Source organism: Neovison vison, chromosome 4, assembly GCF_020171115.1.
Source record: "Neovison vison isolate M4711 chromosome 4, ASM_NN_V1, whole genome shotgun sequence".
Classification (NCBI taxonomy): domain Eukaryota; kingdom Metazoa; phylum Chordata; class Mammalia; order Carnivora; family Mustelidae; genus Neogale; species Neogale vison.
Window position 1 is genome coordinate 182,938,276 of NC_058094.1, and position 121,896 is coordinate 183,060,171.

A 121,896-nucleotide genomic window follows, 5' to 3' on the forward strand; every position below is an offset into this window, starting at 1 on the left:
GAGGTCCTTGGCCTTGGTGAGGCAGGACACAAAGGCTGAAGGTTGTTCTTTAAACCCAAGTTCCCAACTGAGCAACTTAGTGTCATCCATGTTTACAACGTCCAAAAACATCTCTTACAAGCAGAATAATGTGGCCGTTCGCCAGACAAAGAGGCAGGCCATTGCCCGCCATCGGCTCATGGCACTTGCGGGAGAACCTGGTTGAGAACTTCCTGTTTCGGCTCGATTTATTTTGAAAGTGCTTCTTTTCCAAGTTACCCTTCATCTCTACAGAGCTGCTCCTCTTGTTATCTATCAAGTCAGCAGAGTAAACAAAGGTTTTGATATTTTCTTCACTCCAAAATTTACAAAGAGGAGATACTCCTGACCACTGACATCAAAGCGATGACTGAGTCTTCTGAAAATCAAAAATAAAACTGGAATTCTATTGATCAGAGAGGATTTTTTTTCTCTGGGAATACTGATCTTGCCATGTCTCAAGCAAATGGTTTCTAACTAGTAAAAATTTCAGAACGTGGGATTATGCTGGCCTGTTTTCTCTCCTCTACTTCTCCCATTTCTTTACAGTGGCTCTGGAAGGTAGGCTCTGTGAGGGCAGGGCCTTCCTCTGCCTTGGGCACGGAGGGAGGCCGGGCCTAGAGAATCCAGCCTGGCTCCAGGGAGGTCCTCCATAAACATCTGTAGAGAAATAAATATTTGTGGTCCGAGCCTGCAGCTGCATGTTACCTCTTCTACTATAATTTGGATTAATCCTCCCTTATCTCTCAAATAACATAGAGAAGAAAACCTTTGTGTAACCTAATTTTAAACTCATAGCCTATTTCCTTCATTATATCCTTCACCATTTAGAGCAAGCAAAACAGGTCTCAGGTCATCATTTTCCCATTAGCTGAGGACAGCAAGGATTCACTATTCTTTCCCTTTCCCACAGAGTAATTATAAGATTTCTAGTTAGGAAGAAAAAAACAACAACAATGGTGTCATTTCCAACCTGGAAATGGCATTGCTCATTAAGGTTGAAAAAGTGACTGGGGTTTGCTGAGTCCTATGCAAATCAGTCCTGATGAGCCCTTAACTAATCTGTTTACAAACCAGACCTGCTAGACAGGCCTCCGTGATTTTCTATCAAAGCAAAGCGGTGCTCTTTATGGGCATCTGGCTGGCCCTGAATGGGTAGTTTAAACATAGACTCTTTCCTTCAAAGTAAGATCAAAGGCTTTATTACTCCTAAATGAGTGCATTATTTCCACTTACTACCTTCTTGTTTGCAATTTGTGTTTATGAACAGCACTGTCTCAGGTTTACTTTGTGAATTACTAGTTTCTGAAAACAGTATGGCAGTTTTATGGGGCACGGTATCCATTTGTGGAGATTATGTAGCATATAATACATAGAATGGCCCATCAGATAGGACATCAGGCGAAGAAAATTCTCTACAAAGATGACAATACCTGACCAAGCAGAATTCATTTATGATTTTCTATTTTTTTTTTAGAAGAGGAAACCATCTGGCATAACAGGTTAACACAAGAAAAGATTCCCCAACTCTGAAGTGCTGGAGATTAGATAACTCCTTGACTGCCTTGAGGAGAATTTTCTTTGAAGTTTGGTTCCTTCCGAAGACAGCGCGTATATACAGCTGGACCGTGGACGAGGGATGCCATCAGTACCATTCCGGGAGAAGCACGGCGAGGTATTTTCAGAAAAGAATAAGGAGATTATTTTTTAAAACAAAAAAAACCCAAAACAGATATTCCAGCATGAGCCAGACCCTTGTCTCGGAGCCATCAGCCAGCGGCCTCCCCGGAGCCTAGATGAGGACGGACAGAGGTGTCCGCCCTTCCTGGTCCCAACACGGAGATGAGAGCCCTGGCCTTCACTCCCGCCCTCTGTTCATCTGAGGAGGATGCAGCTGCCCAGAAAATTGCATCTTTTAAGATTTGTGGTGACATGGGTGTATAAGCTTGAGGGTGTCACCGACCCGCAGAAGGAGCCAGGCTGAACTGCTTTGAGTACAATGCAGCGGAGGAACATCCAGCCTCGGGAAGGGGCAGCTTTTAATGTCCCTAGTTGGGCCAGCCAGAAGTTAAATGGGATGGCCAGGAAGGGCCATAATCAAGGATCGAGCCACCGCTCAAAGTCCTACCACTCCTTAATCGTTTTCTCTTTTTCTTTTTGACATTGAAGCAAGCATAAATTCACAAGGATAAAAACACATTTATCAGAACCCCATGGTCAGATCCCTACCGATCCAAAATGAGTTGGGCTGAAAGTGGTAAGCTGGACAACAGGGAAACTAAACCCATCGTAAATCTCTTTAAAAAAGTCTCTTCTTGCTTATCACCTTGTACGTGTCCTTGATGGTCCAGTTCTGCCACTGCCACATTGGGGGTAAAAAAAAAAAAAAATCAGAGAAATGCGTGACTGGCAGACATTAGGAGGGCTGGAGCTCCAATCCGAGCAGGAGGGCAGGAGGCCATAAGTGCATAATAAAATACGTTCTCAGTGAATATGTATAATGGATCTGTACCGTGGTGGTTGAGGCTCAGAATATCAGGTCTCTCTCATTCTCCGACAGTTTGCTTTCTCTTTCTTTCCAGTGCAGTGGCTGTCTCCTGACTCGCATGTTAACGTTCACTGTTCGAACCTCCTTTGTCTAAAACATGGGCCTTGCCTCTGAGACAAAGGGTCAATTCTAGGCAGAAGTAAAAGCCAAATAAATGAGTTAGGAGTTAACTAGTAGAGCATACTTATATTAGCGCAAATAAGCTATCAGGTCTCCCTGGTCATCTTGGCTCATTAAAGGGACAAAACTAAATCAAGCAAGGAGAATGAATCATGTTTGGCACTTATAGAGAACAGACCTGGGGTCAGGGTTAAGGTCACTAAGAGGAGGAGAGAGACAGAGATTAAAGTGACGTTTGCTCTTAGAGTCTCTGAGATTGGAGCTCCAAGGGGAAATTTCTGGGAAAGGCTGCAAATAGTCTAAAATTATCATATTTCAAATTCTACCCATAAATGGAATGAAAATTAAGTTCAACAGGCCCAAAACAAATGTAAAAGAATAGGGAACTTGATATTGTCTGAACTCTCTGCCTAGAGGGCTGAAAAGCTCCATCTGGAGGTGGATTAACTCTTTCAGGGCACAAGGCTATCTCTTACTGGTGTCGGGAGGAGTAATTCACTTCCAAAAGTAAGTCACTTCCAGACCATTCATTTTTATAAGGAGTACTGGCAACAATTATGCCCAATTCCATATGATTTAAAGGGAAAATAAGGAAGGATTTTTTTTTTTTTTTTTAACTTTCTGGTTTGACAACGTCAGTGAGAAGTTTTCAACTCTAAGATCATGTTGGGTACTGAAGCAATATTTGTTCTAACCTACAATAATCCCAACTCTAAAGCATTTTAGGCATTTATCATTTTTAATGACTACAGCAAATGCCAAATTTTGTCCTTTTGAAGATAAAATGCTGCACGCAAAAAGTCATGGGATTTGCATATACAGCCGGGGCTGGGAAGCACACCCCAAACCTGCCCTTTGATTTTATGAGTCTGGCTGTGAGGAAGGTTTCCATCGTCTTTCCCTCTGCCAATGTCATTATTTTACAGAGAGGCCTGCCAAAATGCAGCTCGTAGCTAAGCTTGTGTGTCAGGTTTATTCAAGTGGCTCATTCTAGATGAGCTCTCCTGCCATCTCTTTACCAGGCATGACGGACCATCATTAATAAAAATGTATTGATCTCTGAATCTATTCCCGGCTATAAAAAAAACCCTAATAAATGAGATGCCTCTATGAGCAATAAATAATACCTGACCAGAGAGAGTCCCAAAACTGTCAGAAGCACATGCCTCCCATTTTCTCAAACCCCTAACCAAAAGGAAGCAGAATTTTAGAGCTAAAACAAATGTTGCAGATCAGGGCGCTGCTCGCGTTCTAAAAGAAGGAAACTCTCCACGTGATGTCGCACAGGTTGGTATTGATCTGGGGACCCAGGTCTCCTGTCTCCTCACCGGGCAGCTCTGGTAACCAAAGGCACTAGACAGCACAAGGGCTTCTGCTTCACTATATTTTCCTGTTCACGTTCTGAAAGAGGCGAATTCTAGTTTGAATGAAGAAGTCTTCATCCCTTTTAGGTATTCTTGAATTATGAAATGATGAATACAATTAAATAGTAAAAGGTCATCTTCCATCTCTCTGCCACCAATGAGAGGCAATTCCATGTGTGCATTGGTGCGATGGACACACTGGTTTATGGGTCTGACACCTTGCACGGAACATTACAAATCCCTCTGATGGCCTTAAGATTCCTCTTCAACTGAACTGAAAGTTAAAAACCCCGCCTGGGCAGATGCCTCGCCATTGGCCGGCCCTTTGAAAAAGCTCGAGGGTGCAGTTACACAGCGGAGGCTGGAAGCAAGTTGTGCTGTTTTCCCCCAGCAGCAGCAGGCTCCTGACCGTAGCCTGGGTGGGATTTATGCACACGGATAACGCTGGCCCACCTCCCACTCAGATCTGCTTTATCCCCCGTTGCTTCCCATTCCCCAGCAGAATTGGACAGATCATACACATTTCTGATTGTCTGGAAGATAAGTCAAGATCAAAATTCATTGCATGAGGGACCCCTGGGTGGCTCAGTTGGTTGAACATCTGCCTTCAGCTCAGCTCGTGATCCCAGGGTCCTAGGATCGAGTCCCACATTGGGCTCCTTGCTCAGTGGGGAGTCTGCTTTTCCTTCTGCCTCTGCCTGCCACTCTCCCTGCTTGTGCTCTCTTTAAAAAAAAATTCATTGCATGAGAAAAATGACCGAGTAGGCCCAAGCTATTTGGAGTTCACTTACCACTGGACTTCACTGGGGCCAAGCATATGCTTCCTTATCGTGATGTCAGATCAACAGAATAGCAAAAGAGTCTCCTAAACAGGAACGAGTCACAGAATCCCTTAAATAAGTCAAACCTGTGTTATTATGAAATTCACCTTCTGTCTCAAGGTCCGTGTAGGAGATTACATTTGGAACAACCGTGCTTCATAAAGGAATATGTGCATGCAAGTTGACGTTCAAAGTACATAAACAGGGATGCCTGGGTGGCTTGGTCGGTTGGGCGTCTGGCTCTTGATTTCAGCTCAGGTCATGAGCTCAGGGTCTAGGATTGGCTCCACGTTGGGCTCTGTGCGCAGTGGGGAATCTGCTTGGGATTCTCTCTCTCTCCCTCTCCTCCTGCCCTACCCCCACCCCACACTCACTGTCTCTCTCTCTCAAATAAATAAATCTTTAAAAAAAAAAGTACATAAAGAGACAAAATCTTGCTAACAAAAATGTCTATTTTTCCCCAGAATATCTTTCAACTAAGAAAAATTTATCAAAATTTCACATTCTGGAACTTCTTGGGCAACCGTGTGTAACAAACTGCATCATGGATAACACAGAGTAAAATAAACCTGATCTGCTAAGGAAGAATCTTTAAGAAAGAAATTCACGCGCTTAGTTCACCTGACACAAATGCAATGTCATAGCTTCCACTGAAGTCATTCACACATTTACGCATTCACTGAGCTCTTCTCAAACGCAAGGTGCTGACCTCGACATAGGACTCAGAGCTGAACGTGCCACCTTCCGTGCCCTCAAAGAGCTCATAGACTCCAGGTGTGGAAGGAAGTCGGGCAAGCCAGCACATATGACATAATAGGATAAGTCCTATGATATAAGAGATGTCATCAAAGAACTATCTATGGATACAGAGGGGAAGCGACTTGTCCTGACATGGCTGAGGAAGACCTTTTAGGAGATATGGCACCTGAGCTGGCCGACTAGGAGTGGAGAAGGGCATTTCAGGTGAAGGAAGTGGCACACGCAAAGGGACTGAATTGTGACACACGTGGCATCCTCGAAAAATGACAGTGCTGTGGCTCACAACCTTTGGCACTCAGGGTACCACAGACAAAGTTGGTGAAGAACAACAGGCGCTAGAGCGTGAAGGGCCATGGACGCCATGCTGCAGAGCTCGGACTGCATCCCAGGCTAAAGGATTTCATGCAGGGGAATGATGGGACTGGATGTCAGTCTTAGAAAGATACCTCTTGCAGGGATGTGAAGGACGAACTAAAGAAGCAAACTGGTGGCTAAGCAGCAGCTGTGAATCTGAGACAGAAAGATGAGTGGTTACCTCTGGCTAGAGGGTGGGCGGTAAGAATAGTCAATGACCGGGGCTCCTGGGTGGCTCAGTGGGTTAAAGCCGCTGCCTTCGGCTCAGGTCGTGATCCCAGGGTCCTGGGATCGAGCCCCGCATCGGGCTCGCTGCTCAGTGGGGAGTCTGCTTCCTCCTCTCTCTTTGCCTGCTTCTCTGCCTACTTGTGATCTCTGTCTGTCAAATAAATAAATAAAATCTTTAAAAAAAAAAAAAAAAGAATAGTCAATGACCCTGAACAGGCACAAGAGATGTGGGGGTGGGGGTCGCGGTAACGGAAACATTCTCAAGTCAGATTGTGGTAATGATTGTACAACTCTGAGAACTTACTAAAAATCACTGAATTGTACATTTAAAATGAGCAAGTTTTATTGTATGTGTATTGTACCTCAGAAAACTGTTAGGAAGAGCAATTGCAAAGATGGAGGGGCATCTCAGACAAGCAGCCAAGAAGGCCTGAAGCAGGATCCAGGGGTTTAGACCTCACGATGCGGAGTGGGTAGAGGGAGAGGGGAGTTAGGGATGGTTCCTGGGAGCCTGGATGGGACAGGGGTCAGTCAGAGAAGCAGGTCTGCTGGGCAGGAGGACAGGGGGCTCAGGCTTTGACATACCAAGTCTGAGGTACCTGTGGAACGTACACATGAGCAGGCTCTCTCACACTCTGCATGGTGGACACTTGGGGCAGGATAACTTTTATTGTGGGGGGTCCAGTGCACTGTAGGATCTTTCGGCAGCATCCCTAACATATACCCACTGAATGCCAGGAGCACTCCCATCCCCCCCCATGACAGCCACACATATGCCCACACACTGCCGTATGTCTCCTCAGGGCAAAACGGCCCCAGTTGAGAACTACTGATGAAGAGAGAAAGATTGCAACTCATGATAGTTTTCCTTAGTTTTTCTTTTTCATAGGGATATAATTCACACGCCATAAAATTCACCATTTAAAAGTATACGATTCAGTGGTTTTTAATACATTCACAAAGTCATGCAACCATCACTATCTAATTCCAGAACATTTTCATCACCCTAAAAAGTAACTCCACTGAATAGCAGTCACTCCCTATCTCCCCCACCATTAGTCCCTGGAAACCACTCATCTACTGTGTGTCTGTGGATATGCTGATTCCTGACATTCCATATAGAATCCTAGATACGTGGCCTTTTGTGTCTGGCTTCTTCCACTTGGCATCACGTTTTCAAGATCCGTCCATGTTGTACTACGTGGTAGTATTTCATTCCTCTTAATGGCCATTCTTCCGTTGCATGGATTTGCCAGTTTGCTTATGCAGTCATCAGTGGGGGGACATTTGGATTGTCTCCTCTTTCTGGCTCTTATGACTAATGTTGCTATGAACATTTCATGCACAACTTTCCGTGCAGAAGTATATTTTCGTTTTTCTTGAGTACATATCTAGGAGTAGAATTGCTGGGTCCTGTGGTAACTCTATATTTAATTTTTCAAGAACTGCCAAAGTATTTTCCGAAGTGGCCGCACCACTTTATACTCCTGGCAGCAACATATGAGGGTTTTATGTCTGTCCACATGCTTGTCAACACTTGGGATTGTCCTTCACTCATATTTTCTTGTTTCAAGTTTCCAAGCAAGCATTGACTACGCAGCTCCATTGTTAATAACAACTTCATAGATGAGAAAAGTAATGGTCAGAGAAGGGCGGACTTCCATATGCTGAGAGGCTGGCAAAGTCCTTTCTAGCACTAATAGCCTTCATGTAAGATGATTACGAGTCCGACACAGAGATCCATCCCTGCCTGTCCCCTTCCCTCTCCGCTGGAAGAAATCGCTTGACAGGTGTTCTCTCTTTCGTGCATCACTTCTTTCTTTTACTGGACCATCCCACTTCCATCAGGATAACCCCATAGTATCTCCAATCTTAAAATGTCAATAAATGTCAATAAAATTTCCCTTGACCCCCTATCCCTGCCAGTTTCTACCCCACTTGTGTTTCCTCTTACAGCAAAACTTCTTGAGAGTTGCCCCTACTCTTTGCATCCAACTTCTCTTCCCATTCCCTCATGCTCAATGCCATTTCCAATACACCAGTACACTTGTCAGAGCCACCAATGACTAGGCCAAATCTGAATCATTAATTTTCGGCTCTTAACATTCAATACTCAACTTATCAGTAGCTTTTGATACAAATAACCATTCCTCCTTAAAACACGGTCCTCATTTGGCTGCCAGGTCACGGCTCCCATTGTTTTCCCAGCCACTGTCACTCCTCCTCAGTCTCACTCGCTGGTTCTGCCTCCTGTTCCCAACCACCGAAAGTGAGAGTAACACAGACAGGGGTCTTGGACCTTCACTTTTCCCCATTTATGTGGTTACTAGGCACTTCAAATACAGAGTTTTTTTTCTCCTAAAACCCTCACATCTTCCCCACAGTAAATGGTGACTCCTTTCCTTCACTTTTCCCACTAACCTTGGATTCTTCCTTGGACTTCTCCCTTCCTTTCTCATCCTATCCCTTAGTTAGTGGATCTTTTATATTCAACTCTAATCACTTCTTGCCTCCCCCATCATTTACATTCTGGCCCCAGCCCCTACTGCTTCTCATCTGGATTACTACAATTCCCTCCTACCTTGTCTCCTTGCTTCCACCCTTGCCCCTACACTCCACTTTCCACACAGCAGCCAGAATGATCCCTTTAAAGAGTAGGTGAGATCACATCAATCCTCTAAATGAAATGCTCAATGGACTGGCATGATAGGATGTTTGCAAACTCGCCACCTTAGTGCCTTTCTTTGTGCCCATACTCTAATGTTGTCCACTCCTCCTTGGACTTTGGGCTTGACTATGTGATTTGCCTCGACCAATGGGACAGTAGAGCCATGAAACAAGCAGAACCCCGCAAAGTGTCTGTTCACTGGGGCTTGTCCTATGTTGCTGTTGAGAGCCTTTCCACCACCAGGTGAAGAAATCCAGATTAGCCTCCTGGACCGTGTGGAGAAAAGCCCCATCCTTTCTAGCTGTCCCAGCTGAATGTGGCCAAACTAGACCCTCCAGCTCCAGAGGAGTTGGCCCAGTATAAAAGAATAATAGAGCCAACCCAGAGAATCTTGAAATACAATAGACATTTGTTATTTTAAGCCACTAAATTTTTGGTGGCAATGTAGCAGTTAGCTTTTGCTTTGGCTAACTGATACAATGCTAATTTTGCTCGGAATAAAAGCCAAGGAGCGCCTGGGAGGCTCAATTGGTTAAGCGTCTGACTCTTGGTTTCAGCTCAGGTAGTGATCTCAGGGTCTTGAGATTGAGTCCTGCACTGGGCGCTGTGCAGAGCGCAAAGCCTGCTAAAGTTTCTCTATCCCTCTTTCTCTCCCTCTGCCCCTTCCCCACCTAACTCTGCCCTCTCTCTCTCAAAAAAAGAAAAAAAAAAAAAAAAAAAAAAAAAAACCGCCAGTATCCTAACCTAGCCTAAAAGGCCCTACAAGAGCCGGGTCCCCTCATCTTGGGACTTCACTTAGAGTCTCCTTGTAATTCATCACATCTAACATTATCCTACCTTTGTGCCTCTGTACATTGTTACTTGTTCCTAGAATATTCTTTCCTCGGATACCTGCATGGCTTGTCTCCTCACTTCCTTGTCACATCTCCGTTCAAATGCCACCTTAAGCACCCTAACAGAATGGATGGGCACTTCCCATCCTCCCCCCTTATCCTGCCTTCTTGCCTTATTATTATCTGACATATGCATGAAACATTTATTTCTTGTCTGTCACCTCCCCTCACACACACACGAGACACCAGAATTTATGGTCTACAAGGGCAAGACTTTGTTCTGTTCATCGCCATAGCCCCAGCACTTGTAACAGTGCCTGGAATTTTTTATGACCAGCAAAATGATGACAAGAGTAGTACTTCTGCCAAATTTGGTGTCTAGGTCTATCAACAAGAATACTCCTAGGGGCTGTGGTAGGGAAAGTGGCAACTGTACTCAACACTGGGGGATATTCCATTTAATGCAGGCTGAGTTCCCATGCACCCACAATCTAGAAAATATTCAAATGAATGCCCATTAAGGATTCAAACAGAGCCCAGCAGGATGCTGACCTCCACCGCCCAAATGAAACTCTGTTCCTTTTGACTTCCCTCCCTTCCTTTTCTTCCCACCCTTTCCCCATCAGTCTGTAACACCAGTTTGAGTTTGTCAGATCATTTAGTTGTTCACCAAATGGCTGGAAAGACACAAAAACTCCAAGAAAGTATTATCTGCATAGAAATTTATTTGAGTTCAAAATAATACAGTTATATTTAGAATAATGTAATAATTATCTAAAGCATATATCATTGGCTCTGAAACAATTCTAAAGATGTCATTCTTTTGAAGTCAAAAAATAGGTAGTAAGAATGTATAAGGAAGCAAAAATATAAAAAACAAGTTTGCTGAGTATTGGGAGTTGTAACAAGGACACACTAAGGTAATGTAACAGAGTCCAAATTCTAAAACATGCAGCAAGGAGTTCTCTAGCTTTATCAACTCCCTGGAAAATTGGTGACCCCAATACTGCACGAATACCACCACTTGGGTAACAGGACAAACTTCCCAAGGGACACAGGTAGTCACTCACTATACGTCCCCCTTTTCTCCCTCCTTTCCCCATATCAATTTCTTTTCTTTTCTTTCAGATCAGTTTCATCCTGGCGAAAACATGTTTGGTTTTATTTGTGAAGTGGAGTAAATAACACCCTGATTGAAGTATGCAATGATGTAGTTGAAGATGCTCAGGGATCAAATTTTTGAAAAAGGTTAATCAGCTGGTTAGCAGAGACCATCAGTGGCTTGCAGGAAAATAAATTCCAATAACACATTTGCTAAACAGATAAAAAGAATTAGCAGTTAAAAATGGGTGAAAAAATCCTACAGTTTACTGGGACCTAGACAATCAAAAGCAGACAGGTGACCTTTGATTAGACCCATTTACTTATGGAGTGAGCTAAAAGGAGGCTCCAAGATAGTTTGGTGTTCAACAGTGTCCACGGCCAAGGGCAAACTCAGAAGCTCTCCTCCTCTCGTAGAAACTGGAAGACGGCCGAGAAGTCTTTCTTTGAGTAACCCTTCGCACACATCATCCTGTAGATCTGATGGGCTTGGCTGCCCAGAAGGATTGGGCTCTTTGTGCTGGTGGCAGAGTCTTGTGCCAACCCCAGATCCTAAATCAAACAAGGGCAGGAGGGAACACATTGAGACTGGCAGTCAGAGCTCATTTTGGAACTGTGGCTCCTAATGCTTTGGTTTCCACGAAGGAGAAATGAGGTCTGAAAAAATGAGATACTTACGAATACTGTGGTAAGTTATATGTATTTTTGTAAGTACTTTCATAGAGCTGTAAAACTGCTCCGGACAGAAACCTTAATTTCTGAGCATCCTCTCCACTCCTCCGCCCAGACCTGTTTTGTTTTGACTTTGGACAGGGGTTACTATACAGATGAGAGTACATGGGAAATGTTTTTTCAAATCTGCAGAAGCCTGGAAGCCTAAGACAAACCGCATTATGACTGAATACCTGTTCAATCTCTTATTCAACACATTTTAGCAGTTGCTTTGGGTTGGGCACTGTTCCAAGGGCTGGTGATACAAGCATGATAAGACCCAGTCACTGTTCTCATGAAGCTTGGGGAAGATGGACAACAGAACAAATTCTAGAACTCCAGACAAGGACAAGCACCATAAAGAAAAATAAAGCAAGGCAAGGGCTTGGGAAGTGGCGAACAGCAAGGGCCGGGTGGAAGGAAGGGAGTCCTGGTAAAGGATATATTTAGGGACGCCGTCTCTGAGGTGAAGACCCCTGACCTACAATCTGAATGTCAGGGAGTAGTGAGTTCTTTGGAGAGTAAGGGGAAGAGAGTTCAGGTAGATGGAACATCAAGTTGTTGGGGGACATGGCTTGGATATTCAAGAAATAGCAAGCAGGCCAATGAGGCTGCATGTGAGCCAGGGGGCTGGAGAGGGAACTGAGTCCAGGATGGACACAAGTAAAACATGGCAGCTTTCATATGTGTGATAAGGAGTTGGGACATTAAGTGCAATGGGAAATCTGCCTTCATGACAAACAACCTTCAACATCTAAGAGAGCGAATGCTTCATTCTGAGGATTTCAGAAAACTTACGGCTGCTTAAAAATAGGCAAAAGTTAACATTATACATCTTTGATAGTTAAACTGTAGCTAATGAATATCCACTACCATAAAAATTGGAATTTTGTCCAAACCTGAAATACATGGGGTTGCTGGGAGACAATGAAGGCTAGGATAATTGAAATAATATCCCCCAAATTTCATTTTATTTATGATTTTATAACAGCTACAAACTGGTGGCAAAACCAATTAGATGATCTTCTTATCATTACCATCCTAACTTCTCCCCCCAGTGGAAAAGTCAGCAAAAAATGAAAGGGGAAAACAAGAAGCAAGATGAGAAACGCTTCTACTCTGAGGAACGTCCTTGATAACAGAGCAGTTATCAATACTACCCACTCAAAGGAAAACAATTATTCAAAGGAAAAAATAAGTCTCTTGAATTTGTATGATGGTATACGTGCAAACATGACTTTGTGCTTATCTGTGTAATTTTCACAGGTAGACAAGAGATTTGAAAAAACTGCTTACCCTTAAATTCTTCTATAGCTTCCTAAAACTAAAAAGGGAGTTTAGTCATTACCCACACAGTGAACAAACATACAGGCACCATACTGCTTACGCCCAGCCAAACCTCTCTTGTTGCTGTCGTTTGGCAGCGTATCTGCAAGATGTGTTATTTTCAAAAGAGGGAGAGAAAATCTACATAGACTGCATTCAAGTTTTACCCTAGTTAACTGGAACAGAAGAACTTGGAGTTAAACATGACATACCGAAGGGGACACAACACTACTGAGAAGACAAGTCGAGAGTTTTTCAAATGGCAAGTGCATACCCCAGATAAAACCTAACAAAACCACAGACATGGACAGTGTGATAGCTTTGGCGCCTGCTGCCTTAAAGGGTGCACATTCTGAAAAGAGAAAAATGGTTAGTGTCTCAAAGTGTGAGAGGCCTGTCCATCTTAAAATGCAAACAGCATAAAGAAGGTGTCCTTTGAAGCTTATAATATGTAATTTAAAATAAACAGATTTTCCACTTCACTAATCAAATAAAATATTTATGAATCCAAAGCTAAGTGGCTAGTTCAGGAAAAAATACAAAATAACTGTAATAAGGTTTCAACAAGTTAATGGAGGACCAAGTTGTTATGTTACCAGGAAACGGTCCTCCCTTGGGGGAGGACCAAGAGTCATCATGCTTTTCCACACGTTGTTCTGCAGTGGCCATCACAGACATCTAGGCTGGAGAGTGCAAAAGATTAATCTACTTTCATATTGACTATGTTCTGATTATATACACATAGCATGTTAGAATTTTATGATGTTAAGACCTAGAAATAAATGTATAAGCCTCTACTTCAACAACACACTAACATCATATCCCCTAGAACAATGCGTTTAATAGCAGTTGAGCAAAACATCTCTTAGGAAGTCAAGACTTGATCTGCTCAAGCAGGAAGGACTGCTTTAATCAATGGGGCATCAACGGGGATTTCTTTAATCTCCATCAGTTTCTCTATATGAGTTTAATTAGCTATGGTGCGTTTTTGTTAATAGCAACCCAAAGTGATGACAGATTTTTTTTTAAAGTTCCTTTTAAGTTCCTTTCTAAGTCCTCGCATTCCAAGCAAAATTATTAAGTCTTCCTCTTTATAAGGGAAATTGACTGCATTTCATAGAGGAAATGAGAGCAAAGGAGAACAGTAATTTCCGTATGTTTCACTCCCGCGCTGTCTCACGCTGTTAGTGGAAAGTGCTACCGTTTATGATCAAGAACATCGTTTTAAAGAAAAGACCTTAACCGTGGCAGCTTCTTCCTGGGGAGGGTCCCCACAGCAAATGGCAAAAGCACAGATGTACCACACAGGGGGGGACAGCAAGGGCGGAGTTCCCAGACAAAGTCAGCACTGCAGGGGACCTGAGGCCAGACAAATCCACCTGACCCTTTTGACGAGAAGCCTCCTACTTCTTACTACTCTCCTGGTTAGCTGCTTCCTCTGCTCTGACCATTAGCGGTATTGCAGGAACCGAATAAGCTAAGCGAGTGCCTCACAATCCATTTCATATGGAGATAGAATGGAAACTGAGCATAAATGCGATTCTTCCATCCTTCCACGTGCCCTAATAAATCACCCGCAGCTTCAGTGAAAACAATACACTTAAGGAGCTACTTCCTGTTTCTAACAACAGCCACACTGCACAAGTACAAAAGCCTGTGTGGAGGCTATGGACGCAGACTGGCATAAAAATCAGTGTTTTCTTAAATGAAACATGAGGGGAAATCAAACTGCAAAATAAGAAATAGTTCAAACACTGCTTTATCCCATTAATATTTAAAGCATACTGACCATACTCCAGGAACTGTGCCAGAGGCTGGGATGGAGGGCGCAAGACAAACGAGGTGTAGGCAGAGGGGAGCAGCCAGGCTGGGGGTTTGCAAGTGAGAGCCAAAGAGAAATGAGTTCAGTATGGCCAAAGCGAAGAGAGGGGCTGCAATGGCAGAAACGAGCAGGTAGGACAAGCAAAGACTAAATCATCAGCTTGCTGTGGATTTTCATCTACAAGTGATTGGAAACCATGAGAGAAACATGGTGGGAGAAAAGGCACACTCGGAGTTTTAGATCTCAGGGGCCCTCTCTTTCCCGTGATGTAGAAAATGAACCAGAGAGGACTCTGAAAGGCAAGGAGACCAGTAAAGGGCTGATGTGGTATAATCTAAAGGAAGCTCAGCCAAGGCACTCGTAGTGGCAGAGGAGGGGACTGCATGAATTCAAGGCATACTAAGGAACAGAATGGACAGAAGGCCATGGAAATAAAGGAATGTAAGCTGAATATGGTGTCCAGGTATGGGCTTTAATAGTTTTGTAAAGGGTCGGGGCAGAGAGTCAATTATGGGGGCAGGGTGGGGTAAGGAATAGCTCTATGTAGAAACCTGGAAGGCTATTCCCCAACAAACTATTTTCTAAAGTTGAGATCACAGATATGAGGTCAACAATTTGTTTTTTCAAATGACTTTTCACATAAATACACACATGTTCTTAAAGCAGGAAGATGGATTTAGAAATCTAGTATCACAAGAAAGATCTCTCTTTTGTGATGGGTATACCCAATGTCAATGTATTAGAAAATTCTTAGCCCTCCCATTCTAAGGACTTGGTAAATTAATGGAAATTTCTGATGAAGAATGAAATTTTACCAACTCATATTACAAACAAACCCCAAAACACACAAAATCAAACTCCCAGCCTATTCTTCTCATCTGAAATGAACATGATAAGGGTTTTTAATCAAAGCTTTTAATCAAAGTTTTTAATCATTTCCAGTGAGTGAGTGAATCACTATTTTAGTAATTTTGCCTTCTAGAATACACATATGCTTTGTTAAAAGAGGGTGAGGGATTAGACCACTGAGCACTTCTTCCCTCTCCCTTGAGTCATCTCTGCATTTACCATACCTTAGCCATGAGTGTTGCTCCGAATCCACCCTGATAGTTATTAGCCGACGGAACTCCATCCATCACTCCCGGCACAGGATTGTAAGTGTCACTTGACCAACACCGTCCTGAGCTCATATTTAGGATTTTAGCCAATAGTTTTGGGTCAAGCCCTAACCTGTCAAAGGTCAAAGAAAAGAAGTGTTAGATGTCAAAATGTACAAGTCAAGCGTGACTTACTTATGTATGAGGATGTTCCATCTTCTTTCTCCATTTATTGTATGTTTTCAAAAATCAAAGCAGATTGATGAGAGCAAAGAACCGAATCTTAAATTATAGGGCATTAAAAGCCAGTGATTTAATATTTCAGAGCCAGGAAGTTCTGCCCTGAGAGAAAACCCTCCACACTATCCTACTTTGGAGAAACATCCCACAATTGCCGAAGTGATGTTGGTTTATCACACACATGGGTTTTCTAGTCTTTTGGATACTATTGCATTTATGTATCACACAAGAACCTTAAACCAATGTGATCATCTAAATTCTACATTCTTCACTCACAAATGATATATTTCAGAAAGAAATAATGACAGATAAACTGTGCATCATGGGAGTCCTTGTGGATGCATTTATATGCATGTTTATTCTTTTAGCTTTTATGAGAATGGATGCAAGAGATGAGCCATGTGCCGTAAGATGAGCTTAAGTTATCCTTATAAAAGAAGACATTTCTTGCCGCAAACTTTTCCTTATTTATTAAATCTTCATTAGATGATCCTGCTTATGAAGCAAGTCTGCACAGAGCTGTGACATATGCTATCTATTCAGAGACATGCATTATAGTTCTGGGTCAACTGCTGATAAGGTTACTGATCCTGATAAAACAAAGCTTGCCCAAGCGGAAACATCATTTGTTCTATCACTGAGCTGATGGCATCAACGGCTGTTCAATGTGGACCCAGAAAAAAAGAGCATCAAAATGCTGTAATACTTTGATTCTGAGTATCTTAATGCAGCTTGGGAAGCAGAGTTTGACTAAGTATCACTGAATCAAATTTCAAATAAAACTTTCTACCTAGCAATGTATTAGTTTCTTTCATACAAAGAGCCATTATAAGATAATTGTCATAAAAGCTTTCTGCTTTTTCTTAGGCCCAATCTCTTCCAGAATTTAAAACAAAACGAAACAAAACAAAAAGGCTGGAAAGAGACACACAAAAATGTAAAACAGATTGAGCATTTTGGCATGCCCAAGTTCTTGTTTACTTCCTGTGTTTGAAACCTATGTCTTTATTTCCCAGTGTGAGTATCATAACCAGTACAACATTCTTCCAATGCTAGAGCGGAGGGCTAGGGCTCATAGTCAGGATATGTATGGATTTACCACATAATACAACTGTTACATGATCAGGCTTTCGAGAAGTAGCCATGGTCCAAGGAATATACATGGCACGCCACATATGTGAATCCATATGCTGGGCCATATTATTACAGTGGGTTTTCTTAAGGATTATAACAGAGAAGATTCACTCTAAATTGGCTGCCATACATTCCATTCAATGGTGGACTGCCAGAAAGAAACCCAATAGTTCATTCATTCTTTTATAAAAATCCAAGTTTGTTACTGGTGTAGTTTGCTATTGCTGCTTTCTTTCCCCTTTTAAATAAAATGAGGCCATCAGTATGCTGTTCTAGCAGATAACTTGGGAAAAGATAAAGCTGATGTGCATACGGAATAATGTGAAAATTATTAATTAAAAAAAATCCCATGTATATTAACAACGAGTTCATCTGCTCTAACTGCAAAGATATTCTTTAAGTACCACTGTTCAGAATGTTGATGTCTACTGTGTTTCATGAGTGGGGAACATTTTTAAGACCCCAAAACATGGTTCTTCCCTTTCACTTGAAATATCATTTAGGCGCTTTGGAATTTAGGTTTTCTTTCAAAATGGCTCATCATATTTAAAGCAGCAGAGATGCTCCTCTCTTTGTAATCTCCCTGGTTTTACTCAACAGTAGCTCACAACAGTATTTCCCGCTACAGCAGTTCATGCTCTGTCTCTAGTACTCACCAAAATGGTGAGCAAAGCTTATTATCCTTTGTAAAATCCTACATTTCATTTTTCTTGAGTGTTCAAGGAAAAATACCGGCACTGATTTATGGAACCCTGTTTGGTGAACATAGTACTATTTAGAAGCATCCCGAGGGGCACACAAAAAAAGCCAGGTGGCAGTTGTTATGTGCTCACTTTCAAATCTGATGCATCCCCACTGTGCTGACTCCCCTTTAGGAGCCGGCTGCTCCCTCTCTTTTCCTCCCCCGACTCACCACCCTACAGCAAAATGTATCATTAAAAAGAGCAAGTTAGAAGTGTTTTGCATTTCATCTTTCTGAGGATTCTTTCACTGGCACATATATAACTGACAGTTAAAATTAGACATAATATTAAAATCAGTTACTGAAGTCCTCTGTCTTCCACTGTGCCTAAGGCTTGTAATGGTCTGAAACCAGCTAGAATACACAGTAATTGTCATTCAGAGAGTCTATCCTAGAACGTCATGCTTCACTGGAGAAGACTGAGTTTCCATTTGAAATCAACAAATTAATCCAAGACAGGTATCTGAAAGGGCAAGTTTAATAGGAAGCAGCTACTGGGCTCTCAACCATGATAAAATGTTATTGCTGTTTCCCTGTAAATTGGCTGGGAACATATGATACTTTCTGCATAAGAGCCCCATTGCTGTTCAGGAGATATACAGCTCAAGCCATCAAAAGGATGACAGTCTGTCAGTCCCCATAATAACTTGCCACTGGATGTGGTTCGAGAGTGTGCGCGTGCATGCATGTGGCTTTACAATTGCTGGAATGTTCTCTGATATAAACAGAGAATGAATTCATTGCTCTGACCGCATATATAATGCAACTCAAACAAACGTCACTGTGTCAAATCTACTCACCTTTAAATCACAAGAATTCTAAATGAACTTTTGAGAGAAGTAAAAATGATGCATACACTGTAAAAAAAAATATTTTTAAAGAGAATCCAAATGTTTGCCTTCACATAACCGAGGCTTTTAAAAAGGACCAAAAAAGTTTGTTGACCTTTTATTCTCTAGAAGTATCTATGGTGTCTGGTTTTATGGAAGAACAAAACAAATTATGTCACTAAACTGAGATGTTTGTATCACAGAAACAGATCTGGAAATGAAATACTTAAGACTATGTCAGTTTTAATCAATCATTCACTTACTCATCATTGTTTACAGGATCTATGTGCAGGCACTGTGCTTGGAGCCAAGGAGACAGAGTAAAGAAGCTAAGAAGAGGCTGTGTCTGCCTTCCAGGAATGAGCCCATTGAGACACATACACACAGGTCACGTTCACCTGAGGCAAGGGAAGTGCCTCCCTTCTCTGTCTCTTCCCTTTTCATCCATGTGACAAACCTTCACTAAGGACGTACTATGTGCTAGGTATGTCCTTAAGATGCAGCAATGAGCAGATAAAACCAACCCCTTTCAGGGAGCACGCATTCTAGTTGGGGAGACAGGCAATAAATAAACACATAAATAGACACACCAGCTGGTGAAAAGTGCTATGAAGAAACTACTTTAAAAGTAAAACTCAATTCAAACAATAACTACCAGCACCGCCAACAATCACATCGATATCTATCACATAGAGCATGATAATGCGCCAGGAACTGCTTTCAAAGATTTACATGGATCAACTCATTTAATCTTAGCAACAACCCTGTAGCTAGGTACTATTATTTTTGTCATTTTATAGATGAGAAAGCTTAAGTCTGTAGCAGAGCTGGGATGCAGGTATGGACAGACACCCAAAATCCTACCATCCCGAGTCTCACGGCATTATACAGGTAGTGAACTTAAAAGCCAATAAGCCAATACGATGGTGTTTTGTCAGTTTATTAAGAAACTCGGTCAAACTTTTATTATAAACCTTTTGCCACTTGGTATCTACTGCGTATGTATTAGGTATACTACTAAGAGGCTTCAGGTCATCATCACCTAAATGAAAACCTAACAGCATCCAAAGGGCAGTAGTCAAGAAACTAAAATTATGCTTGCGGGAAAGTTCTCATCTTGAACAGCCTTCCAGAAGTTCAACTGTTTTAAGTTTCCTTTAACGTGGGAAGAAGACAATGTGGTTGTTGCTAGAGGGGCCTGGGCCCTGGTTAGTAATGCAAATGGCCTGCTATACCACTAATATCGAATAAAGAGAAAAACAGAAAGTCAGTTCCAGTGGAGCAAACATAAAAACACAGTTAACAAACCCTCCATTATCACAATTCTTCCTTCCTGATGCACAGGAACAAAACTTCTCTAATGCAAGCAGGTCACCTTTGGTGTCAGAAAACTAACGTTCTAAGTTCCAACTAGAACCCAACCGGAAGGTAGAAAGGTCCAATAAAAAAGATTCTCAAAATATGTTGTATACCCATATTTTTTATACTTCACTTTTTTTTTTTAAGATTTTATTTATTTACCTGACAGAGAGAAATCACAAGTAGATGGAAAGGCAGGCAGAGAGAGAGAGAGGGAAGCAGGCTCCCCGCCGAGCAGAGAGCCCGATGCGGGACTCGATCCCAGGACCCCAAGACCACGACCCGAGCCGAAGGCAGCGGCCTAACCCACTGAGCCACCCAGGTGCCCCTATACTTCACTTTTTTTTTTATAGCATTTTAAAAATTTCACTAACATCCATAAAGAATCACTGTAAAAGATCATAGGGTCAATAAGAGTTTTAAACTATAAGATTTTATTCTTCCAGTTTTTTTAAAAAAAATGGGAAACAGCATTCTAGGAAAAATGCTGACTTATGAGGATGAAGTTAATCAGAAATGATCACTTCATAGGATTAGGTGACTCAATTTGTAAATGTTGACATTAATGTTCTAAAAAAATTTCACTTCAGAGTGAACAGAATATAAATGTGGCTGAGCCACTTTGATGCTATACTACTTTGTGGGAATTTACTACTTGGGAATTTATGTTTGCTGATGCCAATTTTCTCTTTCACCTTGCAAAGCTCAATAAATCGTGGCCACTCTCTATACTCTATTAGAGAACAATCCTGTCATTTTAAACCACGTCTGTAAACCACCGAGCAAAGACAATAGCAGAAGCCATCATTTTTAGGACTTTCAACCCACTGAAAGTCTTTGTAAGACAAACTGATAAAATCCTAATGTTATGAAAATAAGCAACCCATTAGTATAACCGGAAGCACCAGAAACTTACAAATTATTATAACAGTTAAGTAAAACTAGGGAGTTCCTAATTTGTGTCCGTTCTTTATATGTAGTATATGTAAATATATAAATATATACTGGTACAAATTTATATAAATATATATGTTGTATATAGAAAGATATTTAAATATAGATATATACATAATTAATATATGTACAGTTTCCAAAAAAATTAAACATTAAAAGGTTCATCTTTCTAAACACTGTTTTTATCACAGTGTATTAAGGTCAATTATAAAGGAAAATCTATTGTCGCTTTTGCTCTTAACATTTCTATTTGGAATTTTATCACTTTTCATTTTCTCTTTGTAATCACAATTCACTGTAGTAGCCAATGTATATATTTCATTGTACACATTTATTCAATTCATTTGATTCAAGTGACTTTCATACTATTCTTTATTACCTGGTGTTTGGAGTTAGACTTCTATAAGCACTAACCATACAAAAATTTCATTTTAGAATAGCAAGTGACCATCTAATAAGAATTTTGCTAGGAACATTATCTGAGGAAGACCAGAGGATGTATCACTGTGCCTCAGGAATACATGATCCAGTGATGCTCAGAGTAAGAAGCAGGATATAAAACAAACTGGCAAAGATAAAGAGGGAAATTTCAGTAGAGCATAGCCTAGGTGATCTATGCTTTTGCTTTTTTATTATTCATTTATACCCAGAAGAATGAAGATAAAATTCTGAAAATGCATATGCATCTTAACGCTCTAATCCTATTGTCAACACCAATTAATTTTGTATGCAGTTTTGGTTCCAGAAGTTTACATATTCCTCTTTCATGAAATTAGTCTAGAGGATAGACATGAAAACAAGTTACTGGTAACAAGTTTTTCATTTATGAGGAAGTGACCCATAGCCTAAAACTGGCTATAATACACACCACTCTGAACAGTTCACTCTGAACAGTTCCCTGTATACTACCAGTTTTATTATGGCTTTGTACAGATATGCCTTACCATCTTACAGACATTCAATTTTAAAATGTAAATGGTACAGGATATTGATAAACCAATTAGCACTGATGCAAAGCAAATTCCTCTTTTATCTCAATTACAACATGACAACTTAATAGGTCAAGATAGTTTAACATCTGAGACAAGGGCAATTCAATAAACAACGGCATCTTGATATGGTAATTAAGAGGAAATGTGAATCCATTACTGTGTTTTAAAAAATATCTCAAGCACTTTGGCTCTTTTTATTGCTTTTATCAAAAGCTGTGATATGAAACACTATTCTGATTTGTGATATATCTGGTAAGCAGCCGGGGGAAGTGTGAAGAAAACACCTGAATAAAGCATCTGCCTAATTAAGCATTTTCTAAAGTAAGAAACGTAAATTTATTTTCATGAAATACAAAACATTCCAAAAATTAATTAGGTGATTAATCATATGTAACATTCCTAACCCAAAAGATTAAAGGCTAAAATTAAGACATTAACCTTAAGCATTCTAAAGGATGATGATCATCACAGGAGAACAAAATTCCTGAATCACTTTAAGCAAAGTATAAATGCCCATTTATTTTAACGGAAAGAAAGGTCCTTAAGGTAAAGTAACAAAACCACAAGCAAGTTAAAATGAAAGAATTATGCACATGAGCTGTAGCTCTATGACTGCCATCCAGTCTGTCCCAAGACTAAAAAGCCGAGGGCCCTTTTAATGTAGATTTTGAAGATTATATTTAAAGCAGATACATAAAGCCAGTCATGTGGTAGGATAACACTTGAATTGACTATACATTAAAATGCTGTTTTATACAAATTTGTCCTACGCTGCCAAAGTACGCTTAAATTTTATAGTAAAAGTGTTTCTTGTATTTCAATACAACAGCAGAAAAGGAGCTCCCATATAAAAGGGATAATGTAACTTCGAACATACAGCACAATACATTTTATGGCTATGGCAGAGTATTCATGCTCTCCAGGGTCCTATTGGTCGTCAAATAAGCAAAGTCTATTAAAGTTCAATAATGAAGTACTTTCATAATGTTCCTGGATCAACTCATTTATCTCTCATGAACTTTTTTTTCAACATCAGAAAATCAAATAGGGAAGCTCATAAAAATTGTTAGTACATGAAAATATAAAGTCAACAAACCTGATTCCAAGATTCATAGCTTCAGCAGTTCCAATCATACTAATAGCTAACAGCATGTTGTTGCAGATCTTTGCAGCCTGAAAATAAATGGAGTACATATTAAGTACCTTTTACTTTCAAGTCATAGCTCACAGGAAGTTGTTCTTTACCCAACTCTCCAGGTTTCTTTCTAAAAGTCGGAGCATTTAACTGTTGATCCTCTCAAATGGGCAAAGGAACGTGGTGCCACATGCTTCCTTCTGAGCTTACCAGGTCATCTGGGAGCAGACCCTTCCACTGGGTCAGAACCCCACTGTGGTGACCAAGCACCTCCTGTGGGCTCTGACTATAAGGCATACTGATCGACGGATCTATGTGGCATGACTGCTTTTTTTTTTTACCAGTTTCATTGAGATAGAGTTGACATATAGTACTGTATAACTTTAGGTTGTCCAGCATAATGATCTGACTGACACACATCATGCAATGGTTACCATAAATTTAGTTAACATCCATCATCTCATACAGATACAAAAAAATACATGTACATATATATTGTTTTCCTTGTGGTGAGAACTCTTAGGATTTACTCTTAACAACTTTTATATACATCATACAGCAGTGTTAGCTCTAGCCATCATGTTATACACAAAATCCCAAGCACAAGTGCTCTTTATGGAATGGGGCTTACATTCTAATTGGGGCAACGGAGTTAACACAATAAAGATAAAGGCAACAAACACACGAACAAAAACAACTTAGTGGAAAATTATATGGCTATAAGACAGAGACAGTAGAAACTCCAAGATCACTGAGGGCAGAAGCAGAGAGAAAATGGAGCTGAAACCCATCTCTTAGAAGGCCAGGCAGGAATTTAAATAGGCAAGAGAGAGAAAGGAGGAGAGCAAAGAAAAAGACAAATGTGTAAGAGGGATTAAATGTATCAGAGCATGGGATGTTCCTGAGAGCAGTAAGAAAAGTGACTCATGTACATATGTTTTAAGGAATGGTGAGAAATTTAATAGTTAAGACTGGGGTAAGAGCCATGAAAGCTAGGGTGCAGAGTTAAAATTTGACCTGACAGAAAATAGGCATCTATTCCAAGTTTCAGAATGGGGATGTCTGTGTATACAAACATCTTAATGGAGTTGGTCTCGGTTACAGTGTTGGGCAGAGAGTAAACCCGGCATCCACGGTTTCTGAGCAGTACACAGAGCTCATGAGAAACTGGACCAGTTAATGTGAGGAATAGAGAAGACTGTCAACAACGAGAGACACTGAAGCAAAAATCAGCAGAACTTGGCAACTGGACAAGAGAATGGCGACAACAGGTCTATCTGAAATAATACCAAAGTCTTGAGTAAGATAAGGAGGGTGCCAGTGACCAGAACCAAGGATTAAGATGAGGGGAGATCTAGTGAGAGCATGTGTTTTGGTGAGAGGGGGACAGCTAGTTTGATTTCAGAGTTCAGTGTTGTCATTCGTCTCTATCTGATTAGAGAATTGATATATTTCTAAAGGAAAATTATTTGCTTTTCAAGAAAAACATTAAAGTGTGTAGGTTATTTCTTCCTGACTGTATTACAGACAGAGCTTAGAAAGTAATTAGTTGCAGGATAACAGCGACTCAGATTCCACGAGCACTTCCAATGGAAGCAGTTTTAAGAATGATTTCAGTGGTCACTAGGATGATACATTAGAATCTGAATGATGGAACTTTCAACATCTTTTTAAATAGTTAATTGGCTGATGTCTGCTTAAGTCCAACAGGAATGATGGAAAACTAATTTATTCCAAATTAATTTAAGAAAATCTGAGCAAAAAGAGGGGCACCAGGGTGGCTCAGTCAGTTAAGTATCTGACTCCTGACTTTGGCTCAGGCCAGGGTCTTGGGATTGTGGGATCTGGCCTGGAGTTGGACTCCACACTGGGCATGGGCTTGGGATTCTCTCTCTCCTCTTCTCCCTCTGCCCGTACCCAACCCCAAGCCCATGCGCACTCTCTCTCTCTCTCTTTCAAAAACAAAACAAAACAAAACAAAAACTCTCAGCAAGGAATCCACAGATTGAAAAGAGTTGAGAGGATTAAGAAATAAGAATGTGGTCAGGAAAGAGAAATAAACATTAGCCAATTCTATATCATCAAGTCAGTGTCACTAATGTAAAGATGTTACCTGCCCGGTCCCAACAGCTCCACAATACACCACATTGGAGCCCATGCACCCCAGCAACTCCTGGGCAGCAGCAAATTCATCTTCGACTCCTCCCACCATAAATGTGAGGTTCCCAGACCGAGCAGCTCCCACACCTGAATGGTTTGGGGGTAAAGGGATAGAACAAAAGGATACATTTCTTCAAGTGTTTAAGTAGATAATAAAATTACAGAAAATCTCAAAACAAAGAAAAATATCTTGCCTCCAAACTGTATTTATGTCAGGCATGTAAAAGATAATCTAAATCGCTCCTGGAATGTGTGTGTGTGTGTGTGTGTGTGTGTGTGTGTATTTTTAAGGAAGTGCTACACCCAACGTGGGGCTTGAACTTATGACCCCAAGACCAAGAGTCACGCTTATAGACTGAGCCAGCCAGGTGCCCCTCTTCTAGAATATTTTGAAAATTAAGTAGCATGGAGTTTAATCCTAAACCAAAAGGAACATACAGATTCAAACTCTTATTCTCAGTTCATGGCATGAGTAATATGGGAAACTAAAATATGCATTAATTCACATGCACCTATTATTCTAAGAAATCTATTCAGTAACAGAAAGTATATGGAAAAGGTAACTTGTGCCCTGACCAGTGCAAGAACAGCCAGAGGGGTCTGCTGCCTAAGTCTGGATTTGGGGGTCTCTGGCCCATTTGCTTGCTCTCCATGTACCATTTGCAGATGATATCTACAAAGTGGAAGACCTGGCTCTTTCCCCCAAGACAAGGAGGTATTTCAGATGGCAAGAGTCCTTTTCAAGGTAAAGAAAACAGTTGCTTATTTAGACTGATTATTCTGATGTGCATTTTCCAATCAATATTATATGATTTTTCTTTTCCTTCCTCCTATATGCCTTTTGGGCAATTCTTCCTAGTGCTATGAGCAGGAAGAAGAAATGAGCTTTGGTCTGGCTACTCCTTCACAGCTCTTAACAAAGGTCTGATGCATATTCATTGATTGAAATGATTGGTTAGCACACAAAACCTGTCCTAGGCGTATCCTAAAAAAAGGAGGGGAAGCTTCATTCATCTAAATTGTTATTAACTCTAAATAAAACCAAGAGTATTATTATTGTTTTTAATATTAGAGAAATTTTAATTTATAATTTTCAAGTTAGATTTTGTTGATCAAAACCAGGAAAGCATGTGAGAGAGCTGTATTAGTATGATTTTTGCCTTTACACTTTATTTTATAGTACAGCTAGGAATAAAGAAATCGTAATTGTCTGTGCCATGTATCAAACCTGGCCATTAGAACAGACAACTGCAAGTAATGGCCTACTTTTTAATTTAATTTATTCAATGAAATACATAGTTTATATATAAAAAGCCCAAGTGGAGAGATCCATATTTCACTGAAATTGTGAATATTTTGCTATTGCCAAGCAGCCTTTTCCACTTTACAGTTCATGCTATTTTAACTAATTATTAAAAGCAAAAGAGGTCAGCATTATGTTAGCCAAATAATTGTGGAAAAGGGAGTGTCCATGTGTTATGAAAGCCTGAGATGCTCACACATAAGGTTAAATTACGTTTCACAATATTTTCAGACACACTTTGGAAATGATTATGTACAAAACCCAATTATAACAAATGCTTTTAATTAGCCAGTTTGTGTTCTTTGAACATTCTATAATGTTGAAGTTTAAGTGACTGTCACTTTGTTAGTTTCTAATTTACTTCACTAAGATGGTAGATCATCATTACTATTTTCCAATTCTTTTGCTCAATTTCTATACCCATTTTTATTCAAACCACATAACCATCCTTAGTCCTAATCCTATTGCTCTGACCTAGGAATTAAGTAGACAATTTAAGTCAAAGCTTACAAACAAATCCAGCACTATCCATCATAGGTCATAGCTTTGTATCTAGATTACAGATTACTAAATAGCTTTAGAGAGTCATTTATTAAAGGAAAATTAATGCTGACGATGGTTCTCAGCTGGTTAATCTTTTGACAGGTATACTTTCTCACTTGTTCAAACACATACTTCAAAAAGAAGAAATAAGTTACTTAAGCAAGAGACCACAAAAGAAACAACTCATTTTTTAAGTCAGAGGTCTGTGGTACTTCCACACTCCTTCTCTCAAGGTGGTGGCATCATTATTAGGACTTTTTCATATCCCACGATCCAATGTCAGGGCCTACTAAACTGGGTAATTCTAAAGGTTTGGCATTCTTCAGGACCAAATCCTGTCTTCCATACACATTCCTCTAAATGTGTGACTCTATGAAGCCTAGTCCCACTGCAAAGACAAAATTAAGATCTAAGTAATCCTAAAATAAATGTAACCATTTAAAAAAAAAATGTAACCATTTTGAGCTTAGGAAATACTATCTAGGAAGGTGGAACTCTAAAGCTATGTAAGACATCCTATAGAGGGGCGCCTGTGTGGCTCAGTGGGTGAAGCCTCTGCCTTTGGCTCGAGTCGTGATCTTGGGGTCCTGGGATTGAGCCCCACATCGGACTCTCTGCTCAGCGGGCAGCCTGTTTCCCCTCTCTCTCTGCTTGCCTCTCTGCCCACTTGTGATCTTTCTCTATTAAATAAATAAAAAAATCTTTAAAAAAAAAAAAGACATCCTATAGATTACAGAAGATCCTGTACAGATTTTGAAGTCTATCAGTAATAAATAATACATTTATTATACTGTCATACCACTTTAATTCAAGTCTATTTCCCAAAACAGGAAAACAGACTACACATTTGTAGTGTGCTAGAATATTGGGAGAAGTATTTTAACTTTACATTTTAGTAACTGTATATACAAAATCAAAATATATCCTGTACTTAATTGTATTACAGCATTTACAACTCCAGTGCTTCTCTCCCATGACCACAGAATCAGAAAAACTGAACGCATTGTACAAATGAAAAGGCAAATGTCCAAACCATACAAAGTAGGTGGCTAGACCATCCTGTTTTTAAAAGGACAGTCACCTACCACTTCTCCTGGAATCTACTTCAATTTCAATCAACCTCGGCGGGGAGAAACACTTTAAATCTAATTCAAGTCTCAAAGTCAGCCTCTTTCTTTCTGTCAAAGATATCACAAGAAGCCTCCATTACCGAAACTGCCTTCCTTCCTTCTTTCCTTCCACTCCTATTTATGGTGGGCATAAAAAATTTGACCACTGGAGAGCCATCTGTCAGTGGTTCTTAACCTTGGGAAGAAGAAATATCCTTGTCCTCAAGGAGTTTGAAACCTAGTCTTTGTGGTGGTGGAAGTGCGTGTGCACATGTATATGGAGATGGGAGAAGAGAGAAGGCAAACAACTGTAAAGAGTAAAAGACAGATGCATACTACAGGAGAGGTCTGCATATGGTCATCTGGAGGTTCAAAGAGGAAAAATATTATCAGCAATTATCTGTTCAGTGCCTTTAGCAATTTGCTCCATCCTTGTGCATGGGAGAATATTTAAAATACAACTATTCCAGAAGGTCCAAAATAAAAGGTCATAGTAGGTATAAAACACAGTCTTTGCCCTCAAAAGGTATAAAACACAGTTAGGGAAAAGAGACACATACCACCTACTCAGAAGTAAAGGCCAAAAGGTAGCATCATGTACCGTGTCATGGATGAGGACAGCAGCCACCAAAATCTGATTCCCTCTTTTCTCCCATTTGTTTACCTCCATCACTGAAAGGCTAATGAGTTCTCAGAAAGAGAAAGGGTGAAAAAAGAAATACTGTTCTCAAAGAGTAATGGTCTTGCCATCAACTGTGGGTAAGCTTTGAAAACTTTGACAAGAATACAGGTATTCTGGGGGCGCCTGGGTAGCTCAGTTGGTTGAGCATCTGCCTTCAGCTCAGGTCATGATCCCAGGGTCCTGGGATTAAGCCCTGCATCAGGATCCCTGCTCAGTGGAGAGCCTGCTTCTCCCTCTCCCTCTGATCCTCCTCCCCAGTTGTGCTCTCTGTCTCACATAAATAAATAAAATCTAAAAGAAAAGAAAAAGGTTACCTCCCCCTTTCTTTAAAAAAATAAAATAAATAAAATAAAAAGAATACAGGTATTCTCAATCTATTTGCAGACCATGTTCAGAGCAGTTTAAAACAACATGAACTGAGCAAATGATTTTGTATGTTTTACATATGGACACTGAGTTCTGCCTATTATCTAAATACACACAAAACCCTATTTCTCTTCACAACAGACTCAAGTTTGCTTATTAGACAAAAAACAGAAAACTAAGGATCAGGATTAAGAACAAATACAATGAAACCATAAGATTTCACAATGAATTTTAAATATGGGTCTGAGTATCTTAGAGGTCCTGGCAAACACTGTTTGGGAGTGGAATAAAGCAGCCTCAAGGGAAATGGAGTTCTTCCTTAAATTGAGTTACACGGTTTAAAAATTCTCATGGTTACTTTATGAGGGAGATGGTAAATCAAATAGAAAATGTTCATCATATTTTTGTATCAAAAGCAGAGGTAATTTTTTCAAGGTAATTCAATTCTTGTTTGTTTTTTTTTTTTTAAAGATTTTATTTATTCATTTTGACAGAGAGAAATCACAAGTAGACAGAGAGGCAGGCAGAGAGAGAGGGAAACAGGCTCCCTGCTGAGCAGAGAGCCCGATGCGGGACTCGATCCCAGGATGCTGAGATCATGACCTGAGCCGAAGGCAGCGGCTTAACCCACTGAGCCACCCAGGCGCCCCAATTCTTGTTTTATATATGTTTCTAATTCAGCCCACCCACAATACAGAGCAACATTAACAATAATCATCTCAGTCTAATAGTTTATGTTTATCTGTGTCTCAATCTTTGGCAGTTTTATTTGTTTTAAAAACCAAAACAGGCTTAAGTTTCAAAATATGTGTCAACATGAACATAACTAGCAGCTAAAGACACTATTCACTATACTCAGTATTTCTACATAGCGTCTCATTATTGTTTTCTTTCTTCTTCTTCTTCTTCTTCTTCTTCTTCTTCTTCTTCTTCTTCTTTTTTTTAAGAGAGAGAGAGCACATGCTCAAGCAGGGGGCAGCAGCAGAAGGAGTGAGAGAATTCCAAGCAGGTTCCAGGTCCAGTGGGGAGCCTGATGGAGCGCTTGATCTCACAACCCAGAGATCGTGACCTGAGCTAAGATCAAGAGTCGGACGCTTAACTGCCTGGGCCACCCAGGCATCCCACACTACTGTCTTCTATTAAGTAAAAGTTATTCTTTCTGAAGTACTTGTGCATTTATGTTCACCAAAAAGAATTACACAACTCACTCTTCCCTTTGGTCTTGAGTCATAGGAAAAAATGAACTTTCTTTTTTTTTTCTCCTGAAATGGCTTCTGATTTTTTAAGTTTTACTTTTGTCAATGGGCTCTAGCCACTTCTCTGGTTTTCTCAGCTATTCCCTGGAACAAAAACCACCATGCTAGACATACCCAACTATTTACAGTAGCTGGTATGTGTAGTGATTTTTTTTTTTTTAATGTATCCACGCCTTTCCTGGGCAACTCCCTTGTATGAAATTCCCTGGCCCTCTTTGCCTGGCAAACTCCCAATTATCTTCCAATGCTCAACTCAAGTCAACTCTAAGAAGCAATTCACGACCATAATCCCCTTTCTCTATCTTTATAACGTTCCCAGTGGTATCTGTAATAAAGCCCTTACACTACTCTAATCAATGATTTTTCTGGTGTGTCTTATAAGGATCTTTATGGGCAAGAGCTGTTTGAATCTCAGCACCTAGCATATAACATGTGTGTGATAAATGTTCATTGTCTTTTTAGGAGGTGAGCAGAGAAGAAATCAATGGTTACTAAAATAACCAAGAATACTAAGTAAGACAGTGTTTTCTAGCTTATCAGAAAAGCTCAACTTTGGAGTAGGATTATTTTAAAGGTAATAGCATGTTCACTTATTGTTGCATATACACACGAAAGCAAAAGTGCGTATATACAGAGACGTTATCATGAAGACACCAAAAAATGAAGAACATGTAATCTGAGTTAAGACACCTGAAGTAAGGTCACAATTCAAGGTCACCCCACTTGGATAAGTTTGGTTCCTCCCTCTGAAGACAGTGATAAAATCACTTGCCATACACACTCTGAAGCTCAAATATAAGAATACTTTGGAAAGGTATTTTACATGGTTATCACACAAATGTTATAAAAAAAATTAAATATAACAACAAGTAAACCTACGCGGCCTGGGTATCTCAAAGTCTATGGCCTAAGAGCAGCACAGAATTGAAATTTGGAATTTAGCCTTACTAAGAAGCTGAGCCAAGGGTTACGACAGAAAATCCATTATGCAAGTGCTGATAACTTAGAATAACCATTTACAAGTCACAAATAAGGAGATCATTTTTAATCCTAGGACTATCAAAAAGAGGCCTTCAAATCCAGAAAGAGAAGAGACTGAAATCTAGAAAGTACAATCAAATTGTATTTATTTTTGGTACTATAAAAAATCTTGCCACCAAAGCACTCTCACTGATATACAGCAAAACGCAGTAAATCACTTAATTTACTCAAAAGAACTTAAATGTTTTAACCAGTCTGCCATCAAAAGAGATCAAGAAGAGGACCAATGGGACTTGGGCTGCAATGTGAGCCGTCTTTAAAATGCAATTGTTCTAATCATTTTCTACAGATGCAGCCTCACAAGGGGCTGCTGTCACAGGGACCATTTACGACTTGTTATGGTGTCTCTATTGTTTACCGGGGACATTCACTGAAACAGGCGACAGCTGGGACAGAAAGCTGCTACTCATCGAACAATATAATCCCGTGAAAGTAATCAACAAATTTAAGGGTGTTAATTAACTTTACACTTTATCATGTTCAATTAGTTGTCCTTTCTAGAAAAGATTGCCGTGCACAATCAGTTTAGAGCGTGCCATGTTTGATTTGTAAGTGATCACTGTTTCTGTTTCAGAGTCCATGTCAGATGTTCTCTTGGGTTTTGGTGACACAGATGAATGGCTCTGCACATGTTAGGGGGTGATCTGGTTTAACATAAGCCAGCATAACATAACCCCTTGTTAACACTACTTCTGGCATTATCTGTGCTGGAAAGAGAAAAGCAAAAACACTCTCGACACTACTATAGAGTCAGATAAACAAAGTTTAGTTAGTTTTTCTTGAAATAAACACAGACACAGACACATGGGAGAAATAAGCAATTTTTCATCATTATTTTTCAAAATAAGACCTGTCTTTCAGGGGCATGTTTGGGATCATTTCCTCCCAGCAAGATCTCAAAGCTCTGCTGCATTATGCACAAAGCAGCACTGCAGCCTCGTGCTTTACATAATGCAGATCGCCTTTTCCACGGCAGGTGAACAAATGCTAGCAATGTGCTGTTAAGTATTCGCTGCTGTTAAAGTCTAGAATGTGACTTTTAAATCCAGAGGCTATATTTTGTAAGTGTGGGAAATCTGCAGGGAAGGACATTCATCTATGAATGCAATGTGCCTTTTCTCTTACCTTTCATACACCTGTCCCTCCCCACTTGCTAATAGGACAAGGAAAAGCTCACGATGGAGTGACAATATATTCAATACTGCATTTTAATATAAATCACTGAAGTTCCTCTGCACTGATAGAGCTTTTGTATCAAAATATTTCGGAAGTCCCTGATGAGGTGAACAAAACCGGAACCTGAGGTTTAACAGCAGGTGTCTTCTTACCTTTAGGAAAACAACACCAAGGGACAGGTATCAATCTCTTAAAAACAAAACCAAAACCAAAACATCTACACAGCCTTCTGAAACATCTTCATAAAGCTATACCTTGTTCTTCCATGACTAGCCGTTTCCTGCATAATTCAAATGAAACGCATATAAATAAACTACAGCTGGTTAGCTAGTTATAGCATGCATAAGGACAAAGCCGAACTTCTTCAAAATAGAAAAGTTGTTAACTCTGAAAGCTAATAATGTCCTAAGTTAAATATTAAAGAAGGAAATTATAGGCTATATCTGAAACAGCTGAAACCACAATACACAGCAGCAGAAAACATTAGTTTTCTGCAGAAGATCTGCAGGGAGAAAGGAAGCGGTCGATAGATCCTTAAATTGGAAGCAATAGCCGTTCTTCTATCCCAAGTTGGCAGCTGCTACATTTGCAGACCTGGTTCATTATTTACCCATAATGACCATCAAGCTGCAGTCAAAGTCAGATCACAACAACTGTCAGCAGCTCTTTTAATTAGCCTTGTTTGAATTCAGATAAATATCACAATAGACCTGCTTATGCTGAAAGAGCAACAGAACGTTCCACATGGAGCTGGGCGGGCTTGAGAAGGACCAGTGAGTGCAGTATGGAAGCCATCAGACAGAAACACAGTGGGGTTTTTAAAGGATGGGGAAATCAGAGAATAAAATGGTTTGCTTTCATTTTAAAAATCACTTTAAAAACCAATTCCCTGACGTTCACCCCAGATGAAGAAGGTGCCCAGTGTTGATGTGCAATGTTAAGTCTAGGCTTCTGAAAGCTTGATGTCTGGAGTCTAAGGAGAAAGTTAACTTAATGCCACTGGAGACTGTGATTTTAAAAACTCCACGTTGTAGACAATGTGTCTTTCAACTTCAAAATTAATTTCTAAAAGCCAAGTTAAAAAAAAAAGCTTTCAGGCGCCTGGGTGGCTCAGTGGGTTGGGCCTCTGCCTTCGGCTCAGGTCATGATCTCAGGGTCCTGGGACTGAGTCCCGCATCGGACTCTCTGCCTGCCTCTCTGTCTACTTGTGATCTCTGTCCAATAAATAAATAAAATCTTAAAAAAAGAGATTAAAAAAAAACTTTCATTAAATGCTTTCAACTTTATTAGACTTTTCTTATTTCTATTTTACTTTCTTTAGGAGCTGCATAATTTGCAACATTTTTCTGTGATAGGAATCTGTTATCTTCTATACATTCTTTGTGTTCAGCATTAACAATCACAAAGCAAAAAACAGGGCCAACAACCAGATTTTGAGTAATCCAATTCCTGCCATATTCCACACCGCTCTGGGGCTTTCCCCCCTCCAGTCTGCTTGAGAAAAAAACAAGTGTGATGATCACCTGCCCTCTATTTTACAGAGAACTGATTGTTCACATATATTCTTTACAACTTTGGGGATAGGTAAAAAGAAGAGACGGTAGAGAGTAAGAAAGAATAAGAAAAGGCAAGATGATAACCTCATAGCAAACCAAAGTAAACTGAGGACAGCAAGAAACTAAAGAGAAGGCTGTGCAAAAAAGCTACGCTCAGCTAACGAGGAATTATAGTCTCTGGAAACCACTCAGGAATCCCTTTGAGAATCTGGACTCTTGAATTTTGGAGTGGGCACAGCTGAAGAAGAGGTGTTTCTAAATGGAAGCTGGACTCGGTCCACTCTCATTCCTTCTAGGCCTTCAGCTGTTACTTATTGTTCTGTAACCATTTCTGATGCTGCAAAACGTAACATTAAGGAAGAACAGCCACATTTGCATGCGGGTCAAGGACATGCTGTTTACACAGGGTTTGGATCTCAGTTGCTATTTCCTTATTAAGTAGAAAAACACTCCTATAGGAAGCAATAAAAAAAATCATTATATTTGTGGTCGACTTCAAGTACTGAAAACCTGTGTAATAAAACTTTTACAAAGTGTTGTGAGACCAAGTATGTGATAAAGGCAACTACTGAATGTCGACAATATAAGTGGGGAGAACTCTTCATCAGGTTTCATGAGAACAAATCATAGCAAAAAGGAGTACTTCTTCCCCCTTTTTTGAAAATAAACAATAAACTACACACATCACCATCTCATAGACAGCCTTCCCTCCTTACCCTTTAATACACCCTACCTCCTGACTATGTGCATAGCCAACCGTTGTGACTTCACCAGTATGTCAAGTACCAAGACAACAATCAACTTGTCATTCAAGTCTAGACTCCGGCTCAATATATATGAATCAGAATTCATTACCAAACAAATTACCACATATCCATGAGGATGGCTACTATAAAGCAAAATAGATACAACAAGCAGTGGCAAGAATGTGAGAAATCAAAATGCTTGTGCACTCTAACTGCACAATTAGAATATAAAATGAAGCAGCCACAATGGAAAACAGTATGGCAGCTCCTCAAAAAATAAAAATAGCATCACTGTAAGATCCAGCAATTCCATTTTTGGATATATACCCGCAAAGAACTGAAAGTAGGATCTTGAGGAGCTATTTATACACCAGTTTTCATAGTGGCATTATTCACAATAGCCAAAAGGTAGGAATAACTCAAATGTCCATCAATGTATGAATGGATAAACAAAATGTGATATATACAAATGATGGAATATTATTCAGCCTTAAAAAGGAAAGAAGCTCTAACACATGCTGAACATGGATGAACCTTGAGGACATCATGCTAAGTCACATAAGCCAGTCACAAAATGACAAATACATTGTCATGGTTACACTTATATGAGGTGCCCAGATAGTCAAATTCACATAAAGACAGAAAGTAAAACAGCGACTCCCCTCCAGGGGCTGGGCAGAGAGGGGAAGAAGGGCTTGCTGTGTCATGAGCATATAATTTCAGTTTTGCAAGATAAAAAGAGTTCTGGAGATAGACGGTGGTGATGGTTGCACAAAAATGTGAATGCAGTAAATTCTAGTGAACTGAACTGTCCACTCAGAAATGGTTAAGATGATAACTTTTATGTTATGTATATTTTACCACAATTAAAAATAAAATAAATTTTAAAAGAAAATTTTAAAAATGTCTTTTTATTGGTGGTATTCTGATTCTCACACACTAAAACCCCAGAGGATTTCAGTGAAATGCTATTAACTTTTAACATGCTAGTAATGTTTAATATAATGACTTTTATGAACCCTATATGTAGTTGTCTAAAGAAAACTGAAGAAAGCCTAGTCTTATAATAATTAATAGAAAATAACAATTAATAGAAAATAAATAAATGTACACAGTTGAGGCAAATGGGTAAAACTAAGATCCTCCAATTCCCAGCACTATCTTAACTTCACTAGGCCAGGCCCCTCAAAGACAATATGTACAAGTGCTGCTAAGAGGTCATCAAGGAGTTAAGTTGAAAAAAGCAAGAGACTGACCAAAGCACATGACCTACAATCAAGAACTGGTTAAGCCAAAAACTTAGGCTACAGAAAGAAGCAAACGATTATAAATCCATAGGAACTGGTATTTAAACTTCAGCCACAAACATGGTAGTTGGGAAAAAAAGAAGTCCCACCATGTTGTATGTGCCACAGATAGATAAAAGATAGATAGATATGCCAACATTCATAAAAATTAGATGCCACCTAGAGTCTTGGCATGGTTGGGCTGAAGGGTGGGGATATAAAATATGAGAGGATGTAAAGTGAAGTGAAATGACTCTAAGATTTTAGAGAAGGCAATAATCCCAAAATAATAATTGGGAGCAAGGTGAGGGCTGCTGCTCTGCCTAATTATGAAGCCAGATTAGGCCAAGAGGCTACGTTTATTTAATTTCCTTTTTCCCTATAGGCATGAGAAATGGTGGTGCCTTTGTATGAATTGTAGAATGTTTCAATTCAAGGCAGACCAACTACAAAAAGGCAGCCCCTGTGCAGAAGCAAACGGGAAAAAGGCTTTACCCTAAGCAGGCAATTAGGTAAGAAGACCCAAGTTCTGCATGTGGAGAGTGAGTAGCAATGTAGGGAAGGCACAGCAGAGCTCCATTCAAGCTCCAGTTCTGACACTAACAGTATTATTTTGTGCAAATCAACAGCTTGGAGCTTGGAGTAGAATGCCATCTCCAATTCTACTAACTTGTGAAATTGATCAATTTATCGCAGCTAATTCATATATCCCTTCAACTTTAGTGAACTCCTACTATAGTACACAGCACTGTGCCAGGCAACTTCAAGGCAGGATAGTATTTTAATAGTCTCTAGGCTCAAAAATCTTCCAATCTAAAACGAAACAAACAAAGTATTTCCAATCTAATGAGCTCCACATGTTCAAACAACTTTTGTCTTGCCATTCTCTCACGCAGACACCAAACTGGTTCTTCCTCCTATGTGTCCTCTCTCAGTTAAGACACTACTATAGCACTAGAAATCCCAGGGCAGCAGTTCTCAAGGTCAGTTCCCAAGAATATGACTGCCACAAGATATTAATGGATATTTACAGTTATGTGGCAGCCATGTTTTGTTTCCAGCCAATAAACTTTCCCATCCTCCTTCTGTCAACAAATCCTGCTACTCTGGCCAAAGGGCTGTACTCACGGACAATGAGGGCATCCCATCCTTAGGGCAACTAGCCCATGGGGCCAAGCAAATACAACAAAACCGAGAGGTCTTCCCTGGGTTGCTAAGCTATGGCTGCTGAGGGCTCATAGGAAGAGTGTGCAGTAAGATAATGAGGTTGACATGCAAAGCATAGCAGAAACAAGCAAATAATAAAGACAGAAAAAAGGAGAGTGTTTTCAGCAGCACCATGTGGTCAATTCTTGGTTCCTGAAGCTCTTTTTTCTATTTGAGAGCTTTCTTAGTCATTTCCAAATTCCCACCCAAAAGTTCCTCAAATTGATTAAAGATTTTCGGATAAAATAGATATACCTTGCTAAACAAAGTTAAATGTCTAAGAATTTAACGACTTAATATGCAAATATGCACCCTGAATATTTCCAAGAGGGGGATAGGAAAATACACCATTTCTCAAATTTATTTGATCACAAAATTCCTTTTTTTAAGGAACATCCTCAGAATTAGTTTTCCCTAGGGCTATGCTCCAAGAAATGCTACCTTAGAGTCATCTGACATCTTCCTACCTTTCTATATCCACTAATCTACTAATTTCTGTTGATTCTGGTCTGAAATTTCTCTTCTGTTAGTACTTTCTCAGTTGGTTATTTTCTTTCCCTTTCAACATAGCTTTTCCTTTTTAAAGACAACTGGGCATGGCTCAAGAAGAGTAGATAGCTAGATTTTTAAATCATAATTTCATGAAAAGTAAATTTAATTTGCTTACATTTATTGTGATTAGACATATTTCTAGCACATTTTGTATTTACTTTCATTTTTCCTTGAAAAAATTTTTCCCTCCTCTCTTGCCTTTTATTGTATTGATAAAAGTCTTCTAAGTTCTTTTACTTTCCTGTGGTTTTTTTTTCTGGCTATTGATTACTTTTCTATTCTTCTAAATGATAATCCTTTAAAACTTTAAACATATATAACTAACTATAAATTTTTCTAATAACATCAGAAGTTTTTCAGGATTTCTATTTTCTCTTAAATATGATGTGAGCCGGGGCGCCTGGGTGGCTCAGTGGGTTAAAGCCTCTGCCTTCTGCTCAGGTCATGATCCCAGGGTCCTGGGATCCAGCCCCACATCGGGCTCTCTGCTCAGCAGGAAGCCTGCTTCCCCCTCTCTTTCTACCTGCCTCTCTGCCTAATAAATAAATAAAATCTTAAAAAAAAAAAATATGATGTGAGCCTTAGTATGCATTAAGCCAGGAGACATAACTCTACTCCCCCAAACACAATACATCTTACTGTCCAGAGTTTTAGTTTTACCTTTTTTTAAAGATTTTATTTATTTATTTGACAGAGAGAGAGAGAGAGAGATCACAAATAGGCAGAGGGAGGGGGAGAAGCAGGTTGCCCGCTGAGCAGGGAGCCCAATTTGGGGCTCGATCCCAGGACCCTGGAATCATGACCTGAGCCAAAGGCAGTTGCTCAACCAACTTGAGCCACCCAGGGGCCCCTAGTTTAACCTTTTTAAACACACACAATAACATGTTTTTTAAATTGTCAATAAAGTTAATAACAACTTTAAAAAATCATTCTGTGCTCATCATTGTTCCTTATATTCTCTTTCTCCTTAGACTGATTTCTCCTTCTTAGATGTACTAAAGTACAACATTTAATAATTCCTTCGGTACAGTTATTTTGTTGTCTATTTTCTTTCTTATGTATGTAGAATTTCAGTTTGCAGACTCATTGTGACTGGAAAACTTTTTGTTTACTCCCCATACCCTTGCCCTGGCCATCTGTGCTCACTTCTCCCTATGATTTTACAGTTTTCTCTTTTTGGTTTCCTAGGTCCCAGTTTAGGACCAGTTCTTAACACTGGCTGGGGGTTGGGGGTGTCTGCTCTTTAGGGATACTAGGGAATCACAGATCTTGTCATGGAGCCAGCAGATGGCTTAGTTCAGTGCCTCATCTTACCACTGTAATATCTTTTCCATGTCCTAGGTCCAAAGCTTGCTAAAAACTATAGCCCTAGGCAATGGTCAGTGGAGGATTTGAGCTTCCTGGTCTGCCAGCTGTGTACCTGGGACCAGTCCCCATCACTCACATGGAGTACTTTTTTCCTAGGAACAGAACTCCCACCCACTATTGCCCAGTTCTGGACCCAGAACTTAGCTAGCAGATGGTTTAGCGTCACTCAAAACACTGTATTTCCAGTCTGGTTTTGGTCCATGGAGACATGTATCTCATCTTGGAGCACAATTATGTTCCTACTTATCTTCTTGTATATTCTATTACTATATTCTATGATTTCCATGCACTCTGAACAGAACAGGTGCATCGAAACATGAATTTACTCTACCAACTTAACAAAACATATTTTATTTTTCCTCCACTTTTCTTTCCATTCCCAGCTACTGGCTCTGGTCATGGCTCTGCTCATCTTTCACCTAAAATACTAACACCTTAATTGGTCTTCCCCTGCCTGCACACTCTCCCCTGAACCCAACTGTCACCAATGCCACGAGAACCATTCATCTTACTGTCTCCTTGAAATCTTTCAACATCTCTAACTTACCTCAAGATTACAAGTTTCTCAGCATGGCATACAAGGTTCTTCCAAGTTTGATCTCAGCTCACCTTTCTAGATTAACTTCTCAGCCCCTGACATCCACCACCTGACATTCTAGCCAAATCAGATGATTCCTTTTTTCCCCTATGTACAAAAGATGAACTTCCTCTTTCTTGCCTTCCTACGCTCATGCTGTCTCTTCCTGGTACGCTATACCCACACTTACTCCCAACTCCAGCACCCATCTCAGGCTCTGCTTAGCTAGCATTACTAACTCTTCAAAAGTTCAGCCAAGTGTCATTTCCAACCCCCACCCCATAAGTACCCAGTAAGCCTGTCTGTGCATCCCCCACACACATTTTATTTGATCACATCAATCTCTATTATAGTTTTTTTTTTAAGATTTTATTTATTTATTTGACAGAGAAATCACAAGTAGGCAGAGAGGCAGGCAGAGAGAGAGAGAGGGAAGCAGGCTCCCTGCTGAGCAGAGAGCCCGATGCGGGGCTCGATCCCAGGACTCTGAGATCATGACCTGAGCCGAAGGCAGCGGCTTAACCCACTGAGCCACCCAGGCGCCCCAATCTCTATTATAGTTGTTCACCTGTTTGCTTCCCCTAGACCCAGAGCTCTTTGCATAATAACCATCTACTAAACTGAGAGTAAGAAATTTCCAGCAACAACTACAACAACAACAACAAAAAAAGAAGTTTCCAGCAACAAGAGAAGTGAAAGAGGTCTTATAATGTAGAAAATAATGAATAGCATTTTATTAAAAATTTTAAAGTTTTAAAAATTTTTATTAAAAAATCTTCCTGATTTGTTAATGAAAACAGAAGATGAGGAAAATCACAGAAACCTGTAAAGTATGATTTTAAAAATACTATATCCAGAATATGTAAAGAACTTATACAACTCAAGACACCTGAATTTAGCTCAGTCAGTTAAGCATCTGCCTTCGGCTCAGGTCATGATCCCAGGATTCTGGGATTGAGTCCCCACATCGGGCTCCCTGCTCATCGGGGAGTCGTCTTCCTCTCTGCCTGCCACTCCCCGCTTTCTGCTCTCTCTCTTCTCTCTGACAAATAAATACATAAAATCTTAAAAAAAAAAAAAAAACTCTATAACTCAACACCAAAAAAACCCAAATACTCCAATTTGAAAATGGGCAGAGGACCTGAATAGACATTTTCCCAAAGACAACATTCAGACAGCCAATAGACACATAAAGAGATACTCAACATCACTAATCGCCAGGGAAAAGCAAATCAGAACCACAATGAGATATCACCTTACACTTGTCAGAATGGCTAAAATAAAAAAGATAAGAAATAAGTCTTGGTAAGGATGTGGAGAAAAAGGCACCCTCATGCACTGTTGGTGGGAATATAAATTGGTGCAGCCACTGTGGAAAACATACAGAGGTTCCTTAAAAAATTTAAATAAGAAATACCATATGATGCAATAATTCCACTACTGGATATTTACCTGAAGAAAACAAAAACACTCATTCAAAAAGATACAGACACCCCTACATTTATTGCACAATAGCCAAGACAGAGAAGCAACATGACACCAAAAAAGGTTCAGATCTTGACATTTGCGACAACATTGATTGACCTAAAGAGTATTATGCTAGGGGAGCCTGGGTGGCTCAATCCCTTAAGCAACTGCCTTCGGCTGAGGTCCTGATCCCAAGGTCCTGGTTATTAGGGAGACTGCTGCTTCCTCTCCCTCTGCCCCTCCATCCCCCCACTGGTTCTCTCTCTCTCTCTCTCTCTCGTACTCTCTCTCAAATAAATGGATAAAATCTCTTAAGAAAAAAAGAGTATTATGCTAAGTGGAATACGTCAGAGAGAAAGACAAATATATGATTTTCTCTCACACAGGGCAACTTAAAAACAAAACAAATGGATAAACAAAAAGCAGAATGAGACCTATACAGAGAACAGACTGATGACTGACAGAGGGAAGGGGTAGGGGAAAGAAATCATACAATATTTGTCCATTTATGTCTAACTTATTTCACTTAGCATTACATCTTCAAGGTTCATCCATTTTGGAGCCCGTGTCAGAAATATCATTCTATCTTAAGTCTGTTAACATTTTATTATATGTACATACCACATTTTGTTTATCCATTCACCCATCAATGGACACCTGAGTTGTTTCTACTTTCTGGCCACTGTGAAAATTGTTATTAGCACTGGTGTACAAATAACGTTTCAAGTTCCTGTTTTCAATTCTTTTGGGTATATGCTAGATTATATGGTAATACTCTGTTTAATTTTTTGATGAACTACCATAACATTTTCCACAGAGGGTGTACCATTTTACTTCCCATGAGTAGTTCACAAAGGTTTCCAATTTTTCCACATCTTCACCAATACTTGTTTTTGTGGTGGGTTTTTTTTTTCTTTTTTTCCAAAATAGCCTAGATTCTAATGAGTGTGAAGTTGAAGTAGTATCTCATTGTGGTTTTGATTTGCATTTCTGTAATGACTAGTGATGTTGAGCATCTTTTCTTTTTTTTTTTTTTTTTAAGATTTTATGTGAGAGAGAGCATGCATGAGCAGGGGTGGGGCAGAGGGAGAGGGAGAAACAGATTCCCCACTGAGCATGGAGCCCAACATGGGGCTTGATCCCAGGACCCTGAGATTATGACCTAAGCCAAAGTCAGACGCTTAACCAACTAAGCCACTCAGGTACCCCATTTCTTCATTGTTTTATTGACTATTTGTACACTTTCCTTGGAGAAGTGTCTACTCAAGTCCTTTGCTCATTTTTAAAATTGTGTTATTTGATTTTTGTTGCTGTTAAGTTCACTTTATCCTTTAATATACATTTCATTTTTATTCAGGAAAATTTTTTAAATTTTAGAAGCTTTTTTAAGATTTCGTTTATTTATCTAACAGAGAGAGAGAGCACAAGCTCTCTCAGCAGCCAAGGGAGAGGGAGAAGCAGGCTCCCCGCAGAGCAGGGAGCCCGATGTGGGGCTTGATCCACTAGTATAGTGACCTGAGCCAAATGCAGACACTTAACCAACTGAGCCACCCAGGTGCCCCTAGAAGCTTTTTGTAACACTCAGCTTGTTTCTTTATCATATACTTTCAAATTCCATTCAAAATTTGCATTTACTTTTTCCTAAAAGTTCTGTGTTAGCTGCATCCCCACTTGACACATATATATATATTGAGTTCTAAATATATTTTCTTTTTTTTTTTTTTAAAGATTTTATTTATTTATTTGAGAGAGAGACAGTGAGAGAGAGCATGAGCGAGGAGAAGGTCAGAGAGCGAAGCAGACTCCCCATGGAGCTGGGAGCCTGATGTGGGACTCGATCCCGGGACTCCAGGATCACGCCCTGAGCCGAAGGCAGTCGTCCAACCAACTGCGCCACCCAGGCGTCCCCTAAATATATTTTCTTATATGACTTCTTTGATTAAAGAATATGAATTCTTTAGAAATGTGATTTTAAATTTCAAATGTACAGAAGATTTATTTATCTATTTATTTATTTGCTTTTGATACTAATTAAATTGCACGTGGTAGATGCTTCAGTACTGAAGACTTGCTTTGTGGTCTATTGTGTGATTAACTTTTAATAATTTTTCAAGTCTTTTTCTTTTCTTTTTTTTTTTTTTTTAAGTTATCTCTATACCCAATGTGGGGCTCAAACTCACAACCCCAAAATCAAAAGTCACACGCTTCTCCAACTGAGCCAGCCAGGTGTCCCTAATTTTTCCAAATCTTGGGAAATACATTTCTCTTTCAATTTCTGGGTAAGAGGTTCTATATACACCTCTTATAGTGTGTGTATAGTGGTAAACACCACTATGATGGTATGCCATTATCTGTCAATTTCTCCTTGTGGTTCTATACTTGTTTGCATCTTGCATTTTAAGGTTATTCTATTAGGTGCAGTACCTAATGTTTTTAGAGCAGCTCTTCAGGAGGTAAATTTTCTTAGTTTTCCTTTAGCTAAGAATATCCCTTCATTCTTTAAGAATATTTTGCCATATATGACTTGGGTTTCAGCACTATAAGGTGTTGTTCCACTGCCTTCTGGGATTCATAGTTTCTCCGAAGTCATTCCAATCATTGTTGCCCCGTAATGCATCATTTTTCTCTGACTGCTTTCAAGATTTTTCTTCTTTTTCTCTGGTTTTCAGCAGTTTGATTATACTATATCTGGGCATGGATTTCTTTGTTTTTATCCTTTTTCAGGTGCACTGAGTTTGTTGGATTTATAAGTTTGTCTTTTGTTAAATTTGGTGAGCTTTCAGCCATTTTTTTCTTCAAATACCTTTTTTTTCTGAACCACACTCTCATCTCTTTTAGAACTCCAATGTCACAAATGTTAGGCCTTTTGATATTATCTCATAGGATCTTGAGGCTCTATTTTTTTAAGTCTTTTTTTCTCTCGGTTGTTCAGAATGGATAAATTCTATTCAAGTCATTTCTGTCTTCAAATTCACTGACTCTTTTCATTTGTCATAGCCACTCTGCTTTTAAACACACCCATTATTTTTTTTTCAAATTTCTAGTTACTGTATTTTTCAGTTATAAAATTTCAATTTGGCTTTAACTGCTTCTATTTCTTTTCTTCTCAGAACATGGTTATGATAGCTGTTTTAGAGTCACTGCCTTGTAATCTCAGGTTTGGCATCTTGACTGTCTTCTCACTCGAGAATTTATCAGACTTTTCTGGTTCTTCCTGTGTCAAGTAATTTTTATTTTAATCATATCACAGGTATCTGGAATATTACATGAGACTCTGGGTCTTGTTCAAATTCTATGAAGAATATTTGGGGTTTGGGGTTTTGTCTGTTTGTTTTACCAAGCAACCAACCAGGTTAGGGTCAAACCAAATTGTAACATGCCTTTTGTGAGCTGTGGTCCCAATGTCTGTTCAGTTTTCAAAGTCTCTGCAGTACTATTTGAATCTGTTCTACACATTCATCAGCCAGGGGCCAATCTGATACTTGGAGGGCTGTCTAACCCATAAAGTTCTTATATCCTTTGGTATGCTGTTCAGGAGAGATCCATACTGTATGACTCAGGGGGATCCCAACAATTTATACAACACACAGGACCCCTTTCTTGAGTTTCATCCTATGAACTGCTCCCCCATGGACACTCTAGTTCTCCCACTTCCAATCCTCCCTTTGTGGTCCTCTGTATATAATGTCCTATGATTCCTGAAAAAAGGTATGTATCTGGGGCCAAGGATAAGAAGAATAAAGAAAGTAAAAAGCAACAGGGATTCCTCCCCACTCTTTTGACCATACTTCCTCTGGTCAGAGAGAAGGAATCCCCTGCTCATTTTTTTTTTTTTTTAAGATTTTATTTATTTGAGAGAGGAAGAGAGAGAGAGAGAGCGCGCATGCGAGAGCATAAGAGGGGAGAAAGTCAGAGGAAGAAGCGGACTCCCTGCAGAGCTGGGAGCCCCATACGGGACTCAATCCCAGACTCTGGCATCATGACCTGAGCCAAAGGCAGTTGCTTAACCAACTGAGCCACCCAGGCACCCCCCCAACCCTCACTCATATTTTTAAGAGTCTGCATGGCTGCCATTGCTTCTACAAAATTGCAATTTCAGGAGTAAGGCTCGTCAGTTTGGCAGTGCTAAGAGTAAAAAAAGAAGTGAATTTCCCCCTCTCTGTTTCATATGGCCCCTGTTCCTGCTTCTTAGACCAGAAAGTTCCTTTCTCTTGCAACTTTTTGTTTTGTTTATACCCATGCACAGTTCCAGATTCACGCTCCCTTAGAATCCAGGCTGGAAAATACAAAGTGCAGGGGGAAGGGTTTTAGGGAGTTTGTTGGCAGAGCTTTTGTACTTCAGGTTCTCTTCTTCTTCAATCTACCTCCTACCACTTACTTTTCTGAGTTCTCAAATAGCTGCTCCATGCATTCTGTCCAAGGTTTTTAGTTACATTCAATAAAAGGTCAGTGTTTTTTCATTCTATCTTAACCATAACTGGTATCTCCCCAACATTCTTGAAGAATAGCTTTGCTGGATGCAAATTCTAAGTTGACACGTTATCTGTCAGTACTTTGACAAGATTGTTCCATGTCTTCTGGCTGCCATTGTTGCTCTTAAGAAAGTCTGCTATTCACACAAAGACTATATATTGTATGAACCCCACAGGCATATTTATATGCTGTTGTTACATATTCTAAAATAGACAAAACTACAGTAATAGAAAGCCATCAGTGATTACGAGAGCTGGTGGCAAGGAGTGACTACAAAGGGGCATGCAGGAGGGGGTACCTGGCTGGTTCAATTGGTAAAGCATGTGACTCTTGATCTTGAGGTTGTAAATTCAAGTCCCACATTAGGTATAGAGATTACCTTTAAAAATCTTTCAAAATGGGGGGCATGAAGGAACTTTCTGGGGTGATGGAAATAATCTATGCTTAATTGTGATGATGATTATCAGTTGTCTAAACTCATCAATTTTTAAAACTTAAAATGGGTAAATATTATTGTACCAAATTATACCTCAATTATGCTCAGAGGAAGTCTGGTATCAAACTCTTGTTCTTCTGTAGATGATCTGTCTTTTCTTTCTAGCTATTTTCATCTTCTATCGGTATTTTGCAGTTTTACAACCATGCACTTAGTAAGATTTCTTCTTCTTCTTCTTCTTTTTTTACTACTATTTGGTATATCTTGTGCTTCCCGTTTCTGTGGATTTATATCAATTCTGGAACATTCTCAGTTATTATCATGTTGACCATTTTCCTCCATTCCATATGGAACTCCACTCAGATGCATGTTTGACTTTTTGTTCCTAGCTATATATTCATTTTTCTTAACCTTTCTTTCTTTTTTCATATTTTCTTTTTTTCTTTCTTTTCATATTTTCATTTTATCTTTTCCATCTCTAAGTCTTTCAGTACTGCATTTGAGTTATTTTTTTTGGATCTCTCTTCCAATTCACTAATTTTCTTTTCAGCTCTCATGAGTCATTTAACTTACCTACTGATTTTTAAATTTCAATATTTTTTCCTCAAAATTTGATTACTCTTTTCTGATATTCTCTTCTTCCTTTTCCACCTATTTTTATTTTTTTTTTATTATTTTTTTTAAAGATTTTATTTTATTTATTTGAGAGAGAGAGAGACAGTGAGAGAGAGAATGAGCGAGGAGAAGGTCAGAGAGCGAAGCAGACTCCCCATGGAGCTGGGAGCCTGATGTGGGACTCGATCCCGGGACTCCAGGATCACGCCCTGAGCCGGAGGCAGTCGTTCAACCAACTGTGCCACCCAGGCGTCCCTCCACCTATTTTTAATTCCATCTTTTATTTATTTGTTTTATATATACTCATTTTGTACTCTATTTGAGGAGCTTCAGTATCTGTAGTTATTAGATATTGAATTGTTTGTTCCTATTGACTCTTGCTCTGATAACTTATCTGGGTCTGGGGGGTTTTTTTGGTTTGTTTGTTTGTTTTCCTTTTTTTTTTTTTTTTTTGCTAGCTCACATTTACTGTGTGAATTTACTTTGTGAATTCTGAGAGTCCTGGATTAAAGATGATTTTCTCCAGAAGGATTTTTATTTTTTTTGTAAGTGACAGGCCCTACCAGCCTTACCAACTCAAAACTGCTTAAATTTGGGGCACTGGGGTGGTTCAGTAGGTTGAGTATCTGACTCTTAATCTAAGCTTAGGTCTTGATCTCAGGGTTGTGGGTTCAAGCCTTCCATTGGGCTCCATGCTGGGCATGGAAGCTACTTTTAAAAAATAAGGGGCACCTGGGTGGCTCAGTGGGTTAAAGCCTCTGCCTTCGGCTCAGGTCATGACCCCAGGGTTCTGGGTTCGAGCCCCGCATCGGGCTCTCTGCTCAGCGGGGTGCCTGCTTCCTCCTTTCTCTCTCTGCCTGCTTCTCTGCCTGCTTGTGATTTCTGTCAAATAAATAAATAAAATCTTAAAAAATACTAATAATAATGATAAAGCCTTTAAATGTATTGGTTGAGTGTTCTCCCAATTGGGTGCACTGTTTAAATCTGAACTCTTCATCCATGAGAGCCAAATTATAAAATTACAAAAATTCAAGGGACACTGATGTATTTTATTTCTTATAACTTATAATCAACAAAGACAGATAGATTTACCAGTTAGTCCCCTTTACCTGCAGGCACACCAGGCCACCCTTTTCCCTGAGGGAATGGTCTCTGGGTATTTTGGCTTTGTACAGGGGGTGAATGGAATGCAGGGATCAGCTTTTTTACTTTGTGTGAGCACAGGGCTGAGTTTTCCATTAAACCCATGATCTTGGGGCGCCTGGGTGGCTCACTGGGTTAAAGCCTCTGCCTTCGGCTCAGGTCATGATCCCAGAGTCCTGGGATCAAGCCCCGCATCAGGGGTCTCTGCTCAGCAGGGAGCCTGCTTCCCCCACTCTCTCTCTCTGCCTGCCTCTCTGCCTACTTCTGATCTGTCAAATAAATAAGTAAATAAAATCTTTAAAAAAAAAAAAACATGATCTTTCACCCATGAGTATTAATACCCCAAGCTCCTGGTTCCTAGAATCAACATTGCCCCAAGAGCAGACAGAGCTTCTGGGTTCCCTCACTCTGATTTCAGGTTACTATTCAATTATTTAGTCATTGAGGATTTCCCTTACTTTTTGAGGACTCTGAAATGCATTTAAAAGTATGCTTGCTGTAACTGATCCAGCACCTGGGTGTTTTATGACAGGAGGGTATTTTAACACACCTAATCCACCATACTGCCAGAAGCAGTGGATGGTTATACAAAGAAACAAAATGGGTCCTTAAATGTCAAAGGAAAGATTGATTCCCATCTTATTTTTATGCCAGGATATCTTTAACTCTTTTCTGATAATAAAACAGGTTTCATCTTTGCCATTAGTACCTGTATTACACTAAAAATTTACAACAGAATGTTGCTTTTATGGCATCTACTTTTAAAAGTGAAATCAAGAAATTTCATTCAACTAGATACAGCAGTCAATCAAGTTTATGAATACTCTCCATGAAAGTAATCTAAAAGGAAACATTAAGTACTGGGAATCTCCAGATCACTTTAATTTTGTGCTTTACTTATTTAGTTTTGTTTGTTTGAAACATCTCATAAGATATTTACTATAGGGACGCCTGGGTGGCGCAGTTGGTTAAACGACTGCCTCCGGCTCAGGGCGTGATCCTGGAGTCCCGGGATCGAGTCCCACATCAGGCTCCCAGCTCCATGGGGAGTCTGCTTCTCCCTCTGTCCTTCTCCTCGCTCATGCTCTCTCTCACTGTCTCTCTCTCTCAAATAAATAAAATAAAATCCTAAAAAAAAAAAAAAAAAAGATATTTACTATACACAAATCAAGTATTTACTGAATATCTTCGATATACAAGTTACCCATTCTTGGCTCTTTGGGGTATACAAAAATAATTAAGACAGGATTCCTGTTCAAATTAAGTTCTGTGATCCAAACAAGAGTTATTGCACCATAAAATTAACTTTAATTATAAGAAAATTAGTTGTCTTAAAAATGTTCAAAATTCAAAGGAGGAAAACTTTACAGCCATTTGTGGACTGAAATTAGGAAAAATGAATAGGCAAAACTTTACTGAAAAGATCAGATCAACATGGGCCAGGAAAGATGATTAAGATCCTGATATGCTGCGCCTGGGGATGGGTGGGGGGGTGGGCATGGGTTGGGCGGGCAGGTCGGAGGTAGTGGCGATCAGCGTCCCAGGGAGTGTAGCAAGTGTTGGAGGGCAGGGAGTCCCCAACCTCTGAGTCCCCAATGTAGCCCCCATATGAGCTTGCAGTCTTTTCCTTGTATGATCGGCCCCATTGCTGGTGGCACTGTTGGCCTGGAGTCTGAGAGGATTATAAAAACAGGTCAGACGAAGTGTGGCTCAGGACTGGGGTGGGGAGATGAGTGGCAGCACGCTGGGCTGGAGATGAGGGAGAGTTAGGGAGGCCTCTGCCGCTGTGACTATGAGCCCTGGTCAATGATGACACGACCACTGAGCAATCGGAGTTCTAGAACCAGATGATGGAGTGTGTGCTAAGAATGGACTGAGACCAGAAGAGAAAAAAGAAAAAAAAAAAAAGAAAAAGATGCTGATATGCTGGCAGGGAATGACTTGGGGCAGAGAGAAATTCTAGGTGAAGTGAACTGTGAAAGTAAATACATAAAAACAAAAAAGTATGGGATGTGTTTAGAAAATAGTAAGCAGGGCACCTAGGTGGCTCAGTCAGTTAACTGACTCAATTTTGGCTCAGGTCATAATCTCAGGGTGGTGGGACTGAGCCCTAGGTCAGGTTCAGCACTGGAGGTGGAGCCGGCTTAAGAGTCTCTCTCTCTGTCTGTACATCCCCCTCTTCTCTGTCTCCCTCTCTCCCGGAAGGAAGGAAGGAAAGAAGGAAGGAAGATGGGCACCGTAAGTAGCTGAATATGGAAGAATTAAAACTCCAGATACATTGACTCTAGTTTAATCTTCTTCAAATATGTCATGCCCTTTTCCAATTCTAAACCTCAAAAATTATCTCTTTTTCTTGGAACATCCTCACCCAACTCCACAATGCATGATAAATACCTATCAGTTTTTTCGGAAAGCAACTGGCCTACAAATCAGATTCAATAAATACAAATAACCCAAAATATAGCATCAATTTATCATGGAACTCACTTATACCTCTTATGGCAATTATCAAGCTGTACTATAATGTAGTATCTTTTCCCATGCCCACCTCACTTTACTAGAGTATGAGCTCCTGAAAACAAGGACTATAACTTACTCCAACCCACCAATTTATATCATATACATATATGTGTGTGTATACATATATTTATAATCCTCAAATAGGAACAGAAGAAGGATAGGAGGAGGAAAGGAGGACAAACCTGTAGGTTTCCATGCAAGCACTGCAAGAACTTTGGCAGACAGTGCAGAACCACAACACGCCACAGGCTGATGAGAAAAGATGTAATGAAAAGACTCAAAGGCTGTGCAGCACCCAGAACAGTAGCTATAAGCCGTGTAGGGCTACTGAGAACTTGAAACAGAGTTAGTTCAAAATGAGACGTGCTTTAGGTATAAAATACACACTAGGTTTCAAAGACATGAGGGGGGAAAAGGTGTAAAATATCTCAATAATTTTATAATGATTACATGAGAAAGATAATATTTTAGGAATACTGGGTTAAATGAAATATATATTGAAATATATATATTAAATGAAATATATTATTAAAATGATGTTAGGGCACGTGGCTGGCAAAGTTGGCAGAGTGTGCAACTCTTGATCTTGTGGTTGTGAGTTCGGGCCCCACACTGGGTGTAGAGAATACTTAAAAATAAAATCTTTAATTACATAATTAGAGAAATAAATAATTACATGCTGTTCAGCTGTGTTTCTTATTACATTTTTTTTTTAAAGATTTTATTTATTTGTCTGAGAGAGCAACCAGAAGCACACAGAGTGGCAGGCAGAGGCAGAGAGAGAAGCAGGCTCCCTGCTGGACATGGAGCCAGATGCAGGACTTGATCCCAGGATCCTGAGATCATGACCTGAGCCGAAGGGTAGTGGCTTAACCAACTGAGCCACCCAGGCGTCCCTCTTATTACATTTTAGTGCTGCTACTAGAAAACCTAAAATTACCCATGTGGCTTACACTGTATTTCTCTTGAACAGTGCTATTCTCAGAGTATGAACCTGAAAGATCAGAAAACTTGGAAAACGATGGTATGCTATAATAAAGGAATCAAGAGGAAGAACAGTTTTATAGAAAAGATGAGCTTGACTTAGAATAAGTTTGACTAAAGGGATCCAAGAGATAAAAATGCAGGGCTAGAAAGCAGAAAAGTCTATCATGGGAATACAGAATTAGGAAAACTCTACAGGGATAAGACAGTTGAAATTCTGGAAGAATATGTGAGTCCCCACAGAAAATTTTTAGATCCCTCAGCTTAGAAGGAAGAAGAGGAGGATGTACGTAGTTTTCTCAAAGGGCAGGAAGAGCTAGTAACCTAGCTGGCATCCCAAGTTGGATCTCTGAAATCCTTACCTGCAGCAACATCATAATTTCAAAGTATTCTGGGCTGAATATATTGGAAGTCGAAAACAGGGATTTAAATATATTAGATGCTGTTGCCAATGAAAAGTGCATTCTGAATTCGAACAGATAACTCTCTACATGTTTGATTTATAAACAAACAAAATCCCTGCAAATTAGTTTCTGTTATAATAAAACGGATACATAGGTTTAGGCATGTGAACCTTTTTACTTATTACTCCTCCAGGACAAATACTTCTCTGTCTAATAGTATGGAATTTATATACTACATTAAACCACTGAAAATAGTAACTGAAAAAGAGCTGAAAAAAAAAATTTGAGGTTCAAAATCCACATATCCTCCACATTTCTTTTTATTTTTATAGAACACAAGAAATTTGCAGCATTTACAAGCAAAAGGTTATTTTTAACTAAACTCTCAATTTCTTCAATATAGAACTATGCAAATGTAAGGAGCATCATTTCAAAGTATAAAATACACTTTTCTCCTAGGAGATTTAGTAACTCCTGTAGCCCCAGAGATATAACAAAGTGCATAATCAAGAAAAGCAAGTTAACTCTTAGTTCATATGTGTTCAGATATAACTCATTTTAATGGACAAAAGTCTGTGTTTTGTGAAAAGAATTTCCAGCAAAGGATATCCCACAACTCACAAAATATAAAATTATTTTAATTTTCCCAGCATAAAATTATAAATCAAGACACGCTGCCAAATGGGTTTTTTGTTGGGAATTTTAGCATTTTTAATTTATTTGCCAAGAATCCCTGGACTTAATGGATATACAATGTAGATGAGGGAAAAACACACGTACACGTGTCTTTACAATGCAAGGTATGGTAAGTCCCTTACATGTGGTTCACAGGCACGATCACCTCTGCCTGAAGAGAGAATCACAGGAGGAGGCATTTGTTTCGGCCAACTCTGACAGATAAAAAAGATTAAAATCCTAGCAGGGGGAACCTAAGTGGCTCAGTCGGTTAAGCATCCGACTCTTGATTTCAGCTTAAGTCATGATCTCAGGGTCGTGGGATCCAGCCCTGCACTGGGCTCCGCGCTCAGCATGGAGACTGAGATTCTCTCTCCCCCTCCCGTCGTGCCTCCCTCCCACCCTGGCTCTTGCTCATCATGCTTTTGCTCTCTCAAATAAAAAAGATTTTTTAAAAATAAATAAATAAATAAAAATAAATAAATAAAATCCCAGTGGAAGAAAAACATAAACAAGAGCCAGAGACTTGAGTAAATGAGGTACACATATGAGAAAGAGTGAGTGGTCTAGGTTGGCTAGAAGTTACAGCATGTGGAGAAAAGTAGTGAAAAACAACAACAGAAAATTAAGTTGGATCCAGACTGTGGAGGGCACTGAAGGGCAGGCTGAGAAGATGGCGCAGGCTTGGGGGAGCAAATGTATCAGCTGTGAGCCTAATGCAGAGGGAAGCAAATCCCAGAACAGTGGCTGTAAGCACACAGCACTGGCCACGGGGTAGTGAAGGCAACAGGAAGCCGAGGGAGCCTGAGCAGCACCATGCCAAGGTACCTGCTCTCTGAGCACAATGTCGTACTGCCCGCAGGCAAAGGAAACACATGTGCATGTGTTCAGTTTTTCGCTATGTTTCAGAGGCCTCTTTTGGGGCAACCAGCCGAGCCTTTAAGAAAGAAAACAAATTTTTATCACATGCGTAGGGAAATCTGCCTTTTCCTGAATGGATTCCAGGCTGGACAGGCTGAGAAGAGCCATCTGCTCCTAGCGGCGGCAGCGGCAGGAACCGGGGCGGCACACTTGCTCGCACGCATGGGCTCTTCCCTTTGCTGGCTGCCTCGGCCAAGCTGCCTGCCCTGGGATTCCTTTCAGATGTGCAGTGAGAGTCACATTCTACTGCTCACTGAATGAAGGCTGGAAGCTTGAGGGGAAACATTCAGTCCCTAAGAAAACAAAGCAGCTGATTCGCACCAAAATGGAAAAAGAACCCAAAGGAGGGAGTTAAGACACCAGGTGAAACACAGCAAGAAGCCGGGATGGGAGCAAGAGAAACCAACAGACATGAAGTCTTTAGACAAGGGAGAGAGGGAAGAATGGACCAGAACCATTACACCTACGATGATGTAAATATAACTTTCCCTTACAGTGAAACTTTATTTTTAAAAGAACTTTTGGCCCATGAAAGGGGTGGAGGTGGTAACAAAGTTAATTACGTCTCATAATTAGTCATTAGGATTAGATAACAAAGCCTTCAGCAGTGTACTACTCTAATGATGGAGGACCAGCATCTGAGAAATAGAATAGTATATTAGCATAACCACGTATGCAAAATACATAGAACCACTGCCATAGTTAACTTGTCATTGAATGATTAAATATGAATTCATAATTAGAAAAATCCACACTGTAATTTATTGGCTTTCCTGACTGTTTTGGTTCATTAAAAGTTGATTACTAAACAGTGACCTCTAGTGGCCCATAATCTTCTAATGCTATATTGTTTCTTTTAAAGAGGCAGCCAGCATACATTCCAAAAACCTTTTTACCTAAATAGGGCTGTTATTTTGAAGATGTTAATATTCCTTTTCCCTATAAAGGGAAGTATTGCCTTCACTCGTTCTTCTCTCTTTAAAATTCATTCTGTGTGACAAATACAAAGGGGTAAAAAAAAAAAAAAAGCTCTCTTGCTTCCACATATTCATTAACAATTTGTGACTGAACCCCTATGTGGGTGTTTGGGGCATTTTATTAATACTTGGAAACTGTATTAGATAATAACAGAATGAACTTCATTCATTCTATATTATCTAATTAGAACTTACATCAAATTAACATAACAGTCATGCTACTATCTAATCACTGCCTATACACACGGGACATGCTGAAAAACACGTTTTATTTTAAAATTCAAAGGTACCCGTAATTTCAGATCACTGCATACCATACTACTGAGGTTTATCTTAAAAGGTAATTGATTAATAACTGTAAAAAAAAATCCAGCTCACTTCTTAAATTTTTCTTAAAGAGGTTTTTTTTTTAATAATAATGATGAAACTTATCAAGAAGTCTACTTCTATAGAACACAAAGCAAACTTTCCAAGCATCATCTCTCCCTTAGCATGATTATCTTTTTAAAGTATTCAAAGGCCTATAGTAGTACTTTAAGTTAAACCCAACTTACAATTCTATAAGCATGTATGATTTTATTACTTCCTACCCAGTTATACTCATTATTCAAACAAGGTTTCAGAAAGGCTCACAATATGAAAAGACGACTTTGGGTATATTATTAAAAGAATTATATGCATATATCTTCACTCTCCCCCAAATCAGTCATGGTACTGATCCTGATTCTCTAAAGTAGTGGCAATGCTGTAGCTTCCTTAGATAATATGACTACGCCTCCAATAAATTTAAGATGCAAACAAAAGACATATACTGCCTCATGTACTACTTCTACAGAACATGTGGGTGTGGGGTGCCAGTTGTTTCCTGTGATGATTTAAGATAGTAGCCGGATAATGAGTTATACCTTCTGTAAGAACCGAATCACCATTTAATGCTATTATCAACAGTTCATGACCCACCAGCAAGAAATGTCAACCTGATTAATATAAACACTGCTGACCTCAAAAAAAAAAAGAAAGAAAGAAACTTACTCCTCACTGTTATTAACATCTACTGTTCTTTAGTAAGAAAATATAAAAAATCAAATCTTTAGGTAAAAATATTTTTAGAGAATTTGCTATGCAAATTTTGCTAAGTGAGAGTTGGTAAGTTTCTGAAAAGGTAGAACTGAAGGCAGCATGTAAATATACACATTGGTTACAACTAAGGGAAAAATCTTTTAGGAGATACATGATTTTATAGTTCATTGTGTCATTTAAAATGTTTGCTTTATCTTTTTAAACACACAGCATTAACTAGGGTTAAAGCAAGATATCATTTTGGTTACAAAGCTCACTGTTAAACTTACTTCTGATACACAAGTTTCAAAAACAACCAGAGATAAGATTAGAAAGATCTAAATGTCATATTTCCTTCCACGAGCACAGGTGTAAGAAGGCTGGTGTGAAAGATTCCTTTTTCTCAGTGAATCGTAGTATATTCACTTGCAATTCAGCCTGTTCCTGCTTTACACAATGAGCCATTTCTGGCTGTAGGTAAACCTGAAAAGCTGAAATTTCATTAGAGATTATTTAAAGCTGTCATTTCCAGATTCCAAAAAGTAAGAGAAGAGAATATATGCTACAATCAGGTTTCAGGAAAACTCATTAGTCCACCCAATAGACAGCTGATCTTTACTAAAAACAGGACGAAATTTTCCTCATTACAATAAGCTAGGTTTTTAGAATCTACAAAAAGTAAACCAACTCCTGCTTCTTTGTACCACTGAGAGGCTGGGCCTCTAAGATCATCTGACAACAGGCAGAACAAGTCAAGATTCTCTACCAATGAATGCCAAGCTTGCAAAGATTGTATTTAAATTGGGATCCCATTGGTAACCAAGAGTTTCACCTGAGACCAATATTTAGGAAACAATCCAACAAATCCAGAATGAGGAAAATTCCATTAGATAATTGATCTGGACTCCAAAACTGTCAACATCACGGAAGACTGTTTTTTTTAAATGGAGAGTATGGGAACTGTTCTAGATTAAGGAAGGCTGAAGACACGTAACAATGACATGTAATGCATGAACCTTTATTAGACACTGGATCAAAGAAAACCCACTTATCTGGAGGATAATTGAAAACAATATGAATATGGGCTCTTTATTAGATGACACTGAATCAATGTCAAATTTCTTGGATGTGATAGTTTTGGAGTTACATATGACGATGTCCCTGTTCTCAGGAGATTTATTAAAAATATTTGGGTGTGGGTGAGTAGTTCAGCCAAAGAGCAGAAGTTTGGGAAGCTGGGGGAAGAGCCTATTAATTGAGATCAGAAAAAGAATAATAAATTAGATAGCAGAGCACTGATCCACATATAAATGGAATCCCTATATACTGATGATTTAGAAATGTTTCATGAATTCTATTTTTACTATCTTTTAAAAAGGCAGGAGGTGAAGAAGGAAAAATTCTGACCCAAAAACCAATGTAGATAAATACTTGCACTTTGATTAATCAAAGATACTTTCTTAAAACATGAGTTAAATTTCTATAACCTGAATAATTCTTCATTAATTTAAATTATTATATTGCTGAGTCCTCTGTATCTCCATTTAACAATCGAGTTTATATATATGCTTTCTCTCTCCAGTAGCTCTGAGTATTCCCTGGCAATAGCTTCCCAAGCAAATGAGTAACCACACTAATGGTATTTGTTCTAGGGTATCTACCAGAGCATTATGTATGGAAATTACCTCGCTGAGTTCCATCTGAGGGTTGTTTTACAAATAAAAACTCAACCACCAAAAAAAGAAGCTAAGTATTTTTATCCTACTACTCTCTGACTCACATTAGTAAAGAAACCTGGAAGTAAGGCTCACATACAGGCTCATTTTTGTTGTGTGGGGTTTTTTTGTTTTGTTTTTTGGTTTTTTTTTTTTTTTTAAGATTTTATTTATTTGAGAGAGAGAGAGCACAAACTGGGGGTGGGCAGGGAGGGGCAGAGGGAAAAGCGGGCTCAATCCCAGTATCCTGAGATCATGACCTGAGCGGATGGCAGATGCTTAACTGACTAAGCCACCAGGGCACCCCTCACAAACTATTTCTATGACACACTGCAAGCTACTGAGTTACAGCTTATGTAATTCCGTAACACTTACTTCCAAACTGAAACTACACTGTATGTATATTGCACTTATATACTTTCAAAATACACAGAAGTCTATTTGAAGAACCAGATTTCTATAAATTAGGGTTTGGTGAAAAGTGATACAAAACCAAATTAGAGGGGCGCCTGGGTGGCTCAGTGGGTTAAGACGCTGCCTTCGGCTCAGGTCATGATCTCAGGGTCCTGGGATCGAGTCCCGCATCGGGCTCTCTGCTCAGCAGGGAGCCTGCTTCCCTCTCTCTCTCTCTGCCTGCCTCTCCATCTACTTGTGATTTCTCTCTGTCAAATAAATAAATAAAATCTTTAAAAAAAAAAAAAAACAAATTAGAATGTATGTAGTTGTTTTTCCTGTGAGTTCTCATGAAATAATGGTGTCGAGCAAATAAATTCTTCCCGTGATTTTAATGAATGAAATGCAATCAATTATACTAAGACCACAATAGATATTACTCAATATAAAAATCACCATCCCTGGCCTCCTTAATAGATTGAGAAAAAGTCACAGAGCAAGCATCTGCACCCAGGTCTTCTGAGCAGCAGTGCTGGGTAAAAAGAACCTTGGGATTTGTACAGATGCACTCATTTGTGAAACTGCCACTGAAAAGAAAGCCTGAGCACTTAGAAATCAGGAAAAAAAAAAAAAAAATCTCAGCTCCCAGAAACCAAAAAACTATCTAGGTAACTAGAATTATTTGCCTAAAAATTCTAGGAAAATTTTTCAGGTAAGCATATTTGTAGGAATTCAGTAAAAAAAAACTCTTAAGAACCAAATTTCTGGTGAGATTTTTAGCTTCCAATTTGGTAAAATGTATCTACCAAAATACTTGGTAAAAATGATTTATTAGGTAAGTTTTGAGCTCTTCAGAGCTTATATTCTAATTTATATCTTTCCTTTTTAGGAAGATTCATACCTCCACTCACTCATCGATTCATTCAACCCAAGTCTGGGTACCTACCATCTGTTATGTTCTGATCTAGGCAGTAAACAAAACAGAAGAAATCTCTACTTTTGTGGGCTTATAATCTAGTAGAGTGGTAATCAACTCGGACTACATATTAGAAACAACTCTTAGAGATTCTGTTTAAGTGGGGAGAAAGTGAGAGAGGTAGAAATCGGAGTGGAAATAAAGAGGTTAGCTTCAGATAAACCCCTGATGGTTCATCCAGGGACAGGAAGGCAGAGTATATGTCAGCTTGTAGATGTGATCATAGGGTCATGCAGATGTTCTTTCATAACTGTCTATTTTCTCTGTGAAAGTAAGAAGAAAGGTTGCCACTGGGGAAGGTCACTGGCGATTGGAAGAGAGAAGAGAAGGTATGAAATATCATTTAGGTGATGGAAAGAGTGAATGAACTGTCAGGCTGTCTTAAGGGTCCACTTGAGATCAGTGATCATTAATTTACAAGTGAAACCAGGCCAACATGGTCATCCATTTACTCCACCATGTTCAGCTACTCAAGGGCAGGTATAGGACAAATGAATAGCTGGATTTGCTCCGGGATGGGATCTAATTCAATAGGGAGAAAGAGGTATAAGAGAGACATTTATCCTATACCACAGAACATAAACCGGATAGGAAAGGAAGAGGAGACTGAGGAAGACAGGGATGAAGAAAAGGCTGTTTTATTATTCTCCTTCAGTTCTAGCCCCCTCAGGCACCGCCGTCAACTGTATTTCTTATCCTTTTAACACCTAAAGTTCCCTTCCTTTAAAATACTCAATTCTTCTTCTTTTACAAAAGGTAGCTTGATTACTTTTGTTCAGGAATGACCAAACACAGTCTATAAACACAGTTTCTTTCATATTTCAGGACAATTTAGCATTTGCAGGTCTTTCAGCATTTAAAGACCAAGACACTGAATATCATTTTTCCATCTTCACTAAAAAGAAAAAAGATTCTATCATAAGTAGAAATCTGGAGAGACAGATAAGTAGAAATCTGGAGAGACAGACCAATTCAAACAGATTTGGTCTTTTATGGTTTCTTTGATAAAGGGAGATCCTCTAGGGGCGCCTGGGTGGCTCAGTGGGTTAAGCCGCTGCCTTCGGCTCAGGTCATGATCGCAGGGTCCTGGGATCGAGCCTCGCGTCGGGCTCTCTGCTCAGCCAGGGGCCTGCTTCCTTCTCTCTCTCTCTCTGCCTGCTTGTGATCTCTCTCTATCAAATAAATAAATAAATAAAATCTTTTAAAAAAGGGAGATCCTCTAGAAGAAATACGGTACTTGATTTTGTCCCCAGCTTTACTAAAAGGGAAGCCCATTTATTTGAGAGACATGAAAGAAGAGGTACTTGTTTCCTCTCTTTGGATACAATTAGGATTTGAGATTGGGGTCAAGAAGACTTACTGCAATGATTTAGGATTTAGAGTCTCTTTTGAACAGAACTATCACCTGACAATGTCGTCTTCAATTGGCAGGTAACCCATGCTTCCTTATTCTCCTTCAAACATCACTGTATGCTTTCTTACAACTGTTATATAAAAACTGCTAAAAGCAAAAGATCTTTTCTTCACTCATTTTACAGCAAAACCTCACCTGAACTGAGGTGAGGTTATTTATAGTCTCCATTTATTCTGCTTAGTTTGAATATTCAATTACTTCACTGCAGAAATAATTAATGTGTCTGATTACAGAGGGCTGCCTTGGACCCTACTAGGGATGTCACATAATATATGGTAAATAGAAGGTTACTATCTTCCTAAAAAATCAAAAACAAACTCACAATGCTCTGAGAGTTTCAAGGAAGAGATTATGGACCTACAGTGACTTTTTTTTTTCTTTTCCTTTTCTTATTTTAGGAACAGGAACCCAAACTTCTGGCTTGGTCAGAGTTAATAATTACTTCCATTTACTGAATTAATCACTTCCATTTACTGAATGATTATGATGTTTTACATACTATTTTAATTTAATTGATAACTGAGGAATGAGTCAATCTGAGATCTTAGAATTTATGAACTTTTTTTTTTAAAGATTTTATTTATTTATTCAACAGAGAGAGATCACAAGTAAGCAGAGAGGCAGGCAGAGAGAGAGAGAGGAGGAAGCAGGCCTCCTGCCAAGGAGAGAGCCCGATGCAGGGCTCGATCCCAGGACCCTGGAATCATGACCTAAGCCAAGCTGAACGCAGAGGCTTTAACCCTCTGAGCCACCCAGGTGCCCCAGAATTTATGAACTTTAATCAAATCTTTTCCCTACCTCGGAAACCATCGCTGGTAAGGAGCAGAACTAGCCACTTCTTGTGCTCATCTGGTGGTTATCATTTCTCCTTAATCAGAAGTAGTATATTACATGGGTAAAATGCAGAAATCTCAGAGTCAGATAGGCTTGGTTTTAAATTTGTTACACCTCCACAAATGTCTAGGACATGATCCTTAACCTCTTTGTTCAATCTTTTCTTCATCAGCAAAATGGGAGGGGGGGCAGTACTTACCTCATAGGATTATAAGAATTAAATGAGATAATGTCTGAAAAGCATTCGGCTACATTACAACAGTACCTGGCTGGGGACTTACTATGTAATTGCAGCTCATGAAATAATACTCTCCCTTACCTATTTCTACCAAAGGCAAGTGTATGATGCTATTTGCTTTCTGAATTATAAATGTTATTCATAAAATTTTTTTCACCAAAATAAAATGATAGTCACATGATATATGCTCTTCTTGTTTTCAAAGGACACTTATTTTGATTTCAAGAGGAGCTTTACTAGCCTCTGACTGTCATAGACACACTGCTAGTATACAGAATTTTAGAGCTAAGACGAATGTTAGAATAAAGTATATTTAGTGATCAACTATTATATCCCAGGCATATGACACTTCAGTTCTTTCAACAAGCCTAACAGGTAGCTACTGTTGACCCAATTTTTAAAATAAGGGGGAAAAAACTTCAGCTTAAGTAACTTAGACAATGTCACAAAACTAGTAAAGAAAAGATGTCTTCAGGGTGTCTGGCTGGCTCAGTTGGTACAGCATGCGACTCTTGATCTCAGGGTTCCAAGTTCAAGCCCCATGATAGGTGCAGAGATTACTTAAAAATAAAATCCTTAAAAAAAAAGATGTCTTCTGGGGCAACTGGGTGGCTCAGTCGTTAAGTGTCTGCCTTCGGCTCAGGTCATGATCCCAGAGTCCTGGGATGTAGCCCCATGGCAGGTTCCCTGCTCGGCGAGAAGCCTGCTTCTCCCTCCCCCACTCCCCCTACTTGTGTTCCCTCTCTTGGTGTGTCTCTCTCTGTCAAATAAATAAAATCTTTAAAAAAAAAAAAAGATGTCTTCATCAAAAGTCTGGAGGAAACAGTATCTTGTGATATAGCCCTAACACTCTCTCTTTTTTTTTTTTATAGATTTTATTTATTTGACAAAGATCACAAGTAGGCAGAGAGGCAAGCAGAGAGAGAGAGGAAGGGAAGCAGGCTTCCTGCTGAGCAGAGACCGATATGGGGCCCAATCCCAGGAACCTGGGACCATGACCTGAGCAGAAGGCAGAGGCCATAATCCACTGAGCCATCCAGGCACCCCAGCCCTAACACTGTTAGGGCTAACAATGTTTTTAAAACTTTTTCACCTTGCTGGGATGCCTTGGTGGCTCAGTCAGTTAAGCGTCTGCTTTTACCTCAGGTCACAACCCAGGGTCCTCAAATTGAGTAACCACATCAGGCTCCCTGCTGAACGGGGAGTGTGCTTCTCCTTCTGCTCCTGTCCCCACTCATGCTCGTGCTCTCTCTCTCTCTCTCTCTCACTTTCTCTCTCAAATAAATAAAATCTTAGAAAAAAGAAAACGAAAAAAACCTTTCCCTATCTTATTTCCCGAGAAGACTGCTTAACACCCTAGCATCAGAGAATACATTTGTAATAAACATAGAATTTATAATAATTTTTTATAAAAATTAAGCCATATTGTATCTTGTTTTACAATCTCCTTTTCCTAACAAAATACTGCAAAGTTTTTTTGTGTCCAATATTAATCATTTTGATTCATATTATGTCATTTAATCCCTAATTACTAATTCCCTCCCTCCTCCTGGCCTCAGGTTTTTCCAAGTCATCATTATTTTAAATCAGTGGTTCTTAAACTAAAGGCCCCAGAGCTTTTGCTTATGTGGATTCTGTCAGTATTTGTCAGTTAGCAATTAAAACTAAGAAAGTTATAAAATATTTCTTAATTCACTTAAAAATAATAAACCCACCATTATGTTAACACCTTTCATGAAAAATAAGACTTTCCAAAGCAAGAGAATATTTACTAAGAAGAGCATCTCTGTCGTAAATTTTGCAAATCTTTTTAATTATGGCTTAATAGGAAACAACTGAATTTTCATACTAGCTTGCATGCAGAAGCAGATATATGTTGTTTTGGTTGAAATATATAAAGGAAAAGCTGATTTCATACAGATACGTGGTAGGTAAAGGGAGGATTAATTTAATAATGTTTCAGATCATTGTGGATATCTTTGATATTATACCAGAACTTGACACATGGTGGTTTCATAAAGACTAATTGCACGTATGTAATCTAAAATTGTTATCAACAAACTTTTTTCAGTCTGCTACATTAAAATCTGTTTTGCACTTTGAATGCATATTTTAACCGGGCATAATTTTTTTTTAAGATTTTATTTATTTATTTGATAGAGAGAGATAGCACAAGTAGGCAGAGAGGGAGAAGCAGGCTCCCCGCTGCGCAGAGAGCCCAATGCAGTGCTCGATCCCAGGACCCTGAGATCACGACCTGAGCTGAAGGCAGAGGCTTAACCCACTGAGCCACCCAGGCACCCCAGTCAGGCATAATTCTGTAACATCATACAGTGGTCTTTTGGAAAGCAGTGGTTCAGTGAGTTACGTAGATCTTCCAAATTCCTAAAATGTGATATTAGTAATTCACATTCTTCAATAATACAACAAATCTCATCGTAAGTCTTTACCATTAGGAAGCTATCAGGATCATACCATCAGACACAAGTTTTCAAAAATTCTAATTTTTGCCGAAAGATTCAATTTTTATCATTGGCAACAAAAAACTATCAGTTGCTTTCCTTGAAGTAAGAGACTCACTTTGTTCTTTTTCTATAAAATGTCTTGTCAGTTATTCTTTAAAATAAAATTGGCGTTCCACAAAAAGGTAGATACTTTAGCTGGGACGTCAATCACAAAAGTATTACATCACACTATCTATAGTAGCAGACGTGTTTTGTGCATACTTTCCATTTCATCACACAAGATATTAAAAAAACACATTTTATTGGTTCATCAAGGACAGTCTTCAGCAAAACTACATGTGTGTCACAGTGAAGAATACACTGACACTGTCTTGATTCACGCTAAGGTCTTATAGTTTTACCCACCATTCCATTTGCCCTGTAATATTAGTATTATTATGAAAGGAATGTTGACCTCACGGTGCCCCGGAGATCCGCAAGAACACATGAGAACCAGAGAACACGTGAGGTTCATGAGAGCACACTGAGAACCAGTGTTAACAATGCTCTAAGTACATTCGTAGAGCTAAATCTTTACATACATTCTCAATGTGGGGTCTTAGAAGTCTTAGAAGTAGAATTACTAGAGGAGTTATTTATTTATATACGTATTTTAAAGTTTTTGATGCATACAGCATCAGTTTTCTGAACTGGCTGAAATAATTTGCATACCTATCAGCAGCCAACAGAGCTCCATATTTCCCCTACCTCCAGTAAAGACAGACTTCTGTACCTTTGCCAATTTGAAGGTTAAAAATGGTAAGTTTTCTGGACTGTTCTTGCTGTCATAAAGTCCAAGTTGCTCCAATATGGACTGCTTTGTTTCACTAGAATTTGGTTGTACGAAAAGTGAGTTTAGACCTTATAACAGCAAGTTTCTCACTTTACTGGAAAATGCTTCTAAGTAGAGTTTTCCTGCCCTTAAAAAAAGTCCTGTTGTATAGTTACATGATTTTTTAGAGTAGGAATGTTACAAGATGACAAAATTCTCAATTTAAGAACACACATAAACTTTTTAATAACAAGCACGAAACTGGCCTTCTTCCATGTTTATTCTAATCTGAGAAGATGAGTGGTTATACAATTCCTCCACATAAATGCAGTCCACCTGGGCACAGGAGGGAGGGTAATCTGAACACACTGACTTCCTACCAGTTCACTTACTTTCTTTGCAATTTATTCTTTCAACAAGTCTTTTTTCCCTCTGAGCAATAAATCTGAGGTAAATTATTATCACCGATTTCCCAGAAAGAAAACACGCCCTTGTTATAAATATACAAAGACAGAGGGGAAACATGAAAAACAATATTCTTTTCTACCTCAACTGATGGTCAACATGGGATCTCAGAAAGATGGCCAATCTGATATGAAGGGTTTAAGAATACAACGTAATCCAGAATGACTGCAGTCTAGAGCAAACGTGTAAAACAGCCCTAGCGTCTTTGAAAAGGAGAGGAATCACTCTGGGAAGTGTGAGCTCTGTGGATGTAACGGTGACCACCTCTACTTCCCTGGGACAGATTTCTTTAGCCTAACAACCCTCGCTGGTGACTTGTGACATTCTCCTGCCGGTCCCTGCAGGTCCAGTACCCTGACAGGCCATTATGAAAAGGCTCTCTAACAGGGCCGCTTGCTGTCAGAAGCCACCAGCTGGCCTGCCACAGCCCCGTAGTCGCCAGGGTCCAGCTGCCAGTCTGGGCGGTGCTGTCCATGCTGAGCAACGTGCCACCCAGCTGCTGCGTGGTCACGTCCATCTGGAGCTCTCTAGCTAGACAAATCTCTAGGCCTGTCAGATCTCTTCAGCAAGCCTTGTTATGCAAATTCAATTACTCAAGTGTGCCCTATTACTGCTGGCTAACTGCTCCTAGAACCAATCTCACACTGACAGTCAGTTCACATTTTTTGCTCACCAAAAAGTACCTCATTTATTCTTGCTTTGCTATTCCCTTGTATCATTAAGCAGAACAGTCAAAGTCCACGGTATTCTAACCTCTCTGCAGTGGGCTACTGTTCTCCACAAAGAACGCAGAGGAAAATTAATTACAAAAGAAAACCTTCTAATCAGACATGAAGTAGTGTTAAAACTGCAGCCTCCCTATGCTTGACACAGATGATTTTACTACCAGAAATGAGAAATTTAAATCTTAATGGCTGAAAGGAAAATCCAGTATAACAAGTTAAACAGGACAAAAAGAAAAAAAAAAAAAAACGGAATTATTAGGAGAAAAATGCTGTAGTAGTACTTTTACTAATACCCACTTTTAAGTAAAAAGGAAGAAGTGACAAGAAATTCAGGTAAAGTTCACGCTGATGGCTCACTGCCTGCCTGGTCTGCACTTCGCACTCCCTTCTGCCCCTCCCCAGCCATGCACACCTCCTCCCAACATGCACTTCCTCCCTACATTTCCCTCCTTCTTCTCAATGTACCCTCTTTGCCTCCCCCCTTCAATTAGGTTTCTTTCTCTTTTAATATCTCATCTTAACCGATAAATAATTTGGAGATGATATGGGTTATGGGTACTCAAAAGCAATCAACCATTTCTAAATGCAGCTTAGGAGGAAGAGAGTCTAAGTAAATGCCTGCTTATGAATCATGCAATGATACAAATACCAACACAAATTTAGTGAAAACAGGTATTAGAATGATATTTGGACCCCATTCCCTAAAGAATGTTTCTAGCACAGGAAATGCTTAGAATCTTTGCTTTGAAAATAACACTTCACTGTTGACTGCAAAAATGAAAGAATGAAGACAGCTGGCCAAGCAAAAGCCAAACCTGAAACATCATTCAGGTTTAAAGCCTATAATAAAAGGGAGGGAAGTTTACTGGTTTCCTGGTTTGCCTAATTTTCTAAATAAAACTAGAAATAAATAAGGAAAGGAGGTCCAAGGTAAATACAAGGCAAGAAATTTTGTTAAATATATGTAACTACAGCATTTTTATATCAGCTTGCATACATAGTATTTTTTTTTTTAAGATTTATTTATTTATATTTAGAGAGAGCACAAATGGGAGGCGGGGCAGAGGGAGAGAGAGAATCTTCAAGCCCAAGCTCTGGTGAGGGCGGAGCCCAACACGGGGCTGGATCCCAGGATCCTAGCCACTTAACTGACTAGTTAAGTCACTTAACTGGGCCATGCAGGCACCTCCCCAGTATTTTAAAGACATAACAAAATATATAGTACCTTCGAATATATCACAAAATCATCCTATTAACTGATAATTTACTAATTTATATTTCCTTTATTTTGCTTCTAGAAATCACTAACAGTTCTTCAATTAATTATATCTAAGAAATCAACACTCTAAAAGCGTAATTTGTTGTATTCTCTACTTGTTTTTACTTTTTTACCCTGATCTTGATCAAACAGTAAAAAGTGTAGTATCTATATGCTTGCCCTTAAAATTCTAAAACCAATTTTTTTAAAAGATTTTATTTATTTGACAGACAGAGATCACAAGCAGGCAGAGAGGCAGGCAGAGAGAGAGAGAGAGAAGAGGAAGCAGGCCTCCTGCCGAGCAGAGAGCCCGATGTGGGGCTCGATCCTAGGACCCTGGGATCATGACCTGAGCCGAAGGCAGAGGCTTTAACACACTGAGCCACCCAGGCGCCCCTAAAATCAATTGTTTTTTAAAAACTGCTTCTCGGGGGACGCCTGGGTGGCTCAGTTGGTTGGACGACTGCCTTCGGCTCAGGGCGTGATCCTGGAGTCCCGGGATCGAGTCCCACATCAGGCTCCCAGCTCCATGGGGAGTCTGCTTCGCTCTCTGACCTTCTCCTCGCTCGTGCTCTCTCTCACTGTCTCTCTCTCTCAAATAAATAAATAAAATCTTTAAAAAAAAAAAAAAAAAAAACTGCTTCTCGGGATGCCTGGGTGGCACAGTTGATTAAGTGTCTGCCTTTGGCGAAGACCATGATCCAGGGTCCTGGGATCAGCCCCACCCTCATGCTCCCTGCTGGTGGTGGTGGAGCTTGCTTCTCCCTCTCCCTCTCCCCCTGCTCATGTGTGCTCTTTCTCTCTCATTCTCTCTCTCTCTCTCTCAAATAAACAAAATCTTTTTTTTAAAAAACTGCTTCTCAAATGCTTCATTTTCTTTTTTTTTTTTTTTAAGATTTTATTTATTTGTTTGACAGAGAGAGATATCACAAGCAGGCAGAGAGGCAGGCAGAGAGGGGGAAGCAGGCTCCCTGCCAAGCAGAGAGCCTGATGCGGGGCTTGATCCCAGGACCCTGAGATCACAACCTGAGCCGAAGGCAGAGGCTTAACCCACTGAGCCAACCCAGGTGCCCCTCAAATGCTTCATTTTCAATGATTCTTAAAACCAAGTATCTTTTAACTTTTGAGAAACAAAGGTTTCCAAAAAATTTACACAAATTAAAATTAAAAGAGAAAAATCATTTCACTCAAATATGTAAAAGTAAAAATATACTATGTATACAAATTAGGAACCATTCATATTTGTAAGAAAAAATAGCTATCTCACAGTAAGACTTTTTTTATTTTTTTTTTATTTTTATTTTTTTTAAAGATTTTATTTATTTATTTGACAGAGAGAAATCACAAGTAGATGGAGAGGCAGGCAGAGAGAGAGAGGGAAGCAGGCTCCCTGCTGAGCAGAGAGCCTGATGCGGGACTCGATCCCAGGACCCTGAGATCATGACCTGAGCCGAAGGCAGCGGCTTAACCCACTGAGCCACCCAGGCGCCCCTAAGACTTTTTTTAAATGTGGGAATGGCAGTATTAGGAGTTAATAAGGTAACACTGAAAAGGTATGTTTTTATTTAATGAAATATTTTATCAACATGTTATATTTCTACTTATAAATTCAAAATAACAAAAAAGGGTAAGTGAAGTATACTTCTACTACATTTAGAAATTACTAAAATGCTTATACTTTAATTAGGAGAACCCTAAGATTTATTTGTTTACTTTTTATGATGGTGACAGGGTTCAAAACACACTCTCCCAAAATATGGCGCCTTGCCATATGATGAAATTTGAGAAACCACAGATGCAGAAAGGAACCCCCACCCCGACCTTCCCTTTCTCACCTGAAATAGGTCACAAGATCCTCAAGTGAGGGGTACCCTCCCTATACCTAGAGGAAAGGAACATCCTTATCTCCAGAGACAGAGTAACTCTGAAAGGAATCCCAATGAACGGGCCTTGTGAAGCTTCCCACAATTTATCTGCCTCACCTGATACCCTTTGTCCTATCATATTTTTCCACTTTCTAGTCTTCATCAAACTTGGTCCAAAACCAACTTTAACCATTGGGGCACATGGGTGTTTTTCTCCTTATGAAGACTGTCCATTATGTAAAACTCATATTAAATAAACTTGTACGCTTTTCTCTTGTTATTCTGTCCTTTGTCAGTCTCATTTACTGACAAAAGAAATCAGGAGAGTAGAAGAAAAGAACTTTTTCTTCTCCCCTTCAGTGAACAAAATCTTTCTCCCAAATCTTCATATATAGTATCAATAGGTAGGACTCATCCTTAAACTACTCTGCTAGAGTCTCAAATTCTTAATCAACTAAGAGCTTTTTGTTTCACCTTAATAATTCCAGTAGTGATCATAATAAAATAGGAGTAATTGACACTATTGAGCACATACTATGGATCAGCTACTTTTCCCTAAAGGCAACCCTATGAAGTAGGTATTATTTATAATGTCCATAATAGGAAGAAATTGAAGAACAGAGATGTTAAATAGCTTGCTCAAGGTCATATGGCCAGTATGCAGTAGGGAAACTAACTCTGAACTCCACTGCCTTTACTTTATTGTATACAGAAACTAAGAGAAAACTAGAAATCAACCACATGGTATAAGATATTTACCAGATTGTAAATGTAGTCTTGGGGATTATATAAACTAAAATGAAGACAGTTGTGACAGTGGTTTTCCCTCTGGTAGGCATTCTTTGGTTCATTTCTGGAAATGAATGAATTTGCCCAAGTCTGTACAACTAGTAAGCAACTTAAACTTGAGTCTAGAATCCAAATCCCATGGATTTGGATCCATGGATTGGATCATACCACACAGCCTCTTCTCAAAGCTCTAGAAGTCCTGTTTTGCAAATCAGAGTTCTGATCCGGGTTTCAACATCCCCAAGCAAACAGTAATGTATATTTTTCCACTCTGATTATGTTAGAACATTCTTCTGGTAACGTCAACCCTGAAGATGGGGGTTTGGTGAGGGGGTAAGAAAAAAGGAAAGACAGAAATTCCATTATGTGATTTTCACAGAAAGCAAAGGCCTTAAAAACAGCATTACAGTAAGGACTGTGCTCACACAGGAGACTCAATGGTTGTCTTTTTACAGACTAGTGAGTTTTCATCTTACATATTATTTCATTTAAGCCTCAAAATAATCTAACACAGATACACTCAGTACTAATATTCTAGCCACTTTTAGTTATACCTAGAAAAGTCAAGGCTCAGAGAAATCAAATAATTTACCTAAAGATACAACAGGTAGTGGGAACAATGGAACTCAAATCTGTCTTCAGATTCCTAATGTAAGTGCTCTTTTTACTATACCCAACTTGATTTCATACTGTAATTAAATACTTTGCTGCCCTGTTTATCAGAATTTCCTTCCTATGCCAATCTGTCCACTTTTCAAAGCAAAAAATACTGGTCTTCAAATTTCTAAATCATCTGAACAGTTTCTTCTTGTTTTTTTTCAGAAGCATAAAGCGCAAATATAAAAGTTTCCCACAGAAGGAAGTCAGTCAAAAACAAGCGCAGTCCTTCACAGACCCTCTGGCAGGCAGATTCTTAAAGGAACATCTGCTATCACTTAGCCACGGCCCATCTGATCCCTTTAGAGCCCTGCCTCCATCTACCCTTCAACTGTTGAGGGTTCTGAAGGTATCTGTTAATTCCTTCAGAGTCCTAGATAAGGATCTCACTGAATTCTGTAAACTAGAAATACCACTTTCTTCAAAGTCTGGTCATAATATTAGCACCTGGAATTAGAAAAGCACTTTCTTATCACATTAAAGACATACAACCGAGAATGAATAAGTAAAATTATACTTCCATCCTTTCAGTGAGGCAGCCTGGTGGTTGCAATCCTTGAATGTCTCCCTCAAGGAACAGAGAAATGGTTAATAGGACAAGAAAAAATCTCGGGAAAGATGCTAAAGCTGCAAAACAACCACATTAGTTTTTCTTTCTAAGGGACACCCATCCCGTTTTTGGTATCAGATGATCTCATCTAAGCCTTCAGCTTTTAATTTTAAGCTTAGCTTTTAGCTTTTCTAAATAGATACAATGTAAATTCTATTAACTGCATACAAATCACAATTATCATTTAAAAACTTCTCCACAAATCTCGGGTCTCTCCCTGGAAGGAAATTTTAAGTTTGGCGAGGATGTGGGCCCTCACTGCTTACTTGTCCATCACTGAGCCCGCCCCATGGTCCGGCAGCCTCCACTGAACAATACAGGCGCTTTCATCACTTAGTTTTATTATCTGTAACCATTTGTACAGGACACAATGTAAGGTATGTAAGGCATTTACAAAGACAGTATTTTTCTAAAAAGTACAACTAAATCTGCCTTCTTGAAACTAAGTCTAACACCTTTCTTGTTAGCCTCGAAAAAGGGACATTCTTTAAATGGCATTGTGGGCTTCCAAAAACTAAATGTACTGCTACCTTAATTTCTCACACAATCCTTTTCTACCCACTGCACTCCCCAATCTATATAAACACTCTTCTACAAGACCAGTGCTCTAACCCCTGAGCTATGGAGCCTTCCCCTGATAAACACTTTTCTAAATACAGTGATTCTGGAAGAAACTTCCTGTGTCTTACCAATCTGGCTCATCTCATTTCTTGCTACTTCTCCCTCCCCTCACAACCAGAAACATCAAAATCCAAAAATATCCAACTGCCACACTTCAGCAAAGACACTGTGCTACTTCATGTTTCTGCGTCTTGCATGTGCTTTATTCTGTTGCCTGAAAATAGACCTCCTCTTCTTCCTTGGCAAATTTCTATTTGTCATTTATTTATTTGTTTACAGATTTTATTTATTTATTTGGGAGATGGAGGGAGTGCAAGAGAGATCACTAGGGTGGGGAAGGGCAGAGGGAGAGGGAGAAGCGGGCTCCCCATGGCATTCCATCAGTGGACTTGATTCCAGGGTCCTGGGAGCCATGAAGGCACCCCTCTATTTATCTTTTAAAATGTAATTTAGACCTCACCTATTCCAAAAAGTCAATCATGAGATGGCCCAAATGGATCAATAACTTCATTTTGAACGTTGTGTCTGTTACATTCAGTATCATGTATTGCTTTAGGAATATGCATCTGCCTCATCTAATACGTGATGATAACCTCGAGGGCCCAGTCATCTCTTTCCCAGCACCCAGGAGGACAGGAAACAGGAGCTGCTCAATGAATGTTTGCTGGGTGAATGGATAATAGATAGAATAATAGGTAGAAGAATAAATAGAAGAATAAAGAATAGAAATACGATTCACAGGGACTAGATTTTTCATCAGGAAATAAAAGAAGAAAAGAGGAGGAGAAATGGAGGACAAGGATAAAAACAATACAGCAAACTATTGGGACCAACTTGGATAGTTCTTATCCCCAAAACTGGTTCCATCCAAGTTAAAAGTCTTTGTGAATTTCATAGGCTGACCTTGTAATGCCGAAATATAAAGTACTTTAAGGAAAACAACCAAACACACATCATGTTACCACTTTTCCTGATTATAACTCTAGCTCAAGCTGCCATCCTCATGTGTCCAGCCTATTGCAATAGATTCCTAGTTAGTTTCCCAGCTTTTACCCTTTTTTAGAAAATCCAGAACTGATTGTGCAGCTTCCCTGCTTAAAATGTTCAAGATGTCCCACTGTTCTTAGTACAAAGAACAAAATGAGTAGCATGACTAGAAGGAGCTTGAGAGGCCAGCCCAACTGTCCAGTCTCATCCAACACCACACTTCTCTTCAAATGTCCTCTGTTTGAAACATTCTTCTCCAGTGCTTAGTTAATTCATTCCCTCTTGGAAGGTCACAAATCAATGGTTACTCTGTCCAATAACACCTCCTGACCTCCAAGAAAATCTCTCTATCCAAATACTATAGCCCAACGTATCCCCACTTCATTAACAGCAACAAAAATACTGTACAACTTTTTTGTGATAAGATCAGTATCTGTGGGGCGCCTGGGTGGCTCAGTGGGTTAAAGCCTCTGCTGTCAGCTCAGGTCATACAGGATCCTGGGATCACGCCCCACATCGGGCTCTCTGCTCAGGGGGGAGCCTGCTTCCCCTCTCTCTCTCTGCCTGCCTCTCTGCCTACTTGTGATCTGTCAAATAAATAAATAAAATCTTAAAAAAAAAAAAAGATTAGTATCTGTCTCAATTAGATTATAAATTCTATCAGGACAAGGACTGTGCCTATTCTGAATGCTCACTTTCTGTTGCCAATGGAGTCTTAGACCCATATTAGAAACGTATTTCTATTTGTTGAGAAAATTAATAATGAAAACACACATTATCATGGGAGACTGCCTTAACATTAAAAAAAAAAAAAACTCCCTCCAACCAGAAGCTACCATTGTGTTTATGATCGAATCCATCAAAACATTCTCATTAATATCAGGAAAATGACAAGTGCATCTATTACCACTACTATTATTCAAAACTGTTCTAGAAGTATCAACCAATGTAATTAGTAGCAAGAAATAAGACCTCTAAAAATTTTAGAAAACCTGAGTTAAAATTATCATTTTTAGAACTGGAAAACCGAAGTTGGCCAACCGAAGAACTACTAGAAACATAAAAGAATTTAAAAGGAAGTTGAGTTCAGGGAGCCTTGGGTGGCTCAGTTGGTTAAGCATCCTACTTGGGCTCAGGTCAAGATCTCAGGGTCGGGTTCCCTGCTCAGCAGGGAGTCTGCTTCTGCCTCTCCCCGTACTCGTGCTCACTTTTTTTTTCTTTCTCTCTCTAAAAAAAAAACAACAACATTAAAAAAAGGAAGTTGAGTTCAAATTAACATACAGAAATTGAAATTTCTCATATTTATGAACAAGAATAAATGGAAATGTTAAAAAAAAAAAGAAAAAGAAAGGACTCCATGTATACCAACAATAATAATAAAGATAAAAAGACTTTGGAATAAACTGTACAAGAAATGTTTAGGATATACAAGAAGAAAACCTGAAAATCCTAGTAAGAGACATAAAAGATAACAATAATGAGTAAATCTAAAACTTGATTTTGTAAATACATCAATTTTCCATAAATAGTCTAGTGCAACCCCAATCAAGATATTAATAGAATGTTTTGGGAGGAACATGATAAAATGACTCTCGTGTCTATTTAGGACAATAAACAAGCAAAAGTAGTCTGGGGAGTTCTGAGAGAGAAAAAAGACCAATGAAAGACTATCCTCCCAGGTAGGGTAGACAGGAAAATAAAGCAACAGAAAGTAAAAATGTCCTACTTATGGAAAAATCAACAAGAAGATATCACTAGAAGAATATAGAGAGCTTAGAATAGACCCAAATATACATGGGAATTGAGTATATGAAATTAATGGAGTTTGTAAAATCAATGGTGAAAAATTTTTCACTAAATTGATACAAAGAAAAGGTAATCTAGACCTTTACCCTCATTCCCTCCACCGTCATAAATCCCAAATGAATAAAAAATTTAAAAAATCATAAAGCAAAATAAAAATGTGTAAATCTTTCTTTAATTTTTTTTTAATTTTTTTAAACATATATTGTATTTTTATCCCCAGGGGTACAGATCTGTGAATCAAGGAAATCTTTTTTAAAATCTTATAATCTTGGAGAGATAAACAGGATATATAAGTCAGAAACCATAAAAAGTAAGACTGTTAATTTCAACCACATAAAAATTCAAAATTTCTATATTTCAAAAAAAACCCAGAAACAAGATGAATAAATAGGAAAGGACAAACTGGTCAAAAATATTTACAACATATATATCTCCCCACAAATAACACTCGTTAAAATATAAACTCCCTAAGAGCAGGAATACACGTGTATGTGGGTGTGGGTGTGGGAGGAGATCTATGATCTATTCCCAGGCCTAGACTAGTACTTAGTACATGGTAGTCAATAAATATTTGTTTAATAAATGAAGGAGCATTTAACACTCATACATATCAATTAGAAAAGAACAATGCCCAGCACAGTGCCCAACACTCCTAAGTACTCAACAAATATCTGCTGAATGAATGAATCCAATAAAAACATGTCCAAAGGATAGGCAGAAACAATCAATGGAAAGAAAACAAACAAACAAAAAAATGGACAGGAAGCATTATTAAAATGCTCAAACTCGTAATTTGGAATTTTAAAAAATTAAAAGAAAGAAAATCAAAACTATATTATACCATTTTTTAACTATCAGACTGGAAATATAAAGATAGTACTGACAAGAGCATTAATAAGTAGTTTCCTACACTGTTAATAGAGGATTTACCTTCGGTGAAAAAACTGAAAACATTGACCAAAATTCAAAATATATAAGTTCTCTGACCCAGTAATTCCATTTTTTTGAATTTCTTTTACTGATTAAATTCACATACACTGTACATGAAAAGATCTATGTCCCAGAATATTAAGAGTAGCCATTCTATAATAAGTCTGTCCCCTTAATAGAATGTTTTATAATAACTAAATAGCATAAATCTTTTATATATTAAGACACATTAAATTACATTAAATGAAAAAAATAAGTTGCAAAAAAAGCCATTTGTTTCAGTGTGCATATGCATATACACATAATAAAATCTTTGTAAAATATTAACACTGTCTTCAATTAGAATATACAGAAGTTTTAAGAAGAAAAGGGAGATAAGGGTACTCATTTCATTAAAAAAAATCTGAAGGGGAAAATAAGCAAAGAAAATGAAGATAAAGGGAGGAGGAATAAAAGTACACAGAGAAAGATTTTTTTAAATAGAAAAGTGGTAAGAAAACCTGAGGCCCTAGAAACCCAGAGTTATGATTCATATCCCTATTTCCAAAATGGATTCTGAGATAGTATATGACACAAATGCATGGACTGTAGTACTAAGAGAAAGGAAAGCGGGTCTTTCAGGCTCACTATGTATTCCCAGTGCCTACCAGACAGTAAGGACTAAATAAATATGTGATAAGCTAAAGCTACAAGTGAGAATGGAAACCATAAAAGAAAAGGGAAGGATGGGAAAAGGTTTGAGATTATTACTAGGTGCCAAAATCTAGCTCTGATTTCCTAGCAGTCACAGTAAAAAGAAAAACTGGGTGCTGCAAGCCAATAATCTTCCAGCAGGTATACAGGCTACTCCCCACTGTGGGAGGTGTTGCCAGAATTCCCCCCAAACCAGATTCATTTGCACCCTCTACCTTAGGTGCTGTAACCACAAAGACCTGCGAGCACTTCAGACACCACTGAGACCACCTAGTACTCCAATGATGGGTCACCTGTTTTCTCCAACTGGTAAAAAGAAGGGGCTCAAGACTGCAGGCACTCCTACTATCCTTCCCTATGCTGCTTCTAACTATTAAAGCTAGAATACATAAAAGTTAGAACATAAAAGATAAAGGAGCTGGAAAAGGGAGTTTCAAATACAAAACCTAGTCAACTTTTAATTCCCTATATTAAAGAAGTATTAATGAAAATAACTGAAATAGAGGATAATAATTATTTGCAAATCACTCCACAGATTCAGTTCAGGCTACAGCTTTATTCCCAGATTGCATCCAGTTGATCTAGAATGGGAATCCCTCAAGAAAGAAAAAAACCAGTATCTTCAAATGCCAGGTAGTTAGGTTAGAATCTCCCACCTGTTTGTCAAAGGATGTGATCAAACATTTGTTTCAATACAATATCTAAGTGGCAGCTAAGACCTTTCAAGTTCAGTGTAGATAAACAACAGATCTGCATAAAAGCTATTAGAAGTACATATTATCTGAAAGTTATACTAATCAAATTAATCAGAATTAAACAAACAAACAAACAAAAAGGTGTGGCCAAAGAGGGATATACCTCTTAACATATTAGAAATATGCACAAGGAAGTCTTTTCACAATAAAACTACAGATAGCTATGCTGTGTAAGACTTCAACAGCGTATGAACACAAGAGAAATAACTGCATAACATCTCTGCTTCCATTTTTATTTTGCAAAAGAGGAACAATTCTTCATTATGTAGACATCTCTCCCTGAATGCTTTGAAGGAAAAGGTTTATATTATAGACAAAACTGATCATCATTTCTGAGTTTTGTCCCTAAACTTTTTGTAAAAGAAGAGGAAAAAATCACTAGCATCTATGAAAAGTAAACATTCTTACTACTGATCTGATAATGGGTTTGTTTCTCCATCAGTTTGAATTCTATGATTCCATTTTCTTCAGGAAACTGAAAAAAAACTGTAATCTTTTCAGATCAAACTTCCACCAAGCAGTTTTAGTACAACATTTATCATACCTAGCAAAACCACCAGAGGACAACTCCAGCTGCTACAACAAAACGGAGAAAGATAAAGGTCTCCAAACACTTAATAGCACTTTCCCAAAAAAGGGCCATAAACCTAACACCACTGAAAGAGAAATGCAATCTGTACTTTGCAGACCGAGACAGGAATTGCTTCAATACTATCTTTTTCCCTCTTCCTCACCATAAAAACTACTCACCCCTAGTTGTGATGTACAGATCTACATCCCAAGACTCTTAGGAGATTAGGAACCCACAAGTGCCAACAAAGACAGGAAACAAGGACTTCTTTCCCACACAAGCTTTATCGCCATTTCATTTCAATAATTACATACTGAGTGAACACTGAAAAGAAAAGCAGAAAAGTATGCCTACTCAGAAGCACAACCAAGACAAAGTAAGTACAACTCAAACTAAAGATACCATAACACATTCACCCCTGCCAAACCAAGGTTAGATGCAGAACACCTTAAGAGAATATGAGAATGATCCCACCCATTTGTTTTAAATCATTCCTGGGAAAGAATAAAGGGCCCATCATAAAGCAAAAACCATTATCAAAGACATGGGTTCACATAAGAATAGATACCCTTAAGAATCCATTAAAACTATGGTTTAGGGTCTGGAGTAAAAAATTTACTAAATGCCTTTCTTGGGTTCAATTTAGAGAAGGCAGAAAGGAAGGAACTTACGTTAAGGAATTTCAGTGGGAAATGCAGGGAAAAAAACAGGGGCAAGTAGATAAATTTTTCATCCTAACCTTTACTTTGAATCCTTTACATTCACTTTTTAGTTTTTAAAATTATGATTAAAATTCAGCAGGAGAAAGTAAAATAATGCAAATAAAATTAAGTATCAATGACCCAAAAGATGGGGGGACAGTTAGGAAAGGTTTTTTCCTCCCTTTAAAAAAGGTTTGCATGAAAAATTGTAATGTTGTTTTTGGTCCTCTCTTTGTAATTGTGAACATTGTGGTTTCATATTAAAAAATCCAAGAACAGGGGCGCTTGGATGGCTCAGTGGGTTAAAGCCTCTGCCTTCAGCTCAGGTCATGATCCCAGAGTCCTGGGATCGAGCCCCATATCGGGCTCTCTGCTCATCAGGGAGCCTCCTTCCTCCTCCTCCTCCTCCTCCTCCTCCTCCTCCTTCTCTCTCTCTCTCTCCCTCTCTACCTGCCTCTCTGCCTACTTGTGATCTGTCAAATAAATTAAAATAAATAAATAAATAAAAATTCAAGAACATTTAAAATTCAGACATAAGTAGGGGCACCTATGTGGCTCAGTTGGTTAAGCGGCTCAGGTCATGATCCCAGCATCCTGGGATGGAGTCTCCCATCCGGCTCCTTGCTCGGCAGGGAGCCTGTTTCTCCCTCTGCCTCTGCCAACCACTCTATCTGCCCATGCTCACTCGCTCTCACTCTCTCTAACAAATAAATTTTTTAAAAAGATTTTTTAAAAATTCAGACGTAAGTAAATGGAGGGTCTATCAACCCACATTTTTGTTGCTAACGGGAAAAAAATTCAGTTTAAGTTACTATGGGATGTGGAGGATCGCTTCCCAGCCTTTAAGATCATGTGTACTATGGGATGTGGAGGAAAAGAACAGAGAAAATAACCTCTTATTTCTTGATGTTAAAATTTTGTCTTGGCAAGGCAGGGGAGGAGTGCCAGGTGAAGATTCACATTCGCACAAATGCACATCTATGATTCTCAATGGAAAATAAGTGGGAAATGGGCAATGGTCAGAGTGTGAAACCACAAACAGCTCATTTCCATAGCATCTTTTCCCAAAACTCATGCCCCAGTCGTGACCCTAATATACACATGACACATTCTACAAATTAAAAATCAGCAACTCCTCATTTTGGAATTTATTTCAAGGTTATTCTGATGTTTAACCGTACTGTAAATACACTCAATAAGAGGTTTTTGGCATGGACATCAAAATCATTGTTCTGAAGTGCTATTTTCCCCTATTATTTTTAAATTTATATCCATATATAATTGCTAATACTTATGAATTCCCCAGATCTCTCCCTTAACAAAACCAAAATGGGTATTTTTCTTCTGAAGTCCTTTTCTTCACCCTTATTTCCAAACTACAGTTTTCCCATATCACCTTCCCTTCATAAAAACACTGCTATAGGGCGCCTGGGTGGCTCGGTGGGTTGGGCCACTGCCTTCGGCTCAGGTCGTGATCTCAGGGTCCTGGGACCGAGTCCCGCATCGGCCTCTCTGCTCAGCAGGATGCCTGCTTCCCTTCCTCTCTCTCTGCCTGCCTCTCAGTCTGCTGTGATCTCTCTCTGTCAAATAAATAAATAAAATCTTAAAAAAAAAAAAAAAACACTGCTGTATGTTCATGTTAGCACACTTCCTAAAATATCACAGCCTACCCTTTTAAAATCACAACCTCAATCTTCAAAAAACATATCACCATTTAAATCTGATATAAAGATAAAGATCGAGAATTGCTCTTTTTTTTTTCTGATGAACAATCTCATTATCATAGGCCACTGTGGTTAGACAGATAATATCACTGAAGTCAAGCAAAACTAAACTTGACCTTCATCCTGTCATAATCAGATGGCCCACCAAAAGTCCCTTCCAATAACAACCAAAAACAGGAAAAGAGCAAAAACACACAAAAATAAAATTTGGCTAAATAAGAGTTTTCATCACTATCCAGTTGGATGGTTTTCTGATCAGCAATAATCTTTATTCCCTTGGAACTATACCCTAGTAAGGGCCAGGGTCAGAATATCTTCTTTTTTTTCGCCTAAAATTTCTTGCTTTCTTTTTCTTTCTTTCTTTCTTTTTTTTTTTTTTTAAGATTTTATTTATTATTTGACAGAGAGAGACACAGTGAAAGAGGGAACACAAGCAGGGGAAGTGGCAGAGGGAGAAGCAGGGGAAGTGGCAGAGGGAGAAGCAGGCTTCCCATGGAGCAGGTAGCCTGTTGCGGGGTTTGATCCCAGGACCCTGGCATCATGACCCCAGCCGAAGGCAGATGCTTAATGACTGAGCCACCCAGGCGCCCCTCACCAGAAAATTCTTGCCAATATTCTCTGCTCTACCCTTTCCTTTCACAGTAATCCATCCAAAAAGCATTTCTAGAAACAATGTGGATATAACAGGATGGGACAACAAACTGAAATGAAAGAAGCTCCATATATGATGACCAAAAAAACCTGGGAACTGGTACCAGGCTCTTCTTTAGTGTTCTAAGCTAGTGTAAAAAGAATGTTGGTTTGTTTTCCCCTGTTGAACACACCAACATAAGAGAAAGGGCTTCCTCTTCATTCTTCTTTCCAAACTACTGCTAATCACATTTGGAGTTAGGAATCTAAAAGGATAAAACCAGACATGTCAGACTATTTAAACACCTGAAATTCTCAGGGTTCTGTTCGTTTTCCAAATATGCATTAACATTTCAAACTTCAGCGTACTTGATTTTTATAAAATTCAGAGAAAAACTGGCAAAGCAAAATGTTATAAACATCAGATTTTCTTACAACCTTCAATGAAACCTATTGTTTTATAGTTAGACTATAATGAGTATGGGTTTGTTCACTTGGTTTATTGTAAACATAATCTGAATTAGGTATGGAAAGCATCTTTCAGAGAATTATCATTAGGAAAAAACTATTAAAACACACACACACACTCCATACACATACACACACACACACCCTACACTACTCGTAAAGGCCTTTTGTTAAAAGGTGTTGAGAGATTTTTTTTTTTAGTAATATAACTGAAGAACCGTGTATATTGAGAAGGGTTAAAAACACTGACAAAATAAAATCAATTCCCAACACACTGTAATTCAGTAAAATAGCAAATTATAGTTGCAATATCAAATAAGACTGAAGAGTACTCTTTATTACTATTATTATTATTATTACATATATTATTGACCAATAAACTGTATACACTGTTAGTCTTAAGTCTTAATGTTAACTACTATAAACTTATCAAAAAGTATACGTGCCCACTGAAACTCACTAATCTTTGTGTAAAGACCATTTTTTTGGCATTTATAAAGTCGTGACTAAATAACTTATTTTGGAAAAAGAAAAATGTAAAACACACATTAAAAGAGAAAACATACCCTAAATAAGATACATTTGGGCTCTTTTTAATACCCAACTTCTAAAGACCTCCCAAGGAAGTTATTTTAGGTTTATAACATAGTTTTTTACTTCCAGTTCCAGATTTTCTTGTCTCTCTTATTCCTATAGTTGACTAGATTCAAGAATATAAAATCAAAAACAAAATTGCTTTAAATTACATATGTGGACTTTTTTGGTCGACTAATAATTTTTTCTGTATTTTGATTTGGGGTGGAGTGTGTCACTAAGTGGTGATATCAACAGACCATTCAAAAGTATTTCTACTGATTTTGTTTTTAAATAAACAAATCAAAGCCTTTTCATTATTCTTACAATCTAAATAAATACCAGACTTGAAGGTCTTAGTCCTTTGCAACATTTTAAGATCTTGTACCTAAAATGCCTTCTTTTTTGCTACATTGGGTTAATTCTTATAATAATTACATGCTGTCATATGATCCCTTCCTCAATAAGCCTCACCTTCCTCACTAAAAAATGAGGAGAACATGCATTTCATGAGGTTGCTGTAAGGATTAAATGGTCTAAAATACACAAACTACACTACAGCATGGTAGCCTGACAAACCAAAAATATTTAATAATAAATATTAGTTGCTTTCTTCTAGAAAATTCTGTATTATGAAACTTATTTAAGGTGATTAAAGCAAAGCTATTTATAATCTATTTATTGATATGGCCATGTGCAATTTTATGCTTTCCACTCTATTAAGATTGTCAGATTTTTTTCTCAAGGAGGCGTGGGGGTGGGGATGGGGCAGGGCACAGTAGACAAAAATTGAAAGAAAAATCAGGGATGTTGTTGCCCTTACTTTCATCCTCTTAAAGTATTCTTTTTGATAAACTTGACTTTTAATCACTTTTATCTGTTTTTCTAAGAAATACATTTTTCTTAGGTTTTTTTTTTGTTTTTTTTTTAAGAATTCAAGTCTAAAACTAAACAGATATCCTATGCCAAAGTACTCAACGTGGATATCTTGGTTGCTGAACATTTCACAGTACAAGGCCTCAGTCTCTTTAAAAAAAAAAAAAAAAAAACCTCTGAAGATCACTGATAACTAAGCATTCTCTCATGGTTATGAATTAATTATTTCACACCTCTTAAAGGTTTAACTTGGTTAATTTTATATGCAAACATACTTTCTCATTCTTTACTCTCAATCCTGCTGTGGTCTATGCCGCAGAATCCCCAAACTCGCTGCAAACCAACCCACTTCTCAACACCCCCTTTTCCACGCAAACATCCACCCCTCATGAAGAGATGCCCCGCATTGTTTGTGCCGAGTTGGAAACAATACAATTCCATTGCGGTTAATTTACATCAGATGCTGCCTGGCCTGGGGAGCGCTGTGCTGTCTTTTTTACCCTTTTTCTTCCCGGGCTCCTGCCTCCCTCTTTTTAATTTAAATTACTCTTTTTACTTTAAAAACTTCCGTTTGTTTTACTACCTTGGCAGCTTTACTTTTTCTCTGGACTGACTAAAATGGTAAGTTTAAACAGTTTTTGCAAGGTTGATGTCTTTTCTTTTTTTTACATGGGTATCTGACAACCAGAATCCATACCGTTAAAAGTGCAATGATGATGTTGCTTTTCTACCATGCTAACTCATGTTGGACACAATTTCACTGTTTTGTAATCTAAATATACAAAACACAAAAATGTTATTTTATATGCAGTTAAATTGGCTATTCTCTAATCATATTTATTAACAGCAACACATGTACTCCTAAAGGATACAAAGGGATTTGATGCTTGCTTCTGCTGTTTTTATTTATTTTTTTTAGAAAACCATACAATATTACACAGGCAAATACAGTAAGTCATTGTTTCCTTGAGTAATATTTATAACATATTAAAATTATTTAGCTTTTGAAATCTAGTATTAAAAATACTATATAGCCAGCTTTGTTTTGAAAGCCAAACGTCTCCACCAAAATACAGTTTTTAAAAATTTTCCAGATATCTGAGAATTAAGTATAACTATTTTTAATAAAATCATAATTAAAGCCATCTCAGAAACCAAAATCCTAACCTTCCAATCACATTTCACGTATTAACTATTTTATCTAACATCAAGAAAGTAAAAACACGTTCCATCGAAACAGTTAAAAATAAAGTATGCAAAGACTCCCAGCATAGGCAAATGACACAAATAATTAAGAATCACATTTCAAATTTAAAAACACTTCCACCCATGAGATTCCAGAAGTATGAGTACATGTTTTTTTTAACTTTTAACATTACTCTCTGCACTACTTTCTCTTCCTTTCTCAAACTAGCTTCCCCTACACCCCCAACACACACATAAAATAGATCATTTAGGCCAGTGGTATTTTAGTACATCACCCCTCCTCCTCCTCCACTTAGACAGTCTTGCCTTTTATATCTATGTGGAGGTTCCCATGGCAACACTCACTTACACCAATACTATTTCCAACTGAAATGAAAGAAGCCAAAATCTAAATGCTCCATTACCAAATTACACACACCCTGAAACAAGTAAAGATTTTTTTCTATTATTTTTTAATGAAAAAGTAGGTGTCTGGAATTTCTATAAAAAATAGTTAATTAATATTACAGAAATAACTAGAAAAACAGTCATTGTAGGCAATTTTATACATGCGTATTATTACACGAGATTTGCATGGGCTTTATTACATAAAACTGGTATGCTGAGTCAAGAGGTTTACTCAATTATCATCGTGAATGGGAAATATAATTTTTGCTAATCCAGTCTACTGTATCATTTTTTTTTTTTTAAATGGTGGCTACAGAGCTCACAAAAACCCTGGTGAGAAATTCTAACAAAACAAGCCAAGAAGCAATTCATGGACAGCAGGAGGCAATTCCAGAACACAGGCACAATCTATAAAGAGAAACCACCTCAGCTTTTTGATGTTAAATACGTAGAAATATCAGCATACAACAAAGCTAAGAAACAGACTGTTGTATCAAGTTTAAAAGTAAAATATTCAGGGTCAAATGTCTTGAGTACCTTTATCTAGACTATTTTCAAAAGTACTTCTTTCAAATTTTTATGATTTTTTAAAACAAAATTCTTTCTTTGTAATACTGAAGTCTGCATATATTTAGCTTTAGTACAACACACATTCCAATCAAGTTTTTCAAAATATAGAGAAGTGGGGGGTTATGGGTGTTGCTGTGTGTGGAAGTGTGTGTGTGTGCATGTATGTTTAAAAGCAAGAACATCGAGGTGGGAGGTCAAACATTTACTTTGAAAACATATACATTTCTTAAACAGGTTATGCACACTTCTAAGAAGCCTCACAGAAGAGGCAAGAATATAAAATGAGTAAAATTTCATAAAGCTTTTTGATAAATGATCAAAGCTAAGCATTAAAAATCTCTGCATGGTGAATACATTTTTTAAAAGGATAAAAATCAATACAGTGTACACTGAACTGTTTATTCTGACAACATATCATAGCACCTAGATAGTCTGTATTAAGTAATTTGTTTCTGTACAGTTTATTAATATATGTGGGTTCATAAAATAGAATATGTATTTTAATTTAAAAATCATACTTTCACAAAATTTATAATGAGGGTTTTTCTTCCTTGCTTTTACATTATCACTCTCTTAAAATGAGCTGATTCAAAAGACAATAAAGACTCCCTCAAAATCAGTACAGGAAACTACAAGAATTTACTTTCCCAAAAGCAACTTTTAGACATGAGCATGAACTGCCTAATGAATCTCATAGTCAGGCTTGTGAAAAGAACCAACTTGCACCTTTCAGAGGTCTTTCCCTCTTTTTAAAATTTCCCATACAGTGAAACCTGCTGACACTTTTTTTATAAGGGCTGGGCCGGGTGTGAGTGTGTTGGGGGAAGGGGTGATTTGCAGTACTGGGGAGTTTCTGCAACATTTGTGAGTGTTTTTATAGGCAGGATCCTCTCTCGAGTGTTTAGAAAAGCAAAACAAAAATAACCAACTACTAAAGTTCATTTTACTTAAAAAAAAAAAAAATCCTTTGCAAATATTTCAATATTAACCACCTAAATGCAGAGTTCAGAAATCTTTCCAGGTCTTTGGAGACATTTAATCAACATTGATATTAGATATATTTTTAAGCCAACCTCAAAAGCAAAATCTAGAAAAAAGTATTATAACCTCTCTTGAACAAAAAAGAATTTAATTTCAAAACCTTCCTTTATCACAAGCAGGTTTGGATGCAATGCCACCTGGTGGCACAAAAAAACTTTTAAGTAGGCTTTGGTTTTTTTAGAAACTGAGCTGTTTGAAGCTCCAACCATCCCTTTGATGACTCTACCCTCGCCAAACACGTTATTCATCCCATTGTTTAACAATAAATGATAATTTTTATTTAAGAACTTTAAAATTTTTAAGCAATTAACTGCATGTGACAATTTCTTCAATGTTTATATATCATAAAAGAAGCAAAGTATTTTTTCAAAAACCAAATTATACCACAGCTTTAATTTTTAAAAGATGAAATGTTTAAGAATGGCGGGGAGGCAGGGATGGAGTAACCGAGCTGCTTTGTAAAATTACACTGTATAATTAATTCCATGGTAAGAATGTTTTTATGGCGTGTTTTGGTGACCTTTTATTACCATCAAGTTCACAATGCTGGTGGCCTGCCTTTTAATCCCTCCGCAGACAAAGGCCCTAAATAAACACAGATCCCTTCCTGGGAAAAAGTCCACTCTGGTTAAATGGTAAGGAAATGAGTAAATCATTAGTAATCTTTAAAGCCAAAGCTATAAACTCAAGTTACCTTAAGTTGAAATGAAAGTGTCCTGCAAGAGTTTCAAAGTTCTGTCACAGATAGAAATCTCCAGCTCTTGACTCCAGACTAGGCGCCAGCTGATAAACAAACAATTTAAGTCAAGAGCTGGAGAATTCCCAGCTTTTTCATTTAATGGCTTTGGCCAAGAGTATTTATTGCCTCCAGTTTTATTCTCACTTAGCCCTAAGAGGAAATTCAAACTCATCATTATCTTAAAGCCCCATATGGGTAGCAGTCAGCTCACCTGATAGAGCTCCTCTTACTCTGTACCAGTCTGAGTCTCTAACTAGAAGTGATGCAATAATGTAAACTAATTAACTATAGTTTTGGGTTGACTTTTTAACAGGCTAAATAAATTCTGTTCAATATAGTTTATATTCCCACTCGGGGTAGTAACAATTCCAAAAAGTTTAACTTTACAGTTTTACTCCAAACTACCAGCTAAAATGGAAAAGGACAATGGGATCTCTCTCTCTCATTTCCCCACATGCTCCTGCTCTGCCTCTCTCTCCCTTCCTCTCTCTTCCCCCTTGTCCACTAGCCCTTGAATATTATATAAAGTAACTTTTCTGAATCAAATATAGACTATTCCTTTTAATTTTTAAATATCCAGTGTTGTTCCATCTATCTCTTAAGAGAGCAGTGTACAAGATTTAAGATGTAAATGTCTTATCAGGAAAAGCTGTTGATCTTATATTACTACTAATAAGAATATAAAAATACACCCCAATTAAAGATCAATAGAAACCACCAAATATTTCTTAATGCTATATTTAAAAGTTTACTATTAAAGATTATAGATCTCAAAATCATCATTATGCTGTTGCTCTTAACTCCTTTCTCAAAATTTCATTTACTTTTTTGAAAAAAATCTCATTTCTACTTAGAATTTTATGTTGAAAAAATTCTTTTAACTATTGGAATGTTTGCAGATATTTGACAACCTCAATAAATCAACTATTCTTCTTCCTCCACTGCTTGTCTAATGAAAAAAAAATGCTGCAAGATAATATTCATACTAAAAATAGCTTTGTAGGTAAAGAGTTAATAAAATATGGCATTTATGAGAAGAAAAGTTCTTTGCCTCTCACTTCTTAATTTTCAGGAAGTTTTATAAAACCTATTTTGGCTGGAAAAGCCAATTAACCATTTCAGAGTTTGCCAAGACTATTTTTCTACTCTTTTAATATAAGTACACAGTACATTAAAAATGTTGGCCACTTGAGAACAAATATTACCCTAACACATAAGAATTAGGGGAAATGGAATGTAATTAATGATAAAATTATTCGTATGCCCGGCCTCATATTATGTTTCATTTAAAAAAAAATATAACAAAAAACCTCCCTAAGAACAATGCTGTCTCAAGAGGCCACAACAGATAAATGTTCGGATAACCATAACTAACAGCCAATAACTCAATAAAAAAGATGTCAGGGACAAATCTTAAAATTCTAAATACCCTTCTAGAAAAGTTCACATTCTCTCATATTGATAGTGGTAATCTGAGCTAAGTACAAAAAACAGCACCAACAAAAATCCTCTACCTTTAGGTCAAGTTAAAATCACTGCAAGGAAGAAGAGGGGAGGTAAGTCTGCTGCCATACTTTCACTGGCCCTAATGGAAGGGTCCTTACTATGAAATGTGCCTTTGAATTCAAAATTTTCACAACTAAAATACACAGAGCAATGCAAACAAAATAGAATCATACAGCAAATATAGAGAGAGGATTTAAACTCTACTTAATCTACTTTTCATCTGCTAACATTACCAAACTTAAAGGAAATCAGACATCTAGAAAACCACAAATAAGTCTGATAATGGTTTGATGGCCATGACAACGCCCTTGTGAAATTCTTAATTCCATTTCCTTCTCCCACTTTACCTCCAGTACTATCCAGGGATCACAAGTGAAACAAAATAAAGACCTAACACGCAAGCATACTGGAACTAATTTCACAATGCTTAGGAATCAACAGATGTTAATAAAAAATAAACTATATATAATAGCTTCAGAGGATTTATTTGCTAAATATACTTTACCTTTATATAAACACCAGTAGGCAGTTCTGAGCTGTGACCAGACCCAATTGTGTCTGGTCTGACTTACATCCTGAATGGCAATTAAAGGACATTAAAAATACCCTAGGATTACTTCAGACAGGACCCCTGCCTTATCCATGCACTTTCCAACATAACCAGGTGAAGAGAACACAGTATCCCTCCACCACAGGACAGACCCTGGCAAGAGCAACCCCGGTAATGGTTACTTGACTGGAAATTGCAATGCAATTAAAACCTGGCCTGCAGATTTAGAGATGGAGGAACTGCAAACTGCCAGAAAGTGAATTCTTAGAAATAAACTAGGTTGTCATTAGCAATAATAATTATCACTAACAATAAATGAGAACAACAATAACACTGAGTGAAGTAATCACCTTGCCTTCCCTAACCCATTCTTCTGTTTTCTTAGGAGACAAATTATTAAAGCTGTCTCAGCTATGTTACACTGGGCAGTGTGTAGGCAGTCTTCCCTAAACTGTTAAGAACTCATTAACATCTTATATAGAGACTCCTGTTCATGACAACTGTTGTAGGGGAGAATCAGGCGTGCCAAAAAAAGTAAAAAGAGGTTTTTGTGGGGGGACACCTCTTATTAGGGACTAATTTCAAAGAAATCCCTGGAATTTATTTACCAAACATTTCTGAACTACTTGTGCAAACTGGAGAAAATCCTAGGCAAAAAGGATACTTACTGGATACAAGGTGGTAAGTAAAATTATGGGTAAATGTAAATGGCCAACCTAATTAGCCCCTTTCTGGTGTGTTGGTACTGATGAATCTTACATCATTTTTAAGGAAATGGATTTGTCCATGAAACAAAATTAAAGAAAATATTAATTATCTGAATTACTAAAGCTTTAAATACTGCTTTAAGGAAAGCCGAGGAAAGGCTTACTTTAGCTAATACTTTTCAAGACCAAATAATTCAAATCTCTCAAACAAAAGTGAGTGCCACAAAATGTCTTTTTTTTTTTAACTCTTTTTTTTCTTTTTTTCAAGTAATCTTTACACCCACCATGGGGTTCAAACTCACTACCCCAAGATCAAAAGTCCCGTGTTCCATGGACTGAGAAAGCCAGGTGCCCCTGCCACGAAGTGCTTTTAAATTTTCTAGTAAGTTAATAATGTTAAAAGAACTAAAAATCATCATAGTAATACAATTCTTTAAAGGGAAGAACCCATGAAAATGAATTTTCTTAACCCTGTTAAAACAATTTATTTCAAAACATTAAAAAAAGGGGCGCCTGGGTGGCTCAGTGGTTAAAGCCTCTGCCTTTGGCTCAGGTCATGATCCCAGGGTCCTGGGATTGAGCCTCACATCGGGCTCTCTGCTCAGCAGGGAGCCTGCCTCCTCCTCCTCCTCTCTCTCTCTCTCTCTGCCTGTTTCTCTGCCTACTTGTGATCTGTCAAATAAATTAAAAAATCTTTAAAAAAATAATAATAAAATAAAATAAAATCTTACTGAGGTAAGATTAAAATATAAGAATAAACACCACACACAATACCACTATGTAATCAAATAGCTTATGAGAACATGAAAAAAGACCTATTGTAATAGCCCTTCTCTCTTCACATATTATCAAATAAGGCAAATTCAGTTGTATGAAATTTGGTAAAAGAATTCACTTTTGGACAGAAATAGCAATGTTTCAGCCCAAAGCCAAGTAAAATTGCCAACTTATAAACTTCTCTAAGAAAACGTTTTAGTGGAAAAGCCAACAGACCCTTAACTATAATGGTGTTATGTGCTGAAATAGAAGTAATTTTTGTTTTTGTGGTTCCTTTACCATAAATTAGATACAGATCTAGTGGAAAAACAGCAGATATCCAGTTCAGTGAGCAGTTAAGGCCAAGACTACAAACCTGATTTTGAAAACAATAATGGAGTCTATGTGAGACTTTCACTGAGGCATTTAGCAAGTGAGTCTAACACTCTAACAGAAACTCCTTAATAGATTTTGTGCTTACTACTCCATATTCTAAGAATACCTTGAAAAAATTACTAAGACTTAAGCCAGCCAAGTAGAGCATAAAGTTTGGTTTCCTGATCGGGAACTGTTACACAAACACATACACACCAGTTCAATTATTTAATTTTGACATGAATCCCTAACTGGAGCAATACGGTTTAGCAGATCAATGAGGCTGGCCAGCCCGGACAGCCTTGGGCTAACTGCAAGTGCCACTTCAGAGCCACTTCAACTCGACATCTCTGTGTAACTCTGCAGACATATGAAGCAATCGGTGAATTTATTCCTCAATTATCCAAGCACGGTGAAGGGCTCTAATTACACCCTTGGAGCAGACCGAATAGTATTTGGTCATTAGTCACAAATAATAGTTTTTAATTTGCTTTATGTCCAGCATTCATTATACAAGAGAAAAAATCACATTGGAACTGATCCTATGGTAGCAGACCCTCTCTCCACACTTAAAAAAAAAAAAAAAGCACATATCCAAAACGGTGTGACTAAACAATGTGTGACATTAAAGAAGGATTACAACTTTCAGAAAGATGTGATTTACACAAGACAGGTAAACAGACTGGGGCATCATATTTGAGACCAGGGTCATGGGCTAATTTATATAAAGCTCAGTAGCTTTACTTTGATAATCACGAACAGATAAACAAAGGCATGGGGTCAGACATATGGGAAGTCAAAGTATAGGTGAGTCAATTTAATAAACACTGAGTGCAATTTCCTGCTAAGTCCTGGTGATACAAAGATAAACGTTCCACAAACATACCAACCTTGTTGATACCTCAGAGCCCATACAGAGCAGTCAGCTACTGAAATACTCTTCCCTGGAGTTGTGCACTCAGATTCTGCTTAATGATCACTTCCCCAGAGAAGGCAGCCTGTCCATTTTATGTAAAAGGACGACCTTCCTCTGAAGTCACTGTTTACTCTGCCATTTTTTTCTTCATAGCACTTATCATTGAAATTATTTTTATTTGTTTATTATCTCTATTCCTACTAAATCATAATTCATGAGGCAAAAGACTTTGAATATCTTCAAAGCACTACGTGTAGTGCCTAGACCATACCCACTACATAAAAGTACTCAATAAGTGTTTATTGCATGAAATGAAGAATGAAGTGTGTCCCTTGGAATCAAGGCATAATAGAAAAGATTAGATAAGAGTGTATAATCGGAAAACAGTACATAATCTTTTTTTTTCTTAAAGATTTTATTTATTTATTTGACAGATCACAAGTAGGCAGAGAGGCAGGCAGAGAGAGAGAGAAAAACAGGCTCCCCACTGAGCAGAGAGCCCGATGCAGGGCTTGATCCCAGGACCCTGGGATCATGACCTGAGCTGAAGGCAGAGGCTTTAACCCACTGAGCCACCCAGGCACCCCAACAGTATATAATCTTGTAAGAATTATATAAATATAATAATATTAAGTACATTTCATTGAAGAAAAAATAAAGACCTTCATTTTTAGAGTCATCTTCTTTCCCTAAAAGTTCTAGGCTCTCCATAATATCATGTGAACTTCTTTAGTTTATTAACAGAAGTATAACAAAACTGAAACTAAAGGCGATAAGAGAATTGTACGAGCTAACCAATGTCCTTTCGTCCTTGTTTAAAGAATATTTACTAAAGAACTGCCAAATCTAATACCAAATTCCACTGGTTCCCCTTGGACGTAACTGGGAATCATTTATAGGGTCTTTAGGTAATCTTTAAAATATATTCTCCATTTCCCGAACTAAAAATTCTTCTGTTATCCCAGAATCAACTGTAAGTCAAATCAGGTGTTACTCTCTCTCTAAATATCCGTACAGGTGAGTATAAGGTAAAAGTCCAAGTAAGTTTTAGTAGCCGCCCCAGAAAGGACAAAGACAGCATTTTTTTATAATGCCCAGCATGTTGCTATGGTCAAACTGTTTTTCTTTTTTTATTTAAATTCAATTAATTAACATATATGTATTATTAGTTTCAGAGGTAGAAGTCAGTGATTTGTCAGTCTTAAATAAAACCCAGCACTCAATAATACATCATGTGCCCTCCTTAGTGTCCATCACCCAGTTATCCCATACCCCCAACAGCCTTCCCTCCAGCAACCCTCAGTTTGTTTCCTATTTTTAAAAGTCTCTTATGGTTTGTCTCCCTCTCTGATTCTGTCTTATTTTATCTTTTCCTCTCTTCCCTATGATCCTGTTTTGCTTCTTAAATTTCACATATGAGTAAGATCATTTGGTAATTGTCTTTCTCTGACTAACTTACTTCGCTTAACATAATACTCTCTAGTTCCATCCATTGTGATCAAACTGTTAAAGAGTTCCCTTTCTGGTTGCTAAGTACTGAAAAGACTGCTGTGCGATGTTATTTTGCACTTTGTTTACAAATCATTTTATTAGTATGTTTTACTAAATTCTAAACTTCTAATGTAAGTACTTTAAGTTGTTCCAAATATTATTCTACTTATTTTATCCTACCCCCACTTTTTTATCATAATCACACTTCCCAATGGCATCTAATATTACAATATAACATTCTGAACAGCAAACTACTCATCTTACTAATGTTAGAACGTAGAGGCAGTTACTTGAAATTCAGAGGTTAATAATCTGGAAATAAATAAACTGGAGAACAGCTTGGGAGTGAGAAACTGCAGGACAGCTCAAAATATTTAACAATTACCCTGCACTTTAAAAACAGAAGATCCTTGATTAAATCAACCATACTTTATTACATGCTCACCAGGAAATATAAACTGGAGATATTAAGTTGAGAAAGACATGGTATGTGCCTTTTTTGGAGTCTAGTAGTGGAAGAAACAGGCACAAACATAAGCATAACACAGTCGTCCTTGCAGTGGCATAGACACTATACTATGCGGACACAGAAGAGGGCCATGAAAAAAGCTTCACTGCCTTCAGGTATAATCCTGTTCTACTCTAAAGTCCTTATACCTCAGAACAGATCCTATCTTAGTCAAATTCAAACATGTTAAGAATATGTCAAAATACTACTTTACTTTCTCTTTTTCTGGATATTTATTTGATTAAACAGCACCAGCCAGTGGATCCAAAACAGGAAAGACCCAAAAACCTCTATCCTCTATCCATCCTATCCCAAGACAACTGCAGAACAAAAGACTCCTGATAGCCAGTTAATAAACATTCCAGGATGGGGTCAACACAATAAGACCTAATCTCATCTCTCCAGATGTCTCCTGATCTAAGAATAATGTCCTCTTAACCATTTCTTCTCAAATGACTTTGGAACAGAAATGTTAGGCCCCTCCCAGGTCAGAAGCTAACCTCTAAGAGTCAGAAAAGAAGGCGATTCTCCCTTCACTTCCCCACCAAAGGTTTCACTACATGGCAGTGCCAGTTAACTAAGACAGAAGACAGAGGACCATCCACTATCTAAAATTGTTAGAAATGGGATTAACAGCAGGCCACCACCTTCAAAAACAGAAAGGCTACCACAGGGTGGGTGGGACTAAAGGGAAGAAGGTCTGGTGGAGTGTGGAAAATCCTTAGCCGGAGTTGGGAGAGTAAGATTCTAATTCTAGATTGGTCATCAAACTGTGGAGAACCCCTAACCTCTTCAGACCTCAATTTCCCATCTATAAAATAACAAAGTAAAATTAAATTATTGCTAAAGTCCCTTCTAATAAGAAAACTCAATTCTAAAAGCACAAAAGATACCTAAAAGCTAGATATACTATTTAACCCCCAGCAGTCCATGAGAACACCACAATGAGACTTACTGAATTTTTACCAACTTACATTTCCAGATCTTACCAAACATGGGTATCTTGTATTAGCTCACCAGGGCAGCTACTTAGGTAACATTTAGGCAAACATTCACCTTTGTAATCAGGAATACAGAGATGTAAGTCTGGGTCCTGTTTACAGCAAACAGAACTCTTTTCTCTACTGGCTTAATAATAAATTTCATTTTGACAACTTAGCTTTGGCATTCAAGTTGCCCTTTAATGCTAACTACAGTACTGTCATACTCCCTCAGAAAGGGTTTATAACGCTTAGACTAAACAAGCACAGGTAGCACACTAACTGATACATTAAGTAACAAACACTTGTGTGTAATTATGGCAATATCAACTATATTGGCTCCATCAGTTATTTATTGCTCCATTACACTCTCAAACTTAGTGAGTTTATTTGCTCACAATTCTATGGGTAACTAATTGAAACTATCTTAGCTGGGCAGTTCATTTGCTGGTCAGGCCTGAGGTCACTAAATGCAGCTGCAGTTATCTGGGAACTTGACTCTAGCTGGTCAAGATGGCCTCACTCACATGCTTAATGGTTAGTGCATGTCCCAGGCAGCTAATCCAGGCTTCAAGAGTCCCCACAGGCAAGACAGGGCAAGACTCAATGAACAAGGTGCTTTTCAAGTCTATCCTATGTAACAGTCGCTAACATACTACTGGCCAAAGCAAGTCAGATGGCTCAACTCAAAGTCAATGCAGCACATGGACAAACAGAGTAAGCTTGGTCATGTGAGCCATTCAAGTCATTACTGTAACAATGTACCATACTAGCTGTTGGCTATTTTTAGCACTATACTGAGATGATGATTTTTTTAATTTAAAGGACAAACTTCCATTTAGCAATCTTTATTTTCCTCTTAGAATAAATTAGAACTTTATAGAAAACAGTATTTCCTAATGCACTGGGATGTGAAACAAATCTAGTCTTGGTCTTGAGCAAATGATTGGTTTCTTCAATCCCGCCTTTCTGGAAAGTCTCCAACTAGAAACTAGTCTAGTTTCTACAGAGGCTACAAATTACATATGTTTGTGTGTGTGCATGAGTGTACCATATTTGATTACACAATAATTTTGGAAAACTTGCAAATTATGGAAAATCATAATACCCATGCTACTACCATTCCAAAATACCCAGATATCTACCATTAAGATTTGATATAATATGATATAATATGCTTTTTTAAAATTTTATTAGTGAAAATCCTTGTCCTCTGATTGAGATGATCATATGATTTTTAAGTATGTTAATTCAGCAAAGTAGATTTATAGATTTTCTAATATTAAGCCATCTGAGTACATATGAGATAAACCTGATTGTAGGTTCGATCTCTTTTATACATGGCTGGATTTAGTTTGCTAAGGCACTTTTTAAAACTTTTTGTTTCTGTATTCATGACTGATACAGACCTAAAATTTTTCTCATTTCTCTCTCTTTCTGGTTGAACTATCAGAGTTACTCAGGTCTCGTAGAATGAGTTGGGAAGTCTCTTTTTTTCTATTGTCTGGAAAAGTTCATATAAAATTGAAATGATCTGCTTCTTAAAACTCTGGTAACATTTCACTTGTTAAAAATCATCTGGGCCTAAAGTCCCCCCTGTGAAATGATTTTTTCTTCTTAACCACTTCCTCAACTTCCTTAACAGTTAAAAGATGACTCAAGTAGGGACAACTGGGTGGCTCAGTCAGTTGAGCATCTGCCTTCAGCTCAGGTCATGATCCCAGGGTCCTAGGATGGAGCCCATCAGGCATCCTGCTTAGCAGGGTGCCTACTTCTCCCTCCCCCTCTGCTGCTCCCTGTTTGTGTGCTCGCTCTCTCTCTCTCAAATAAATAAATAAATTTTTTTTAAAAAAAAAAAGATGATTCAAGCTAATTAATTATTTCTCGAATCTGTTCTGAAAAAGTTAAATTTTCTACAAATAGCTCTAGCTCTACCCACAGCAATCTGAACCAAAAATTCACAATTCTTCCAAGTTGTGACATCCTTTTGCCTGGACTTAGAGCAAGTTAATGTGTTTTGAGACTACTAAATAACAAAAGTGAGTTTTGTTTTATTTTTGTTTTCAATGAGGAAATTGAGACTCCTGTAACAGGTCTAAAAATAACTGGTTATATCTTGGGTACCACAAAACTGTAATTGCTATTTCAGACAAACAAAAACAGGTATGCATAGATTTTAGCTGCCACTTACCACCAGAAACAGGAGCATCCATGAAAACTGCTCCCATTTTCTCAACTTCTTTGGCCAATTCTTTTGAAACTGCAGGGTCGATAGTACTGGAGTCTATCAATAGTGAGCCTTTCTTCACTTTTCTAAGTAAATAAATAAAAATAATAGTCTTTTAAAACTGTAATTTTATAGTTTTAAAAATATAGTGTGCAAATCTGAATAAACATTTCATGCAACTACCTACAGAATTAGAATCTGCTAAAAGCTGCCAGATATCAAGGAGGTCTTTGCTTTAGTATTAAAAACATTATTAGAACTGGTTCAAAATCTCACATCCATTTTCAGATCAATTAAAGTTCAAAGTAAACGCAAACTCTTTCAAACAAACCTAAATAATCTAATAAACTCCATGGTATAAATTCTGGTTTCAGGTGAATAACACAATACCATAATAATATAGGTAGGCAATTTAAAACACCTAATAACTTTAAAAGGTCTATTGTAGGATTTAAATTTTTGTTTGTAAAGTAGATGAGGCTCTGTAAAAAGTACTTTATTTGTCTTTAACAAGCCATATTGCAAATTTCACACATCCATGTCATTTCCACTAGGTAGAATAAACATAAACCATTGAAATTTAGCCATTTGCTTCAGGGTGGCATACTCTTTAATAACTATAGTTTTTTAAAGATAAAATAAAACATCAAAGAAGCAGAAAGGAAAATAAAGGAATGGGCCTGCAAATCGCACAGATAAAGTTTTTCTGTTCTTTACAGTAAATGTATATACATACTTTGGCAAAATAGGGAAACAGTCTTTTCTTCTATCATATTTTACATCAATAGTAGAGGGCATTCTTTTTTAATATTTTATTTATTTATTTGACAGAGAGAGAGAGATATCACAAGTAGGCAGAAAGGCAGGCAGAGAGAGGGGGAAGCAGGCTCCCCACCGAGCAGAGAGCCCAATGTGGGGCTTGATCCCAGGACCCTGAGATCATGACCTAAGCTGAAGGCAGAGGCTTAACTCACTGAGCCACCCAGGTGCCCCAGTAGATGGCATTCTTATAATAAGATATTTTCACTTATACTTTAAGTGCAGATTTTATATAATCACATGGTTCCCTTATAATCTATGCCTATCTTCACTGGCTAGGAAATGGACCTAAGTTATCATTTATTTAAAGGGCTATGGCTTATCTTTAATTCAAACTTCCCAAAGTCCTTACTACAGATTAACTAACCCAGGTAACACTTAATCATAATTACAACTGGAAAATTAGAAATGAATAAATATAAATATTGAAGGAGGAAACAGAAAATCACTGCTAAAAAACAAAGAAAAATCTTTCTTTTTTTTTTTTAAAAGATTTTATTTATTAATTTGTCATAGAGAAATTACAAGTAGATGGAGAGGCAGGCAGAGAGAGAGAGATAGGGAAGCAGGCTCCCTGCTGAGCAGAGAGCTCGATGCGGGACTCGATCCCAGGACCCTGAGATCGTGACCTGAGCCAAAGGCAGCGGCTTAACCCACTGAGCCACCCAGGCGCCCAAGAAAAATCTTTCTATATAAAAAATAGTATACAAAATGCTTTAAACAACAATTTTAATAAACATATGAATTGATCTGGTCCAAATGCAATGACTGGGTATATTCCACAGAAAAGAAATAGCATGCTCTGTATAGATCACCTCAGTATGTGGAAGTTTCACTTTGTGTAACCTGAAAATTAAGTATTACATTACCCAGTGTTGTGTGACAGTAATATTCTTAAGTTCTTAAATCTTTAAGCAAACGGGAAACTGCCTCAAAAATTACATATGTACTACAAATGGGGAAATGATTCTGACCCAGAAGAAAATAACCACCATGAAAAGCAAATTACAGTTCAACTTGAAGCCGCATTCTTTGAAAGCACTTCTGGACAAAACTGTTCTGCTAGTTGGCTACCATATTCCTTAGTAAAGAATATTAATAAACACAGGATTTTGTCTCCAAACAAACTTTTAGTAACTTAGACTTGACAGGCAACACAGGGCCATATTGGGACAGACTCCATAATGAGACAGCTAGGTTACCTCAGGACCACACACACCATGGGCTTGAGGGCTCCACCCAAAATGAGGGCCTTTCAACCTTCCCTGAAATCTAAACATTTATCTTATCGGTTTTCTGCCTAATACCCAAGCGTCTTTTGCTTCCAAGTCTGTTAGTTTTCTAAAGCAATTCAATTCCCAAAAACCTTCTATTTCATGTATTACAACTTCATGAAATTAAACCCTTTCTTTTAGCCCTACATATGTCCACAGGGCCAACCAGTTTGTTCTAGTTCTTTGCTGAAATTCAACAACAAGTTAGAAACAGGAACGAGTAAAACCAGAAAATTAAATCGGAAATTCAACCACTGTCATTCTAAAACAACCACAAGGCTTTGGCAATAGACAGAAATTAACCAAAAAGGTTCTCAAAGCCAAGGAAGCTAAGTACTGGCTAGAAAACTCTGACCTAAATTACATTTTATTTAAAGAGCTACTGCTAACCTTTAATTCCAACTTCTCAAAGTTCTTACTACAGATGTACTAACCCAGAGGACATACAATAACTTTTTATAATATAATAAAATGTTAAATAATGGTGTTCTTTCCAATGTTTGGTTTTATTTTTCATAGAAACCTTTTCCTGCATTTCTATAAACCATAAGAAAATTATGCTTGTAACATTTGTACAGTTTAAAATGCAAGCTTTAAAAGTCTCTTAAATATGTTAGCCATGAAAGTGTAAGTTTAATGCAAGAGTTAAGTAAAGAAACAGAAACAAAAAAGAAATTATTCCCAAAAGTCACATGCTTGCTTTCAGTGAAAAAATAAACCCTTTACAATGAGGGAGAAACCATACCATTCACTTTTAAGAAGTAAGAAAACTGTACAGAAAGGTTTAACAAACATAACTGCAATTTCCTAAAGTATTAACAAACATGAAATTCATGGACTATCATAACAAGAAAACTTCCACAGTTCAGAAATACATACTTCAGAATTCCATTTGCTCCAGAATAAGCTTCTATTGCATTGATACTGGTGGGCAACATTGTAATAATTCTGTCAGCTTTTTCAGCTACATCTGCTGGGGAAGATACTACCTTTAAAAAAAAAAAAAAATTACAAAGGCACATTACTTAAATTAAAATGGAAGCAGTTTATAAAGCACAGGCAGGATCCACTTTTTACACATGCTGACAACAGTGACTGAATAAAACTTATTCTTGTTTCCAAATGCCAAACAAAAACATTTACTGCCTAAAATAGAGTCCATTCCTTATACACATATAGATGCAGTTTCTAAGGAATCGAATCTACTGTTTATTTTAAAAAGTGTGAAGTGAGTTGAGGGGGAAAGGGCAAAAACCCAACAGTCCTGGGAACAGATGTACTTCTCATGGATTCCTCCAACTTGGGATTCTTAAACTGCATACTTTTTGGTATAAGCTTTCACTAAGAAAAACAATCTAGTGCAAAAGAGATGGAAGCTGAACTCCAGGATTCACCAATGATTCCATAGACAGCAAAATCCCCTAGTAAATTCTCAAGCCCCAATTACCACCATTCCCCAGTCTCCATTTTCAAGAGGAAAAAAAGCAAAAAATTAAGCCTGTAAGGAAAGGAAAAGGTCAAGGACAAGGATATAAGCACCTCCTGAATTAGCTGTAAGTACCACCATTAAAGGCTGAGCAGGTGAGCTACCAGGACTCTTGTGGAAACTGGAGATACAAGAAAGACACACAAATAGGCATCAAGGTATGCTCATTTCCACCCTCATTTCCACCTTATGATGACCACAAACACACTGACAAGGAAAGTTACTATCCATCCTGTGTATGTGTGCATGCATGCAGAAATGTACGTGCCCTTACTGGCATTCCCCAAAACCCTGCTCTCTCTCACACATGCCCCTTGATATGCCTGGCCAACATGTTGGCGACCAAAGAGGTCAGAAGAGGCTGGGAGCTCACTTCTTGATTCAAACCCTCCTTTAAAAAAAAAAGAACCCATCACCCCAACTGTCATGAAAGCTTTATCTCTCTTTAAAATTTTTTTTAATTTTGTATTAAATTTTTTTTTTAATTTTTAATTTTTTAATTTAATTTTTTAATTTTTTTAATTTTTTAACTTAAAAAAAAGACAAAATGACGGTCAGGAGGATAACTGAAGATTTCTCTGTAGAATGATGTACACATGTATCAGAAATTGACATATTTTCTGCTAGGAAATGTGAACTACCATATAAGCAACCTAGAAATGGGAATGCCTCTGCTTCTTGTGTGGCAGAATGATACCTAACGTTTTCTTTTTGTCTTTGATGTACAGTTGATGAAAGTGGAAGAATGGAAAGGCAAACAGTGTGTAATCTAAGTATTATGAGCTAGAGGTAATCACAATTCAATTTTCCCTAAGACTATTAGCTTAGAAATCAAATTTGAGACAAACACAGTTTTAATATAAACTAATTTCATAAGTCATACTTTAAAATGTCAGGCAATCAAGTATCCTAACACTTTGTATATTAACATTAAATGCTAACATAAAATATCTCAGACCCTAAAACAAAAAAAGGGATACCCTCTCTTTCAATGTTTCATTCTAAAGGCAATATGGCATTTTTAGAGGCTACACTGTAGCACATCAACAGTACATTTTGATACATCACTGGGATTTGCCCTAAAAACTCTGAAAAAAAGAATAAAAAGCAAACCTTTTTTTTTTCTGTAGAATTACAATGACATACTTCAGTTAAGTAAAAACCTTTCTGACACCCAAATAAATGCTGAGATTCAAAAAGAGGCAACTGTTTGCTGGCAAACAGCTCAGGTTGATTCAAGAAAAACAGAGCTGAGTAAGATGAGTATAAGAATAGGAAAAGTTATAGGAGCAGTATTTCTCTATTTCAGGACTGTATCAAGAATATGGGTTACACAGAGAGCCTCATCTCTTTGTCCCCCTTCAATGAAGTAAAACGATGGCATACCTATTTCAGTGGCCCTTCTATCCCAGCTCCATCTCTCTCTCAATCTTTCAGAGACTGTGGTAAACCCTGAGGTCTAAGAGTCAATTTCAGACTTCCTCTTAGGAATTCAGTGAGTCTCTTCCATTGAAGGAAATTCAATTCCACCTAAATAACTCCTTGAGAGGTGCCCTTAGGGGCACCAACAATTAGTTCACAGATCTAAGTATACTTCACACCTCCAAGCTTCTCATACCCATGAACTGGCAGTGCCAATTCATGTAACTGCCAAGTGCATGGGGTGCCCAATCAGCCCCCTGCATCCCTAGCATCTGCTTCTTGGGATGCCTGGATTGCCAGAGTACTGCTAATCCCTCAATTATATATTATATAGTGTCAAAGCTCACAGGTCCGGAAAAAACACACAATGATCGTGATAGCTGGAATGTCACCACTGTATTGGCCATAACTGCTCCATATCTAATGACTATACACATTTGGTACATTATAGTAAGTCTCTAATTTGCACTACAGAAGGCAAGTTTATTAGACAGACACACAGACAGGTGTGTCCAGCTATTCAAATCATCTTGACTTCCATGTGATGACTTCAAGACTCTGAAATAATTGACTGACAAAATTTGGCCATGACTCAAAAGCTGGGGGGAAAAAAACAAATCTTGTTGCCAGTCTGACACTAACCACAAAAGCCTTTAGGAGCCAAACTAATTAGAGTCTCTTCAATTACATTTACTAATTGAATGGATAAGCAAAGACAGCATGGATCAGTGAAAGGAACACTAATTTGGGAAGCCAAAGACCCAGGTTGAGTTGCAGCTCAGCCACCAAGCCCATGTGTGATTTTGTGAAACTCACTTAACCTCTCTGGCTTCAGTTCCTAAATCTATAAAGTAAGAATAGTGACTTGGGTTATCTTTAAGGGCTTCAATCTCCAAAGTAGAAAGGAAACTTAGGTAAAGAAATTTTCCACTTAAGTTCTAGGAAGGTAAAGCCTCTGTGAAAAAGAGCTCATGGGATATGATCAGTACAAAGGTACAGTATTAATAAGGTTCTTCTGCACTGGGGCGCCTGGGTGGCTCAGTGGGTTGGGCCGCTGCCTTCGGCTCAGGTCATGATCTCAGGGTCCTGGGATCGAGTCCCGCATCGGTCTCTCTGCTCGGCAGGGAGCCTGCTTCCCTCTCTCTCTCTCTGCCTGCCTCTCCATCTACTTGTGATTTCTCTCTGTCAAATTAATAAATAAAATTAAAAAAAAAAAAAAAGATTCTTCTGCACCTTTTGTCTACAGACAGTCACTGACCTGGCTGACTTGGTCACTGCTCTGCTCTGCTCTGCTCTGTCATGACCATCCAGAAAGATCTCTCGCTAATTCCATCTGCTTCAAATCCTAAATTATTATGAATTAAGATGACTTTATTTTTCCATTATCTCAATTTTAACTATAGGAGATTGGTTCCTTTGTGTACCATGATCTCTTCAGTCTTTGAGAATTTTTGTAGCCAATTTCTCCGGATTTAGATTCATCTGTATGCTAGTACCCATCAATGGCAGGTATGCAATATAAGGAGTAGAAGACTGGACAAATTAAAGACAAAATCTGCTTTGGTGGGTCAGGGGAAGGAGGGAGGCTTCGAGCATCAAGGCCCAGAGGAATCTGAGGGAACTGCACCTCCTTTTTACGTATCCATCAGAAGACGACAACTAGTTAACAACTGTTAACTAGTTGCTTTCCACAAAGAAAAATCTCATTGTCTCTTCCAAATGAAACAGTCACATAAATTAAGCTCAGCATTGCTTCTAAGTAAGCCAAGTGGGTAAGAGAATCTTGCTAAGAAATAAGATGAACATGACCTTGGTTAAACCTGCCATTCTGTGTTTTTTAATCTTTCCAAGTAGAAAAGCACACTGTTACTTCAAAATTACACTACAGTAGAAAAACTGACAAAAACAGTTTGTGCCTACATCTTAAAACATTTGGTCAACAATGATGGAGCACACTTAGTAAGAGGCTTTTAAAGTCCTCATTTAACAAGACCTGAGTGGATGCCAGCTTAGATCCCAAGACAATTACTTAACCAAACATTCTCAGCCTTACAACCCAGGAACAACAAGATAGCTTCCAAGTTTTCAAAGAGAAAACAAAAGAAAAGACAATCTAATTAAGCCTAGTTCAACCAGGAAACTCACACAGGAGTGGTGTAAAAGTCCCAAGACTGTGGCACAGATCAGCAGCATCTCCAAGGAAATTCCTAGACAATGAAAATGAAGCACAAGTCATATGCCCTTGATGCTAACACTTAAAAAGAAACTGGTATCTTCTGTAAAATGAAAGTGGGATGGAAGGGACAGTGCAGAACGTATTCTTAAACAGGGATGCTATCAAATCACTTTATCTCCTAGTATGGTTTTAATTTTTACCATCATACTTTCATTTAAAAATATGTCTATAGGGCACCTAGATGGCTCAGTTGGTTAAGCATCTGCCTTCAGCTCAGTTCATGATCTCAGGGTGATGGGATCATGTCCCACATCAGGTTCCCTGCTCAGTGGGGAGCCTACTGCTCCCTCTCCTCCCAGTTCCTATTTTCTCTTGCTATCTCTGCTCACTCTCTCAAATAAATAAATAAAATCTAAAAAATATATATACATCTATAGCTCTCTTCCAAAGCACTCTGGACTCAGAGACTCAGCCAAGACTAGTATGTTTCTATGAGTGGTGTTGGGTAATGAAGATTTGGGAGAGCGATGGCAGAGATACAACCACCACCACCGTAACAACAGCAGTAAGACTAATAATAGCAGTAACAGCACTCTCTACATGCCAGGTTCTCCACTACTAAAAAGGTACTATTAAAATCACCATCTTATAAAATGAGGAAATTTAAGTAAGAAGAGTTAAATAATTTGTCCAAAGTTATACAGCCAGCAAATGGTAGAACTGAGATTTACGCCCAGGCAGTCTGTCTGGTTCCAGGGTTTTTTATACCACTGCATTCATAATTTATCAATTCATGATTTCTAATAAACAAAGCCTTGATAATTACCTTTGTAATGTAGGTTACATTCTTAGGAAAGATTATAAAAGTTGAAATGATGCATCTTTGTAGGTTAAACCTGAGTTTCCAACAGAAATAAGGATATAATAAAGGGACACTGAAAGAGGAATGCCCACATTTTGGGGGGAAAGGACCAAAATCATATTTAACCAAGTATAAATACCCTATCAAAATAGGTTAAGTTTTTGGGTTTTTTGTTTGTTTGTTTTTTAAGTAGGCTCCATGCCCTCCATAGAACCTAACACAGGGCTTGACCTCACAACCCTGAGATCAAGACCTGGGCTGAGATCAAGAGTTGGATGCTCGGGACGCCTGGGTGGCTCAGTTGGTTAAGCAGCTGCCTTCGGCTCAGGTCATGATCTCAGCGTCCTGGGATCGAGTCCCACATCGGGCTCCTTGCTCAGCAGGGAGACTGCTTCTCCCTCTGCCTCTGCCTGCCATTCTGTCTGCCTGTCCTCGCTCTCTCCCTCTCTCTCACTCTGATAAATAAATAAAATCTTAAAAAAAAAAAAGAGTTGGATGCTCAAACAACTGAAGCACCCAGGTGCCCCAAATTCACACTATTTTTTTTTTTAAGATTTTATTTATTTATTTGAGAGAGAGAGACAGTGAGAGAGAGCATGAGCGAGGAGAAGGTCAGAGAGCGAAGCAGACTCCCCCATGGAGCTGGGTGGCTCAGTTGGTTGGACGACTGCCTTCGGCTCAGGGCGTGATCCTGGAGTCCCGGGATCGAGTCCCACATCAGGCTCACACTATTTTTTAAAGTAAACTCTATGGTCAACATGGGGCTTGAACTCACAACCCCATCAAGAATCACATGCTCCTTTAAAAAAAAAAAAAAAAAAGAATCACATGCTCTACTGACTGAGTCAGCCAGGCACCCCTAGAAGAGGTTAACATCTAAAGGCATAATAAATTGATTAAATACCACCAATCATGTCAAACATTTTTAACATGTCAAAGTTTTTATTTCCTTCATAACCCATGCAGTATGTTCTACTACTAGACTGGGCTTAAAGAAAACCTCCAGGGTTGGAATATCTAAAGCATTTCTTCTTAGAGCACTGGTCTCGTAAAGCATTTCTTCACCTGGAACTGCAGGGGGCTATCATGTAGCCTCTTGGAAGGAGGGAGGAGCCTTGGAGCAAAGCAGAGACAAGAGGCAGACAGAAAGGAACCTGATAACGTCTATGCACCAAATTTGGCTGTGCCCTGGGCCAGACCACTCCCCAACTCTTCAGTTAAACGATTAAAAGAAACAAAAAATCTGCACTTTTTGCTTTACCAAAAAAAAAATGTACTTCTTCAAAGAAATGTCCAAAGCTCTTTAGAACCTATTTTGGTAACTTCTCTCTCTGCAAATTTCTCGCTGAAAGCACAGTCAGCATTAGAAATCAACTATCCAGTCTATGCAATCGTTGGCGACGGGGGGACCTCATTTTCTTTGGCTGCCATTTTATCAGCTTCACCTCACATAGCAATGTTGGGAGAAGGCAGGGGCAGTTGCAGGGGGGGACACTTGTTGTTAAAATGAAGTATCAACACAGACTCTTGAACTGCTGAAACCCTGAACGCTTCATTGCACTACTGTGCACAATGGCAATAAGTTTCGAGGTTTTCACCTACATTTTTCTATCCCATTCCATGTCTGGTCTTTGTCTTTTAGTAGTAGAACGAAACTCATTTTTTCTTTTATCCAAAAATTTTTTAAACTAAATATAGCTATGAAATAATAGTGCTGACATTTTAATATATCAGAACTTATTCATCCACATTGTTACTTTTTGAAGTACTGATCTTAGGAAATCACACTTGTTCAAATGACATCACCACTATTTCAAAACGTTTTTTAGGCTGCCAGCATCAATTATTTAATAAATGTTTTCATTTTATTATGGCATGATACTCCCCCTCAGGCCCAAAGTTTTCTTATCCTTTATCCTTCTCCTTTCATTCATCTAAGTTTCATATTCTCCTACCCTCCACTGCTGTCATAATCAATACTCAGAGGATCTCACAAAGTCAAGGTCATAGGGGAACCAGATATGTGAGGAAGAGAAGATGTGGGAAAGGAGGATTCTCTCTTCCAGGCTGTTGACTCAGAGCTTTTCCCACCATGTGTTGGGGGCAGGGATGGGAACTGTAGACAAGAAGCGAAAACAACTCTTTACTTTTCACTAATCTGAGAGGAGCAGCTACCCACAATCCATCTTCTTTCTTTCCTCATACCCACTTATATATCTCAAGGAAAAGGAATATCCAATAACTGAACCAGTGTCCTAGAATCTTCTCATTTTTATTTAGGAATCTGGGAGATCCTGTCTCTACCACATTCATTTCAAACTACATCATTTCTGTTTGGAGGTGAGCAAAGATTATACATAATATGTTTGTAGTTCCTCTGAGAAATGAAATGACTCTTAACAGTTATAGTTCCCTATCAGGAATGAAGTGATTCTTAACAATTATTATTTTTTTCTCCTCAAAAACTGCTTCAATTCTTCATTGTCATCAAAACGCAATTTTAATAGAAACTTCCTTGTACTAGTATTGAGTCTTGCCACCCGAGACACACCTAACAGGCTGCCAGATCCAACTCAACCTGTTTTGTTCTCCACAGCACTAGGTGGACTGTTAGACATACAGCAGGTATTCAAAAATTCTACCCTAGAGTAGAATTCTACCCTAAGGCAGAAATTTCTAGAAATCTAAACTGCTCTTTACACAGGCATTACGTTTCTTAGTATTTGCTTTAAGTCTATCATCCAGAAGTGGGCTGTTTAATTCTATTTTTTGTCTCATTTTTTTTCTATATTTCTCAGAAAATTTTTAGTACTCCCCCAATTCTGGGATTACATTCAGCCTTACCACTCCACAACTTGCACAGAACTTCCTTCGTATCTCGAAAAAAACAAAACTCTAAATTCAGTTACTAATATATGATCTCCTGTTATATGAGTTATTGGTAAAGGTTAACAAATTCAAACAGGAACTGAGCAGTAGATGCTATCATCTTTCCTATATAGCTATTTGAATTTTACATTTGAAGAAATTAAGATACTATAGAAAATACTATATCTGAATCATAAAATTATTACGTCACAAGGTCTTGAAGCAAAGCATTCTGAGTTTCTGAAACAAGTGCTAAGTCTGTAATTAAAAATGAGTAGGATATACTCTAGTCCAGAAATTCTTCAAACAAGAATGACAGCCTAAAAACAGAACACTTGAGATCCTTCATTCACTCAGCTCTGTACTTCATATGGCACACAGTGTTGCTAGGTTGTCTCCTGGTTTAATGGCCAATAACATATATTCACAAAGTGTTGCCATACAATATTTATGAAATACATTTACATATATTCTCATTTAAGCCTCATAATCTAATGACACAGGTTGTCATCATTCCCATATTATAGATGAGGAAGACAGCCGAAATAACTTGCCCCCAGTAAGAAAGCAGGTAAATATCTAAGCTGGGATTCAAACTGAGTTTCCTATCCCTAAACCTATTCCTGTCCTAAGACAAATTATGCTTCTCAGTAACATGGGAAGCTATTTCTACCAAACTACCTGCTTTCATAGCACAATCAGTAAAGTTACAATCTCAGAAAACTAATATAGAGCCAAAACAAGCCCTCTGACCCAACCTGAGAAATGCTCGCAGTCACCTGCCAAAGAACAGACCACCTCAATCTTTGTTGCACAGACGGATGCTGGATGAAAGTTAACAATAACAACAATACAAAAATAAATATATAACATGTATATAATTAACAATGAAGTAGGTTTATAATTCCATTGTGTACACTCATTTGTCATATTTATTTTTAAACATCAAAATCTAGAAAAAAATCTAAAGAAAAGGCCTTACCTGTTCACCTGCATCTTGAAACTCCTTGCATGCATCAGGGAACACATCATAAATAATGAGTGGATAGCCATGTTTCATGAGGTTTTTTGCCATTGGATTCCCCATGTTGCCCAGTCCAATGAATCCAACTGGAGTCTTAGAAGCCATTGACCTAGAACATACTGATTTCAATAAATTACTTTCAGTAAGGGCAGTGACATTTCTTATCGTAAACATTCAATCAGTATTAGTTAAGTCAATTGTTACTGAGATGTTTTCTACCTTTAATTTTTTTTAGATTTTATTTATTTGATAAAGAGAGACAAATCATGACAGAGATATCAAGAGAGAGCACAAGCAGGGAGAGCAGCAGGCAGAGGGAGAGGCTGAGCTTGGAGCTAGAAGCAGGACTCCACACCCTGGGATCATGACCTGACCTGAAAGCAGGTGCTTAACAAACTGAACTACCCAGGAGCCCTGAAATGTTTTCTATTTTTAAAAAAACCTTTCAAATGCTAGTTTTAAACTAATGATCTAATCACATTTAAAGACATCAACCACATACAAACATCTAATTATTTAGTTCTATAGGAAACAACTACACAATTTTAAGCAATCTCTCCTGCTTTCTATCTCTATAACATCCCTTTTACCATTTTTAACAATAAATTGTAAAATGTTCTCATTTCTAAAATATATGTTTTACAGGCCCAACCATGTGGCCTTTGCTCTATAAAAGTTGTCTGTGAGGCAGGGAGGGGTCACCCTCTCTGTAAAGGGCGGCCCCAACCGGTCTGTTTGACAGTCGGTTTGATTCTTGATGCTTGGCACGAAATAAAGCTTTGCTTGACCTTCACTTTGTATCAGTCTCGCTCCTTTGACCATGGAACCATTATTGGGGGACCCAACACTATCTATATTATCACCTTTAATAATGCATATGACAAACAAAATATTCAATGAAACATGTATCTTGGACAAGGTCCAAAAACAGAAAAAAGTTTTTTACCTTCCCATCCCATTTATAGAAATCATCCCCTCCAATGGTATAAAAAAATCTTAGTAAAATGTTAAACCAACTAAGTCACCAGTTTATAACATGGGTTCTAGGGGAGAAGATGGAATGCTTCCATGGGCTTTAAATGGCAAGGGTAATAGTTTCAGTGCCTTGGGCTAATAACAACTCCATTCACTTTCAGAGAAGAGGCATTTCCATTTACAGAAAAGGAATTGTTCTTAAAAAGCTGTACGCAGGTTTTGTTTGATTTTCTTCATTTTCACAGAGGCCTTTTGAAATCATACTGGGGCACACAATCCAAAGTAATGATTTTTGCAAGAAAGAGTAAAGGGACTTTGCATTGCCATGAAAATAACCTTACACATCATGTCTTCATTTCTAGATTAGAACTCCACTCAACAAGGGGCGCCTGGGTGGTTCAGTGGGTTGAAGCCTCTGCCTTCGGCTCGGTCATGATCCCAGGGTCCTGGGATCAAGCCCCGCATGGGGCTCTCTGCTCAGCAGGGAGCCTTGCTTCCCTTCCCCTCTCTCTGCCTGCCTCTCTGCCTACTTGTGATCTCTACCTGTCAAATTAATTAATTAATTAATTATTTTTAAAAGAACTCCACTCAACAAGTACTTACTGCATGAAGTACTATGACAGAGCCAGAGATAGACATAAGCAAGATACATATAGTCCTTGCCCTTGTAAAGCTCCCAGTCTACTGAGAGAAGAACTCTACTTGCCCTTTTTTCCACCACTGAAAGCTTTACTTTTCCTTTGTCTTTCAAGGACTCTAGTTATACAACTGTGTAGTACACCAACTAATTACAGTCAGTCACCCCTTTGAGTTTCAGATCCTCTCAACTGACGGATCCCTGCTCGTCCCTGAATTTAATTTAAATGCAATCAGATTTCCTAAAACCAAATTATTTGAAGCTCTAAAGCTTAAGAAATAGAGGTCTTGAGAGAGACAAACCCTAAGAGACTCTTAATCAAACAAAACAAACTGAGGGTTGCTGGAGGGGAGAGGGATGGGTGATGGACATTGGGAGGGTATGTGTTGTAATCAGCTCTGGGTATTATACAACACTGATGAATCACAGATCTGTACCTTTGAAACAAATACTACATTATATGTTAATTAACTGAACTTAAATTTTAAAAAAGAAAGAAAAGAAAAGAAATAGAAGACTTCTGGGTGCCTGGCTGGCTCAGTCGGTGAAGCATGCAACTCTTGATCTCAGGGTTGTGAGTTTGAGCCCCATAATGGTGTAGAGATTATGTAAAGTAAAATCTTAAAAAAAAGAAATAGAGGTCTTCTTGGGTTAGAAACATATTTAATTCCTTTTAACTTGACGCTTGACTCTAACATTTCCATTAAACATGGGTGTCATTCTTGTGCAACATCACCCTACCAGTGCTAAGTTTAACACCATGGGTATAATAGGAGTCCTGTGGCTGACTTTCTGGCCCATAAGGGGTTCAATGACAGAGAAATGACACCTAATTTAAATGCTACAACATTAAACAGAATGAGAAGCATATTTTCTAAGAGAACTCTAACACTAATAACTAACTCCAGTGCCTGAGGAGACAGTTCTAGAAAAATGTTGCTAAGGCTGATGATGTCAAAGATCAAATGTACAACATTTTTCTAGAACTGTCTCCTCAGGCAAGACTAATAATAAAAATAAACCACTGAAACTATATAAAGACTAATATAAAAGTAACAGTATTATTAGTGCAGGTCTCTCTTTGTTCATTTGAGCTGCTTCAACAAATATGCCACAGTCTGAGTGGCTTAAACAACAAACATTTGTATCTCACACTTCTCCCATCCAAGTACTAACCAGGCCTGACCCTGCTTAGCTTCCGAGATTAGACGAGATCGGGTATCTCACACTTCTGGAAGCTGGGAAATCCATGATCTAGGTGGCAACAGATCCAGTGTCTGGTGAGAACCCACTTCTGGGCTTGTATATGGCCATCTCCTTATATTTTAACGTGGCCAAGAGCAGCGATCGAGAGGACAAGCTCTCCTGTCTCTTTTTATAAGGATACTAATCCCACTCATGAGGTCTCCACCCTCATAACCTAAATTACTTCCCTAAGGCCTCACCTCCTAATACCACTACAGTGGGGGTTAGGATTTTAACAAATGGGGGGGGGGGCAAACATTCAGTTCATAACATTTTAAAGCCATAGACTGGATAGCAATAGCATAGCAACAGATTGGATTATGGGTTAGAATAAAGGAAAGATCAAAGATGACAGCAAGAAAACAGGGCTAGTAATAACCTAAGTGGAGAAATCAAGAAAGAAAGCTATCACCATCTTAAATAAAGTAACTGAACTATCAAAGAGCTGGAAGACGTTCCACAAACTTAGAAATATAACCAGTTAAGATCATCTCAGAGATAGGATGAGAAAAAAAGACACATATTTGGTAACAATCTGCTTTAAGGCGAGAACTGAAAACGTGGTAGTTGATAAAACTGCCAAATGAGAGTAAAAGACACTGAAGAGCAAAGCCCAAGGGAATATCAACATTTAGAAGTCAAAAAGAAGAAACCAACTCTAAACCAACAGATGTTAAAATTAGGGGACAAGGATATTAAAAGTGATAATAACTGTAGTCTGAATTGTTCCAAAGATAGAGATATGAAAGATACAAAAAAAAAAAAAAAAAAGACCCAAAATTGGGGGTGTGTGGGTGGCTCAGTCAGTTAAGCGACTGGCTTCAGCTCAGGTCATGATCCCAGCATCCTGGAATCAAGCCCCAGCTCGGGCTCCCTGCTCAGCAGAGAGCCAGCTTCTCCTCCCTCTGCCTGCCGCTCTGCCTACTTGTACTCTGTCTGTCAAATTAATTAATTATTATTTTTTTTTTTTAAAAAGACCCAAAACTGAATTTTGTAAGACGAAAACGACCATGAGTAAAATGAAAATCACACTGGGTTAAAAGCAGAACACATACTGCAAAAGAAAGGATTAGTGCTCTTAAAGACATAACAATATAAACTATCCAAAACAACAAGCAGAGAGAGAACTTAATAAATAAAAGAACAGCAGTGAGCTATGGGACAGCTTCAACTAGCCAAATACACACGTAACTGGAGTCATCAAATGAGATAAAAGTAGAGATGGAAAAAAGATATGAAGAAATAACAGCCAAAAATGTCCAAATTTGACAAAAATTATAAACCTTCCACCATACACATCCGAGAAGCCCAAGGAACCCCAACATGGGAAACATAAACACAACTACACCAAGACACATCATAATCAAAATGCTCAAAAGCAGCCAGAGAAAAAGACTTTATACACAGATGAGCAAAGATAAGGCAGATTTCTTGCCAGAAACAAGGCAAGAGAGAACACAGTAGAGCATCATCTTAAAAGTACTGAAACAACAACTATCAAGGAAGGAATCTATATCCAGTGTAAAAATACATAATTACAAATATTTATGTATGTGAAGGGACAGGAGGAAATTTGGAGGCATGTCGGATATGGTCACAATCTTGATTTTGGTGATGGTTTCACAGGTACATACATGTGTCAAAACTCATTAAATTGTATGCTTTACTTAAAAAAAAAAAAGATTTATTTATTTGAGAGAAAGAGAGAGTGCAGGAACGGAGGTAAGGGGCAGAGGCAGAGGGAGAAGCAAACTCCCTGTTGAGCAGGGAGCCCCACGTGGGGCTCAATCCCAGGACCCTGCGATCATGACCTGAGCCAAAGGCAGATGTTTAACCAAATGAGCCACTAGGGCACCCCAAACTGTATGCTTTATATATGTACACTTGAGGGGTGCATGGGTGGCTCAGTTGGTTAAGCATCTGCCTTCTGCTCAGGTAATGATCTCAGGGTCCTAGGATCAATCCCTGGAGCAGGCTCCCTGCTCATCAGGGAGTTTGCTGCTCCCTCCCCCTCTCTCCCTCTGCTGCTCCCCCTGCTTGTGCTCTCTCCCTCAAATAAATAAATATGTGCAGTTTATTATAAGTCAACTATATTACAATAAATCTGTCTTAAAGTCAACATTTTGGGAAAAAAAAAAAAGTCAACATTTTGGGGTACCCGGGTGGCTCGTCAGTTAGACATCTGCCTTCAACTCGGGTTGTAGTCCTGGGGCCTTAGATCAGGTCCCGCATGGGGCTCCCTGCTCAGTGGGGAGACTGCTTCTCCCTTAGCCCCTCTACCCCACCCCCCAATTGTGTGCTCTCTCTGTCAAAGGAATAAATAAAAATCTTTAAAAAAAAAAGTCAACATGTTTATAGAACAAACAAGAGGGGCCCTGGGTGGCACAGTCAGTTAAGCTTCTGCCTTTGGCTCAAGTTGTGATCCGAGCCTACTTTTCCCTCTGCCTCTCCCCTCCACCCCGGCTTGTGTTCTCGTTCTCTTTCTCTCTCTCTCTCTCTCTCTCTTGCTCACTCTCTCTCAAATAAATAAGATTTTTAAGAAGAAAAAAAGAACAAGAGAAGACAGCTCTCAAATAAGATATTGAAGTGAGGGACGCCTGGGTGGTGCAGTTGGTTGGACGACTGCCTCCGGCTCAGGGCGTGATCCTGGAGTCCCGGGATCGAGTCCCGCATCAGGCTCCCAGGTCCATGCGGAGTCTGCTTTGCTCTCTGACCTCCTCGCTCATGCTCTCTCTCACTGTCTCTCTCTCTCAAATAAATAAATAAAATCTTTAAAAAAAAAAAAAAAAGATATTGAAGTGATTTATCAATCAAATGCAATGCATGAAGTTTGGAGGGATCCTGATTTGGAAAAAAGAAAGAAAAAATGAATGAACTATAAAAGATATTCTTTTTTTTTAAAGATTTTATTTATCTATTTGACAGAAAGAGATCACAAGTAGTCGGAGAGGCAGGCTGAGACAGAGAAGGGAAACAGGCTCCCTGCCGAGCAGCGAGCCCAATGCAGGGCTCAATCCCAGGACCCCGGGATCATGACCTGAACCGAAGGCAGAGGCTTTAACCCACTGAGCCACCCAGGTGCCCCTATAAAAGATATTCTTAAGAAAATTATGGAACTTTAAGCATGAATTAGATATTAAATGATGTTATGGAATTGCTAATTGTCTTAGGTAATGATAATTTGGTTATTTTGGAGACCATCCTTATTCTTGGGAGAGTCACTCTGCATTATTTAGGACTGAAGTGTTACGATGTCTGCATTGTACTTTCAAATGATACAAGTGGGATATGAATATATAGATATGGGATATGAATATATTGGAAAGAAATAAAGCAAATAGGTCAAAATGTTAACAACTGTTGACACTAAGCAAAGATTACACAAATATCATTGTATTATTCTTTCAATACTTCTGCTTGAAATTTTTCATAATAAAGGGGAAAAAAACTCAACATATCTATATGGAAAAAATACCACAAATATGACAAAATACAAATAACCAGGAAAAATACCTGCAACATACAAGAGAAACAGCACTTTTTTGGTTTACATGCAAATAGCTCTTTAAAATCTAGAAGAAAAATACGAATGACTCATTTTTTAATTAGACAAAAATCACAAAATAGTGTACAGAAAATATTTAAATGACAAAACTTTAATATTATATTCAATTCTGTCATAATTGGAGTAATATAAACAAAGCAATGTAATATCATTTTTCAGTTATCAGATGAAGAAATTTGTCTCTTTGATAAAACTACAGGCAAGGAAGGACTAATGAAAATATGTACTCCTGCACACTGCAGAATTACGTATTAGGTCAGCCTTTTGGATAGCAATTTGAAAAAAATTTATCTACATTTGAATTTTATTATGAAATTTAAAATTAAAATGTACCTACTCTTTGACCCAATAATTCCATGTCTAGGAATTTATGATACACTGGGAGGTCTCACACTTTTTTTAAGGGGTCAGGTAGAAAACATTTTCAGCTTTCTGGGCCATGAGGTCCTGTCACAGCTATTCACCTCATCAGCCTAAAGCTGATGAAGCCACCTAAAGCAGCCACAGACAAGCTATAAACAAATGACCAAGCTTGTGGTCTAATACTATTTTATTTACAAAAACAGGGGACCAGCTATAGGCCATAGTTTTCTGACTCCTACTACACATAAACTCTAAACAACACAAAAATACATTTTATTATAGTACTGTTTCTAACAGCAGAAAAATTATAAACTAAATACACATTAACAGGGCACTTGATAATCCACAGGAAAGCAATACAATGAAATATTATGCCGATGTTCAAAAGAATGTGTTATCTAGAAGTACAGTGAAAAAAATCTCCAGGATAGGTTATTAAGTGAAAAAAAGCAAGCTGAAGAGCATTAGATATAATCACATATAATATATAAGGAGAAAAGAATATATATGCATTAACTTTTATTGAATTTCTGTAAGAATACATAAGAAACAGTTGTTACATCTAGAGAGGCCAGAGTTAGAGAAAAGACTATTTTTTATAACCTTTTGAGTTTTTACTCTGTGCATCCAATTTTTCTAACTACTTTTATAATAAGATAAAATACAAGCACTGGTACACATGTTACAAGACTTTCTAGAGAGAACTTTCATCAAGTGGACATATGGGGATAAAGTCAGTTCTGAAGCAATCAGAGTAAAGACGGTGATAAAACAGATCCAGCAAAGTGGATTCACAGCCATTAAACGTTGCAGGCTGACTTTCCAACATCCCTTCTTCCCAGAGCAAGAGGCAAGCTCCAAATAACCTAACCCAATAATGGTAATCCTGGCTCTCTACAACTGACAGCTTCCACACACTGGCAGCCCAAAATCAATGATTTGGCAATGCTGTGGGTAATCCGAATATGTAACAAGGAATGTTACAGAGATTAACAAAAGGATTGTATCTAATCAGCAAGTTTCCTTGACTATCAGTGGTAACACTACTTAAATGAACAGCCAGGAGGAACACAGGCCACAGGCAATACAAGTCATCCAGAAAAAGAGCAGGAGTTGGAAAAAAGATAATACTAGAAAGCTATCAAAGGCATCACTGAAATTTCTGATTATAATTAAGTCTGAGGTCTGAGATGGTTACAGATAAACCTAGAGAGGGACTTGATGCAATGAGGGTGCAGAAAAGTATGTCTATGTATTTGGAGGGGGAAAGAAGGGAGGGGTCAAAGGACCAAGTGAGATGACAATGATATACAGCACACTGGTTAACAACAAGGGGGCAGGGGGTGGTGTAATATTAACCAGAAGGCTAGTTCAGCTTTTGAAATATGGTTAGTATAGCAATTCCTAGCAGTGAGATCTTGGAAGAGGTGTAGGAGAGCACTGATGTTAGTTGTTATAGTTGAGGCTCAGCTTCGGATGAGCCAATATGAAAATCAGTGAAGATAAAGTTTTTTAATGATGGGCTCAGTTGTTCTCTTCATTTCATTTTTGCTTGTGGCAAAGATAGAGAAAGGGTAGTATAATTAGATGATTTAATGTCAAAAGAGAGGAGTTTTTACTGATGGTGATAATATTTAAGAACAACGCTGAAGGACAGCCATATACAAGACCTAGGTTCCAAGCGAGGCAAGGTCACTTCTTAGACATATGCCCCTGAACTAACAAATTACCTAACTTCCCGAGACATTAAGTTTTATCAACAAGAGTCACTACTTCGGGTTATTTAAAGACATTTAAGGACTCCTTGAGATAATACACGTAAAGTGCTGAGCAGTGCCTGGCACATGATAGGTCATTAAGTATTTGCTACTTTTACTATCAGTAGTCAAGAAGCAGTATGGGGGTACAAGTCCTATGCCAAATGCCCATTTTGTCCAGCAGGTAAGAAGAGCCAGAGTGTTAGAAAAGGGACACAGCGTATTTTAGAGGATGCTCTCTAAGGAAATAGAGCTCTTATTTTAAGGTGAAGCATCAGGAGTGCTTGGACAATGAAGAATATGCTCCTAAAGAGGCAGAAATTCAAATAAGCATAAAAGAATTCTTACCCTAAATTCTTATACTTTCAGACGTAACACATTTTCCTTTAAGTACATCACTCATATTAATGTGTAGAAATAGAATCAGATGATAGCTAAAATCAAGCTGGCAAGAAATCAGTCAACACAATACAAAAATGACCCTGGTTGACTGGTAAACAAACTAGCTAGAAAATTTGGCAAAATTAGTCTCTAAATCTATAGATGTAAAATTTATCGGTTATGTCCTTTTTCTCTAATACAGGGGCAAAGTTATCTACATCTTCATAACATGCAGTGCTACCAAAAACCAGCCTACTCTAAATATCAAAATGCAAAAAACTGTAGAAAACTGGAAAATATGAAAAAGTATCATCATGGGGGAAAAGTTAATCTCCCTACACAAAAATAATCACTATTAGCATTTTGCATAGCCCTGCCAGTCTTCTAAGTGCATTTTCTCATTATATTGAGATTATATTGTATACACAACTTTTATCCTATTTTATTACATAATATTATGTCGTAAGTATTCTATTCTATTTGCTTTAATACTAAGCGTTAACCAAACTAAGGGTGGTGACTTACTCTACAAAGGCCTTTACTGTTTGAGTTATTTTAGAAATAATGTAACAAGTATGTAATCTCACAAGTCTAAGGTCAACTTTTGGTCCAAGGACCATATGCAGCTTTTCAGAGCTTCATATGCGACCCTAGAGGCTAATGTTAAGGAATAAACTGCTGTGTATCTTATTTATACTATGCATTGCTTTGAAAGTAGATTTCATATACACAAAAAGGGCCATAACAAAAAAAAAAAGTTATTCCCACTTCTGTATATGATTCTGGTTAATTTTCCCATTCCACCTTTGGTCAGGGGGCCATTTTAAGACCGTGATACAAATTATTTTTCCATGTACATGTTGATGAGTCACAATGAATACAAAGGGCCTATAATTATAGATTTTTTTCTGTCAGTTTAAAGAAGTCTAAACTACAACTAATTACCTTTTAAGATAAAATACAAAACTTTTAAATAAATGGTGATGAAATAGTAATATATGTAGAGTTTAATATTTCTTTTATTTTTCCTTTTTGATGTTTTAAAATTAAAGTATGCTATTAACTAGCAACCTTTAATTCTCTTTTTTTTAGTAAACAAATTGCATGGATCTTTATAATAGTATCATCCATATGATATAAACACACTAAACATACGATAGAGACAAATCTCCCACAGAATTCAGAACACTTCATAACATTACTATTTGAACGTGTTTCTTTCTGTCCCTAGACTCTAGATTTCCACGTAAATTTATTTATTTATTTATTAAGACTCCAACGTCAAAAAAAGGTAACACAAAAGTAAATTTAGTGGGGTGCCTGGGTGGCTCAGTTAAGCGTCTGCCTTCGGCTCAGGTCATGAGAGCCCCACGTAGGGCTCCCTGCACTGCAGGAAACCTGCTTCTCCCATTCCCACTCCCCCTGCTTGTGTTCCCTCTCTCGCTATGTCTCTCTCTGTCAAATGAATAAATAAATAAAATCTTTGGGGAAAAAAAAAGTAAATTTAGTGAACTAAAATTCACAGAAACATTTAAACAATTCCAAGTAAAAACAATTGTTGAAATGTTTTAAGCAATCATCACAAAATGAAATATTTAAAATTCATCGTAAGTCTACCTCCATACATCTTTGGGTCAAAAGGTCAAAGAACCCAAAGAACAAGATTATACGCCAAACTAGTCTAACCAGCACTGTGGTAGGCTCTCCCAGTTGAGAGGCAACTATGACAGTTTGGGGCCTCAGGCTCTTCCAGCATGAATTCAAAAAACTTTCATATCTCTAATGGGTACATCCAAGGTTCATGAAAATATCATTAGAACACCTTATAAAACCACTAAGTAGTACATATATCTTCCCTGGCTAATCAACACTGAAACAATAGCTCATTCATGTGAAAACTGGAGTTACATTTAGTACTGGAAAAGTGACTAACAGATTTAAGTATCTCCAAAGTGGGAGGCATTTTTTTGTAGCTCAATACATACATGTAGCTCAAATACTGGTTACACTCAAGTTTAGCAGATTCTGTGAGTTTGTTATCTTCTTACTGTGATTGTGTAGCAGCTGTTCTCTTGCATCACATAGAGCCTAAGCCAGACAGGAAATTCACAGTTCTGCTTAGGTATTACTGAGCCTGAGAAGGGAAGCTATCAAGCATTAAATTCCCAGCCTGGTATTTTTCTACGTGATCAGACAAATATTAGTACCAAGGCTTTTTTAAAAATCCTGAGTATGAAACTGCTCAATAGTGCATTGTTACACTCTCAAACTTTTACAAAAAGACAATGGCAATGTCTCCATAAATCAACCAATTTTTTCAATTAAAGAGGAATGCTGGTGTAGAAGCTGCAGGAATGAGAAAAAAAATCAAGAACTACTTTCTGGATCCTGATGGGATACCTTAATTCATTCATTCATCCAAGGGGCCTCAGGTTCTTCATTGGAAAAACGACAAAGATTAGATCTCTGTGCATCTAAAAAAGGGCCTCTTCCTAAGTCGATGGTTGGCTTCCATAAGTTATAATGGTGTGCGGGGAGAAACAGAGTATGTGCAGGCCACAATTTTAAGGACGCCAAAAGTGTCTTGGTTAATAATCTGACAGAAGTGCCATCTTCAGGGGGGCACCTGGGTGGCTCAGTGGGTTGAGCCGCTGCCTTCGGCTCGGGTCATGATCTCACGTCCGGGGATCGAGTCCCGCACTGGGCTCTCTGCTCAGCGGGGAGCCTGCTTTCTCCTCTCTCTCTCTCTGCCTGCCTTTCTGCCTACTTGTGATCTCTCTCTCTGTCAAATAAATAAATAAAATCTTAAAAAAAAAAAAAAAAAAAAAAGAAGTGCCATCTTCAGGTAGCACAGTTACCAAAAAAGCGGGGCAGAGGAGGCAACTCGTGCTAGTCAAGGGGGTGACTTAAAACTTTGCTGGAATGACTTGTCACCTGGTTTGTATAGACGACCACTTGTGTAAGACCATCCTACGCGATTAAGGTGGTTAAACAAAAATCAAACCCCACTGCCCGACAGCACGCCCATCAGGGTGCATCCCTGGGGGCGTTGAGAGTCACAGGGATGGGGCCAGGTCCACCCTGAGGTTGGGCCCTCCAACTGTCTTCGCAGCCCTTACTCCAAAGAAACACGCCCCAGAGCCAAACATTCCTCCCTTAACCCAAGCTCTTCCCACCCCTTCCTAAATCCCCAAAAAGGCGCTGAAAGCCATTAATCTGGATCCCGGGGGGGGTGGAGAGGGATTACTGGGGGGTCAGGGGGAAGACTAGCTGTGCGAGAGGTGGCCGCAGAAGAGGTCAGGCCTTGGGACCAGCCAAAACTGGGGGTTTTAAGCCCCGACCCAACCGCAGCGCCTCCCGTGAAAACACCTCTTCGGCCGTCAGGGCGCGAGAAGCGGGTAGCCGGAGGAGGGACGGGGGGAGAAGGCGCGAGGTCCTTACCCGCTGCAAGGCTGTACGCTGCCGGGCGCTGCCGGCGGCTCCAATACCGGAGGCCGGAGACGGCTCCGCGGAGCCGTAAGGAGGCTGCCATGCTGCCCCCGCCCCGCCTCCCCGCGGTGACCTCCGCGGCTCCCGGTTCACCCACTGACTGCAAGTGTGCGCCGCGGAGCGGGCGGGACCCACCACGGCGTGGAGCCGCACGCGCACGCGCTCTGCAGCTCGGGGCGGGCACCCACCCACGAGGGGAGGAGCGCGACGCGGAGAGGCGCGGCCGGGCGAGACAGGGGTCGTCAGTCCGCTTACGGATAGTGAACCAGACCAATCAGGATTCTCAGGTCTCCGCACTTCGCTAACCAATAGGAAGCCTTTAGGAACCCCACCCACATCAAGCGCCCTGGCCCCGCCCCCAAGCTCCTCCCTAGTCTAGCGACTGCAGGCGGGAGTCTCCTTGTTTATCAAAACGCAGCGGGTGTGCGGGAGGCGGTGGCTGCCACTCACTGTTGGCACCAACGAGCGCCCGACCCTCTGGAACCGCCCCCTAGGAGGGTGTAACTGCTCGTGGGGCCTCCGTGCAGACAAGAACAAAACTGATTCGTCGCAGCTGCTGTAATTTTTATGCAAAAGCAGAAATTCCTAGGCTAAGTATAGGGACCCATTTTTTTTTAAGATTTTATTTATTTATTTGACAGAGAGAAATCACAAGTAGATGGAGAGGCAGGCAGAGAGAGAGAGAGGGAAGCAGGCTCCCTGCTGAGCAGAAAGCCCGATGCGGGACTCGATCCCAGGACCCTGAGATCATGACCTGAGCCGAAGGCAGCGGCTTAACCCACTGAGCCACCCAGGCGCCCTAGGGACCCATTTTTAAGTTCAATAATACGCGGATCTCCTAATGTTAGTTAGTACTTGTATTTTTAGCGTCTGTTCATTGAAAAACAACAGAAATCTACCATTAATGTGATAACTTTGATACGCATTTCACTTTAACACAACAATTTCTCCATAAATTTGAGAAACAGTAGGAAAACAAGTTGGTAACATTATTCTATTTGATGGGTAGAATTACTAGGAACTCTATTCCCATATATATTTCTTTAATGTCTTGAAAATTATGCATTTTGTAAGCAAAAACTAAGGAGAAATGAAAATACCAAAAAAATAGTCTATATGTATGTGTGTCAGAGACAGAGAGAGAGAGCTATTCATTCTTCTTTCTGTGCTTAGTGTACATATTTGAGTCTCTGAACCCTTTGGCAACAACTGCAGGGCTTCCCATCTCCACTGACCCCATAAAAGGGTTGTGAGCCCCGCACACTCCAAAGCAAGACTTGGAACCTT

General features: G+C 38.6%; 1 protein-coding gene and 2 non-coding genes across 3 annotated transcripts; 2 read left to right on the forward strand and 1 right to left on the reverse strand.

The window, feature by feature from the left end:
- Positions 1-10,418: 10,418 nt before the first annotated feature.
- Positions 10,419-120,764, reverse strand: HIBADH (3-hydroxyisobutyrate dehydrogenase). The gene is made up of 8 exons (XM_044246283.1): positions 120,562-120,764; positions 108,156-108,316; positions 99,239-99,348; positions 96,231-96,352; positions 25,270-25,403; positions 23,118-23,194; positions 15,747-15,903; positions 10,419-11,366 (listed from the first exon to the last, which is right to left on the reverse strand). The coding sequence occupies exons 1-8, from the start codon at positions 120,650-120,652 to the stop codon at positions 11,208-11,210; spliced, it is 1,011 nt and encodes a 336-aa protein (XP_044102218.1). The 5' UTR covers positions 120,653-120,764; the 3' UTR covers positions 10,419-11,207.
- On the forward strand, positions 49,798-49,940 carry LOC122905795. Its single transcript, XR_006384468.1, has one exon.
- On the forward strand, positions 50,018-50,099 carry LOC122905785. The gene has a single exon (XR_006384459.1).
- Positions 120,765-121,896: the final 1,132 nt, after the last annotated feature.

Excerpts from the sequence above, each read along its gene's own strand:
- HIBADH (XM_044246283.1), bottom strand. The coding sequence starts at position 120,652 with ATGGCAGCCTCCTTACGGCTCCGCGGAGCCGTCTCCGGCCTCCGGTAT. Across the intron at positions 99,349-108,155 it reads TTCAAGATGCAGGTGAACAG|GTAGTATCTTCCCCAGCAGA; the intron begins GTAAGGCCTTTT and ends TTTTTTTTAAAG. Across the intron at positions 25,404-96,230 it reads GGATGCTCCTGTTTCTGGTG|GTGTGGGAGCTGCTCGGTCT; the intron begins GTAAGTGGCAGC and ends CAAACCATTCAG.